At 38.5% G+C, this 135,594-nt stretch overlaps 4 protein-coding genes and 1 long non-coding RNA gene across 8 annotated transcripts; 3 read left to right on the forward strand and 2 right to left on the reverse strand.

The window, feature by feature from the left end:
* Positions 1–356: 356 nt before the first annotated feature.
* ugt5d1 (UDP glucuronosyltransferase 5 family, polypeptide D1) lies at positions 357–2,833 on the forward strand. Its single transcript, XM_042431782.1, has 4 exons — positions 357–360; positions 578–876; positions 973–1,680; positions 2,249–2,833. Exons 1-4 carry the CDS (start codon positions 357–359, stop codon positions 2,831–2,833), a joined length of 1,596 nt encoding a protein of 531 aa, XP_042287716.1.
* An 11,226-nt stretch (positions 2,834–14,059) lies between these two features.
* Positions 14,060–38,164, reverse strand: LOC121910722 (periostin-like). 3 transcript variants are annotated; one of them, XM_042432014.1, is made up of 24 exons: positions 38,094–38,164; positions 36,222–36,365; positions 35,330–35,428; positions 29,186–29,250; positions 28,924–29,081; positions 28,687–28,851; positions 28,406–28,552; positions 28,016–28,157; positions 26,870–27,082; positions 26,624–26,758; positions 26,198–26,346; positions 25,619–25,755; positions 23,665–23,795; positions 23,384–23,514; positions 21,683–21,785; positions 21,527–21,594; positions 21,361–21,406; positions 21,240–21,275; positions 18,981–19,211; positions 18,845–18,877; positions 15,384–15,428; positions 15,077–15,163; positions 14,937–14,972; positions 14,060–14,653 (listed from the first exon to the last, which is right to left on the reverse strand). In XM_042432014.1, exons 2-24 carry the CDS (start codon positions 36,338–36,340, stop codon positions 14,598–14,600), a joined length of 2,532 nt encoding a protein of 843 aa, XP_042287948.1. In that variant the 5' UTR covers positions 36,341–36,365; positions 38,094–38,164; the 3' UTR covers positions 14,060–14,597. The 3 variants fall into 3 exon arrangements, with proteins under 3 accessions (XP_042287948.1, XP_042287947.1, XP_042287949.1); XM_042432013.1 differs by lacking the exon at positions 38,094–38,164 and having other exon boundaries at positions 36,222–36,484; XM_042432015.1 differs by lacking the exons at positions 15,384–15,428; positions 38,094–38,164 and having other exon boundaries at positions 36,222–36,483.
* Positions 38,165–43,848: 5,684 nt separating this feature from the next.
* Positions 43,849–69,238, reverse strand: LOC121909892 (short transient receptor potential channel 4-like). Of its 2 annotated transcripts, none has more exons than XM_042430726.1 (16): positions 69,168–69,238; positions 68,197–68,296; positions 64,844–65,073; positions 63,816–64,034; positions 59,228–59,368; positions 58,433–58,609; positions 57,432–57,632; positions 50,357–50,702; positions 49,885–50,024; positions 49,598–49,798; positions 49,355–49,476; positions 48,881–49,076; positions 48,586–48,780; positions 47,822–47,863; positions 47,339–47,428; positions 43,849–45,492 (listed from the first exon to the last, which is right to left on the reverse strand). In XM_042430726.1, the coding sequence occupies exons 3-16, from the start codon at positions 65,000–65,002 to the stop codon at positions 44,800–44,802; spliced, it is 2,922 nt and encodes a 973-aa protein (XP_042286660.1). In that variant the 5' UTR covers positions 65,003–65,073; positions 68,197–68,296; positions 69,168–69,238; the 3' UTR covers positions 43,849–44,799. The 2 variants fall into 2 exon arrangements, with proteins under 2 accessions (XP_042286660.1, XP_042286659.1); XM_042430725.1 differs by lacking the exon at positions 69,168–69,238 and adding an exon at positions 68,590–68,877.
* LOC121909893 lies at positions 45,525–49,688 on the forward strand. The gene is made up of 3 exons (XR_006099548.1): positions 45,525–46,249; positions 46,363–46,592; positions 49,601–49,688. It is a non-coding gene; the product is annotated as an uncharacterized LOC121909893 (long non-coding RNA).
* A 43,164-nt stretch (positions 69,239–112,402) lies between the features above and the next one.
* Positions 112,403–122,861, forward strand: ufm1 (ubiquitin-fold modifier 1). The gene is made up of 6 exons (XM_042432167.1): positions 112,403–112,511; positions 112,613–112,669; positions 115,468–115,525; positions 117,774–117,813; positions 119,568–119,600; positions 121,929–122,861. Coding segments are annotated over exons 1-6 (264 nt in total). The 5' UTR covers positions 112,403–112,509; the 3' UTR covers positions 122,003–122,861.
* Positions 122,862–135,594: the final 12,733 nt, after the last annotated feature.

Consider the following 135,594-nt stretch of genomic DNA (forward strand, 5'->3'; position numbering starts at 1 on the left):
ACCTTATGAAAGAGGTCACAGGTTGATATGACGCAAGCATTGTTCTTACGTGACAAGAGGCAGAGAGAAACACATTCACAAAACTATAAACAGTATAGTTTAACAGTATTACTAAATGAAGTAATAAAACTATGATGACATGACAAAGAAGAAATAATAATGTGATTGCTTTGGTTGTCATTTGCAGAACATTTATGGCAGCACCATAGATGCATGGGACACGTGCCACATGTAACTCATTTACCTTCGAAAGGACGATCATCTCTGACACTGGAGTTTGAACTCAAATATGTAAGGAATACATAGAGAGACTGTCAGTCTGAGGACAAGTTGGATAACTGCTGCTACTCCTGAGCATGGGTAAGTGAATATCAGGAATATTTTATCATGTTGGTATCATATGTGCTGAATGATATTAATGATATTTTGTCATCAGTGTGTATGTACAAATGTAAAATAACCTGTAGATGCACGTTTGGTTAGAAAAACTTGTTAACCACATTTCTTCTAGATGATATGTTGAAGCTGAGGATGTCTCTTATTCAAAATGTTATCATTTCTCTCTCTGGCATTTTAGGAACCATGCTATTGCATCGTGTGTGTGGAATATTTGTAGTCTTCAGTGTATATCTGATTTCCTTCGCACCACCTTGCAATGGAGGAAACATTCTGGTGTTCCCTGTAGATGGCAGCCACTGGATCAACATGAAGATCCTGCTAGAGGAACTTCATGCCAGGGGCCACAGCATTACTGTGATGAGGGCCTCCACTAGCTGGTACATTGCAGAGAAATCTCCTGTCTACACATCCATTACACTTGAAATGAAAGAAGATTTAGAGAACTTTTTTGATGCGTACCTACAGGCGCATATGAAGGTATGTTATTATGGGTTGGGCCCCATGTGGTTCATTCACTCGTTCAAATATCAAGATAATCACAATGTTTTCTATGTTTTTTTTTTTCAGGCACAGAGAGAGGGGGCTTCAGCGCTTACTTTCTTCAAACTCACCAAAGAATTCCTTTCCATGATCTCTCAGGCCCATTCAATATGGACTGATACCCTCGTTCAAATATTTGAGGATAAAAATTTTGTCAAAAGCTTAATGAATTCCAAATATGATCTAGTTCTCACTGACCCAGCGATAGCACCAGGGGTTGTACTAGCCAAGTATCTCAAACTGCCCACTGTCCTTAATGTTCGCTGGATCACCAGTGGAGAGGGCCACTTTGCCATAGCCCCCTCCCCACTCTCTTATATTCCAGCGCCAGGATCGGGCTTAACGGACAAAATGAATTTCCTTCAGAGGGTCAAGAACATGCTTTTCCACAGTATCATTATGTTCCAGCAGAAAATCTTGGTAGGGCCAAGCTATGATGCCATTTGTGATAAATATATTGAGGGCGGATGTGACATCATCTCACTTCTTCAGGAGGCAGACATCTGGCTTTTCAGGTCAGATTTTGTGTTTGATTTCCCTCGGCCCACAATGCCAAATGTCATCTACATAGGAGGGTTCCAGTGCAAACCGCCACAACCTCTGCCAGCAGACCTGGAGGAGTTTGTTCAGAGTGCTGGGGAGCATGGAGTAATCATCATGACTTTGGGAACTTTGGTTAATGCTTTGCCCAGCGAGGTTGCGGATGAAATTGCCAGTGTCTTCGCCAAGATGCCTCAGAAGGTAATAGATGCTTATTGATTTACTTGGGCAACGACATGAAATGTTGAAAAGGTTTAAACTGTGTAACCCGGAGACACTAAAAAGCCATTTTCATTCAGAAATAGAGAAATTTATATAAGACTACAAATGAACAAATCAGTCCTCCAAGAAATAAGTCCAATTTAAAAAGGGATCTATAGACTGGTGATAGGCTGTAAACCTGACCAAGGAGTCTATTATGAGTGGGTGTGGAAAATCAATTGATCGATCGATTGATTGATTCACAGAAGAATTGAAAATAGACTGTTACCTAATAAAAGGACAGTTTAAATCAATATTTAATACTGCTACAATCTTGCTATATGCTCAAAACTTACCTTTTAAAACTGCATTTAATGTGTAATTAGTCCCGCACCGCTCTGCATTTGTATTGTGTTTTAGTTTATTAAGTTGTTTAATTTAATTTTTCATGTAAAGTTTTTTTGAGTATCAGCTGTAAATTATAACAGGTGTTTGGTAAATGAAGAAAAAAATCTTCTGGTGTACAGATACACAGTGAAGTCATAATGACTGTTTGTTTTCTGATTAGGTGATATGGAGACACATAGGGGAACGTCCCTCGACTCTGGGCAACAACACCCTGATGGTGGACTGGATGCCACAGAAGGACCTTCTGGGCCACCCACAGACCAAAGTCTTTGTGGCTCATGGAGGAACTAATGGAGTCCAGGAGGCCATTTACCACGGTGTCCCTGTGCTCGGCATACCCTTGTTCTTCGACCAATATGACAACCTTCTACGTTTGCGGGAGAGAGGAGCTGGAAAGATCATTGAGCTAGCTGACATTAATGGCCACAGTTTTGAGCAAGGTTTGAAGGAAGTGCTCCATCAAGACAGCTACAGACAGAATATGCAGAGACTATCACATTTGCACAGAGATCAGCCAATGGCACCCATGGATCAGGCCATCTTCTGGGTAGAATATGTGATGCGCCACAAAGGGGCTCCTCACTTGCGTACAGAGGCTTATAAGATGCCCTGGTACTCATATTACTGTTTAGATGTATTGCTGCTGTTGCTGACTGCTGCGACTGTACTGCTGCTCTCTACTTTGGCAGTTTTCAGGTTCCTATGCTGCAGAAGTAGAGGAAAGACCAAAACCAAACAACACTGACTGAGGTCAAATTTGTTTAGAAATATATCTTAAGTTCTCTAAAGCACTGAATTTAGAAAAAAGCATACATCTTAAGGTATCTCATTTGTGCCTCATTATTATTTATGCTGCTTAATGACAATCAAGTCATTTAATTTAACTACATTTGATATGTTCTAATTAAAGTAATAGAACCCTTTTTCTGTAAAACCAATTGTCAAATATATTTGGACAGATTAAGATTTTAGTCACCCTTAAATAATGGATTACAGTTTGATCTTCTGGCTGATGTGATTCTGCAAACTTCCATCCACTGTAATAATAAAGTGTGGAGCAACACACTGATCGTAATCATATTCTTTACCAAAATTTTTTGTGTTTTTGGCTGAAATCAATTCAGATGTAATGAAACATTTGAAAAAAAAATGTGTAGCATACCATATTTGTCCCCATTCCGATTTTGAATAAAGTGAAGAATAATAAATGTTTATTTAAAAGGAAATGCTTTTGTTTGTCATCCTTTTGGTTGCATATGTCCTGCACAAAAATCTTTGTCGCTGCAGTAACTCACATGCTGAACCGGATGCTGTAGCAAACTTCTAACATTAACTTCCTTCCCTGCAAGATTTTGGTCTTTCTATTTGTAACTGTGCGTTCATTTCACAGACACCTTGGCCTCACATGCCCACATTCCATTAGACCCCGCTTGTCCAAATCCCAAACTTGTAAAACAAAAGCCCACACTAGATATGCTGGAGGCCAGAATGTCACAGTTGACATTTTAAGGCTATGAGGCCAAATTTCCATTGGATCAGAGGGCAAAACTGAGTTCATTATCTATACAGGAAAATTGAATTATGTCAAGAAACTAATGGGCTTGTTGAAGAGATGAAATCTTGGAGAAACTGATTTAGCTGTGTTAGAAAAGACAATACTATGTTTTCTTTTAGATGCCCTGTGTGAGTGATAGCAAAGTTAATCAAAATATCAAGAACACATGTACAATATGTATCATGTCCAGTTTTTATGGAAAACTTGGAGATCGATTATGTCCTGCCTGTTATTCTTTGTATTCATATCGATCCATATGAACTATGTCATCCTCTAAACTAAAATCAGTTCCATCAAGAAGACAAACCTAAAAAATGACCGTGGAAAATCCTATAATTTCAGAAAATAGACCGTATTAAAACCATTTCCCTTTCCTAAACAGTCCTAAAACAGATGCCTTGAAACAATCAGAGGCTGGAAGGGAACGTTGTCTTTGATAAAGCATAAGCTCACATGGTTTTGATTTGGTTAAGATGAGTGAAGATGTCTTGGTAAATCCAACTACAAGCTAAATTATATTTCACTTATCATTCGGTGTTAACACTGCTTGAGAGTTCTGTGCATACTGATGAGGGAAGCAAATCTTTGAAAATGTTCCAAGTAGTTCCTGTAAGAAGGCAGTGAGGTGATTCAATAGGGCCTTGAACCACATTGATCATTCAAACATTAAAGGAAAGAGGAAACAGAGGAGACAAGAATTGTGTGTGTGTGTGTGTGTGTGTGTGTGTGTGTGTGTGTGTGTGTGTGTGTGTGTGTAGGTATGGATGGGGGTTGTATGTGTAATGGCATGTGTGTACAGTCTTGTGATGCCAAAAAAGGAAATTTGCAAATAGAACTTTTGTGAAACAGAAGAAATGGAAGAAAGTCAAATGTAATATAGTTTAGTGATCTTAAGTTACATTTGTATTTAGAGAAAGCTGATTCAGTACATTTTGATTTAGCCCAGATGTAGTTTCAATTCAGATCAGATTTAATTCAATGTGACATATACAGGCCGCAAGGAACACTGCAAGAACTACTCAGGGCTGAAAAAACTACTACCACCTCCTCTGGGTATATTTTGGGTAAAAGAAAATCTACATTTTTATTTAGAGTTACAAGTCTCCTAAAACCACTTGAATTGACCACCAGTAAAATATAAGTACAGTGGTCTATGTATTAAAGATGGAAACATACACAGTGTTGCTTGAAAGTTTGTGAACCCTTTAGAATTTGCTCTATTGCTGCATAAATATGACCTAAAACGTGATCAGATTTCCATTCAAGTCCTGAAACCAGATAAAGAGACATCAGTTAAACAAATGAGACAAAAACCTTACAATAGCTTATTTATTTATTGATCCAATGTTACATATTTGTGTGTGGCAAAAGTATGTGAACCTCTAGGATTATCAATTAATTTGAAGGGGAAATTAGAGTCGGGCGTTTCAGTCAATGGGATGACAATCAAGTGTGAGTCTGGGAAGCTCTGCCTTATTTAAAGAAAAGAAATCTGGGCCTTCACTATCAAAGTCTGAGCTTCACAACACAGGTGTGTGGAAGTGTGTCATGGCTTAAACAAAGGATATTTCTGAGGACCTTAGAAGAAGAGTTGTTGCTGCTCACCAAGCTGGAAAGGGTTACAAAACCATTTCTTAAGAGTTTGGACTCCAACAGTCAGGCAGATTGTGTACAAATTGAAAACATTCAACACCATTGTTACCCTCCCACGGGTGGTTGAACAACAAAAATCACACCAAGAGCAGGCGTGTAATACTACGGGAGGCCATAAGGGACCTCAGGGTAATGTCTACAAAACTAAAGGCCTCTCATGCAGTGGCTACAGTCGATGTTCATGAGTTCACCATCAGGAGAACATTGAACATCAATGGTGTGTGTGGCAGAGTTGCAAGGAAAAAAGCCATTTTGCTCCAAAAAGAACATTTCTGCCATCCACAGTTTGCTCAAGACCACGAGGATAAGCCAGAAGGTGAATGGTGAATCAGCAGATGGATGAGACAAAAATCGAACTTTTTGGCTTGAATGAGAAGCATTATGTTTGGCAATGAGCAAACACTGCATTCCAGCATAAGAACCTTAACCCATCTGTGAAACAAGGTGGTGGTAGTATCATGGTTTGGGCTGCTTTGCTGTGTCTGGACCAGGACAGCTTGCAATCACTGAAGGAGCTATGAGATCTGAGTTGTACCAGCACATTCTATAGGAAAACGTCAAGGTATCTGAACTGGATCTCAACAGAAAGTGGGTCATGCAGTAAGACAATGAGCCTAAACACACAAGTCGTTCTACCACAGAATGGTTAAAGCAGAAGAGAGATGATGTTTTGGAATGGCTGATGTGCAGGGCTGAGAAACGGTTACTGGAAATGTTTAGTTGAAGTTATTGCTGCAAAAGGGGGTCACACTAGTTACTGACAGCAAGGGTTCACATAAATTTGCCTCACACAAATATGTAAAATTGGATCATTTTCCTCAATAAACAAATAAAAAAGATAATTTTTTTGTCTCATTTGTTTTTATTGGGTTCACTTTATCTAGTTTTAGGACTTGTGTAAATATCTTATCACATTTTAGGTCATATTTATGCAGAAATACAGAAAACTTTAAAGGGTTCACAAACTTTCAAGCAGCACTTTACAACATTATTAAGCATCAGAGCCTTTTGTTTTTTTATTAGACATGAAAAACACAATAATCAATTTCATGATAGTTTGTTATTTGCGAGACTGATATAAATGAATAGCACACACATTTCTTGGTTTAAGAAACTCTGACTTTATTGTTAATGTGTGTGGGGACCTCTGTTGCTTTTCTCTCTCGTTTCCATTTAACAGCCCCCTTTCAACTCTACATGGGGTGAATGTTGGATAATAACAGGACCTACAACAGTGCTTTGAAAAGGGGTGAAGGGGTTAAAATAAAAAGAGAATGGAGGAAAATGTGGAAGCAATGATGCTATTGTTTCTTGAGTGTAAATCACATTTTAATGACATGGTGAAACAGGCCAAACTGATAGCTGTAAATAATTCTGTTTTATGTAAAGAAATAAATGTCTAATTTGATTGATCAACAACATACTCATGTATACATTAATAGCCCTGGTTTATTTCTGTGCTGAAATGCAATTGTTGGATGACTTTACTGTATTGTGGAAACATTATAGTTTTCTTTTTCAAGTCAGATACAGCACTTCCAAACTTTAACTTACTGCACTGTAACAACTTGTAGATGAACCTCATTGTCTCCTTCCTTAGAATATATGTGCTCTCAAGGTCAAAGAGAAAAACTTAAAGTCAACATTTAACTGTTCAAGAAAATACTGCAACGCTACATGTGTGGAAATCCATGTGATTCCACACGTGAAACCCATTCTAGCAACTCAGATGAGTTGCTGTTCACTTCACAACTTTTGGAGTAACCCTCGTAATTTTTATCCGGAGGGACGTCTTCACTAGTCCAAACATAGGGTCAGACATGCTAACATCTGCTGTAGAAACTGCCTCATGCATACATAAAACAGGTGCTGTGCATGTCTCTGTCTCGTCACCAGTATCAGTGACTGTGACAGTGAGCACATCGCCTTCCTCCCTTTGTGTCCTGACATCCCTGTTTTCAACTCTGGCTCTTTTCCTGTCCCTCTCAGTCCCGCTCTAATTTTGCACCCCCCCGGTTTCCTTGGAAAATCCTTCATGTGATCATGGCAAGAATTGAATGATGTCAGTGTGCATGTTCTATGTTAGAGACTAGTCAAGGCTGGGATGGGAATACAGAGAAAGCAGATGCCTTTGTATGATTAAATGATACATTTTATGTACAATACCTTCACCAGTTGCCAGATTCTATACAACAAAGACAAAGTAAAAAAGTAGACAACTGCTAAATAACTAAGGAATGACTAAAACACAAAACACAGTGATTTTATGTTGTTTTAGTTTTTTAGACAGTTTTTGAAATTCACTGTGGCTGCTGTGTACATGGATATTCTGAAGATTGGAAACAATTTGACCAGACAACATCAATTGCCTGAAAGCTGGGCCACATCAACTTTTAGATTTTTCAGTGTAGAAACACACCCGGGCCTCAACTGACACATTTATCTATTGACCCCACTGTCATGAATTGTACTGAAAAACAATTTTTGACCAGTAGTTCATTTATTTATTTTTACTGAGTTTTTAGACATTCTGATACAAACAAAAAACACATCCATCAAAACAAGATTATGGCAATTAAAAATACTACGCAGATATCTTAGCATGTTTTGCTTGATAATCTGTGAAAACAAGCCAATTTCTCAAACTTTATTTAAATATTAAGGTCAGTAACATAGAGCACTATTAAACAGTCCTTGACAGAGCTTTATTCTTCCCTTTTCCAGACACATTTGTTGATATCCTAGTATTTAGACATTCAAGTACACCATAACTAGGGTCCATCTTTGTAGGTAAATGTCCATCTTCATTTGCAGTTTTGTTGTCATATATTCCATTGTTTAGACTTGTTTCAGTCTCTGAGTCCATTGAGTTTGTGTCGGTGAAAGCGTTTTCCTGAAAATCATTATGACCAGGATGTTTAAAGCCTCTATTATTTGACTTGGCAGCCTGTGTTACTAAAAATCTACAGATCCCTTGTGCGCTATATTCTCTGAAAGAAATAGGATTGAAAAGTGTGAAACCAAAGTGTTCATAAATTAGCTGATATTAAGCAAAATCTAGACTTAAGGGAAGAAATATGAGAAAAATCAGGTCAGTATTTTTGTCTTTTGTGTGCACGTGTGTGTGTTTGAGTGTGTGTGTGTGTGTGTGTGTGTGTGTAATAGTAGTAGCTCAGTGAAAGAAAAACGTGGATTATACAAAGCCAATTATTACCCCATAACTCTTCAAGCAACAATCAAAATCAACACACACACGCGCACACACACACACACACACACACACACACACACACACACACATACACATATTAGACCATGGCCACTTTTGGGGACATTACATAGACTTACATTAATTTCCTGGTGACTCACCCCAACCCTAACCAACACTGCTACTTGCCTAACCCTAACCCTTACTCTAACCTTAACCTAATCCTAACTTTAACCACTGACCCAAAAATGCTGCTTTTTCCCAACTGGGGACATGGCTTTTGTCCCCAAGCTGTCCCCAATTAACTGGTCCTAAGTTTGAAATTTGTCCCCAAAAGTAGCTTATGACAGACCACATACACACATACACACACACAAACACACATACACACACAAACACACACACAAATTTGGTCTCTTTGACTTGTGCTCTGAAAGGGCATCTGCAAGGCGTGACATCATCCTCTCCACAGACACAGATCACATTAAATGCTCTCTCTATAGAGGAACTACTGGCTAGAAGCACACATGGATCTGCACAGCAAATCCTGCTCTGTTTTGGTTGGGCGATAGCAGGTGCTGATGTTTGTTGAGTGTTGGAAATTACAGTGAAATTCTCTGCAACAGACCGCATCATCCATTTCGCCAAAATCTGTTGAACTGTTTGTCATATGACTGCAAACATGGTGAGTGTTCAATGCACCTGCAGTGATTATAACATTTACTGACACTATGTTTGTCATCGTATTTCTTCTTCTCAGTGTTTTTGTCTTTAAAGAATTACAGCTGTATTTTTGTTGTTGGCAGCTGATTTGTAACAGTGAAATATTATTGTGGAAAACTTCTTGCAATATTAAGAACAACAATAATAACGACAGTAACAGAAGATAGAAGAAGATACAAAATTTCCTGACATGAAAAATAGAAGCAAAGATAAGCTCTAACATAAATATGTAACTTTATGTAATTTATGTAAAGCAAACACATAATAATAATAGTTTCATATATGAATGTTTATATATGCAAATCTATCAGAGCTGACAGTAAACATGAGACTGTATTATAATGAAATCCTTCTCATTTTAGTTTACTTTAAGTTGCTTTCTCTGCTGTCTTATCCCACTCTGACTTGTATTTTCTTTTAACTACTCATTCAATATTCAGGTATGATATAGCAACCCTGAGTGGTTGAATAAATATACAAAAAAATAAAGAATATAGATAACACAAACATTACAGTGCACATATTTCCTGTTACCTAATCCATTACAACACACACAAAGTAAACATCTTGTCTGAGATCAGTGGTAGTGGCACATTTTCAGTGGCTTGGAAATGCTTCTTTATCACAGTACATCCATCATAATGTCAATCTCTCTACAGAATGAAAGTTTGGGTTTTTATTGGGTGGTTAATTGTTAAAATGATTTGAGAGGCGTTGGCAGCATTGGTTGAATTATCTAACAAACATGGACTTAATAATGCTGAAAAGTTCCCATTCAGTTAGAAGGACATATTACGACAGCTAGAGAAGGATATGAGTATTTCTTATTACCAATTTATTTACTGACACTCAGACCATTCCACAGGGCGGATTTCCATTCTTTTTTATGTTCAGCTATTATACTCCTTCATTATTGCATGATTCTTTAGAGGCCTGTGAGTTCATACTTGGCTAATATATTTTCTGGAAAATGATGCTATGAACTAAATCATATCCATGATCCTGGATCGAATGTGTCTTTGTGAGACTCATTCAACAGTTTTCTTATTTCAGTAATCTGGTGCTCATGGCAGAGTGAGACAATAGACCCATTCTAGCATCTCTATATTCATGGAGAGCCATTGATTTCAACACTTCGGCTCCTGGAGTGAGATAATTGACAATTTAGTGTTCTTGTGAGATCAGTATATCACTCAAAAATTGTTGGGTTGCTTCTGCAATATAGATTGCATATGTTACGTGAAATATTCAAATATTTTTCTACATATTTCAAATGTGAATAGATGAAGAGTAAAAGTGAAATACCACCACTCTAGACGTGGCGCCCTCTGTGTCTCATGACAGCTGGAGTCAAGACACTAAAAGCTTGTCCAGTCTGACACCCGGTCAGCCCTTGAGGCCTCAAGTATTCTGACAACCAGGTGTTTTTCTGGATTTATATCACTCATTGTGCTGCATCATTGTTACCGACAGTGGATACAAAACGTAATACATATAATAATGAAGGCTGACTTATATTGCAACAGAAATACAGAAATAAAATATACACAATATGTCTGCAGGTAATTGATAAGAAATTCTATCATGACAACTACATGCAAAATGCCCATACCTTTTGCCAAAGCAGGCACTATTTCCACATCTAATTGGCAAGATGAAAAAATGTTTGTCTTTGCCGCAAAACGTCTGCTTATTCTTTTGAGGAAATGGTGATAGTTCACATGTTGCACCCTTAAGACAGCACTAAACAATAATGAACTAAAGCAGAAAAAAAGACAATAGCCGCATAATAATAATGGACAAAAAATTTAATCAAAATATATTTTCTGGTATATTCTTCTTCTATAGCATCAAGAAACTTAGTCTCCCAAATATTTTTAGGTCACAACACACAAATCAATTACACTTGGACTAAGAAATCACCCTCCCTCTGTCAGAGTATGTAGAGTTTTTGTCACTATGACTATACTATGACTATGGCATCAACATTGTTTCTAATGATAGATCACAAAGAAGTTGACCTTTTAAGTGATTTTTTTGTTAACTTAATGAGCGAATTAAATTCCTATAATGGCTCAGATAACACTGTAGGAACGGCAGCAGTGTGGCTTTTTAAACTTAGTTGTAGTTTTTGGATCAAATGGTCATCCAGTATTGCAAGTGAATTGTATCTCAGAGCATCTTCTGTGCTTGTTGTGTGCATTTTTTTGGATTAACCTTTTTAAGTGAGACAGAAATGGTGAAAATATCATGTCCGATTAATTGCTCAATTATATGTGGTGAAGGAATGTTATTGTAACATAATATGTTTCAGGTTTATCCCCACCCTCATCAGTTTGAGAGACATTTATCATACTGTTTGAAGTAGCAGGAAATGAATAAACTTTTGTTATTATCTTCTGTAATTTTTTTTTAGAATCACTGCCTTTAATCATAGTCTTCTGTGGATATGTTTTCTACCACAATTTCTGCAGAACTAATTTATAAACTGTAGAAGAAATCCAGTCTTGCATAGTCATTTGCGGCACATGCCAAGAGGTCTGGAGAAGTTCTAAGTGTTTGGTTGAAATAATGTGGCGATGCTGTGTTTTACTGATTGATTCACACTCACACTGGTTGAGTCTTACTTCATTTGGTGCTCTTTTGTTTAATGTCACACCCACAAAGTTAGCTGGCTAATAAAGTAAAAGAGTCAGCAAGTGCAAAGTTTGCTGATGACAAATGGTGAATCCACCCACTAAAACACTAAAACTATCTGAACAGTGGTTGTTAAACCCTCAGATGACCAACAATGTGACTTGTGAGGGCTTGTTTTCATATTATTACTCTTCAAAGCTGAGTGCAGGCAAGGAGAAACAAACCTTTTGCCTCTTTATCTTACATACATGCATCTGTGAGTGATGAACACTCAAAGCTAAAATGCATTGACCAAAAGGTGGCAAATTAGTATTGATATTTTAGGTATTATCTGTGTAATCTGTAGTGAATAAAATATAAGTAATAACTCTTCAAACTATTCATGCCTCAATACTGTATGGCTGTTTAAAATATGGATTGCAGGCCACATTCTGTACAAAAAAGACTCAAGTAAAGTTGAATCCAAAAGAATTGAGGCACAGCAGAATCTCATCACAACCGAGTCTTACATATTGTTGGATATGTGCTTCCCATGTATGTGTCACTGTCAAAACTAATTATCCACATACTGTAATTGTGAGCCAGTAGTCCAGGGGTGTAGCCTCTGCTTCATCATGCATGTGTATGTGTGTGCATTTGAAATAATACTTCTGTATCCCTGTGATGTATGAACACACCTAGTAAGCTAACATTTGCTTTCATGAGCTCTTTTTGTCACCTTGTTTTCGGCAGTCTGTGACGTTAAGCCAGCAGTCCTTGTGCAAACTTTAACTCCACTCTGCTGCTGCTGCCCTGGACATGTTGCCATGGATCATTTTAATGATGTTGCAACAGAGCTACACTGAGAACTATCTCATCATTTGAAGCCCACTGTCCCACGTTTGTTTGCTTCTCAGGGGAAAAGTATATTCCAGGAAAATGTCAAGTCCGATACATGCACACTTGTGTAATATCACATGTGCATGTGTTACAGCAAAATAGGGCATTGCATAATCATTAGTTTTGGTCTAGTGTTTGTGTACATATTGTCAACATGCAGATAGCCTTTAATAAGCCAATGCAAAAGACAAATCAAAATTAAATCACCTGAAAACTTTGTCAGATGAAATTCATATGATTCAAATGCTGAGCTACATACATTCATCAGGTCCTTTTTGCTGGCTGTCCCAAGTCAATGAGAAATTTTCAAGGGTAAATAGAGAATCGGTGTTGTTTAAATAGCAGCAACTCCATACATTGTCAAGGAGTGATTAAGAAAGAGGCACAAACACAAATATGGTTGTGTAAATGTTCCCATGCTCCTCTGCACTATATGTACAATATATGGTCAGAAAACCACGAGGTAATAACAATAAACTGTGGCTAGTATATCCTTAAGTTAACAATGTGCTAACACCTTAGATAATGTGAGAGAATAATGTAATTTAAGAGATAAAAAATGTGATATAAATCAGAGAAAAACACTATATATGTTCAAACATCTAAATCATCTAAATAAATTGCAGACTCCCAAAATATTGTATACAGTATTCTCTGTAAACTGGATTGTGTTCTGAATTGAGCTTTGATTTACAATAGGATTCATATGGAATTAAAACTTTGGGGTTTTAGAAAGACACTGGTGATGGTGGGACTTTCAATCTCATTTGAAGCTTTATCCTCATTTGCTTTTGGTAAATGGGCTATACTTGTATAGCGCCTTTCTAGACTTCCAACCACTCAAAGCGCTTTTACACTATTAATCACATTCATCCATTCACACGCTGAATGACTACAGAGGCTACCATGCAAGGTCCCAACCCATCAGAGGAAATCTAATCATTCCCACAGATTCACACACTGATGGCACAGCCATCAGGAGCAATTTGGGGTTAAGTATCTTGCCCAAGGACACGTCGACCGATATTCCGATTAGTGGACAACCGACTCTACCTCCTGAGACACAGCCGCCCTTTTGTGTTGCTAAATTACATGACATGATGTAGATTTGAGATAAATTAAAGGAGTCTCTTGCTGCCAGATACTGATGTTTATCTTTACTATTGGCATGTTCATATGTATATAAATATAAATATAAATAATAAATAATATAATAAATAAATATATATATAAAAAATGAGACAAAAGATGAAGTCATTTTCATGTAAATACAACAAAGAAGTCATGGAAGTTGTAAAAAATGACTGAAAACTGAATAAAAATTCATTGTATTTTTTAATTACCATGTGATAATTTACAGTGGTACAGTACAGCATCTAATAGTAGCAAAACAGTTTCTTTTGTCTTTCGTATTCATTAAATGGCATCTGTTGTACAGAATGCGAGCACCATAAAAAGCATACAAAAATCTTCCCAAGCCATCTGTTTACAAAGTGACATGATAAAAAAAGCAGAAATCATTAAAAAAAAATGTCAGTGGTAGAATATATCTCACCTTTTACCCCATCTATCCCACAGCAAATATTCATATTTCCCTTGCTTACTTACATTACTTACATGAAGGGTATTCTACTTTCATTGCATTGCTATTACACATCATGCCTATCACATACAGGTCCAGATGAAATAGTAAACAATCATTTGTATTGCTGGTTTGGACAAAGAAATAGCTAGATTGATGTAATTTCACCCTATTGGTGCACAGTTTTTTCAGTCCTCCAGCACTCGACCAGGAGCACTGGGGATGCATTCAGTCTCTGCGGTGAGTCCGAAGGTTTTTTCTCTCTGTTGGATTCACTGCCTTGGCTTGTGGTGACGCTTGACCTTCTTTACCCTCCTCCTCATTCCAGCTGTAAAAAGAGAGTTCATGAAGAGAATCAGATGTGTGAATGTATATAAAAACAAAAGAAAACATGTCAGGGAGGAAAGATCCGAGGCATGTGAAGAATAGGTGGAAGCACTCACAGGTAGATAATGGAAAGAAAAAAAAGGGAACACAAAAGGAAAATCCAACAATGGATTTGTGGTTAGAGTGTGATTCCAGCAGTGATTATATGGTTTTTGGCAAACTCTGTTTTAGTTCAGTCCAACATTGATGTTGATACATGTGTCATCAAATAACTGTACTCTTACCTGGAGCTTTCCTGGCAGCAGCGAATTTACCTCCTCCTGTGAAATGAAGAGAGGACTCAGTCAATCACTGCACTTGAGCACACACCGACATGCAAGTACTAGTAGTATATCTATGCAAATCTGCAGTTATGTGTATTCACCTTGAATGATTTTGGCAATTCTCTGTGATTCCTCATCGATCAAATTTGGGTTGCCATGGATGGTGGTGATCTTTGAGAAGTCTGGGCCTGAATATTCAAAACAAAACCATTAGATCTACGACGTAGAGCAATTTGTCCCTCACATACAATATCATGTACGGAGTTAAAAATGCATCACATTCTCTTTTCCACCTTGGACTGACCACTTATCTTGCATATGAAGAAAATATATTGGCAAATGTGATCATTTCAAGGAGGAAAACACACAACTTTTTTGTGAAAAAAATTTCATGTAAGGAGACCCTACCCTCAATGATATGAGGCTCGTTCGCCGTGGTGAACCTGGCTCCACCTTCAGACGGGCAGCGGAGAAGGGGGTTGAAAGTCATGTAACGACTTAGCAACTGTACTGACAGACGGACAGACTGACAGGTACATACACCCCGTGAAAACCTCCTCCTCCGCCACCGCCAACACAAAGTTAAGCACAGATGTGCAGTATTTATGAACACACACTCGCACACAAATGCACAGGGTGCGAAGTACAGGTGTGCATGGGTGCACTCAACTCAGGAAAAAGAGAGCAAATTCTTTTTCTCAGCCCGCAAACTAAGCTGCAAGACACCAGTGAAGCAGACTATTTGCACACTGCACGCCACTGACACATACATACCACAGCTATCAGACAGAGTAATGAGTAGTGATGGGATTCTTGAGTAAGAGAAAAGAGCAAGATGGAAGTAGGGAGATTGACAGACATCCAAATCATGGTGCACTATGAGCTGTAGAAGAACATGTACCAAAATCTTGGTTTCTGTTATGTAGTTACGTGAGCCTAATCATAAGAAAGACTGGAAAAATCCAATTCCTTCCTCTGCAGCATCATTACTGTGCCTGCACAAACACCATAAACCAGAATGAGCTTGGGATATTTTGAATGGAGGACATCCAAAACTTTTCGTATTATGCTATCCGATCCCGAGAAACAGTGTTCACTAGTGTTGTCTGTGTAAAACATATCTGGCTCTCCATTATTGTTATTACAGATGATTTGTGATTCCCCCCAAACATTACAGTGGCCAGGAAGTGACATACTGTAACTGCTCCAGCTATTAAACATTTATTGGCACTGTTTTTCTGTCCTTGGTCCTCTTCATCAGCCTGACTGTGATGAAGATATAGGTAACTTAAAATGTGACTCTTCAGAAAAAGAAATTAGAGCAATAAGTGTAATCATAATAATAATTTTTTAAGGATGATTTGGCAGATTCATGAGTGATTGGTTGTGCTAGTACTAACTTGTGAAGCTTTAGATTTACCTGAACAGCTGCTGCTTTTAGTGGGCATTACCCCTGCTTATAGTGAAACTTCTGAGACTTCTGACTCCATAAAAATGAACCAGTTCAATTTAATAGATTTTCTGTGTTGTTTTTGTCAATTTGGATGTAGATGCTTCATTTTATGAGCCAAAACTAATAAAGAAGTTGACAAACACAAAAAACAGGCTCAGGCAGCTACAGACATAGAACTTGTTGTATGACCGCAACGATGCAGCGCAGGACATAAATCATCTGGGTTTTTGTTTTGCCCTTGGACCACCAGTGTCAAACAAAACTGTGAGACTTAGAGATAAAGAAATAGCTGTATCCTAGTGACTTTATGTCATGATTCTGTCTCCACCAGTCCTCCAGAGACCCTCAGATTTTTCCCCTTGTTTCATTGGACTGGACTTTGTGAGAGAGGGCTTATTTTGAGTTGGACTTTGGAAAGACTATCTGACATGATATTACTTTGGTTGTCTTTATTAGTTCATCTGTTTTCTATGACTTCCTGGTGTTTTTTGCCTGCATCCCAGTCTGTCTCTGGGTGTGTGGTGTGGGCATGTCTGTCTCTGCTCTGCTTTTCCCTCCATACTTTCCCTTCACACCTGCCCTGCATAATGCCAATCAACTCCCAGACTGCCTTTGTGTCTAGTCACCTTATCCACATTCCCTCATTAGTTCAGTTTATATTTTGAACTGATATTTAGTGCAGTCTTTGTTGGATCCTTCTGGTTCTGTTCTGTTTGTGCGGTCTCATTCTGCATTCTGTTTTGTTTTGCTTTGTTTTTTGTCTGCAATTCTTTAATAAAGAATTATTCATTGCATTTGGGTCCATTTCCTGCTACTCTTTACGACTTTTACGACTCTTGTTCCTGGGCCACGGCAATCTCCTGTTTCTGAGCTGCAACAGCCCCCTGTTTCTGAGCTGCACCAGACCCCTGTTTCTGAGCTGCAATGGTCCTGTCCTGCCTGCCTAAAGTTATGGAGTCCCTGGTCCTTGGTTTCCTGTTTAGCTGTTGCATTTTGCTGCCAAATGCGCCTGATTCCATCTTTCCTAAGGAGGCTAATTTTCCATTTCCTGAATCCCCTGTGGCTCTGCTTCCAGAGTCTGCAGCATCCCCTGTATCTCCGCCTTCACAGTCTGCTACCCTCCCAGGGGCCCAGCTCCCCATGGTCTCCATTGCCCAGCACACCAGCCAACAACCTGCCAGCCTTCTAGACCTTCCAGACCTCCAGTTAATAGTCTCAGCTGACCCACAGCCAGACCTCCCAGATCATCAGTCAGCCATCTTCGCTGATGCCAAGTCAGATCTCCAGCTGCCCGCATGGCCTTCATGGCCTCCGCGTTCGCTGCCAACCTCCAGCATGGCCCTGCATGTATGAGTTCCTGGTGTTTTTTCCTCTGCCTCCCAGTCTGTCTCTGGGTGTGTGGTGTGGGCGTGTCTGTCTCTTTTCTGCTTTTCTCTCCACACTTTCCCGTCACACCTGCCCTGTATCACTCATCAGCCCTGCCCTACTCCCAGTGTCTTCCCCAGTCAATCAACTCCCAGCCTGCCCTTGTGTCTAGCCACCTATTCCCTATTCCCTCATTAGTTCAGTCTGTATTTTAGCTCTGGTTTTCAGTTCAGTCTTTGTTAGTTCCTTTGTTCTGGTTCTGTTCTGTTTGTGCTGTCTCGTTCTGTGTTCTGTTTTGTTCCGGTTAGCCAGTGTTGCTTTTTGCCTGTGATTCTTTAATAAAGAAGTTTCTTCCAAATTGCTTGGCCTGTATTTGGGTCCATTTCCTGCTACTTTTTATGACATTTTAAAACAGTTGCTTATATGATTGTTAAATGTGGATAGAGTGCTTAGATCATTAGATAGCTCCAAGAGCTTCTGACAGTTCCCTCAATACAAAAAAGGAACTGATCAGTTGTGTTTTGTAATGGTACACAAAATACAGTTCTGTGAAAATGCAAAAATGGAAATGCTTTTCAAGTAAGCAAATGAAAATTTTAGCAGGATACTGTATAATAACATGCTAATGATGCTAAATTTCATTATTGACGAGTGGACCTGAAAACTTGATTTCACTTTTGGCAGATTTTACAATAGTCATAATTGCTGAGGAATATATTCCACTAAGAGCAGATAGTTAGTGAAACATGTCTAACATTATCAAATGTGAAATTTTGATTTACAATTTAATATAAAAAATCCACGAAACAACCATAAATGACACAAAAGGTGCACACCATGAAAACAATATGTCTGATGACTTAACTGATGATCACCAAGGAAAAGTGAAATGTAATGTGAAATGAAATTCACATTAGATGGTGATGCTCAGTTAACTGTGGTCAACAAGAGCACGGATGCATTTGGATGCATTAGAGCTGTTAGAAGATGCACCAAAGCTCTACTAACTACCATGCCCTTCAAGGGAGCAAATGTGCAAAGAGAAACTGACCTGCAATCTTTTCATCTGTGTCAAGCACTCCACCTGCAATAAATAGAAGATATTATGTCAAATTTTATCATCTAATTGATAATTTGCACTAAAAATATGAATGATTTAAACGATCTAAGAGTGTTCAGGCACTTACCCTCGATAACTCTTGTAACTTTGGTTATGGAAGGCTCTCCTTCAATAACTCTGGTCACTTTGGTGACAGAAGGCTCTCCCTCGATGACCTTGGTCAATGTGGTGACAGAAGGCTCTCTTGCGATGACCCTGGTTACCTTGGTAATGACTGGGTCCGACTCAATGACCTTGGTAACTGTGGTGACAGATGGGTCTTCTCCAATGACTTTGATCACCTTTGTCAGATCAGGGACTGTGGAGAGGGAGAGGTAACATGAGCATCCCTTAAGAAATATATTGGGAAAATTTCTTTAAAACCACATATTCTCTATTATGAGTGAAAAGGAGGCTGGAGGTACAGTTTGTGAAATTGTGAAACAAAGCATGCAGGACAAATAGAGGCTGATGTGTGAAGGATAAAAGATTACATCACTGAAACTAGGGAGACTAATAACCGCTGCTGTCTCGCTCCATCATCCAGTGAGCTGCTCTCTATGGACATATTAAATTTTCTCCTCTTTGCTGATTTTGAAGCATTGCATTACACTCTGTCTGACAAGTTTATAAAACACAAGTTTTGGTGTTTAAAGAATCTTGACTACTAGTTTGAAAATGATATCAAAAGAGAAAATGCCACACGTTACCTTTACCTAATCCCTTTCTCTACAGGATTGGAACCCAGTCAATAAATTCCCATCTGGGGCTGAGAACTCAAAGATACAGTATCTCCGTAAAATGTTACAAATCCACTTTTGAATCAGCTTCAATAGAAACTTCAGCCAGGGACATTCTTCAGCCTCTTTTATATTTTCTGCTTCTGAGCGATGATTTTTTTGTGTGACAGTATTTATATGAGCCATAAAAAGATGAAAGCTGACAGATGTGTGTTTGTATCAGAGTGCGTCTAATCTTTGGCCTAAGGTCCCTTGGTATGTGGCCTGGTCCCATAATCAGAGCCAGACTCACATCTGTCTTTCAAAGCCCATAAAGTAAATTAGAGATTTTGGTATGGTAATTTATGCTTAATGCCCTAGCTTCTTTGCCTTGTGAGGATATGCTACTACACTACTACATAGATTCATGATATGCATGATAAATTATTCCAGCATAACATAAATGGTAAAGATAATATAATTTTTATTTATGTGTGTGTGTGTGTGTGTGTAAAAAGTGAGTGTGTATTCTGTCATGGTTTCATGACCGCATGTGTAATTTATAATTCATTCACAGGTTTTATTTCTTCTTAAAGTCCTGTAAATCAACTTCTTGCCATTTAAGTCAGTGCTATTTCCATTTAAGACTCTTAAGAAATAGTTTGTTTGTTTTACCACGATGAGGCACTCTTCCTATTCAGGGAGTTAAACTCTTCAATCACATTCTAGGAGCTGCACCATGCAGGTTATCATATCATTTATCACATTTGTACTTTTAGAACTTCTAGCCACTAAATCTCATGAAAAATTGCATAATAAATGGTGCATTAAACATCTGCTGCTACCCTCAGTTTCTCTGTAAATCTGTCTTTTCTCCCTTTTTTTGTCTCTCTTTAAAAAAGATGTGGACAGATTTTCCTGAGCAGTAGTAAACCTTGTGGCTTGCAGACCCATAAAACAAAACAATGCTTACTTGTGAGTGCCATCATAACTGACTAAAGCAGATTGATTTTTTCTTTTCACTCATACATTCTTTCATTTGAGGAAATGACGAGGGCATAGAGACTATTTACAAAATGCCAAACATAGTAGAGAATAAAATTCTTAATAGTTTTATCAAATATAACATTTGTATTTCCATGAAATTATAGCATAAAATTGCAACCCCTGGAGGTCCTGACCCTCAGCTCTATAGTCCATCTAATGTGTTTAATCACCTTTGAACTTCATCTCTCCTATGTTACCCAATACATATAGCCAAGCGCAGTGGACCGAGCCCAACTGAATGAACAACATCCAAGAGTCTTCTATGGTTTGACAGGCTAATTACCGCATTCCTAAAGGACCTGATTAAATATGCCAAGAGGTCCAAGTGGACTAAAGCAGCAGCGGGAGTGGATAATCAGAGGAACAAAGAAGAAAGACTATGGGAGAGGCCTGAATGGAGCGATGATATACATGTTTTATGCATGTGGCTGCAGGTTTGATTTCACTGAAAGAGCACTGCCTCATTTTTGATTAAAGAACATTAGTTAGGTTTAAGACGCAGTCATCCCTTATCATCACCACTAATGAGAACTCCATTCATTGACAATGTCTCTTAATCAAGTTAATAATAGTGGTCTTACCTGTTTCAATATAATGTGTAGTTGTGATGGTCTTCTCTGTGAAGTAATAAAATTAGTTTTAAGTTGTTGTAGATGCAATAATATTTACATCTAATAGTATAGTGGCATTACAGTAACTTACTGATGAAGGTGAGTGGGATCTCAGTGTAAGAAAATCCAGAAACAAACTACAGAATAAAAAAACATAACAAAATATGAGGTTCATATGATGCAAAAGACACACAAGACAATTAAATATTCTCTTTGACTTGCACATATTCATATATATGTGTTTTCTCTCTCCATACCTTTATCTGAATGTACTTAATCAGTTTCTTCAGGATGAACAGGAGGTCCTGGCTGCCCACAGGAAGGTCTGTAAACAATATGCATCATCAAAAAAAAAAGCATCGCAGCACAGAGTGCACATTACATGGATATATGGTAATGTGTGCTGTTCATACCCCCAGGATAGAGAACATTCTTCACCACATGGATCACGCCATTTGTTGCCATCAGGTCGCTGTCCGGCACATCCACAGAGTTGACATGAATAGAGTTGTTTACCTTGGAAAAACAGAAAAAAACACTGAATGTATATCTACTTTTCAAGGCAACTAATACAATCTTATTTTGTGAGTTACAGTATGCCAACTGCTGCCTAAAAAAAAAAAAACAGTGAACATAGAAAATTATTATAATTATTACACTACCTCAGACATTACTTAATAGGAATCCCAGGCGATGTGCTCCATTGTTGGAAGTGAGATCTGGAAATTCCATTCATGATTAATTTCCTGCAATTAAATTGTCTCTGGAGGTGACTGGAGGCGGACATGCTGAGTAAGTAAGGGATAGGTTTCCTTTCTTCTCTCTCCATCTCTCACCCATCAAATTGAGCTACGTACATCACAATCCAGATTTTAAAAATCTAATCACGTTTTTCAATGAATCACTGTCTCCTTGTTTTTTTTTTTTTTTTTTTTTTTAGCAGATTGAGGCCTGAACAGTCTGCTTTCCTGTTGGTTTATTATCTCAAACAAGCTTTCCTGTGTCCGTTAAGGAAGTCCTGTAGGCCTGATACAAGACACTGACTGATAGCCTGATAGCACAATAGTAGAGAGAGGGTGGGCAAAATTGAGGTAATGGGTAATGGGTGAAATGATGATAAAGCTGATTCGAAGACTGACGAGTAAGAGTAAGACAGAGAAAAATGGTTAGAGAAGTTACTGACAGAGGGGTGTTGGAGCGGGAGGTGGGAGACTGGGCGTTGATGGAAATGACAGGAAGCCAGGTTTTATTACTGCTGGCATTTTTCCAGAGATATCAAGCTTTGATGTAATGGATTAGCACTGACTCCTTGATGCTATTGTTTAAATGAGAATGTGGGGAAAGATTGTGTTAACGTCTTACAATGGAGGCTCTCAGAAAAGGATGCTGAGTTCATTTAAAGTCCAGATAAAACGGCATTTCGAGAGTATCTATCTTATGTATCATGACGTATTTCTGTGTGGAAACAGGATAGACAGGCGGGACATAACATTGGGAGGAATTTGATTTGAACGTTGAAAAGTGGGCGTGTCATAATCTGAGCTCTGTGCCACTAAAAGTTGAAGATTGATGATGGGTGGGCATCATGATATTATTGGTTGACACATTTTGTTTTACAGGAAGAAAACATGATTGGATTTTGATATAAGAATACCAAGAAAATTGATTTTTTTTTGGCACATATTTTTAAATAGGTGCACAATATGACTGGGGATGTGATCTAAAAGAGTTAAAAAGGCATTTTTCATTTCATCTCAACTTTAAAAATGAATTACATGATACAAATATGCTGCCTTATTGTCTTCTCTGCTTCTTCAATTGGCATACACTTGGCAGAATGCCTTTTGACCTCGAGATAATGAACATTTTCTCTAACTAGTTTGTGGAGTAAACTCATGGTCGCACATCGTATTCAAAATGCAACACGTCTTGAGTTGAATTCGATGTACTGATTTTGCATTTATCTCCTCTTGACTTTTCAATAACTGCAAAATATGGTAAGATTCTTGAATCATGATCAGTCCTGTCTCTTTGATTTTCAAGACACAAAAACACACACACACACACACACACACACACACACACACACACGCAATGGCTGATGGTGTACGTACAGACAAAACTTGTATGTTGTTGCCCTGGACTGTCTTTAGCAAATTGGTAACTCCTCCTTCCAGTCCCCCATTGATGAAGACACCGTTACTGATGTGGTACAGCAGAATAGTCCTCAAAGCATTCACATCACCTGTCCACGACAACACAAGACAAAACATGATTCACATACTATACATGAGATGATGATTATATCACTTTTAACAAATGAACTTGAAAATGATCACCAATCAAAAAGGAGATGCATGAAAGGATGTGGATATGCGTTGAATGGAGTACTAACTTTTGAGCAGAGCCAAATCCTCCTCACTGAGGCCATTAAAGGCATCGTCTGTTGGTGCAAAGATTGTGTAGGAGCCTTCCTGCTTCAGCAGATCAATCAGACCTGCAGTCTCCATCAGGGACAGGAAAATCCTGCATTAATCAGAAATTGAATAAGTGAAGAAAATCAATAACTCCCATTGTCAATTGTAGGAGTGAAATAAGAGCAGTGTGCTGGGTAAAATCCATAACGGATATTACACTTCTGGGTTGAAAATTATTATTATTATTATTATTATTATTGTTATTATTATTATTAACCAATTTTAGTTTTTAAGTATTTCTTCTTTAAACTCCAGCCAGTAAGGACATCAATTCGACACTTTTCCCAACAGGAAAATAACAAGACCAGACAATATATCACATTTGGACAAAAAAATGGTAGCGTGCGATGCTCATTTTAGATGGGATTATGGTTTTGGCATGTGATATGATATGGATTTAGGTTGGGATTAGCGTAGGACTCGTGTACTTGTGTGGTCCCACTGATTCACACATCTGCTTCCTCAGTTACATCATTAGCAGCCCCTAGAAACCTGCAGCCAAAATATATAGCCAGAAAATGTGAAATGCACATGGTAAAGTGATGCCGCTCGACATGTGCAGGTCTCCCCTGGTTCTCCTCACACCACAGCTCTGAGAAGTCTGAGGTCTATCAAACGTGTGAGTACATATTGTTCATCTCATTGGTGTAGACTCTGGCTGGATGTCTTCATTATTGTTGCACTTAAATTTTGCTTGACCCCGTTCCCTTATGTGATGTAAAATCCCAGTTTCTCGATTTTGAGGTACTATATATACTGTGTCTACCTCATTTTCCACACATCAGATATATATATATACACACAATACTATCATATAATGTGGATAATCACATAATAAGGTGCAGAAAGGCTAATGATACTAGGGCTGTAGTCTGCTGGTCGACTGGTCGATTAGTTGGTTGATATACAACTAAATAGGTCGAATAATCTCTGTTATTTTCGTGAGGAGAAAAGTGCTACAGCAACAGCTTTCCAGGAGTAATCCATTATTTCCTGCGGTGGGAGGTACAGACTAACAAATTATCTGTGAAAACAACGGGGGTGTATTCAAAACACCCCCGTTGTTTTCACAACTTTGAACTCGCCCGACCTAATGGAGACCGCTGGGTCTAACTGTACTCAACGTTTACTAAACGTACTGAACTTTTACTGAATTGGTGTTTTTCCATAATGACACAACGAGAAACCCCGCAAGGCCAAAAACATTTTTTAAAATATTTGATAGCATTTGGGAGTCTCTGACCAGCGCTGTTCCAGTACATGAGTCAACCTCTGTCTTTGCCTGGGAAACTATTGGTAGCATGGCTCCGTTAAGGAGTATGTTTGCGTAGCGAGTGGGAAAGAGCGAGGGGCAGAGAACTGACGGTGGATGTGAGCGGGGCAGAGGAAAAGGTTAGTAGTAAGTTGTCAGTCTGGCAGTAAATGTACAGTACAGACTACAGTGTGTTGGTTAATAAATGCTAAAAAGTCACGTCTGTTGTTTCTCTAAATGCTGGAAAAGTAAAGGGGGTTAGCTCCAAAGTTAGCAACAATGGGCTAGCATAACCTGAAGACACGAAACAGAGAAATACAGAACAGAGAAATGTGTGGCTGCCGAGTTTACTGTGCACTCTGTCCCATTACACCCCCCCCCCCCTCCCCCCCTCCCCCCCTCCCCTGCACGGCTAATCGATTAGTTGAAGATTATGTACGATTTTAGTCGACCAAGATTTTCATTGGATGACCACAGCCCTAAATGATACAAAGTGCTTCAAAGTCAGGAATGCAAATATGCATATTAAAATGAACAAATAAACAATAAGTACAATCACATGTAAGTAATAATGACTACAGCAGAAAAATAACTTATAAGAAGATGTCAGTATTTCTTACTTGAACCGTTTTTCAGCAATCAGACGCTCGTAGATTGTTTTCTCAGCTGGTTTGATGAGGGATTTCATAACATGGAGGGCCCCATTGCGTCCCTCCTTACCGCCGCGCACCATACATGCATTTTCTATGCACACAGCCTAAAACATTCAGGGAGTATGGTTACAGGTCTAAAAGTCACTGTAAAAATCTGGTAACTATTTGGCTGATGCGAGGAAGACTATCACACTGTCCTGTTTGATTGCACTTGATCAAATGGAACAAAACGAAGTTTCTGTGAGGAAATTAAACCCATCTGAATCTAATATGTCAACCACAAGAGCAGATACACACTTCATCTGCCAACGGCTGGACTAATTAGCTGTTTTATTGCATTTGTTTACCATTGAAAGACAGCAAAATCATGTTAACACTTGGTAAAAGCCTGGTAATGGCTTTCAGATTTCTGAAATGGAAGCCAACGTTCTCCATTGTCTTTCGATCATTTCTTTTTTATCTTTTATTTCTATTCCCTCCTGACTCTGTTTAACTGTCTAATACACAATACACACACAAACACACACACACACGCATAGTTCTCACATTGCGGTAAATGAAGACTCTGAGCAGTTTGCCAGCCAGTGTTTCCAGCTGCTGTCCATTGTAGAGCTCACTCAGTGTAACTTTCAGCTTCAAGATATGGTTTTCTAAAATGAATCTCAGCAGGCTCTGGTCTGTTGACATCACCTCATCTGAAAAACACAAAGAAAAGTTAGAGATTTAAAGTGAAATAGGTTATATTAAATGGCAGTTCTGATAAATGATGTCATATTTTCTTATGTTTGTGCTTTAAAAAGTCTTTAGAAAAGTAAAAAATGAATTACAGTAGCACATTTTTGAACTTTGAAGGATAAAATGTGACTTTTCTTTCACATCCTGCAAAGCATTTCAATGTCTTTATCAAGGTCACTTTACTAAATCACTGTGCCATTCTGCTGTCCATAAACACTTGCTTGTACATCAACTCACTTGTGAAGGCAGTGTTGACAGGAGCAAGGAGTGTGTACTCTGTCTTTGGACCCATGGCAGCGGCTAAGCCCAGTTCAGACACCATGTCGCTGAAAGTGCTCTGGCCACTTCCCACCAGCTCCATAACTTCCTTGGCTGATACGGATCACATAAACATGACATGGTAGCGGTCACAGAAAAATAACGTAGCCAAATGATTTTAGCTGTGCTACAGGAGAACTTGGATAATAATTTGACTCGTTTTACCTGAGTCAGGGATAAGGACCTGGTCGATGAGGTGGATGACACCATTGGTTGTGACTATGTCCTTCTTCAGCACCATCTTGATGCCGTTGACTGTCAGAGTGTCTCCGTCACAGCCTACCTCTATGGTGCTGCCCTCTGCAGTCTCATACACTGACCCTGCCATGATTGCTTCTGCACACTGGACACTGTTCAACAAGTGGTAGTTCACCAGGGCTGAGGAGTATGCGAGAGAGAGGGAGGGAAATGGAAATAGAGAAATAGTCTTTGTGGGTTGCTTGTAGTTATTTTTGTAAAATGATTACGCAATCTGAGGTTTATGGTTCTGATCATTACTCAAAACACATGCACATGGACACACACACATATACTCTCAGCTTTCTTATGCCCTCCAAGAAATATTTAGGCACCTCTGCTAACATTTAGATATGGGATTACACCTCTGACTGAGTCCAACCATAAAACTAAGCAAAACTGGCAGAAGCAAAGCCAAACAGATTTAATTATGACATGAAACATGCTTCCAAAGCCACAAAAATTCAAATGCAATCAGTGCCACACTGCAAGCCAAATTACGCTGTGGCCCATATCTTCCCTTGTAGAAATAGGGCTCAAGACTCCATACCAATCTTTACTTTGGAGGCTGTACTAACATGATTGGTCAGCAAAGCCTGTTTACCAAGTGTCTGAGAATTTATCTGTGGTTATATTGTGTTCCCAGAGGAGGCCACTCACTGAGTACACCGCAAACCGGCTTCATATTAACAGACGTTCCTGGCTGGCCTGTGACTCAGTGAATAAGCAGATAAGCTGCCACTGCGGAGACATAAATTTCCCACATTCACTATGTGGTTTGTGGATGTGTGTGTGTGTGTGTGTGTGTGTGAATGTATGTCTATTCCTTTCTTTCTGAGAATTTATTGGCTATGTTTAGTCACGCTATTACCATAACGGGTTTGGAAGATAGTTTCAGTAGTTAAATTTTAATTTGACCTAAATCAATTTAACTTCAGGTCAAATGTTAAATGTTAAATGAACAAAACATAAAACACACAATATTTGAATGCCTCTGCACACTGAAATCAACCAGATGATGGTAATGCTAGTAATTTATATCATTACATGTGGTTCATGTGTATCAAAATGTACCTTGAATAACAGCCTTGTCTCCCATGATCTGCTCCAGGTAACCTGGGCCCAGTCTGTCAAAGGCTTCATTAGTGGGAGCAAACAGAGTATAGTGGCCAGGCTGGTCCAGCTTGTCCATCATACCAGATGCCAGTACTGCAGCCTGGTAAACAAGACAGGACAGTGTATCTCACATGAAACATACAGTCATAGATACCTAAATTATTTGCTAGAGGTTACGGTTAACATTAGGGTTTGAATTGATACTTTCCGAGGGCTCATAATACCACAGTATACTAATTCAATTGTTACACAGTTTCCACTCCAAGCATATTAGTCAGCCATAATGTTGACTTTTGTTGTAACCCATTTTTTCAGAGATCTGCTCAGAGCTCTGTGCATCTTACATACATTGAAGGAGGAGAGGTCATCGGTGACATCCAGGACGTCCTTGATGGTGTTGGCCACAGCGCTGATCACCCGGTCAATAACGTGCACCACCCCGTTTGTGGCCACCTGGTTACCATGGATGATCCTGGCACAATTCACTGTCACAATCTTCACAGGGAGGACATTTGACATTAACCCAAGATAATCAGTGGAGTTAAAAAAAGTCATTTATAGACATTATTCAATCAGTTTTCATATTCATGCATTCATCCTGTGCATTTTCACACTGTGCATAAACTGACCCCATTCGAGTAGTGGTTGATGTAGAGCCCCAGGTCATTGTACATGGAAGAGACGGTCAAGCCGTCCTTCATGTCTTTCGTCAGAAGACGACGGTTCACCATGTGGAAGTGAAGAGCGTTGTACAGCTCGATGTTCACGTTGCTCTCCAGTGCAGACCGTACAGACTGGAGAAATCACAGCATTAGTTAAAGGGCAGTAACTGTGTAAGAGTAATTGTCTACCTATTGTCTACTCACACTGTCCAGCTGTTTCCAGGCATCATTGCTAGGTGCAAACATGGTGAAGGAGCCTTTGCCTTCAATTTCCTGTCTCAGCTTGGACCTGTCAGAGTAATGCTGTGTGGTCGTAGCCTTTACGAGCCCCAGGGTGCCATATACATGGTCAATAGGAGCAACTAGGAGGGAAAAGCAGAAGAACTGCTCATGCTCAGAAACAGACTAGTCTGTACAGAGAATTATATTATAAGTCCATCTGAGGACTGTGATGTGAGCCTACTACCTGCAGGGCATCCTCTCATGCCCTCCAACTTCATGTACCCAGGACAGCACTCATATACAACCATGCTGCAATAAAACAAACAAACAAACAAAAAACATAAATTAATTATATCCAGGTGTAAAAAAGAACGATTCGTATGTATCTGAATGTTTGTGGAGGACATACAGTCAGATAGATGTACATTTATGATTTGCTGTTTTTGCAACAGAAAAATAAGAAAAAAAGAAAAACCAGAGCAAGATGTGAGGTGAATATAATGCTAAAAGATGAGAAAAAAGGAGCTTTGCCAGATTACCTAAACAGATTTGACACCTGAGAGGACAAAAAACAACCTTTTACAGGAGGTTGCGATGGGAGAGAATGATGGGAGCTTGGATTAAGAACAGTGAAGACATTTGAGACAGCAGAGCAACAAAGAGTGGATCTTACTCAGCAAATTAGAAATCCATAATTGGGCAAAACACATTTGAAAGTCAGAGCTGACACAGCGACAGTGTAATAAAAAAATCAAAAAACTAAGCAAGTCAAACAGAGGAACAAGAAAGACTAGAAAAACACCATTAACATGAGAGCGATTCATTTAATGTTTCCACAAGAAAACTGGCAGAGAGCGAATAACTCCCAGCAGGCCAATCGTAGAAAATCTGGAGTCGACTCCAAAGACTAGCTCAAGACACTTAGCGAGCCAGCCAACATCGTTTCCAATATCTCATGCAACAGCAATAAACCCAGAAAACAAAGGAAACTTACCAGCTCTATTTTTGTTTAAAGAATATCAATAACATTTGAAAAGCATATCCAGAGACAAATAAAAGGATTGAAAAATAAAATATATGTTTACAGCCAGATCCGGCCACATCTAACACTTTCTGTTTTTAATACATATCTTCATGCCGTCATACTTTCAAAAATGTCTCACTGTCTCCCAGTTTGGTTTCTTACTACTTCAGAACTTATTGAACCAATAACCAGACTCTACATAGAGCTTATAAAAGTCATCTTAAATTTTCTCCTTGGACACACCACCGTGTAGTATTTCTGCAATCTAAATCATTAAATTTTTATAATCATACAGTACTTAGCGGTATTAATTTGTACTATAAACTATATTATCACCTTCTCCCTTCTTTACTTTGTTCTATTTTGCCAAGACGTTACTCCATAAGACTTGTAAGAATAACCAGAGCTGTTACAAATGAACTGAACCCCATACCAACAACTAAGGTTTAAGATCCTTTTTTTTTCTTTTCATACACTAAAAATTGGGAACAAAATCCCACATCACATTAGAAATTCTCCCTCCTTCTTACAGTTTAAATATTTACACAAATATTTCCTTCTTCTGAATCAAAATTGTAAACACTAACGTCTCTATAGTCAACCTTATTGTTCCCTTTGAGTTCTGTATAACTTGTCTCTATACATGTAAAATTCATTTACTCCCGTTATTCTGCACTTAATGTTGTATTTTTTTTAATTGACAATCCACTCTTAAAGATAGGTATATTTTAACATATATGAAGTATATTCTTTGTCTAACTTGTTCACTTTTATTATTATTTTTTTTTCTTTTCATTGCTTTCGTCCTCACTGTGGGACAGCAGGAAACCTGCTGGAAAACAGTTTCTAAACAGAGTCAGGCCCACAGCTGGTAATGGTTTTACATCACTGTGCTGTTTTTTCCTGCTAAAATAAAATAAAAAATGAAAAATCAAACTCAAAAAGCTGTGCATTAACAATGAACAATAAGAGATCAGTAAGCTCCAAGCTATTTTGTTCCCTATCTTCAAAACTACTGTTGAATAAAATATGTGAAGGAGCGCTTATATGGGCTGTCACATTTAGAAAAATCTAACAGCATAGTCTCTTTATGGAAACACACGGCTACCACATTCCTGAGGAAACCAGAGCTTTACAATATATCCTGCACTCTATATTCATCTTGATACTGTAAGTATATTGACCTGCAAACCAGACAGGGGTGACTGTTGCTCCCCCTGCACGTTCTCTTTGCCATTAATCTAATTTACAGTGAACTTTTTTCTCCATTTAGAAGATTGTGATTTCAGGTGGAAGGGACTGCTTATGGAAAACTGTGAAAACAGAACTCAAAGAAGTCGAAACATCCTGTCAGGAAGCTGAGAGGACCTGCAAACATTAAGCATGCCAAAGTAGGTGTACAGTTGACCCATGATCCTCAATCACCTACACAGTTTACAGGAAATGATGCTGCAGTTCATACAATGTTACGAATGACAGGATGGGGAGCGAGAAGACTGACACTGTGAGCCACAAGTCAATATTCTATAACATTTAATTGGGGAACACATTAGGTACGAGTCAATTCTTACTAAAAATCATGGACAGTAATCAAAGCAGATGTTTGATTGGCCCAAAGACACATCTTACAAGATGCTAACAAACTTGCGATGAGTCAACATGTCCATTGAGAAACAGCCAGGGAGTTCCTGAATGCTGGAATACCTTTAATTGGGGTGTAACCCAAAGCACATCACGCGTTCCAGTTGGAACTTTGGTGTGTTTACTAAAGAGGTGCTTTGCTTAGAGAGGTTTGTTCGAGGGAGTTTTAAGGTTTCTTGCTTTCTGTATTGCCATGGAAATACAGTGTTTCTATGACCTTACTCTACAAGATTCAAGTCCAAAACAAATAACGGTTTGCTTTCCTCTGAGAAATGAACAGTAGTGATATGTTATGCAAGAGCAAATCACCCCATTCACAGCCCAATTCAAAAAGCAGCATCACTCACTTTCTCCCTTCTACTCCCTAAAATGACTCACATTTTTTTTTTGGCAGAACTTTCTAATCCACTTTAACCAACACGCGTGTGTTTATGTAAATGTGTGGGATGAGTCTGAATGTTGTGGATTTGCTATTTTTATGCGCATAGCCGTGTTGCTTATAGAGCAATAATTCCATGCTTCTGAAATACATAAATATCCATGCACAACCGGCTGTCAGGAAGGTACGAAATCATTGCTCGCCGGCCGAGTTCTGACAGGATAATGGATGCACTATAGACCAGAGACAGAACCAGAGCCAGGCCTCTGGCAGTGACACTACATGAACCAGCTCAATGTGGCCTCCAGATGATGTGCAAACACAGGGTACGAATACAAACATACTGTTCACTCACACACACATTGACACACACTAGGTGGAGTTGTCTAGCATCAGATAAAAAACATTACATTTTTTTCCTGTTATGTAATCAACAATTAACAGTTTCTCTTGTGACCTCATCAAGTTTTTGTTTTTTTTCTCTTCCGTGCCAGCGGCTTCCTGAATACTGTGCCAACGTTTCTTTACACATGGGAATGGACTCACAGTAAATTAAGACTACACAGCTTCACCAGTTCTCTGATAGTATTATTGTTTAATAACAAATAAACTAATTTATGGTGTTTGATTTGAAGGGCTAGTCCCTGCATGTTGTGTCTGTCACCCACAGCACATTGATTTGAAGAAAATTGCTTCCACCTGAAACTCCGGCAGCTCACTTCAAGAATACTTTGTGGAAATAAACCATTAAGAAATCACCACGGTATCATTTAACTCCAGAATAGATAATTAGTAGAACACAGTGCAGGTTGAATAGACAAGAACTTCATTACTTCTGTGTAATACTGTAAAAGGGATTCAGTGTAGGTATTATGTCAACTGCTGCACCCTTGAAGCGTGTTTAAACTTAAGCTTGTTTCTACAACAGCCTGGAGTGAGTAGTGAAACGTCCAAATAGACATAATACTGTAAACTAAAACACCTTTTCCTAATCTCTCATCAACACCAAATCCAACTCAGACATAATCACAGCTGGGTGGATTTCCTCCACTGCCGCTGAACAATGTGCTCACTGTGACCAGAGACAGAAGGAGAGAGAAGCAAGATTTTTTCTAGCGTTTTGAAGTTTTGTCCTTTTTTGGTTGTATTTTCTTTGTATTGTTATTTTAATAATTTTTATTTGGTTCAAATTTAGTTGCTGTCCTCATACAAACAATCTTGCTGACAGAAAATTTGAAGGCCTACTTTGAATGCACATACAGTATATTTGATGAATTTGTGTACATGCATGCTAAAAGTCACAACAGCAATTCATTTTTGTTTGTCAGTTTCTGAAGGCAGACATTTTACCTTTAACATGCTTTCATTTAAAAAAATTCCTTCTTTACTTCTATCACACCTTTTGGCTGAATAATTTGGTTTATGTCTCATGTTTGTCAGTTTAATTTGAACCTAATGAACTTTGTTAAACATGCGTGTGAAGAAACAGTTTCGTTGGATTTGTTAAAGATGACTTGTCTATCTTTATTACACCTCAATCCAAGAGACACAAACTATTAAACGTGTTTAGTACCTTAGCAACCTCGATTACCCTCCTGCTGCCAAAACTCATAGTACCATCATTTTGTCTTTTTCCATAATTACTGGGTGGTTCCTTGAAATATTATATCGGTATTGTCTATCACTGTCCCGCTTTGGGAGAAAATGACTCACAACTGAACTCAGTCACTCTTTAATCCACTTTCCCTCTCTCTCCTCATTATCAGGCATATCCTAACACAGCAGCAGGTGTTACACCTGATCACATGGCTAAGAGAAGGTGTGTGTGTGCATCATTTATGTTCTAGTATGTGCATGCAGGTATATGCATGCATGTATATGCATGTGTATGTAGGAGAGAGAGTAAGCGTGTGCAATTCTTCCTAGTCTCCCTCTACACTTTAGTCACCTACAAGGCAGGACAGCTCCAGCTGAGCCTTACACTCCATCAACGCATCGGCAGCTATATTCCATATACTCAAACCTAATATCTACTCATACTGCACACCATGTCACTAGATAATATTACATTTTCACAACATGCCCTTTAATATTATATGTCCTGCAGAAATCCAAAAATCCAAACCCATAAATGCACACTTCACTCTTTTTTGGCTTCTTAATGTCTTTGAATTTGGCAATTTTCAACTGTCAAAAACACATTTTTATAGATTATTACTAAATTCTAAAACAGCAATCACTCCTGCTGTTGGACACAAAACTCACCACTTAAACCAGCACCATTAAAATGGACTTAGCAGCAGTTCTTTACAGCTCACTCAAAGGATAATTTGCCTCGAAACTAAAGAATAATTTAATTTCAAAACTCAGTATGACACACACTCTCGCATGCACACACATACAGTAAAAATCAAGTACTCACAACTCATGCCAAGAACTGGTGAAACAAGACCTGTAATATATATATTCTCTGTTTCGCCCAAATGCACACAAACACTAAAAGTATATAGACAGACTTTTTCCTGAGCACCTGAAACGTGTCAGAGGGGAGACTGGGCATCAATCACTGTTGAACAGAGTTTACAACATCAACAGGCCCACAAAAGAGCAAATCCCTGGCCTGCAGGCTACACAGCGTGCCCAGACATGCAAGGAGGGGAGGAGGTGGATGAGGACAAAGAGAGAGTTATACCGTATACTATATATAGAGATGTCATGTGTGAGTGTGAAATCCAGTTGCAAAGGAAAAAATATATGTTTGTATGTTTAGCTAAAGATATAAAAAAAAAAGAATGACATGCTTTAGCTTCTGTCTTTCTAAGTTTATGAAATCCAATAAAGTCCTTAAAAAGACAGCTTTAAAATGTTTGAAATGTAAAAATTCAGTAAGAAAAATAATAATTTGAATTATCATCATCTTTATGAATACTGTCTTTGTTTGTGAGGGTTTAGAGAAGAAAGTGAGACAGCTCTATGGTCAGGTGACTTGAGACTGAAAGAGCCTAAGGGTCAAGACAGCTGGGTAGGTTATACAGAGCTGAACTCTGCTGCTTGAACCGTAATTAAGACTTAACCAGGCCACAGCTGAGGTAAATAAGGTGGTCAAATCCGTCTAAGGAAATAATTTACTGAAACAGGCACTTCAGGCACTTGGACCCCCCTGCAAGAAGAGTTACTATCAGAGCCTACTGAAAATCATCTGTAATTTCACTGCTGTCTAAATGGAGGATGTGTGGAAGCTGGGAGTGGTTTATAAGTTGGGCAACACCAGTTGGGTTTTGTGCAAATAAAAATAAAATAAAATGGAGTAATTCAATCCATTCAGTCCACTGGTAAAGACTTACGTTTTCTTGCCACAGATGGAGCCTTTGTACCAGTTCCTACATGTGCTGAAGTACTTCTTCTGGGTCCCCAGGACCTGCTGCAGAGCGCACACATTGGGTCTGTGAGAGGAGAGGGGGAAGGAGAGGAGAGTGGTGTGGGAGTGACAATGAAAGTGAGAAGCAGTTTGAGGAGGAAGGGCAGGAGGGGCAGGATGTGGGAGTTTACGTGTTTGGAGGAGGGGAGGCGGAGAGAGGCAGGTAAGTGGAAGAGACAAGAACGATGAGATGAGGAGTAAAAAAAGTGAAGGTTGTTGAGTGGAGTTATGAAAAAGGGAGGGGTACATGCAGGTAAAAGAAAAAAAATATCATTGATATAATGCTAAAGAACAGTGTTTCTTAACAATGAGTTATTCCACTAGTTTTACAGAACCAATGATATGAAGCTATTTTGTCTGTTTTTTTTTTAAAATAGATCTTATTTTCAGCATTAATTTAAAATCAAATGAAATACTCGATTTAATCTCAATTTCAAGCACTAAATTGGACGCATTATTTACAGTAGAACGAATGAAAGTGAGAGACAATATTGAATTTTCCATTATGGCTTAAATCAATATTTTTCATTAATGTGGCTGACCTGTTTCTCAAATCATTATCTAGTGCTCTATGTGATTTAAAACCACCTTAAAACATAAAACGAACATATAATCAGACACAATTACTACATATCTGTCAGACTGTCACCAATTATCCAATCTATGTTCTTATATCTACACACAAATGCGAACAAGTCATTATCTGCTAAATTAAAAACTAAATAAAGCAAATTTGTCATGTGTCACCCCGCTCTCCTCTCACACAGCCTCCCATCCCTCTATTCCTCCCTCTGGCCCCCACATCCCAGACTCCTTACCCTTCATTCCTGGCCCGTATGCGGCTGTGGGTGACTATCTTGTCATAAGCAGAAGAATCCACGCTCCCTAAACAGCAGAGTGCCACCAGCACCAAGGTCACTACTAGCAGCTGATGCATCCTGGAGTGTTACCAGTCCTCTGTTCTGCAAGGGCACAAACACACTCCTCTTGTCTTTTAAACACACGCACACACACACAAACCCGCACACCCCCCTAAAAAATACACAGGGGATATGGGAGCGTGCGTGAGAGAGGGAGCTTTTATACCAACAAGTCTCTCTCTCTCTCTAACACACAGCCATACCCACCCACCTCCCTTTTACTCCCACGTTGTCTCCTCCATACCATTACGTCCTGCTCACACCCTTCTCTTTAGTGAAAATCCTCCCTCCAGCTCTGACTTGAGCATGAGCTTATTGTCTCTCCCTCCCTCACGTTGTTTCACATGAATTTCTCATAAATTTCTCATGAGTTTCTTTACCACCATCCCTTCCCAGAACACCGAGGACACCCTATAACTCAAACTTTTACACTGTTCGATATGCAGCAGTGACAGCTTGTCTTCCAACTGTGGACTGTCCTTCATAAGTATATAAAATATATTGTGTTGTCCATTTAATACAGAGGTTTGGGTCATTTGAAAGGGGAAAACACATGAATTACAAGTGAATACAAGTGAAGGTATATAGATATATAATGACTCATTAAATGTCATAATATTTCATATTCAGTGTGTAAGCACCACTCTAAAATGTGTCCTTGGGACAACTGGCACCAATATATGTGAATTAAAATGACTGAGAGGTTTTTAATAGGTCTGTAAATCAAACTCAAAGACCCGTGGTAATGAATGTATGGATGAAAGGTTTACACTTTGTTTGACAGAAGCCTGACTGTATTTTTTATCATCCATCCCCTGAGATACCATTCTCCTACTCATTACTTTTATGAGGTGATTCATCATATCCACCAGCCTTTCCTCCTCTGAACTCCCGTTTGTGCTTCGGCTCCTCCTTTCCATTCATCCTTCCTGCTGTCATGTTCGTTGTTCATCGGCTCAACTCTTTCCCAGTCGCAGCTTTTCCCTACAGCTGTCTCCGTCTTTCAACGTCAAAGCCAGATCTGATACAGCTTCAAAGGCAAAATCCATCACGAAACAGGCTCCATCATGTATGGTCTTGACTTGTGCACTTATGTGCACAGGTATTCTTCCAAACTGGAGACATGATGGTTGAGACTCTAAAAGCTAAATCTTACAGTTTGCTCCACACATATGATGACAGAGAGTGTGTAGCCATGCAGGTATAGATACATGTTTTACTTCTTTTACAATAAATGCTATAAATATACAGTAAAGCAGAGATCAGTGAGATGTACCTGAGTTTTTCGTGTTTAAAAATTATAATTAAATATTTCCTGATCAGCAGAATAAAGCATATTTTGTTCTTTGAATGATTAATTGAAATCACATCTATTAACCCATCTTACACCACAGATTTACTCACTCTTTATGACCTCAAACGACCTCACTGATCCCAGAGAGGACAGCAGTGCACGGGAGGTAGAGCTGCCTTCTCCCTTTGGAACCAACTTCCTGTCTATGATGTTATCTGAACTTTTTAGAAAAAAAGCCCAGCCTGCAATTAACAGTAATTTAAACCTTAACAACTGTTGATTTCCTTTTTTGTTCACTCCCCTGCTCGAGGCTCCTCAAAGATCCCCACGAACACAAAACTGTACATGTATCCACACAGACTCATAAACAGACACACAACACCTACATGAAGTAATCACTTTGATTACAGTTTACATTAAATGAAATCCCCCTCTTCCTTTTGTTTTTGTTCTGTCAGCCATCCTCTTAAACAAACCTTAAAGAGGAAATTAAATCCTGCTGAGCCCTGTGTTTCACCAACTTTCTGCCCACTGGACTGCACCACAGTCTTATCCAGGTGGCAGGTGGTTATTCTGGATCTCAGATCATGCAGAGAATAGCCTGGATGTATTATAAAATCTTAAGGTCTCATTAAACATTCATGAGAGATGTGGCAGAGAGGAAGCAGAGAGAAGGAACTCCATCCTATAATGACATCTCCCCCTAGTGGTTAGGACTTGCCAGTACAGTCATGTGTGAGGATCATAACGTGGATATAACAAAACGGCATAAACTTATGTAACAAGTTTCTATTGGTCATACAAGGACTACTGAATATTTACTGGTCAACATTTGTATAACAGGTCTGCATTTAAATTATTTTGTATGTTTTGGGGACAAGACAACAAAAAAGAAAAAAGACAAACAGATTATGTTTATGATAAAGTTATAACATGTATGTTTGTTCATTTCTGTGTATGTGTGCGTGAGTGTACAGTGAGTCTTCATGTTATACACCTTAATAAAACAAATCTAATTTGTTGATACTAGTGAATTGTATCAGCGCTTTTTTGTGTGAGTTGGTTCATGCATTTACTGCAGCTTGTTACTGTCGCTGCTGGAGTCTTGAGCACTAATCAGTCACTTGTCTGTCCCTTGCTGTAGGACAAAAGTGACACATTTTTGTAATTAAATTAAGTTTTGAATTGTGTCATTAGTACATGAGCTATTTGACATGACTCTTGGGGGTAATAATACAGAATTGCTTTAAATGTCTAGAAAATAACAAAATATTGAGAAAAGTTGACATCAGATCACCTTGATAATGAATTCCTAAAATCTGATTTAATCTTATTTTAAATATTAATAATAGTAATCTGATCCATCACATCCATTTGGTTAATTGAATTAAGTTTATGGGGAATCTTACACATATCATGTTGATATTTAAGTGTTACAAGGAAAATCTCGAGGCTCAGCACAAATTAGTTCAGTTATATCTGAAAGTCAAAAACAATGTTGACAATTTCCCCCTTATAGCAGATGAATGTGAATAATGTCAAATTCTGCACATACATCATTCTGCACAGTGAAGCTCAAACATTCAAGTGAAGTAATGATAAGCTCAACCTATGTCTCAAGTGGAGGGGGACTTTAAAATACATGTTCATCTGTGCGTGTGAGCATGACAATATATATGCAAGTGTGGTTCAGTGGTTCAGTGCAGTTGGAAGATCCATCACAACCCCAGATACATTTCAGCACAGTTTTTGACACAGTTGAGCGCAGTTTCATCATCTGTTGAATATTTCATCACTTTTTCACTCACTTGGTCATTTGTTCCATCATTAAACATAAAGGCCACTGAGAAGCACAACAAGTAAAGTGACAAAGAGCAGCAAAAAAAAAAAGTCTCATAAAAACAAAAATATCCCACCTACGGGTGGGAGAACAAATGGGGCAGTTGACACAATTTTGGTTTAATACATCAGTTTTTCAAAGTGTGTTCTCCTGTTCTAAAATAGGACAGTGTTACAAAGTTGTTTGAAGCCAAGATTTCTGTTGGGCTTTTCTTCTGTAAGATAATCACATCTTTTGCTTCTTCAGCTACTGAAAGTCATTAAGAACTGTTTGACTACCTGGATTGAACATCACATACTCACACACAAACATTCATCTCCAAAGGATAAAAAAAAAGCTAGAGAAAATAAGTCAATTTCACAGACAAATGAAACACTTTTCAAAGGCGGGTAATCTGTCGATTAGCAACAAGCACACAATATAACATCAATCTCACTTTTGAGACTTCCATTTAGAGAAAGTGAGAGCAAAATGGGGGAAAAAACAGACTATTTCTAAAATTAAAAGGCAGATTGACATGTGAAGACTCATGAAACCACAAAAGCCATAAAAAACATCAGTTCTACATTAATTGTAGGAGTTGGTGCTTTGATCCTCTGCTCCTCCAGTCCTTGAACAAAAGTCTCCCTGCTCCCAAATTCATTTGAGTCTAATGTAGCAATTATTGCAGCACACATTACATTAACAAACACTTGTGGCTCATAAGAGTTTTCTGTGGTAGTATAATCAGTTGCTGAAGTGGTGTAAATGTACTCACAGATAAACATTTACAAAGTCCTCTCATTGTGTGGTTTCGCTGTACTGACTGTTAGAGATAATGGAAGTGCATTTCAGCTGTTAATGGATGGGCTACTTGTTGGAGCAAGAAGAGTACATCTACTGAAAGGATTAAAAAAATACTGTATCTGGTCTCACTCCATTAATGCACTCATTATATGATAGTGTTTCTGGGTTATACCTCCATTCAAAATGTAAATGTAAATGTAAAGTAAAACATCCCTCTGTTGTTGAAGCTCAATCAAACTGTTTTACATATGGAACATACACATCTGTCTTTTAAATCTTTTAAAGTGTTAAATACATTAGCAATTAAATGTCACTGGACAGAGGATTTTGCAAAGAGGACAGAATCCAGATTATTTTATTTAAAAAAACAAACTGTCTAGACAATCAATGGATCTATAAATATTTCTTGTCTGACACTTCAATAAGCTGATGCTTTGCCTGCATAACCAGTACGTAGCTGCATATTGTCCTTCTCTAGAACCATTTATCCTGAAGCTCTGCATCATCCCTCATTGCAAATGTATGTGTTTTCAATTTGTAGCCACAAGAGTGAAGTTAACCTTGTGGATACCAGTCTTTTTAATGAGATATATGCCAAGACAGATTTTGAATAATTTATTTCTGAGACAGTGTCCCAAACAAATTTAAATATAGAAGCCATGTCAACTGTTAACCCATTATACATCTGTGTACGTATGCATCATCTTCAGCAGGTTGGAATAACATGATGGCTTATAAAATAAGATTATACGGTAACACTTTCTATGACACCCATGTCTTTAATGCATTATAAATATACCTATAATGCATTATACATAGATTATCTGCTTATAGTACATATCCATAATACTTTAAAACAATAATCATAACACATAAAGCATTCTAATGATGACTTATAAGGCCAAGTATCATAATACTTCATAATTGTTGGTCACTCGCTGACTATTTTTTTTTGCAAGGATCATAGTATATTATAATTCTCATAGTTGTAATACATTATAATAATTTTATACTGCATTATAATCACTTATCACTTTTGTTGATCAAATGTTTAAATAAACATAAAATATACAGCTACAGGTAAAACAGAGATAGTTTCAGGTATTATCTATAATTTGAGTCAAACAAGTCCTTAGAGTGAGTTTTTTTTGGGGGGAAACATTACATTAGTGAAATGTAAATGTCCATCATTCAGTTGTTTATCATCAAAAAGTTGTGTCAAATTGGAGTACTCAATTTCTGTTATGACTCGTTAAACATATAAATGAATTTTACAGCATTTTGTGTTGTTCTTGCATAAATTTATTGATATTTTTTCACTTACTTCACTTACAGTGACTTATAACCAGCTTGTAATGTATTATATCTGCCTATACCTCAGGAATGTCATTACTTCACTTAAAGCACCCAATGACCACTTAGAGTAACTTATAATCACGTTATTATACATTATAACAGTGATTATAATTCATTATAACTATGAGAATTATAATACACTATGATCCTTGCAAAAATATGTCAGCGAATAATATGCTTTATAATGTGTTATGATTATTGTTATAAAGGATTATGAATATTTATGAGCACTTACAACTATAATTGTACAGTGCTATAAACAGATTATAACACATTATAAATATGTTTATAATGCATTATAGACATGGGCGCCATAGAGAGTGTTACATGTTAATATACATGTATGCCACTACAGGTTAAATCCAGACAAAAACATAGCCCCCTATTCCTGGGGCAACTGACAAATAAGCTTTTGATTTGGACTGACCAAACCAAATATGTTTTTGGAGTTATTTCTGTTGAATAAAAAACAAGTTTTCCTCAATAAGCCATTCCCAGATAGCATACGGAAGTGGGCCACTTCAGGCAATGATGCAGCACTGCTGGCCTCCTTCTGGCCCGGCCACAATGGATGTGAGCCTGAAGTGGCCTACATGTAAAATAACAAATATGGCCCAGATATCCAAAAACAAATGTAGGCCATTTTGGGCAAAGATGCCGTGCTCTCAGCGATGTGTAAACTGGATGTGACCCTAAAGTCACCCATGTGATACATAGTGAATATGGCCCAAATATCACAAAACAAATGTGGGCCACCTTTGGCAAAGATCTGGCACAGTCGACAATAGTTAATGTGGGTGTAAACCAAAAGTGGCCCACATATGATGCAGCAAATGTGGCCCGGTTATCTTAAAACATACCTAGGCCAGTTCTGACAAAGATACGGTACAGTAAGCACTGGCTTGACTTGATGTGAACCTAAAGTGGCCAACATATGATATGGCAAATATGGCCTAAATACTATACAACAAATTTGGCCCGCTTTTGGCAATTGTATGGCACAGTCAGCACTAGCTGTCATAGTGGGAGCCTAATGTGGCCCACATTTGAAATAGTAAACATGGCCCAAATATGGTTGAACAGTATCGGGCCACTATAGGTAAAGATGTGGCACAATTAGTACTGGCTAATCTGGAAGTGAGCCTGAGGTGGCCAACATATGATGCAGCCAATATGGCCCAGTCGTCTTAAAACATATCTGGGCCAGTTTTGGCCAAGATACGGCACACTCAGAACTAGCTAATCTGGATGTGATATGATATGATATGATATGAGATATGATTTACTGTGGTTCTAAATAAATCATAAAATTTTAGAGGTGAAGCTCAGTGTGGGTGCATACACACTGATAATGTTTACAACTGGGTAGGTAAGATTCTCTGGAAATGTTCCCAGAAGATTATTTTTCTACAGCAAAGTTTGCCCTGGCCTCCTCCTCCCATAAACATGGAATTTACTATTCTATGTCAGTCCAGGGATCATTGTCCTAACAGCCCAGCCACAGTCCCCACCCCTAGTCTAAGAACTGGTTTCCACTGCTTTGTTTGGTGCAATTAGGGTTGAACCCCACATGACATGTATCCAATTGAACTGATTAACTGATAGCACCTTGTTGGGGGCTGCACAGTTTAAGGCAGCTGTCTTTCCAGTGACACATAAATGCTTTATCCACAGGTCCTGGAATTAGCAAACCATATTGACTGTGGTGACTGCGAAAACAATGTTGCTAGGCCTGTTGCTGGCAAACAGGAGTGCATTGCCAAAATGCCACCATTCCATGCAGGATGTGGGCCACTTGAACATTAGGAATGTTCTTGTTTGCCAGTTCTTGTTTATTTGGTTTGTTCTTGGTTGACATGCGGTATCGCTATGGCTTTCTTGTTTCCGGATCTGGCAAACAGGAGGGAATGCCCCAGTGCCATCATTCCATGCAGTATTTAGACCAAATGAGGATATGGAATGTAGGCTGGAGCAGGGCCAGAATAAAAATGAACTGTGGTCCAGATTTGGGCCAGATATCGTTTACTTGGTTCGTTTTTGGTGGACATGCAGTAATGCTATGGTTTGCTTGTGGCCTGGATCTGGCAAATGGGAGTGGACCGCCCAAATGCCATCATTCCATGCGGTATGTGGGCCACATGAAAGTGTTGGGTGTGGGCCGGATATGGGCCAAAGCAATTTTGCTATCTGGGTTATTTGTTAATCTTTGTGTCTGCAATCTGCATTGAACAAAGGAAAAAAAGCCATTAAAGAGTGTATTTTTACATTTATTTTTGATCTATGTTTTATTTTCTATAACATCATTCATTCAAACTAATATGACATCTAAAGGTACCATTTAAAAACAGCAAAGTCTTTTAAAATAACAAGTTTATTTTCTGCAGGAGTGATAAAACGTGAATAATACGTAGCTTTAAATGGTTGATAGGCTGTGTTCATATTGTATGTCTCCCATTATTTTTGACTCCCAGTCGGTCACGCTCTATGGTACCTTACATATGATAATACTTGTCATGAACTGTCAGTGTTAAATGTACGATGTACAAGAATCACAATCCCAGGTTTTTGCATAGAAAAACATTGACAGAATTGTTGTTGCATGATCAGAGCTTTGCACATCTTTGAGATACTGTATGCCAGTGTAAAGTGTGTAAAGTGCAGAAACAGACAGAGTAAGGCAGAGATTCACAGAATACATCTATTGCTCTAGTGAAATTAGGATGGGGAGGGAGTTAAGCGGTGCACAGTTAAACAGGAAAGGAAAAGAGGTAGAGAAAGATTGATGAAGGAGAGAGTATGGTGAACGATGGATACGTCGATTAAAAAAAAGAGGAAATTATCAGTTTCAGGAAATAATTATTTTCCCATCGTCTGTAGGGAGGAGATAATGAAGTGATTTTATCCTAAAATCTAAATCCTCGTGATGCTCACACAGAGCTCCGTTCACCTTTGCTGCATCCCCACTGCTAATATAACAGCATTAAAAACACTTAAACCAAAGGCCTCCCTGAGTCTCCAAAGATCAAAGCTGATCATTAATTTAGTAATAACTGGAAAAGTTAGACTCTTTGCAAAACAAACAATAACACTTACATTTCTGACACAGCTATCCTCACTTGAAGCTCACATTGATTGTCATTCTCTCTGTCCTCAGTCCAGCATTTACTTGGCCTGTAGTTATGTTCATGTATTGTCACAGCTTACGCGTCTTCTCTGGATGACCCAGAAAAACATTCATCAGCTACTGAGTCACTGCAGGATGCACACTCTTTGTCTTTGTCCTTGGTTTCTTTTTCTCCACCATCCTGCTTGCTCTTTTCATTTGGGGCCTCATTCACTGTAGCCTCTTCCTTCTTTTCCATCTCCAAGAGTCCTTTCTCATCCTTACTCCATGCCGTGTGCTCTTTGTCCTGCTCCTCTCCATCTGAGCCCACAGATTCCCCTGCTTCCTCCGACAAAGAGTACATCTTTCTAGAAATCTCTCCAGCTCCTGACGTGGCTTCGTTGCTACCCCTGTGGCGTTTCTGGAACAAGCCAAAGTCAGTGAAATCTTTGGGGAAGTTTCTTCTCTGGCTTGACTTTTCACCAGAGCTCTCATCAGAGACCAGGTTCAAGAGTCCGTTAGGTAGACCGTTGGAGGCTTCAGGTGGCCTGGGTGAGGCTGTAGAACTGCAGTGCTTGAGGATGGATGTGGTGATTTTGAATCGGTTAAGTTTGCTTTTCAACTGGCTGCTCGGTGGACAGGGAGATACCTTGAGCAAGGCATTGGGGTAAGCAAGACTGGACTCCACTGTGCTGCCACCGGCCTTTCTTTCCCCCTGTAGAGTAGGCTTTCCTGTCTTCACCATGCCCATCACCTCGTAACGAAAACTGGAGATATCTTGTTTCAGCTCCTGAAGGAGCAAAGCAGAAAGTGAGCTCCCTTGTTAAATTAACTAATGCTTTTCATTGAACTATTAGTGTCAATGGTTGGTACCTGCAGAGCACTCTGCTGAGTTTTTATTCAATTTCAATTTCTAAGTGGACTTTTTTTCACAAAGCATACTAGAACATTTTGATAAGGCAGCTTTTCGGAAGATTCATATCACAGCTGACAAACTGCTAATTGTGGTGTTATAGACTGTCTACTTTATGTTTAAATAAGCCTCATATAGTGATGTAGACCACTGTCTATTTTGTATTTGATAGGCCTTGTAGTGTTGTAGACTGTTGTGTCTATTTTATGTTTATTTTATTCCTGTGTAAGAAAGACATGGTACTGAGACGGTGCACTTGCCTGTCGCTGTCTATCAATGGTGGTGTTGAACTGTTTGTCATTCGATGCACATAGAGCGCAGCTGGCAAACAACACGCTGTTGAATTTTGACAATATTTAAAACAAGATGTTAAGTGACAATATCTGCATGAAGGTGTTATTGTCATGGTGATGTTTGTTTTGGTGCTTGGTTTTGTGTTTGGGGATGTTCTGTGTTTTCTTTTTCCCCCTCCCTCTTTCTGTTTCTCTCCCTGGCAGTGTGTGTGCAGCTGAGGGTGTGGCTGGCTGAGTGGGGCCTTCACTATGAGGCACACCTGGTGCTCATCGCTAATCACTCCTGCCATAAAAGCCTGGTCAAGACACCACTCCTGTGCCAGATTATCCCGTTGCAGTCGGTAACTATGAGTCCCTGATAATTCCCTTGTTCTTCAGAGCTTCTTGTGATTTACACAAGCTTCTTTGAGTTATCCTTTTTTGTTATTTAGAATATGGACTGACCTGAGTATAGTTTTCAGGTGTGCCTCACCTACAGTCTCCAGTGCTACTGTTTTTCTGGTGCTCAGCCTCAGCAGATCTCCTGGTCAATTTGCCACCTCACCTGCAATGCAGCCAGCCCTCAGCCACCACCTCCACCCTTTGGCTTTTTTTCATTGAGACATTATTCTTTCAATAAACACCCAAAGAACTGTCCTTGCCTCTGTCTCTGCATTTTGGAATCCAAACACCAAAACTTAAAACGTAAGTTATACTTGAAATTTTTTTATTTTTAATTCTTTATATTTTTTTGTTACTGACAAACCAAGATGCCAGATCTTCGTACCAAACTTATTTTTTTGGCCACTTGGGGACAGCAGAAACAAGCTGTAAACACAACACTGACATACAGTGCCATCACCTTTTATATGGTATATGGCGAACTTATTAGCAAACTGTTGCCTATTTACACATCCAGCAACATGGAGCTACATGGAGCAACATTAGCATTCATTTGGTGTGTGGAATGCAAGTCCTTGACTCACTCCTTTTAGCTCTGTTTTTGGTCTCAACCATCTTGTCAGAAAAATATCTGGCTCTTTAACAGCCAAATGCTCCACTGTGTTAACCAGCTAGTCACTTTGTCTGTTTCGTACGAAGCTGACAGTGGGTTTTTAGAGCTTTTTCACTGAAAACAGCTGCCTGCTATGACCAAAACGACACTATGAAAGCATAGAGAGTGAACCTAAACAAAGGTTATGATATTGTAACTCTAGTTCTCTAAGCACAGGTTCTGCCCTCTACTGGACTCTACTGGTTTTGTGTCCAGTAGAGGGCGGAGCCTGTGTGAGATAGAACAGTAAAGTTGTGGGCCCAAATACCAAAACAATGAGCTAAAAGAAGCTACAAAGCAACTCCTTTGTACATACACATGTAATCCATTGTTAATATAGAAATATTGATTACAGCAGCTTTAATTCTTATTATTTCTCTGTTGGAAACAAGCCTACCTTAAAGTTCTCTTCAGTCAGGCCTTCCTCTGTCTTGGCATCTCTGATCATGGCAGCCACATAACGTTTCACCAAGTTTCTCAGTACCTCCTATGTCAGTGGAAAAAAAATGCCACAAACAGGGCAGCCTTTGAGGACAATAACCTTTTGTAACACTGAAACACAGTGTCACCTCAATACCATACTCACAGTCAATCAGTCAGGAAGAAGATAACACATATATCAACAAAAGAAAACACATTTAAAGCTACATCTCCTGTAGTAATACTACAATAGCCCCGCAACAACAGAGATGAACATTCCACTGAGCATAATTGTCAGACTGGATGAGACACCGCAAAAGTATTCTATTGACAGACTGAAATTGAAAATTTAGAAAGCCAGTCGAAGAGCAGAATGTTGATGATCCGTCACTTACGTGCTCGCACACACACACACACACACACACACACACACACTTGCTTTGAAAGAGACTACATCTACCTGATACTGATGGTTTATCCTCAGGTTCTCTGCTGCTCGCCTCTGCACAGACATCGGACGCAAGAGAGGTTAAGTTAGAGGTAGAGTAGGAAATGGGAGAAAAAAACAAAACATAGTTAGTATTTCTTCACAGTAAGACCCATTTGTATTTTTAAACTTTATAGTTTGTGTGTCACTACATGTGGCCCCTCAGTGTTGCATCACACAAAAAGTAAAAAAACCTCTGCTCTAAAATGAGATTTCTATCATCTGAAAAATGTATTCTACTCTGCAACTAACAATTCTTCTCATTATTGATTAATCTGCCAGTTATTGTCTCAATTGATTGATGTAAAATAGTGAAAAATGTCCATGGTGGTGTCTTGAAAATCCTTATTTATCCGACCATTAGTCCAAAACCCAAAGATATTCAGTTTATTATCATAAATGATAGAGAAAAGCAAATCCTCACATTTGAGAAGCAGATAATGTTTGGAATTCTATTCGTTACAGTAACTGAAATGAATAATCAATTATCATAAAAGCTGCTAATTAATTCAGTTCTACCGCTCTTACAAAATGACTGGCTGCACTAATTAGAGAATATCATGCTGGGGTATTGTGTTTAGGTTGACAAAATGAAAAAGCACTTCTCTAGACCTTGATTATGAATATGCTTTTAGTACAAATCTCTACTCACACTCCTGTTTCAGAGGTTCACTCCTCAATCTTCTTTCTGTCTGTGTGAAACAAATAAAACATAAAAGTTTTAACATCAGACTTACCCCAAGTGTTCCAAAGGTTTCAGGGCGCTTGGATTTCGTCCTCTTGCAGATTTGCTTCTTAATCCAGCACATGAGGTACCAAAATGACTTGGGGCTGGGAATGATGTTGAACGGGGCTGGAAGGGTGGCCCCTTCTTCAAAGTAACTCATCCACAACTTTGTCCTGGCAAACTTCCACTCAATGTCTGCATGATCCTGAAATCAAGGTTAGGGCGCATTAGAAAAGTAGAGTTTGTGTTGTATAGACACATTATCTATTGACTTTTTGTTCGCAGTATATTTGATCTGTGCTCACAGCAATGTGCTGGTAGGAGTTGTTCATCATAGCTATGAGCATGTTGAGGAGCACTACAAGTGAGATGATGTTGTAGGTGCCGAACATGGTGGCGCCGACAAACTCAGTGAATTGATGGTCTGCGTCCACGTTGGTCACATACAGATTGATCAGACCAAAAATAGACCAGAAGAGAGACTGCAGGGTCTCAAATAACCTGCCAGGGGAAGAGAAATGTTGTAAAATTGTCTATAAGTTACTCATATAAATATGATGTATTGTCACTGTTGAGTGAAATTTTTGTCAATTGACAGATGGAATGAAATGAACTTCAGCTAAAACATAAATTTTAGTCATAGTAACTAAAAATGTTTTAAAAGTTTTCACACATTTTGCGACCAGTAACAGCAATATATATTTGTTTCTGTGCTGTTCCAATTTCACACCACCACACAGCTACATTCCACATGCAAGTTAAGATTCATGTGAACTCACGTGGAGAAAGCGTTATTCTGCTCCACACATCGGATGCCCTTGCATTTGCCCTTCTCATCTGACATCTTGGTCTCATAGTAAAAGTACAGCTGGTTCAGCCCATTAGCAAATGCCAGCAGGACCTGGAGAAAGACAGTGTGTGCATTGTGGATGCAATTATTCAAGCCAATCCATATGTGTCTGTCATATTTACTGCCTATGTGCTTATATTCCCTGCCTGTGTGCTGTTATTTGTGTGTTTACCAGACAATAGATGAAGAGGAACTTCAAGATATCTAGAAGCATTCTCCCAAGAGAGATCTGCAGTGGCCCCAGGTGAGAGTTGGCTGTGAACAGCGAGATGAGGCGCAGGGAGCTGAAAATGTTGGCTATGGCAAACACTGCCTCAGCTACTAGTGTTGGGTGCCACATCTCCCACTGGTTCCTGGGTTTACTGCCACTGTACTGAAGAGGACAAAGGATGGGGAACAGATAAAGTGAGAACACACTACAAATGTCTATTCTAGTGCCATTCATAGATTACTGGTTACCTTAGTGTAGGCTACAATCTTGAGGGAGATGGTGGCAAGGTATAGAGAGTTCATGACAAAGTCCATCAGGTTCCACCAATCGTGGACATAGTCTTGGAAACCACCATCCCACATCTGCTTGATCTCTGCCCAGATGAATCCTAGAAATAAAGAGATTGTCTGATCATGTGCTCAATCAATAACCTTAAACCACTGACACAGAAAATACCTTCTGGCAGCTATTTGAGAGTTCCAGTAAATAAATTCATAAATCCAACAACATCTAAAGGAGATAACATGATCTTTCAGAAATTAAGTTGTGTAAAATGACAACAAACAAGCTTTTAAAAAATGGGTGATGAGTTGAACATCTCCTCTTTTTGCCTATGGTGTTATTTTCATACATCAAGACGACTAATCATGCCAACCAATCACTAATCATATTTTCACTTAACCAGTCTTATCTATCTCAGCACCCTTTGTCCTAACTCACCCAGCACCCAGGGCAGGATCATCCACTCCACAGTGGTTGGTGCGGGGCCTTGCCTGTCCTGCCTGTCCTGCTCTGTGGTGACAATGTGCTGCGAGGCGAGGAGTAGCAGGAAGAGAAAGGTCAGGTAGGATGCAGTGTGGCATATGAACTTGATGAAAGGCTTGCGGATGAAGAGGCCGTAGCGACTCTTAGGGGCAATGAGGTAGCACAGAGCAAACAAGGGGTAGAGGAGGCCGATGAAGACACAGGTGAAGAACTTCCCTGCCCAATGGCGCCGTCTCCAGCCGGGGAACTCATCATACCAGCGGGACGCCAACAGCTGCTGGCAGTTTGGCTGCGCTACAAACTTGAAGAAATAAGAAAAAAGAGGGGGGAGTTGTACTTTGCATTTGTTTGATCCTCTTATACACTCATCTAAGGTACAATTCCAACAAGTTAGCACGCTGGGAAACAACAACCTGAGGCTATTTAATGGCATAACGCAGAACATGATGCCCTAGTGACCACACGCACCTGCAGCTTAGAGCAAACACAAACGTAGCAGGAAGATGTGTGGGCAATTACATGAATATAAGGATCAGGTAATGGCAAAACTTCACAGGCAGTGAAGTCATTAAAAAGGATCATTTAATTCTTTCACAATATCAAAACTTCAAGAGAAGATTTTACTACATATATGATAAGTACATGTTTTCAAGAAACTGGAGAAACATGTTTTTTAGATGATTGCATTGCATTTTTTTGTTGATTTTCTTGAGAGAATAAAGTACTTCTTTCTGAGATGCCTGGATATGATGGGACCTTCATCTGAAGCTGAAATCACACACAAGATTGATTTAACATTTTTGTAACATAAATCAGCATGTGGGAAATATTTTGTCCTCTTTTCTTTTGCTTGATGTTTTGTGTTGCTGTGTGATCAATACCTTATGTGGAAAAAAAATCCCAAGGCAATTTTTTCCAAAGTTAATGCCATGCACCTCTTGGTAACAGAGTACAGTTTTAAAATAGTCAGTGAGGCCAAAATATCAATGCATCAAAACCGCAGCTGTGCTGTGGGACTGCCTCAGCCAAATGGACTGAAGCTACATCAACGCCATCCATCTGGTGACAATCTAGAGCTGTCTGGGATACATTCCTGTTACAAAAAGAAAAAATATAACTCATAAAAATAACTCATATAAATGAATCTAACAACATGGGCACACATGCAAACACACTTACGCAAGCACATAAAATGTTGTGAAATATCACGTTGAGCCACTATATCAGAGTCAAAGTGTCGACCGGCACCGGTGGGTGCCAATTCACCAACTCTGCAGTCTTGTTACCATGGGAACCAGAGATCCTGTGAGTTGGAGTGTGAGGTGGCTCATATTTCCATATATCAATGACAGTATTAACTAAAAACTTGAGAGGAAATGCATACAGGGAATAGACATGGCTGAGTGGAGAAGAGGAATACCCTTTCTTTTTCCAAATGAGAGAGACTTCTGAGCATGAACCTTATTATAGACAAAATATCTAACCTCATTAAGTTGTACCGAAAGACTGAAGCAGACCCGTGGGTGCAGGCTTAGTCTTGTAATGAAGTACTTTAGAAAGCTCAGAAAATAATGAAATAAAAATGTGCCATTGTTTTAAATTCAGCAGCAGCAGCTATAAATTTATTCTGTCTATTTAAAGAAAGTTTCAATCCCTTTTATCACAATTGTTTTGTAGCAGGTATTTGGACTTTTGGGGCACAAGTGAGTGTCCAATTCACAAAGATGACATGGAATTAATAATTAATTTGGTGTACTGGAAGTAACAAAATTTTTAGCTTACATCTTTCACTGCTTGTCAGAGTATTATTCCTCATTAATCACAGTAAGCAAGAGGTACTTGAGCTGCCTGATGTCTTCCCTTAATCAGCATGATATATTAAACACAGAGAGTGATGCTAATGAGGTCAATTAAGCTATTTAATGTTATAATTAGGAAATGTATCCACGTTAATTTACTTGTCATAGCACATGGACTGTAGTAATATAGTTACTTTTCAAACCCAAATCAGTTAATTTATAGGGGAAATCTTTGGTCTAAGTAAAAATGTTGTATTTACTGATTTTATTCACACTCATGTTTTAGATGTTTTAGCAGGTTATATAGAGTAAGAAAAAAACAGCTAAACAATTTACGTTAATAAATATACATTAATAAATTGCTGAACATATACAGAAATATATTGGCTTCAATGGCAGGAGAAAATGACAGAGGCTAAAATACTTAATTTCCTTTATTTAACACCAACCTACATAAAACAAATCTGCTAAATACCCCATTTTGAATCCCCACTTTCAATTTCCTTGACTGTAAGTTCTATTTACTACACAAAAATACTTTTCTACAAAGTTTTCTTTCTATTTCTGTTTCCTGGATGAGAAGGTTCAAACATGTCCACCACCTGTGTTATGGCACCCTCCCTTCCACTGTCACAATCACTTACATAAAGTGGTAAATTGTCATAGTTGCCTTAGGTGGCTTGTCCACACAAGCACAACTCAAGCAGAATCCCTCCTGGTCTCAAGTCCAATCAGGGAAGTATCCACTCTGCACTCAACTGTCCAGAAGTGCTAGGAAAGTACTCATCACTGAGTGACAGGTGAGGATGCTTTCTTGCTCTGTGAAGACACATTCCCCTGCAGCTTTCCAAAAACATAAAAAGGTTTGCTGAAATTCTTCTCCACTTTCACAGACACACACTGACAATCACACAACTTTCAGATGCTTATGTTTTTGCTTGGGTAACAGTTGAAATACGGATGAATACTGAGTGGATGTGAAAACCATAGTTTTTTTCACAAGTATAAATTGATTATCTCAAATATTTTTCAAAGGAAGAATAAAGTTCTCTCCATATAACAGTCTCCATAACACTTTTTCATTCTTGAAAGGCCATAAATTTACACGTTTGCTGGTTTTTGTAGCCAAAATCTGCCACGATTATCTGCACAATCTGATCTTCTTTGCTTGCAGGGACATTCACATAGAAAGGGTATCCATTCTGAGTATTTCCACAGTGTAAATTTATGATTTGGTTTTCAATCTGTGGTGTTATTCTTGCATTGCATGTATATAGAAACACTGCAAGATATCTAACTTAAGTTCACTTATTCCTGAAATTTCTTGGAACAAGTGAAAAAAAAAGGGAAATAGTGTGAGATTGTTGTTGTATGAAAACTACAATTTGAAGGCTGAAAATTGCTGAGCATTGAAGAATGATTTGTGAAAACAGGTAATTGTTGCAGTGGAATGCTGAAACAAGACCTAATGGTGCTTTACTCCAGACATAACATTTATCATGCTTGTTTAATTGACACATTAAAAACAACTTGAAATAATGAATTGCAGTTGTTATGAGATATCACAAGGGGGCAATGTCAAACTACAGCATGTAAAATTGATAGGTTTCCCTTGGTGCCTCTGAGAATTTCAAATATTTAAGAGACAGTCTGTTTTCACTCACACTTTGAATCTTCAATGTACTCACCTACATTTATACAAACATATCGGTATAAAAGAGAGTAATCCACTGTTGATACTCAGAGTGGTAAAGGGGATAATGTGTTGTTGATAATATTTATCTGATTTAGCCTCCCGCTGTATGCGCAGACTTCTCTGTTAGCTCAGCTCTTTAAACGGGAGGCCTGTGGAGATTTCTCTTCAGGCCATTATAAATTGCCTTTCTAAACCCTGGGAGCACAGCGGCTGCAAAGTCGGAAAACACACACAGATGCAAGAATAAATACAAAGACATGAACGAGTGTGCACACACACACACACACTTACACACATAAGAGGGTTAACGTGAGAACTGTCTTTCAGTGTTCAGCTGGGTCAAAAACATGCTCCTCATGACGCACCACTCATCAACAGCCAGCTCTATTAAAAAAAAAAAAAAATCACACATTCCATCTAAGTGTCCACTTAGCCCACAATGCCTTGCAGGGAGCAAAACCCTGTCTGGTTTAAAGATTATCTGTCACAAGCACAAAGCAATCCCTATAAATACCTCTGTATGCGTGTGTGCGCGAACATTTACACTGTACAGATATCATCGTGCTTTCTCAAGAGACTGCAGCAAAACGTCAAATTCTCATTTGCATGTCAAATCTTAAAACTTGTGTAATACTTTACACATTTCATCTCTCCTTTCTTCAAATCAAGTAATAGTTTACTTAGGATTGTCTGAAAAATCCCACAAATGCCACACAAACACCAAATAAGGTGTTTGTGTGGCATTTTATATTTAACTGTAATAATTTAATTTATTTAATTTCACATAGCTCCCTTCACAAGACTACTGTGCCTCTACACGCACTACAAAACTACAACCAGCAGCTACATAACTTCATTACCACACACTCTGCAAACAATCAATCCAGTAAATCAAGCCTGCTTTGTCTGAAGTGAGTCTGTGATGATTTATGAGTCCCATGAATGTATTTCTCTTAAAACAAGTAAAAAACTCGAAACTAGAAATGAGAGTTTGAAAACAAGAAACAAGAAAAAATTTGCCCTTATCTTGGGAAAATAAGACTTAAAGGACATAGTTAGGGACAAACATGACTGAAGAGGGGTTTTTTTTTTGCAGTGTATAAGTTCACATTAATCAATCACTCTTTAATACCTTCTCACAACACACACACACCCCTCTACCGCCAACGCAACAGAATGAGCGTTTCCAGCAGAATAACTTTACCTTGAAATGACTGCTAACAAGTCTAGTTGGCTGGGACATTTATCATTTGAAAAGGGCAGCTGGGTGGATTGTTACGCACATCACACTGTCCTCCATCAAAGTCCAAGTGCGATCGAAGGGTATTATAGATAGCATGCAGGAGAAGGGCATACTGGGACAACTCCTGGATAATTAAAACACTCCTGTGGAGAGGAGATGAGTGGTGGGACGGTTGTAGCAGAGGTTGTTTAGAGTGTGTGTGTGTACTATGAAAGATTTACTGCCAACAATAGACAGGTTGGGTAAGATAACTGGGACTGTCCATCATCATGTCCACCTGTGCACTTGCATTACTCCCAATTGTCCTTTTGTGACTCAACATGCTCATGCTCTGCCAATCTGTGTCTCTTGATGTGCAAGAACTGTATGGATGAAGGAGAAAGCCATGTCATAAATCGAGACACCTACAAAAGTGCATCTGCTCTGACAGCCAGGCAGAGCTCCCAGCAAAAGACAGCTGAATGAATTATAAGTGGCTCCTGGGAGTAATGTGTCTGCTTCCTCATCATTTCTGCTTCACTTTTATATTCAGTGGAACAATTCTGCGGTGTAATATCTATTTAACCCTTTGCCTGAGGACGCTTTCACCCTCCATATCTTAACAACTTTATCAAAAACCAGGATTCCTGCAACTTCCATTCAACCCAGAAAAACACGGCTCTTGCATCAGTTATATGATTCTCTGATAGTTTTCTTTTGACCAGCTAAATATATAGTAAAAGTAGATAATTGTAGAGAGATTACAGCCATAACTAAGAAATTACTCATCAGTTACACTGAGTTCAACATCTACATTCGAAGAAGAAATGCTACACAAATTAGAGACAAACTCTATTAACCATCCTAGACAGCCATGGTGTATACAACATTAATATGCACCTTTAAATTAGCTTTTTTGCATACTAATTGTTCATGGCTCTACCCACTGAAAGAATCACACAATTTATCACACAATAGAAACAAAACCATGAAATCAGTGGACTGTAGAAGGGAGTGTTGCTGTGGCGTTATCAGGTTTGAGCCATTTTCCTTCATAATTATTTGTGTGTTTAAAATGCAATTCATGTCCCACAAAGCTGCTGGATGAAACAGCTCAATTTACTCTCTAGGGAACTGAAACTGGACTGTGAAAGTAATTAACACTTAATTATCACCTGCTTTTCCAGTGCATTAAGAACAGATATACAGTATATGTTCAGCAATAAACATTACAGACTATAGAGTATGTATGTTTAAACCAGTGGCACTGAAGTCCAGCAACAGCTTCCAAAACATAAGAACCGTTAATCATATCTATCACATTTATCATTTAATTTTTACCTTAATTCCTAAAAATGAAACACATTTGTTCAAATCTGATCAAATCTGTCATCTGTGTGACCTGCCAGAAAACAGATAAGGTCCTATCCAAACCAGTGTCTGGCATCGATGAAAAAGAACCAGATGCTAATCCAATGTCATTACACCAGTTCATCTTGGCTGGCAGTGGCACCTCTGAGAGGACATTTAGTCTTGGCTTGGTACAGCAAAAACTTGAGGCTTGGCAGTCCTCCACCAGACAACATACAGTACAGTGGGTGTTGCCTGGGGCAGGTGGCATTGAAATCTAATAACAAGCTGAAGATAATGTAGTAAACAATAGCAGAGAGATGAAAAAAAAGGATATGGGAGAAGAATCAAGGAGAAATATGGATTTGATTTCTTATATATTATGAGTGTGTTATAACTAAAGCTGCAACGATTAGTCGGTTAATCGATTAGTTGATCAACAGAAAATTAATCACCAACTAATTTGATAATTGATTCATTGTTTTGAGTCATTTTAAAAGAAAAAAATGCCCAAATTCTCTGCTCCAAGCTAATCAAATGTGAATATTTTCTGCTTTCTTTAGTTTTCTTAAATAGTAAACTGAGTATCTTTGGGGAAAAAACAAGACATTTGAGGACGTCGCCTTGAGCTTTGGGAAACATTGATGACACTTTATAGACCAAACAAGTAACCAATTAATTGAGAAAATAATCAACAAATTAATCAATAATGAAAATAATCGTTAGTTGCAGCCCTTGTTTTAACTGTGATATAATGGCAGCGTGAAAATCAAATTAACTCCAGATTTCAAACTGCAGCACTCATTCACTCACACTGCCAATCTTTTCACAGCTTTTGCCATCAGATCCACCCAGAAAGCTATTTATTAGTCTGTAATCATAAGCTGAATACCTTAGACTTTATGCTTTTAGGCTTATGAATGATCAATATTAACATTATGCTCTAATATGCATCATGCTTACCTCTTTTTGGTGGTACTTGATAGCTAGTTTGAGTCTTGCCAGGTCATTGTTGCCCTCTTCCTCCAATAAGTTGATGTCATCTCTGTAGTTGAGGATCATCTCCAGCTCTCTGGAACTCCTTGTTTGGTCCAGGAGGTCCTTGGCAAACTGTTTGCACTGCTGAGACAGCTCCTCGTATTCTGATTTGAACTCGTTCTCCACCTGAAAGATTAAGATTGAGTGTATACAGAATACAGATATCACCAAATGTTCTGGAAGAGGAGACTGGCAGCTGGAATCTAAGTCAAAGAAAATCTCAGGCTACAAGTATGTCTAGAAAGTGGTACTGTTGAATCAAATTTTGCCTCTGGGTGTTTTTGCATCATGATGCTGTTTCAAACTGTTTACTTGTTTTCAATTGCTTTTCATCTCATATTCCAGACCGATAGAGATGTTTTCATCTCCAAATAAAACGGGAAGAGTGCAGTGCAAACAATGTTAAACTGAAGTACATGTAAAATGTATTTAATTAGTCTCTGGTAACAGCAAAACCACAGAGAATAATACAGTGTGATGAAAAGTGCATCTGTTAGGAAATGTTTCTATTCTGATTCAATTAAAGCATCTAAAATATTCTCATTTTGATTAATTATTGTATTTAGTTTTACTAGAAAGGTTCAGTGAAATAAGGAATCTCAGGTTTTATAAATTTAAGCTGGAAATATCATGAACTGGAGCAGGCCAGGATCCAGTTTTTGTCATTACATCTGTAAATTTTCATAGCTGACCCCCATGTATTTTTCATTACGAAATGACATTTAGCAAGAGCAATTTATATTCATACTGAAATGCCCGCCTAATAAATTGACAGGCCATTGAATATCACATAATGGTATAATGAAAGCTCACACAGGGCGCAGAGGTTAATTAATGCGACATACAGCTAATATTCCAGCTCTTTAAAATCAAATCGTTCCAAATGATGTTTCAGTTCCACTATTAGCTGGCTCTCTCGTCCTCACCTTGCTGAGCTCCTGCAGCTCCCAGCTGAGCCTGAACGCAGTGAGGAAGGGGTCTTCACTGGAAAGCGCAATTAGTGATGGACTCGACAGCGCTTTGTAGATGTTGAGGCGTGAGCGCGAGTGCCGCAGGCTGTCAACGTCTGAACTAGACACACACTCCACACAGTTACAGCGCACCTGCAACATCAAACAAACCATGGACACATTTTAATGAGGCTCGTCCGTGTTTAGTTATAGATCATGCTCCGGTCTAGTGATGCAGGCACTATGTCTATTATGTCAAGTAAATAATGTGTCATGTCTGGGTATATTATTTAGCATTGTTTATTTAGTACTCAGACCAGTTGACCCAGTCAGGGTTTTGACCATAAATTATCAGCATATTTAAACCTTTTATTGAAAATTTTGGTTTATAGATTTTAAAAAAGAAGCATTTTGATGTTTCTCAACTAATCATAATATAAAAAACTCATGTGCTTACAAACATTACTGATGTAAACAAACCTTGAACAGCATCAGAAAACATTAATATCTTAAATGTTGTTGTTGTCTTTTATATTATTTGATTGTGCATTTAATAAATAAGATCTTATGTCAAACACTTTATAGTATGTATGCATACCATAATATTACACTTTCTACACTTTCAAAACCCCACTGGATAATGTCAAAAATGCACTGTAATCAAGCTACAAAAAATGCTTGAACCTCTTCCCTGAACAATTGTTGACATTTTAGGATTTTGCTAACAGCAAAACACAAATGCAATTGACACCACAAATCAGTTCAACCCACCTCATGTGGCTGCGGCATAGACACGCCTTTCTGCACCAACAGCTTGATAATTTCATAGTTGTTGGTGTGTGCAGCGAGGATGATGGGAGTGATGTCAGGGGTGAAGTCAGAGAACTGCTTGTCCAATAAGATTGGAGGAACCTTTCAGGGAAGACAAGAGAACAAGAACTTCAATCACATGTGTATTGAATGAAGCTCTAGAAGGAGGACATTTGGCCTTGGCCTTGTGATATATTGCTGTCATTTTCCCCCTTCTGTCGGCTTAAACTGGCATGCTCAGAGTACAGTAGAAGTAATTGGTTTGGTTAAGCACAGAGCCTCAGAGTGCAGTTCACAGGTCTCTTACAGTGGAGTAAAATGGAACAACCAGGATCAAGAAAACAGTCATTGGGGCTTTTGGCAGCTGCAGTGAAAACTGTTCAAATACCATTGAGAAATTACATCCTTGGTCAAAGTCGTACACAAGATACCATTCCTATCAAGGCTGTTGCAAAGGCTACAGGCCACAGTGTAGTAGAAGCATTAGTATTTCACGTATTTCAGAGAGAATCATTATGCTCAGAGAGAAACTCATTCCACCTATCCCCCTTATCATCCACACCAGCTAAGCCGTTTTGCTATTCCCATGTCAGTCAGTAGGAACACACGGCTGCGGGCTGCAGGGGAATAAGATGGCCCTTTTCACTTCTTTTAATTGAAGGCCTATTATCTGATTCTGTGGTGAAGGAGAGAGGGGGAGGAGAGAGAGAAGATAGTCAGAGAATGGTTAGAGGATAAACATGAGATAGGTAAGGGCACATTTACCAGCTTGACACAGAATGAAGACAGAAGGGAATGAAGAGCTCTAGTTCTAGTAAGAGAGTTTAACTAAGACTAATGTTGAAGATAGGAGAAACCAGTAGTTTGAAGGAAGAGGCCGTCTATATATACTCATAGACTAAACTGACTCACACACATAAAAATTGTCATACTCATCCAAATGCTTCATATCAAAATTGACTATTACTTTAAGGGACAGACATAAATCTCAATATCTTAATATACTGAACAAAACAAACACACAATATGCTGATATTGATCTCTCAGAGGTAACCGAGTGTTCTCATTCAGTAGCACAAAAAATCTGTAAGCAGCATGAAGCTTTCCAGTGGCAGTTTTCTACATGAGAAGACATAAGTGACAGTAAAACACAGTGACAGGCCGACAACGAATGTGACAAGGGACACATGAGAAACACTCCACTTGAGTGCTTTAAATCTGCAGTGCGGAACTTTTACATATAAATGGACGTCCGTTACATTCAAGCTCTTGCCAAATGAGTTCACACAATGCTGATGAAGCCTATCACCACCAGATAAATCTATCTGTATTTCACAGGAGTTTTTAATCTGGTGTTGGGTTTGACATTCCAGCACTGGCCGGATGAATGCATATTGTTAGCTCTCTGCTAACTTGAATGGGGATAAAATGATTTAATCATACGACTCTTCTAGACTTTCTAAATGTTATCGGACTGAAGGGATCAAATTATGATAGTGAAATGAATCTTTTCACAGGGGTTATGAGGTGCTCAAAACAATTTATGCACGTTTTACAGCTGCAACCGTGGCGACGGAGTAGGCTACAGTGGAGCCTATGGTGCAAGCACGTGTCGACAGTGTTTTTGTAATTACTGTCACTGCCAGAAGGGGGACACAAAAGCCCCACGTTCCAGCTTTAATGTGAGTTGCACGATAACTGGGTTTGCGGCACAGTTTCCAACGCATCTGTCTTTGTTTCTTATGACGCAGGAGATATTCCTTACATGTGTGTAATAACAATAAGGAGCTGAAATAAAATCACATCGGAAAGCATGAAAATAAAAATTACTGATAATTCAGCTGGTTGGTGTGGTTGCTCTCTGGTGTGTTTTAGCGATGTTAATATCTTACAAAGTTCCATATGTAGTTTTCATTGTATTCTAAAAAATGCCTAAAAGAGACAAACAGTAGATGTGAATGCGGTGTACAAGTCACATTTAAGACAAGCTCTGATATTTACTGTACTGTAGCTTTTTATAACTGAAATAATATCAGTGAAACTCTGTTACTGTACCACTACTCTACCGAACTAAAAATAAAGAATTGTTATCACGTTTTTGATATAGATATTAATTACCTGTATAGATTACTCTCAACTCCAACGAGTAGAATAAAGCCATATCTGAGAGTCGTCATATTTCGCAGAGGAGGGTGATATAATAAGCTATATACTCTGTTTTCCATGTGGGAGGAGGAGGGACATCAAATAATCTACATCAAACATCCTTGGCCTGTGCCCAGGCACGGAGCAGGAGGAGTGCAGGCTGGTAGATGTGAAGTTGTGATAAAAGTAGAGAAAAGCAATGAAATTATAGCCCACTCGTCCGTGTAATACATATTTGTTGCACACATTAGAGGCATTCACCATGCGCATATTGATTAAAAATGCAACATTAGCATCTGCCGGGTGTGAGACTTCACAGTGTGTTGTGCTTTTGTTTTCAGTGTGGTCTTTTTTAAGCCTACACACTGCTTTTCACCTGTCATCCTACACAATCACAAACGTTTAGATGATGACGGTAAAAAATGGGACACTGAGCAGTTTTATATTTGAATGACACTGCAGAAAATAACCTAAACCTCTTTGCTAATGTTTACATTACATTGTGCTGTTATATGTATATGTAGGTCTGAAGGAGAGGGATTCCCTTCCATAACTGTCTTTATGTGCACATGCTATGTAGGTTTCACAGTAACCCAGAAAACAAGGAGCAAAACGGACTATGGGAAAAGATTGACAAAAAAGAAAAAACAACAACAAAACACCCCGGAAGGCCTTTTTAATTGAGAAACACAGTGAGCTACAGTTTTTGCGCCTCTGACAGATGCATATCTACACTCAGAGGATAATACATGAGGCTGTTTAAAGAGCTGATATCCAGTGCGCTCCTCTGCGGAAAACAAATAAGCCACAACACTTGTGAGATTATTTCGAACACATCATTCTGACAGCCAGCAAAATAGAAAGACAAATACGCACAATTCCAGAAAAGCCCAAAATGAATCTCCTTATTAATAAGTCTTGGAGAAGACACAGGCAATAGCTAGGATGCACTTTTCCCAGACAGCCTTTTAATATAATCAATGAGCTTCTCTTGGGGAGATTTCGTAGCGCCAGAATTATCTGTTTTCTAAACCTACTTATGTGATGGGAAGGAGCACTATCTTACGCGGGCATTAAAGAGGTAAAGAGGAAATGTGGCAGCTGATAGATTTCACAGCTGAGGGGTATGGACTGGAAATTTCTGGCCTCTGTATCTCTGTCCTCCCTAAATCCATTTAACAAACAAGCCTGAGTTATCGCTTCATCTTATGCCTCATATCTACAATGCTTGTGCTCCCTTTTTCTGCCTTATACATTCTTCTTTTTTCCTTTATTTTTAGTTTTTTTTCACTATTTTACTTTATTCTATCAGAGCCAAATGCACAGGACACAATGGGAACAGCAATAACATCTCCCCTTCAGTTGATCGATGAAGCCAAAAACATCTGTTCCTGACTGGTTTATGCTGCATTACTGCTGATAGTGAGAGATTAGAGAGAGAGAGAAAAAGCATGTGAAGCATGTATGTGTGCAGTGTACCGACATGTACATGTGTGGCAGGAACAGAAAAGGAAACTCTCCTTAAGCGGAGGGAAAAGGGGCATCAATCTGAAATTAATTAGAAGGTGTTTGTTTTTGATTACAGTAATTAAAGCACTAAATGGACAGTTTTTATCAACTAGAAGGAGGGATTTGTTTATGAGCAGCAGTGCTGTGTTCTCAAACTAATCAGCATCCTTACAACATTTAACAAAAAAGAATCATGAATACACTATAACTTTGGACAAATATACATGCTATTTTCTCTCATAATCAGTCCCCTCTCCAAATGACAGAAAAAAAGTTTATGAAGACAGCTTTTGCCTTTGTTGTTGCCAACAATACTAGGTCATTATTTTGGATGGCACATAAAGCTCCAGGCAACTGCATGCAGCTTACAAGTTACACAACAAGTACATGTATTTTACTGGCTAATGCTGCACACTATCATTCAGCTAGATCTGAAATTCCTCTTGGGATTTGGCATGTGAGCCAATGTGCCGATGGCTGCTGTGTACCCTGTTGTTTGGATTGAAAATGACGTGACTTTAGCAATGATCAATGATCAGTTCTCTAGGGTTTGAAACACTATGAGGACAGGGATTTTTGTTATGGGAGCAAAACTGACACAGGTCCCTTCAAAATGCAATAGATTAATTGCTACCAATCTATAAAAATATATATATATATATTGCTGAGGTTTTTCCAAAACACCTAAATGTATGATCATACAGTATAGTTGCAGGAAAAAAGGTTCAAACTAAAATGAAAATTCTTTTGCAGTGAAGGTTAACATCAATTGCCCCAAGTCTCGACAAGTAAGCCCCCAGGCTTGTCAGCTGCATCCTATCTGTGCACTGACACTGGCATGAATAAAGTGCTCTTTATTTGAAACTCCTTCCATTTCCCTCAGTCCCCTCCTCACCTGCATGCCACCACTAGGCTTCTTGTGATTTAGCAGCAGCTCCACAGCCCCCACCACTTCCTTACGGATTGCATGCAGCAGGGCATCGCCGACGTAGACGTTGAAGCTCAGCAAGAGCTCAATGATTTCCAGGTTCTCGTTCTCAATGGCAATCAGCAGAGCTGTGCGGCCGAGAGGGTCGATGCAGTTGATGTTGATCTTGAAGTAGATCTCTGCCTCCTGACAAAATTAGTAGGAAAAGTAATTTTTACAGTCAAAGTCTTCAGAGTTTGGTTCTGTCTTGAGGCTTTGTTTGCAGGACTGATGAGTATCACATTCTGGTAACCCACTAATATTATCTTTATTAGTAGCAGTTAAGTAGTAGCTTTGGTGGCCATATCTGGCATTAGTTGGCTACACTAGCAAATACCTTAGGCTAAAGGCCTAAAAAGACAAAATTTGAGCAGCATAATGGGGCTTTTAGACAGAGATTTGCTCTCTAGAAGATTTCTGATGTCTATAGAAGAAAAAATAAGGATGGGACCACTTTGGAAAACTGTTTGCAGCAGTGACACCTTTATCCACCAACTCTGTATGGACAAGCTAGGCATGCAAATTCAAATGGCTTTCACATAGTGTCATCTGTACAGAGGACATTAATAAATTGCAGCTTAAGTTAAATTTTTATCAACTATTTTTTTCCTTGCTTCCTTGCATTGTGTTGTTGACTGCATTGCTATAATGTGATTAACCTTCTCCTTTTTTTAACAACATTTTGGCCATCCTAGGTACTGTGGGACTACCAAACAGCTGGTGTCTTGCAATATTTTGTCTTCTAAAGGTCTGACTCTTGTCAAGGTAAATAAAGGCACCAGATGTTTCTGGAAATGATCATCATGGCTGCACATTACCCACAATTTTTTTCTAAATCAATCCAATTAGATCACACCTTTAGTATCCATCCATCCATCATTTAGAGTTTCAGTGGCTGTATTCATTCATCCACCTACCAAACCAATTATCCATCCATTCACACAAGAGCCACACACCTCGAGAGCCTGTTTGACACTAGCATAGTCCCCCTTCTCTACAGCTCCAAGGTAGGCCTTCTCCAGGGGCGACAGCTCCGACTCGGCCCGTACAATTCTCAGCGGGATGCGGTCCCGGTATGAGGAGCTGTCAGTCCGCCGGTAGTACAGCTGTGACATCTCCCCGGGCTTCAGCTTATCAGCACCCTGCTAACACTGCTACTGCTGCTGCCAGGCTGGAGGAGTTTACACTAGAAGGGACAGGGACAAAGGTGTTACAGGAACAATGCACTTCTTGTTGATATTATCACCTTCTAGAGGACAGAAAAGATGAAAAAGAGAGAACGAGTGGAAGGGGAAGGAAGTGAACATGAAGCAGATAGTTTACCCCTCGCCATTCATAACACCACCTATGACCTATCTGATACCTGCAACTAGTGAAAAAAGTCTGTAGTATAAAGGAAATTTACAAATTTTAAAACTTTATAAATTGAACATGAGTAAACTGAAACTACTGTTTGATGCAGATAAGCATTGAATGTATTTTTTAGTAGTGAGAACTTACTGTTTAGTAACTGTTTTAAGTTACTTAGGAGCATTTTGTGCTTTTGCCCTACAAGGGCCTCATATTTTCTCCAAATTGCATGTCTCACATTTTTTTGTTGTTTTTTGAGAAACAACGGATGCACTGAAAGATAAGATATGAAAGACATATCTGAGTAGAAAAACATCTCACATCACTACATTGTTTACTCTGTTGTCTAATCCGGTAATTCTATACTAAATTGAGCTCCCGCACAACTTGCTTCACCAAGAGACACCATGATAGCATCAGGCTTGCAGTGTTGCAGCTGAAACGGATGCTTAGATGTTTATTCTTGAGTTGCCAGCAGCTTTAGTTAATGTCATTAGCGATGCTTGCTAATTGATTACAGCAGGTGACTTAGTGGTTGCCTGGTGACAGCAAAAGGATACTTGCGGCACTTTTGCCTGCGCATCTTCTTAAAAACAAGCCCTCACAGTGATACAGTGACAGTCACACTGCGCAGTGTGATCGTCTTCTAACAAGATAATAGTCAAGATCTCTGGAGTCACTTGAAACTGTCAGTAGTGAGATCCCCCAAGTGCACCGTAATACGTAATAATAAAATACTATTCATGAATAGAAGATGTGCAGTGTTTAAAATAACATTAAAAGTAGTGTTAGTGAACTGTTACTGTGAAATGTTGATCATAAAAATGAGGTAACCCTTTATTTGGATCTGGATTTCCTCACATGGTGCAACCATGAATGAACAATAAGTCGACTATCACCACTGAGCAGATGCACAAAAAAAGTTCCTTTAAAAACAAGGGATTAGCTATTTTCACACCTCTTTATATTTAAGATTTACAGTCATAGGGGACTGAGAGGATAAGTGAACAGGGGATGCAGGAGATGGAAAAGGTGAAGAATAAGACAGGTGAGTAATAACATTAAATTTGATAAAATGGGAAAGGGTGTGCGTGGCTAAATATAAACAAGAAAGGAGTTCAAGCAGCAAGTGATTAAGGCTCCCCTCTCTCTCTCTCTCTCTTACCACTGTCTCAGGACAACTCATTACTGCTATGTTACTATATCTAATAAATAATGAGTGGATTAGCATGCTCACAGCAGCCCAATTAGTTTATGTGAAAACAGCTTTTACAAATAAAACTATGGACTATTGTTCTCAAATCTCTGTATTTGAGTTATTTTGATATATTTCCAGTTTACATAGTATTTCTTATGTGAGTGAGCATTATTTATTTAAAGCTGGTGATAAGTAATAATGTGATTGTTCAGGATTTTAACTAACAACCCTAATATTCCCACAGCCTGATGTGCTGCAGGAGCAGAGATGTAAGATGGCTGAAATTCAGGCTAATAACACCAAAAGTGAAGGAACAACATCCAATTCACTGTCGGCTGGTGTTTCTCAGCAACATTTCCTTTAAATGATGTCAAATGTCATCTCCTCTTACAGTCAAAGGTATCCACTTTACTGCTGTAGAAATGTTCTCCATACCCTTTATTTTCCCTCCATGAAAAAAAAAAAACTTAATAAAAAGAAAGATTTGCTCCACTGAGAACTTTATCCTTCTGGAGAGCCCTTTTGGTAGCAGATTTTCACACCTCATTTGAGATCCAGGGACTTAGTTTGATAATGCTATGGCCCTTGGTGGAACAATTTCACTTTGAATCAAAAATAGCTCTGAACTGGCCACATGGGGACCCTGCAGTCACCCCCACTGAATTACGTTAATCTTGAGAAGGCAGAGTAAAAAAGCAGGCACTGTACAGAGGAAATGTGTGTACTACAGTAAGGCAGACTCAGTAAAATTATAAGGGTCAATTAAGGACTCGATTTTACTGATGAATTTTTTTTTTTCCCCACACTTTAGTTTATTTCACTTGTATGTGTGTCTTTGCTGTGATTTTAGGAGTCATTGTTCCAGTATATATTTACAGGGATATTAAGGTCAAAAGAAGTAGTTCTTATTTGACACATGTCACATATCAGGTGACATCACATGCTATATTGGTGATGTCACCTCAGCAAGGTATATGCTCTAGTCTATGCTTTTAAAGCTGTTGTATCATCCTAAATTCCAATAAACACACACACACACACACACACACTGGGTTGATATTGTGAACTTAATGACACAAAATACAGCAGCTATACTGTAAAGTATGCAGTAACATCAGTAGACTGCAAGAGGATCTATGGATGGTCTGTTGATATCTTAGTGTGCGGTTATTGAAACACACACATACACTCAGCCTTCTGTGCAGAAGACTCCCTCCTTTCTTTCTTTTGAATTAAAAATAGAAATCTGAGCAGTTTAGTTACACAAAGAGTACAGCACCACAAAAGTGCGTTTGCAGGGAATATGTGGAGCAAAAAAAAATGTCTCCTATTCTAGAAGTTGTATTGATTATACACAGCACGCACAGCATAGAAGAGCTTTCCAGCAGACAGTGCAGCACATTTAGAAAAGCCTGTCATGTGCTTACAATGAGAGAAAAACAACCATAAAATTTTAAGCATTCACTAATTAAAGCCAACAGGTATGTGACTGTGCCATTTGTATTAACTGGCGTCTGCGTGTGCTCACAGGTGAGATTTTAACAATTTTATTTATGTGTTTGTGTGTGATAATTGTTCCAGAGAATCACAGGGGTAAACATGAAAATGGCTGTGAAAATGAGAGGACTCTTCTTCGTACCTGCTGGGTTCCTTCTTCAGTTACAAACTGAGGGACCCTCAATGCGCCAGTTTCTAGCATGAATTTTTTTTTATTGAAACAAAAGATGCACATTTTCAAGTACAATGGAGCAAATAACTAACCTTTGGGATGTTGGGCATTGGAACTTCGCTGAGGGAGACTGTTCTTCCTTTGGAAAATATCCCGTCGCCACACGAGGATAAACAAAACAGATGCTTAAAGCTTTAAAAAACAAACAAACAAACAAAGTCAAGTTATTTAATAAAGCGACCCACAAATGTGTAAACTGCAGTGTGGCTCTGCAAGAAGAGCCTGCTTGTTAATGTGTTGGCTTATTCCAGTCCGTCTTTCTCTTGGTTTTTTAGTCTAGTCTGCATTCTCCCTTCTCGTTTTTAGAGACTTGACAGTACTCCAACTGTACATCCAGACTCGGTTAGTTTTGATCACGACTTCCATTCGGTCATACTTGGGGGGGAAAAAAACGCAGTTCGCCACACACACCGCATTCAGCTCACCGCGCAAGAAATCCTGGAGACGAAATCAAGCAACAACGAAGTTTCCAGGCTGAATTACACCTGGTTCCGCAATTTCCCCCTCGGTGTCCAGGATGTAATTTTTCAACGATGTTCTTGCCCACTCGACTTATCCACCTGTTGGCGGTTGATTAAGGGAAAGGCAGCGCCTCCAGAAATAAACAGAGCAGCCAGATGCCTGGCAGGCAGTCTGCGGAGCGCTGCTGCAGACTGGTCGTGCGCACTTGGAGACGCATTGAACACAGTGGCACCGCAAGAGGGAAAAGATCAAGCAACTCCGCCAGACATACAGCCGCAGAATCACATTTCTCCTCAAACAAATGAAATTACTTAACGTGCTTACATAACTATAGCTTCACAATCAGCTTTACTTGTCTCAGAATTTTGCTGTATCCAAGCACTGATATCATGAAACACTACGCTATGCAGCAGGTTATTCTATTGTGGGATCATGATCGACAAATGAGGCATTTGCACTGGAAACTAGTGAAAACATATTTTAAAATGACCAGCTGTGATGATGTGTAACTATAATAATTTAATTAATATCCAGTGTTTACCTGTTCACCAACTCAGTCAAGCAGTTCCAATCAAATTGGTTTGTTAAACATAAGATCCCTGTCAAATAAGTCTGTCATCTGTCATGAATTTATTCTCTTCAACTGCTTAGAAATGTTTACTATAACCTCGTTATATCAAGGAGATGTTTCATCACTAATTGAAACAACTCCTCCTGGCCACTCATCTCAATCAGCAATGCCATATAGGGGCGTGGAAGTGGCCTAGCAGTTATCCTCAAGAAGAAACATAAATGCTCTCCAACTAAGTTATTCCTCCTTTGAATATCTCAGCTTTTTAGTCACAGGTAAAAGCCCTATGCTCTATAGATCACTTAAACCAAATTCAGCTAATTTACAAGAGTTCTCAGAGCTTCTATCTCTTATCATGCCACTGTATGACAGGATTCTGCTTTTAGGTGACTATAATATCCTGAAATTCTTGAACTTATTCAAAACATTTGGTTTTATTCAGTCTGTCAGTGGCTCTACCCATTCCATGGGTCACACTTTAGACTTAGTGCTGTCACCTGGTTTTGTTCCTGTTGACCTGGCTGTAGAGGACACTGGTATGTCAGATCATAATATCATTGGCTTTAGGGCTAGCCTGTCTGTCTCTGCTTCCAAGTTATGCACCCCATTTAGATCTTGCTTCCTTGGCACTGAGTCTGTGGTCAAATTTTGTGAGGCTTTTACCACCACCACTAACTCTAGCATCTTTCACAAGTCTCTTCCACTGAAGAGCTAGTTGGTAATTTTAACAGTACTTGTATAGCTATCTTATACTCTTTTGCTCCTCTGAGAGACAAGGAAGCTAAATCTAGAGCCCTGCCCTGTTTTAATGAACATACTTGGGCTTTGAAGTGCATCTGTAGGAAGGCTGAGCAATCATGGAAGGCAAATAAACTACAAGTTAACTTAGAAATTTTGAGTGAATACATGTGCATATATCAGATAGCAGTTAAGGAAGCAAGATCATCCTATTTCTCAGATTTCATCTCTCAGAACTGCCATGACTCCAGAATTTTATTCAGTGCAGTTCAACATGTGACCAGCTCCCCTGCCAGCCATAAGATCAAATCCTTCCCTGAAAAATAAGATGAATTAAAGTACTTCATTAATAAAATCTCTCTTATTAGGCTCCAGATTATACCGCAGGGTGGTGACCCTTCATCGGTCCCATCATTGGTTCACCAGACCTTTATTCATCTCATCCACTTTGAACCCATATCTCTTCCATCCTGATAATAAGACACAATTCTGCATGCAATTCTGAATGATGTCAAGAAATTTCAGCAACTCGTTATTTTACTTTTTTGATGGTCATCCTGTAAAAAAAACAACATAAGAAAGAAGATTTGGGACAATAATCATTATTTCCAATAACTAATATTTGGATATGTAAGAATATGTCTAAGTTTTACACTCTGAATCCACTGGTTTTAATTTTCTGCACTGCTTCAATCATCCCAAAATCCGGCAAGATAAATGGCTACATATGGCCACTGTAACGTGACATTACTCTTGAATAAAAGGTAGCCGCTATAGGCCTTTCTTTTATCCCTTAGTTCATCATGTAATGAAGGACATTAGTGTGAGGCATAGTGAATTGAGGAAGAGGATTGACAAGGACAGCCCTCCATCCATTCTGACTTCTTCATCAGGATACACTGCGCATGCTTGGTGTCAATTATATATATATCACATTTTACTCACTAATGTCTTCCAACAGCTAATCAGCTTACTGATCATACTTCAAACTCAAATGCCGAGTTAACTCGCTCTCTCTCACTATTCTGCTCTGTTTGGCTGACTTAAAGGCCTGGTGATGTTATAAATTCTTCCTAATCATGTGTAATGCTGTTGAATGTCCTCTGACATGTTTAGAGAATCTCCAGGCCGCCAGACTCATTCTTGTGTCTGTCTGTGTGTGTGTGTGTGTGTGTGTGTGTGTGTGGGAGTATATGTTTGTGTGTGAGTTTGTATTGGAAGAACTTTGATTTAAACTGCAAGTCCAGTCACAGTGGCATGTCACCAGGGACAAATGTTTTAGGTATGGAGAGTCTAGTCAGTGTTTGCCTCTGTCAAGATGCAGATACTGGGAAATTTATTTGTGTGTTTAGACCGAAGATGGATTCATGGGTTTGCACTACTTTTTCATGCTTATTCTGCAAAAGCACATAATCAAGAGAATCAGTCCAAGCATTCTTCACCTTAGTATATGTGAGTGTGACTGGCTGTGTTGCCATTTAATACAATAACTAATGCATGTGGTCTTCTTATAGAAAAAAAAATATGGAAGAGCCTCTCCTTCTGTCTTTGCACTCTTGGCTGTCTCTTGAGGCATTTCTCAATGAAAAATAATTTAAGACTTCATGTCTCTGGTGCTCTTAATTCCTTTGCTGCACTGTGTAGAGTCAAATTAAATGGCTGTACCTGTGGGATGACAAGGTTCCCTGAGACTCGGCCCGAGTCCCACATGAAGACTTCTCTTGAGTATAGCAACTCTTCATATCTGTCAAGTCTGTCTTCTTTAAAATCTGGTTCATTCAGAATTATTACTACCACATACCATTATAGTTAAGGACACTTCCCTTTTAGACTCTACATTTAGCACATTTACTTACAGATTGAAAAAGAGGTGACACAGCGGTGATGCCTCTAACCATTTTGTACCAGTGACTCAAAGACATGATAATCAGTATTCATTTAAGGTAAGCTACAGTATCAATAACTCTGTGTATGCTTACAAGCAAGTTTTAAACAAAGGCTTAAGTCGATACGATAGTAAGTAGAGCACATTAAAATTAGTTCCCTTACACCACAGACCAGGGTCTGTTTGGCTGACAGCTCCAAAATCAGAAAATATTATTGATTCTAAAAATAGTCCTGCAGCTAATTCTTCTCCCATAAAAGGACGTTTAAAAGGGACTTGATTGGAACGGACATTTAAACAGCATCTCCTATACAGTAGAGGACCCCACTTGTCTCACTTAGAGTCATTTATTCAATTTTTTAAAGCTGCCTCGTGAGAACATGGCCCCTTGGTTGTAATGAAGGTAGCATTTCTTGTACTCGTTGATAGATTCTGCCTGGAGGAGAAGCACAGTACGACTTCTGCAGCAGTGGCATTTAGAAGCGGGGGGTTCTTTTCTATTTTTACTTAATAGTTTGCCTGATACCAGTGAATTCCCCTTATCATAAATGCAGTGTTGTTTCACTTTTTAATAAAAATATTACAGCACATTGGAAAGTGGGCATAAAGACAGAATTATTTCTGTGCTTGTTGATAAGACCTTATTTCACAAACTATTCTGCTGCTGCAGCACTTTCGGGTTGTTGCTTCAGTTTTTTTAGTGCGTCATTGTAGCATAATAACTTTTCACACACACACACACACACACACACAAAAAAAAAAATTATTTCCACAGATGCCCATTTATGAACAACTGGCAAGTGGCCTGCTACTTAAGAGTTGCATGAGTTTTAACAGATGGTGCTGTTCTCTTCAAGGTAAGAGAAGACTGAAGAGACTGTGCAGCAGGCTGTATCTGCAGCTACAAAGCAAACAGGCACCCTCTCCGTCTGAAATGTAACATGCCCACTATTCCAACATGAACATCCAGTTGGCAGAGACATCTCCCTTTGCAGCATCCCCGCTGTCCGTCTGTCTCCTCTGTCTTCCCCCTTTTTTCTTGTTCCTATCTCGCCCTCGCACATTCAGTCTCCCTCCTTTCGCGCACAGCCGCAGGTGAAAGCCACTTTTGTTGAAAGCTTGACAAAGAGTTGGACTGTTCTCTGTTACAGAGGTGTGTGTGTGTGTGTGAGTGTGTGTGTGTATGCATCTGTTCCCTGAAATCTGAACTTGTGTTCTTCTAACCCAGAGTTTCTCTTTTATCAGAGCCCCTGTCAACATCATCATTATATAACTCACATGTTTTCATAACCCCTCTCCTCCTCTAGGTGCATCTGTGGGAGTCATGCTATATTTTTGAATCTGTGGCTTGTGGGGTACCCTGTGGTTAGTGTGGTGATCTCAGCTGTTTTAATCCCCATTACTCTCATACTCTCTGAGAAGATATTGGCTAATTAAAACTGATCTGTCTCTGTCTTCCCTCGAGACGCACCGAGGCTGAGACTGCCACCGCTGCTCCCCGACACACAGTTCAGATTTGTTACAGAAAGCAAAAATGAGCAAAAAAAAAAGAGGAAGAGCATTATCTAAGCAATGCACAGTGAAGGTCAATGATTTTTACAAGTACTTTTTCAGATTGTGAAGTCTTGGCTGGATACTATCACTATATTATATTCCCTTCCCCTTTCTGTTTGCAAAATACAGACGCAACAAAAGTAACAGTTCTAAAAAGAAAATCAATTTAAAAAAGCTACAATTTGCTTTGCCAAGTACATTTTGTATAGGAAAAGCGATTGCTGCATGGATTGTGTTCACTGGCAATGTTTGTCCTAATCCAGTAAGTGTGACATCCTCATACTGCACAGAAGCTGCAGGGAGTAAGTCAAGGTGTGTGTGGTTGGGTTTGCAAAGCTCATGGCTTTGACAAATGTCCTGTGTGTCCCAGGTGTCCTTTACTTTATAGGCTACAAAAACACTTCTTGAAGGTAAAGATTGTGATACTTCTTAGGCTTTTTGGATACATTTTGAGGAGGTTAAAGTTTAGCTAGAAGTTAGTGTGCATTTTTTACATAAGGTTGAATCATTTCGTTTTTGTCATACTTTTGTTTAATGTAATGTGAAAACACACTTTGGTTTAGTCTAGAGTCTGCAGATTCATATCCTGTGAGTAATGGACATTTATAAATACAGTTGAGTAAATATCCAGGTAACATTGAAAGCCATTCCCTGTGTAATGCAGCAACACTGTCGTCATTTCACAGTTATTTGACTACATGAGTGATGCCAAGGATGAGTAAACATGTCGTACTAAGAAATCACAGGTTGCAGAACTGGCTCACGCTGCTCAACTATCACACTCCAGACTCCAGAAAGAATAAACAGATTGTCTCAGAGTCCACACATATACTCTGTAAGTACAATGTGAAGCTCTTTGCCATCATGCATCAATGCTGAAAGAACAGCTCTGATTCTCTGCAGTGATCTGTCAAGGACACAGCCGTTATCTGCAGTTATCTTTGGCTTATATAATATCAAATGCAACCCTACATTTTTTCTTTCCATGAAAGGACAAAATGGTTCCAGAGGGTTGTATGATTTCCTTTGGATTTGTTCTTTAAAAATGCTTTTCAAAGACCACAACTGAAGAGTTTTGGGTGATTGAACTATGATAGAGGAGGGGCATTATGACAGTCTGACCATTGATATTGCCCATTTAAAGAAATGTTTTATTTCTGAATCCCTAAAAGGCATGAACGATCATCTTTTCATCTCACTTGGCTGTGCTTTTGGTTTCGCTATTATCATTCAGACTCAAATGCAAGCAGTTTCCCTTGAAATCTGCAGTTTTGTTTTCAAAACAACATTATACATCTATATGCCCGCTTTCCCTTTATCTGTCACCCTCAGCTGTACTTTTGACATAGCTGAATGGCTGCTTAATTGAATGTCTACTGCTTATTTTTAAAGCTACTTCACAAAAGAAAAAGGGTTGTATTTCTACATTGGTTAATGAAATCGGTTTTTATCAAGCTTTTCCCAGTTGACAGTAAAATAACTTTACTCTGAAGACATGTTTTGGCATACCTTCACACACACTGAAGTGCAACAGAGTGCATCACTTCATATCTACAAGAGAGTGCTGCCAAGACGGGACTGATTTTTTAATTGAAGATGATAGTGTCCTATTTTCTGTGGCTGTGACTGACTTGTCAATCTGAATGTATGCTAAACTCTACATGTGCCTATAGTTTTCTAAGGACTCCAATTGCAGTATGCCCCTTTGTCAGATTTATGTAAGAGGAAGCAGCTGTGAACTCTTTAATTAGGTTCAACTGTATTACTTTAAATCATGGTGTGTTGCCTTTTTTTTATACATTTAGTTTTCTGTTGATTGCTACAACTTACACTAAACCAGCATGTGAAACTCACTTGGTAGGTTAAGCTATACACATCATGGGCTTGTTAAGATGCAATCAAGTGAACAGATTGTATAAACCACACATAATTTGGTTCATAGTTGTTATGACTTTATTCTTAATAACTTATAAAGTCAGTTCAAACTAGATACCCTGTAGTTATCCAAAACTTCCACATAAACATAGATATTTATAGTGATAAACACTGCCTAGCGCTAGTTTACAACAAGTGCAAATATCCATTATTATGAGTCTGCTGCAGTGGATTACCACATTTCCCCCAATAGTGGCGCAGGGTCTTTATTTGCCTCAACTGCAGAGGGTACCAGGCCTTTATTGGAGCAGGCTTATATTAAAGAGAGGTCTTTATTTGTAATTCCCTCTATTTGTATATTTGCTCATATTTTAGTACGAAGCCTCTTTGTCTTCTGATCTGCTCCTGTTTGCTCTGTTTGTTACCAGATTACCAGTAACCCACTTACTCCGATGTGTGGAACGATAATTCTAGCGCTTGAATTCCTCCTGGAACATTTTGGCAGTGCACCACTTAGCTGTAGCATGCAGGCAACATACTCATGGATGTATGCTTGCTGGCTTAGCCAAGTTACCCTGGTTACCCCCGCTCATGTAGTGTCACTGCTGTCATTATCATTAAAATATGCGCTGTTATCCCCATATTTAAACAATATTGTGTCTCCCCCATCCCCCTCCCCTCTCTGTGACGGTTGGTTAGAGGGCTATGCATGTAGTCATAGAACAGGAATTACATCCAGTAACCACTATTTATGTTTAACTGGCATGCATATTATATAACAGGCACCAGGGGTTTATCCACCCTTGTTTTTTCACCGGCCTGTTTTTGGGGCTGGCCTAATTGACTACCCTCTTTTATTTGAGGAAATACAGTAAGTGTCCTTTAGTATCATAATGCTATACTTAGAAAACCGGTTTACACAAGAGCTGACTTGTCACTTGCTCGGTGTCTGTTGTCTGATTGATGGACTGGGTGGATAATTTAAGCAGCAATGTAAAACTCATCATAGCTTAATTTAATATTCTCTAATGTTGGGGGACTTTTACAAGATGGTCAAAATTGATGCTTCGTTGGAAGTTGTTGAAATCTACAGTTCCCATTATGCAACTCATTAACGTCTTGCCAGTAAATCTCTAATGTAAAGCAATATGATAAGCATCAGTTCAACTTTTTACTTTCTTTATCACTTTTTCAGCTTTGATAGTGATATTTCAAGCAGACACTATAGCTTTAACAACACCATACAATTGGTGCACAGTTTGAAATCATTAAATCCATATTAACAAATTCTTTTCAGGTATTTGTTGTTTGTAATCTTGAAAAGATCCTGCTGTTTTGCCTGTTGAGCCTTTACAAACTCATGAGCTATTTGTCACCTCACTTTTAATTTTAAGATTCGTCTTTTATCTGATACTGTAATCAATGGTCATTTACACTAAGTGAACAGTCCATGTAGAATCTTGCCCAAAGACACTTTGAATAGATACACACATTAACCTCTCGGCATCCAACCCCCATTAGACTTAATTTACTGAGCTTCCTTAATCCTTCGTTCTTTCATCAGTTTCTTGGGGTGGGTCTATTATGTATTGCCCACACAAGGGAATAACCTGAGGAACCACTACTCAAAGAAGAGGGGTTAATTAAGCTATATAAGTGACTGATATGTTATGCGGCATTAAACACACTTTAATCCAACCTGTTCAATGCATTTTTAAGAGTAATTTCTTTAAGAAAACTGCTGGGTACTTTGGAAACATGAAATTCCTTAAAATGTCCAATTTATTCACTCAGTATAATAGAATCGCTGTACAGTAATTAAAGTTCAAAGAAGCTGGCTCAGTGGTTTGACTCCCTTCCCTACAGTATGTGTATTTTCTCTCTGTCTTGAGGTTTAAATTTTGGCAAGCAGTAAGAAAAAAGGCAGCTTATCGGCCAAAATACTGGTGTGTGTTAAAACACCAGAGCTATGTACACATGGCTTCTCCTACATTTTTGGTGTTATTTTGGTAAAATAACACCACCAGTACAGGTGCGCATTCTGCTTTCTTCTGCTGTTGTTTTCCATCTCGCATCTGAACACATCTCAAACACATGCAAATCAGTGGACTGGAGTCCTGATAATCACCCATGTGTAATTACCTGTCTGTGTCATCCCTTTAGTAAACTGGCAACCAGTCCACAATGTGTTCCTACCCAAAGCATCAAAGATTCAAGGAAAAAATGTAACATAGTGAAATAGACTTTTTTCAAGCAGGAGAGCACTTAGAGATCTCAAATGGCTCTTCAAATAGCCATTACTCTGAAAAACATCTTGTAAGAATGCTCAAAAGCATCTAAGAAGTATTTATTTCTCTCAGAATTTGCTAAAGCAATATCAGCAAGCCAAAATTCAAAATTTAAGTTGCACAAGCACAATGAAGACAAAACTTGTAGAGTGTAATGTAAACCATGTTAGACATTGTGCAAAAATAATGTATATCTTTTTGAATTCAAACTAAATGTTGTTGCCTTGTTTGTTTTGAGTATGATTTGTGAGCATGTGTTCATAAGAAAAGAGACAGAAAGAGAGAGAGAGTGTAAAAATGAGGGGAGAAATAACTGGCACAACTCCTGTTGCTAAGGCTACACTTCCCTTGAGATGCAGCTTAGTGTGTGCGTGTGTGTGTGTGTGTGTGTGTGTGTGTGTGTGTGTGTGTATGTGTGTGTGTGTAGCTGTGAGGGTGTGCCTGTATGTATGCTTTAAGCATCAGTGTGTGTGCATTTGATTCGATGACGGATCCCCTCACTTCAATGAATTAATGTGTGAGCCTCTGTGCCCCAAGGGAGCTGATGGAGATCCAGGTGTTGGCCCCTGTCTGACCCCCTCAATCAAGGGACACAACCAGGTGAAGTGTATTTACAATCTAACTGTCTTTTTCAGAGGTGTTGTTACTGAACAATGTCCAGGAGCCACTCAGAGACCCTACCAGAGATGACGAAGAGTGGGGGTGTTGACTGGGCTTTTCATGTCTGAAATGAAGGTGTGTGGATTTAAAATGTTGTGTAGATCTGTGGATGAGTCTCTTTTTCTCTCTTTCACTTTACCTACTTGTACTGTTCACCTTTTTAAAAGCAGTTCGATATCCAGTTTGGAGCTTTTGGTTTTTGTGGTGTCTGACAGACATTCTTTGTGTAACTTGTCACCTTTCTCCAACTAACACTACTAACTATTGATTTGTGATTGCCCTCTTCCCTCCTTCCTTTCAGCCTGTCGACTCACATTTCAAGACAAGGTGTCATTCTGTTTTTTAATGTCCTTCATTTTCCAGCCACTGGACACTGATTTACTCCAATCCCACAGCCTGCAGACCAAACAGAGCATCGATTTACCCCACAAAGCAGGTGATTTAAGTGAACTGTATTGTGCAAGTGCACACCGATTTGGCTCGGTTGGCTGTCTGCCAGGCTGGCCACCACAAGGCTTGGCATCTTAGACTGGAAAAAGAGTCGAAGATAAAGCATGTTGAAAAGAGGTACAGGAAGAAAGCTTATGAGAATCAAAGCTCATCTCAAATCAACCAATTTAAAGTGTGTGGTAGGTTGATTAATTAATTTGGAAATCAGGTCAGCCTGGATTTTGCAGACATGTTGAAAACTATTTCAAACTTTGTTGTTGTGATTTGGAAGGAGACTTAAGAAGCTCATATTTTATTGTTTTGTTCACATCAGCGCTGCTTTACATTCATTTTAAAAACGAGATGTCAAAGGCATTTTATGCTGGAGTTAGCAGCCACTGTAAGTTGGAGTAAAGAAACTATGCTTGGGAAAAATGAGGATATAAAATTACTAAAATTCTTTGGCTGCCCACACTTACATTTTAGAATGGCAAAAATGCAATTAATGGTGTTTACACAAAATGTTGTAGCTTCCCTTGCTTGAAGTGTTTGCACATACCTCCGACTGTCTGGCTGGCTTACAACGCAAACAGTCATTCAGGCTCTAGTTTACAGTTGAGATATTCTTACACTATATCAACAAAGGCTTTTAACTATCTCTTGTTTGTGTGGGGGGAATAAGAGGAGGCTGACAAACTAACAAATCCTAGGTTACAGTGACTTTGCTTTTCTGAGATGCGGTTCGTTTTGTTTTTGAAAACACAGTGTTCATGCACTTCCTGCCAAAATGTTCTCATAATTGATGTTGCAGAGAATCTCTGCTGCACATGGTTAAGAGGGGGCTTACAAAAGCTTTGTTCAAGAAGCAAAAACAGTGCCCTAGTTGCAGGCGTATGGGGGCACTGCTTTGAATTCTGGTCCTTCTGATATTATGTTCTTGACTTCTCCAAACTTTACAGACAAAGAGGTAATTGGACAAAAGTGAAATATTCATGTCTGATATGTGCAAAGTTAAAAAAGATGACTTGGTTTCTTGCTTTTATTAATTCAGATATTTTCATGAATGTAGAATTCTGGTGGAATTTAGTTTCCAGCACTCAGAGTGCCTACCAATCCTACCAAACACACACATAGGCTTTTGAATCATTATGGTCCTGGACACACAAAACACTGTAATATTGGATTTAAATGCAGCTCATTAAAAAAAAGTTCAAGGGTTTTAGTGATTGCTGTGCACATCATAGAGGACTTAGCTTTGGGGAAAATGAAAAGGAAAAACTGTATTTCATTTTCATTTGTTCCTATTGTCTTTCCACTTATGACTAATTTCCCTGCATTAGTGCCTTTTTCACTGTTCCATTGCTAACACACACACACAAAAGCATCTGTCAACCTTTATATCTGTGACAAAATATACTAAATACCAGTCAGTCAGTTTTAGTCAGATTTTAGACATTTTCATCAGTGACATTTTCATCTCATATTTGTCATGCATTTTTAATTTTTGTCTTCTAAGTATTTTGAGACCACCTTGGTATAATTCTTATCTATCACAATATTAGTGGAAAAGGCACTTCACACACAGTGCGCTTATATAGGCGTGTGTGTTTTTGTAGTTTGTCCTAGCTGTTTTGTTGCTGCTGCTTCTCTAATTCTCAGTGGGATTGTAGATAAATTTAGTCCATAAATCTGTTTCTTCCAAGAACCAGTACCATCCAATAACATTACTGACAGAGACATAACATTACTGAATTCAAGATGCTTCTTATCAATGGTAGTGCAACAGGTCAAGTGGCTAAATCGTCTTCTGAGCAAAAAATATTTTAGGGCAGCAGATGATACTGTTTTACTCGTTCAGAGCTACAGTGTATGATTCCACAGATGTCTTTAACATTATCATTTAGTTTTTATTCTGAATGTAAAACATTTTATCATAGTTTTTTGTTTTCAAAGGTTACTTATTATTTAGTTATAGCCTCATTTTCGTTGTGGAAAAAAAGGTTGCCAACAAATATTTTTGTCATACACTTCTAAACACACTGCTTCCTTGTCAGGCTATCAACTGATATCAAATTATTGGTGTCTGAAACAGACTGAACAATGAGCACACCAAGGGGCAGTGGATAAGTACTGTAGATTATAAAAAATGATGATGGTTTTCATTTTTTCCCACCATCAAAACATTTTATCATTTAAAACCATTATAACTAACTAAAACAAGTTGACCACAGCTGATGTTCTTTGCCATGACACACTGAGATTAAATTGATGCACATATTTGCATTAGACTGTGGCCAAGAGAGCAAAGTAGTAGGCATATTTTCCTATATGTCACACTATTCCATTAAACCTTGTTTAGATACCTGAAAATGCAGCACTGCTATTAGTGTTGTCTCGGTACACATGTCTTGTAAATATGACATACTGACTTGAACATTGATTTTTTTCTCATTTTCTTGTTGTGTGGATGTTGCTGTCACATCAATTTCTCTCCTACAGCAAGGATAATGAATGGAGGAACTGACTTGAAAAGAATGACGTAAAGGTCAGAAACAAGTACCGCCAGTTTAAAGTGGCACTACTCCCCATCATCAGCGCCGCTGTCTTAGGTTTAGTTAATAATCCTCTAGCAGTCAACTGCAATTATGTGCTGTAAGACATCTGATCATTTTAGACAACACTTAAAGTATAGAAAAGACTTGAGCTTGCAGTTTTTGTCTGTCCATGTGTCGACTGTTTTTTTTCATGTTATAGCAAAGTATTGATTTCCAGAGTAGAGGAAGAAGAGTTGTGTTGAGACTGTGATGGACAATGAATAATAACCCTCATCCCTTAAGCATTTTGGTTTAGTTTCTGCCTGAGTGTATTTGTTAACCTACATGAACTGAAACCAACGGTGAAAGGATCTCTGCTGTGGTAATAGGATCAATAAACAGTTTCCCTCCTCCTAGTTTTGCACAAAGCTAAAATTCATCTTTTTTCATTTTCATTTACATTTACTTAAAAAAATTGTGACCTTACCTAAGCATTATTGTCACCTCCTGTCATTGAAGGCTATCAGCAAAAAATTGTGCAAACATATCAAAATTAATCAGGGAGTCAATGTGAGGAAATGTTACTTTATTTGAATTCCTCTCCTTCTTGTTATTACATCTGTCCTATTGGACAGTAACCAGAATTAGTTATATTGCCCGTCACTTGTCAGTGTTCCTTCAGCTCCTAACAACACATGAAGCCCCTGTTCTGGTGTTCTGGAATAATTTGATTGTGAATGTGATTGTGATCTGTCCATCACACACACACACACACACACACACACACACACACACACACACACACACACACATACGCACATTAACTTTAAGCCACCTCCAGTCATGCTTGTACTAATGCCTTGGGGGGCTCAAGGTAATTACCCTTATCGACCTCAGTCATGGGTTATCAGACAAGGGATCCAATCACAATGCAAGTGAAGGTAAGATGAGCAGAATGATGGAAATCATGTCTCATGTTTTATTCCGTCTTCCTTTTGCCATGAGTGAAGAAAAAAAAATAGTGAAATCCAATTATTAGCTCAAACTGCATTGATTGTGTCCTCCCCTAATAGGATATTAAGCAAAGCCACAGGGAAAAGGCAGGCAGGAAAAAAATAATAGCCTGTTCTGAGGATGCAGTGGGGGAAGACTTTTGGGTAACAAGTCATAGCTAGTGAGGGCTTTGTCATCTGATCAAACAGATATTCTGAATTCTCACATGTTTTACTGAGTCTGCAGCTTTGATTATCATTCAACATTTGAACCGGTTGTGTAATCACCTGACGTGGTGTATGTGTGCACAATAAATCAAACATGTACTGTTTGCCACACATGAAACACAAAAAAGCAGAAATGAGAGTTTGATGAGATTTTGCAGTATGTGTGCATTCTACAGTGAGTTGTATACAAAGATAACAAGCCCTGTGTTGACCACCCATATCAAAAACACAACCCACATAGAAATCACATGCACATGAATGAGAAACTCCAACTAAACGTGTGCTGGATATCAATCGGTTCATCATGACCTCCTACTATGTATGCAGATGTGAGAGTAAGGATGGAGGGCAAGAGAAAAAAAATGACTGAGGGGGAGAAACAATACATATGCATGTTCACATACATATTTACAGTAGTCATGCATTCACTCTGTGGCAGGAAATCTGCCCAGCTAGGACAGATAACACTGTCATCTCACATTTATGAACTTTTTTGGTCTTTTTGGTGATGAGTTTGTGCTTTCTTGAGGGTTCCCTCCCTTCTCACAGCACTGGCATCAGCTGGTCTTCCAGTATTAGAGAATGGTAGTCCATTTCTCCTAAATAGGTCAGATGGGGCACATCCAAATGATGAATTTCCCCGCCTGGAGCGGTAAAGAACATCTACGTTTAGATTACAGAGGTTGACACTATGGCATTATAGTGCAGACAGACTTGTATTTACAAATTTAGAGTGAGGAGTTTCCCTCTTATCATTATGAATAATACAGCAGACTACAGTTCCAAGCTAATTGAGCGGATAGACATATGTCAGTAAAAACAGCTTTGGATCTGCAGGTCTGCACTAAAAGTATGGATCTGATAGCATATGGCCAACGAATGATTAAAAATCAATCATTGTCAATTTCTGTGTGTGTCTGGGAATATGTGTTTCAGCATTTGTCAATCTGTCCATCACTTGGATATTATTTGTGAAGTATAGATTTATAGCGTCTGCTTTATTAGAGGAACATTTTTGTTTCTCACTTTCACACCTGTCTTCTGAGAACAGCTTGAGGCACTTCACTGGTCCCTTGAAATGTTATAAAAAGAACACAGTGTCCTCAAATACAGATATTTGACAACTTTTTCCAGACTAAACAAACACTATGGGGTGGAGACTTGACTGGAAATGCACTAGGACACTAAAATAGTACATTAGACAAAGAGGAAATTGAGGTTACATGTAACAACGGCATAATTAATTGTTATAAATTATTTATTGTGATTATTTATTGTTATAAAAAATAAATCAAAGTAGTGAACAGAATAGACAGGGAAGTATATATGACTATAAATGGCTGAAATGTGAGCAGAAAACAGACCCTCATGATAATGATTCAACCTATTGGTCTCCTGTAACAAATTTTCAGATGAACTAGTGGAATGGAGACATCATAAAACATTTCAAGGGGACATATCATGCACATTTCCAGATCTATATTTTTATTCTGGGGCTCTACTGAAAAAGGTTTTTTGATTTACAGTTCAGAAAAATCTTATTTACCTTTTACTGGCTCTTTAAGCAGCCCCTCAGTTCAGACTTTTTCTGAAACAGGCCGTTTTAGCTCCTGTCCCTTTAAAGTCCCCCTCCTGATGAGCCCACTCTGTTCTGACTGGTTAGCTCCTGGAAGCTGCGTCTCAGCAGACTTCCACCAGCTCCGGAGGCTACGTAAACAAACGATAGTAGTCGGATTTCACTTATGTTTAGCGTTCTTCACGTGAAATATAAACTTCTCAAATACATCTGTACATGTTCGAACCTGAGTCTTATCCGAAATATGCAAACAGCCCGCGGAACCACCTTAGCAACAACCTTAGCAACAAAGACTATGGAATGGATGACCACGTTTGGGCATACACAAACAATCTGACATCATCAGAAGGAAGAAGTAGAGGTAACTTTGCAAACAGAGTGTTCAGAGCAGGCTGAAGCCTTGACTGTTGACTTGCAGGGAGCATTTTTACATACGTTCACCTCAGGTTTTGGAATTTTGACCATGTTTAACATAGACATCCAACATTATAACAGTATATAAATGACATAAAATCACCTCTAGACCACTGCATTATAATGAAAATTTTAAAATTCTCTATTTGGCTCCACATGGTTTCATGGCCTGCTAATTGGACTCCCTTCCCTAATCCCACTTCCATTAAAACTGCATGCTTCTTTGCTGATTCAGTGAGAGATTACCCTGAGGATAGCCAACCGAGTTCCCTACTTTTCATATTGTCTGATGAGTAGCCAGTGTTACTGTGTAATTACCGCAGATTCATACAGAACGACAGCAAACTCTTCAAAAAGTGTAATCTAACACCTTGGGAGAAGAAAGCTTTCTACAGCCTCTCAGAGGACACCATCACCATGGAAATGACCAGTCTCTGAAAATAACAGAAATTATCAGCGTGCTGTAATTATAGGTGTAGAAACATGCACTCCATAATTTGTTTGTCACTGTGTTTTCTCTTTACAAGTGCTCTGCGTGTATGAGTGATGAGTCAAAGAAAATAACATGAACACAAGCTGCGGATATGTATTTTTAACGCGTATATCATTAAGTGCTTCACAAGAATAAAAAGAACATTAAAACATGACAGATGTAATGTCCTATTATTTGATACTTGTATAGTTTGTTGCGTTAGTCCAACATTAATAATACATTATACATACATAAATTATACCCTCATTAATCATGAAGTGTTGGATACTTCTGTTTTATGTCATTTCTGAGACAACTGGGGATTTTTCTTTCTTCTTCAGTTGCTGAGGAAACAATCACCAGCAGACACTACCAACCCTATTCACGAATACTTGCTCCAAATGTATGAAACTCGGCTGGTAGAAACACATCATAAAACACCATCGGGGCCAGAGCTGATCAGTAAGGTTAACTTAAGACTGCAATGATTTTAGGAGAGCTTAGCTTGAGGCATAGCTGTCAATGCTGAGGGTTAACTCAGTCAGCCTTTGGTGCTCCACCTCATTTCTCAGTGATGATATCTGTGAGGGGATCATCGCGGTGAAAATGATCTGGTGTGACAGAAGTATACAGAGGGGCGTCATCTGCATAAAAATGAAATATGATGTTTTGATTTCGGATAATGGCTTCACTGACACACTGGAGATGATGTCAAGTGCAGACAATAGTGAAAACGTGGGCTGACTACATCACGCTTTTTTCCAAGCATAATGGCTTTGGCTACTGAATAAAATTAAATGTTGAAAGTCGGGACTTTTGACACAGTTTAATTTCTTGTGTGTGTTGATCACATCCCTTCTTTGTGTTTTCCTTATAGCACATGTAGCAAATGTCATGGCAAACGGTATGTATGCAGCTACTGCTTTGCAATTGCTCATTATAAGTAAACATGCTTTTGATCATCCGCAGTGCAGTATTTAAATGAATAAATTAGATACATTAGATACAGTTAATTTTTAAGACAAACTTTAAACCCATGTTTACAGACTTCCGACTTGACACACTTGAGGCTTGCAGCAAAACACTGTGACTTGTTCATAACAAAATGATGAGATGTTGGGGTCAGATCAGCTTCATGTGCAGATGCAGACGTCAGGTTGAAGGTGATTGCTTGATGCTCTGCACTTTCTGTGTGCCACATAACAGTACCTGACTTTGTAGAAAGACAATCTGTAAACCTAAGCTAGTAAATAATGATAAAATAACAACAACAACAACAACAAAAACTATTAATCCAAAACAAAAAATAGCTAGTGGTTATTAGTTGAGAGTCAGTGCCAGTGTGGACATCCCTCCATTCCTCTGAGGGATTGTTTATTTTTCCTTGAACCTTTGTGTTTCTTCAGTGTACATTTCACTCTCTGCTTGATCAACCATAGTAGCTTATTCTACCCATCAATTTCAACTTATTCTTTTCACACCAAATCACTATGGCTGCTTCCATAGCGTATAACTTTCTGTGCAGCAGAGTATTTTTTTCCCTGGAAAGAGGTAACTGCATGCCTCAGGCAGATCTTATACAGGTTACCCTTTACAAACAGACTGTGGGTGATTACAGGGACAGTCCATGCTTAGATTATTAACCACTTCAAACTGAAAATTCCAACTATAATCAAGATCTATTCACAGGAAACTATAATGGCCATTAGGAAATTATATGTTTTTTTTCTTTTCATGATAAGGGATGACATTGATTATAATCAATAGTTATAAATCAACAGTTTATCTTGATGACCAACCATTACGATGAATATGATGGTGATGACTGTGGTTGGAAAAATGGGTAATTATGATGTGACAGTGATCTGATTATTGTTCCCAGAAGCTGAAATGGAATTTGCGGTGGCGGCAGCAGTGTCGCTCCAAACTGTTATTAACATCAGGTTAATGGACTTGCCTGGAGGAAACGATGGTAACGGGTGACGAGGGGACAAAAGAAAGTAACTGTAAAAAGGCAGCAGCTGAGTGAGGTCAGACTAAATGTCTATGAGGCTCTTCTTTCTTCAGCTTTACAAGAGAAAGAGAACTCTAAAGCCCCTGAGGGCTAAGCTGGTGAATGTCACAGCATTTAAGCTACACATCCACACACATGCTGTTCGGTGCACATCCCCAGTCTTAGCTTTGTATATACAGTCTGTGAACAGTCTGATCTCTAAAGGGCAAGGTACAGTATACATTTCAGTCACAGAAATAGTGAAGAGAAAACAAATAGAAAGAGGAGATACCCTGAAGGTGAGCAAGCTCTTAAGTAAAAACATCTGTTGCTCATTGTAATATCTATCGTCCAATCTGGTCTGTTTTGTCAACTGTAAACACATTTCTATTTCCATTTTCCTTTGTATGCATTCTTTCACTTCAGCTGTCACATTAGCATGCAATGCTGTTCTTGTTACCTGGACCGAATGTGTTAGAGTGCTTGCTGTGCTCACTGAACCATATGGGACCCGGTCAAGTTAAATGGAATACAACAGATTAAGTGAGTAACATAATGGATTTAAGCAAATGTATTTAGGCATATCAGGGTAATTGGAGTCTGTCACAAGAAATGAAAATTGTAACAGTGAGATAGAGAACGTATCTTATTTGTATTAAAGGAAGAAGGTTAGATATTATAGTCAGCTGTACAGGGAGAAGCAATAAACTGAAAGAGAGAAAGACAAATTAAGTTGTCTGTTATCTTATCTTCTGGTTTGATTAAAATGACCTCATAAATGAAAAAAGGTGATTGGCTGTTGCTATAATTAGAACATGAAATATCACACACAGAGCTCCATTTAGAGAGATGCGTGTGTATTTTTGTCTTATGTCAGATTTATGTTATACATATATATTTATAGACAGAGAGACATAGAGAAAGAAAGCTCACAGCTTTGTTAGATCCATTAAGGCTGAAAGCATTTCAATCAAGGGACTGAATAAAACACCACAGGGAATCTGTGCCAGAGACAACAAACAACCAAGACACACCGTACCACCATAGAAAAGCAGCATTAGGGCACTTTAAACACATGAAAAAAATACAAATACTAATTTATTTATTCTCTATGAGCCATTTATTCCACTATAAAAATGAACAATTTGAGGCTCTTTGACTGTAACTTTTCAAATACAACAGTCAATTTTGAAATCAGGGAAAATACATCATCTTACTATTTAATTGTGTCCTGGAAATTTCTGAATCATATCTGAGTTTGACAGCATGGCATTTGCAACCTTGTCTCCTACAAATTACTTTCATATACAACTAAATGGCAACAGCAAATACATTTAGCTAGAAATGTAATTCTCTGTCAACATAATGAGAAAATGTTGTTAATTAACGAATTTGGCAAGGTGCAAGAATATTGATACTGACTGTTCAGAGACAACATATCTAGTTGTTTTTTTCCCACCAAAATAACCGATCTTGCAGTACAGTATCCGCTAGTAGAAACTACAGCATTATTAAAGTTTTGATAGTTATGTTTAGGCACTGGCAGCACTTGGTTAAGGATTGGGAAATATCATGGTCTTGGTGTAATAGAGAAAATGTCTGCAATGAGTTGAAATACAACATATTTCTTAACATTTAAGCCAAACCACAATCTTTCACTAACCTTAACCAAAGTGCTTTTGTTGCCTAAACCTAACCACACTCAGGACTCAGAATGTGAACTTTGGTCTCTGTTGTCAGAGTCCTGCATCTTGTCCTGCATCTACCCCAGCCTCCTCCCTGTGATTTCAGACCAATATATAAATTTAGCGTTCATTAAAAGACATTACCTGTGAACATATTCCAGGCAGTGATAACATTTGCCAAAGCAATGAAAGTGGGAAAGCAATTTAGTTGTATATGAACGTTATTACTAGGAGACAGGGTTGGCATTTGACAGCCAAATTGCTCAGGGTCTTAAATTTAATGCAGCTCAGCTCCAACAAATAAAACGCAAATGACTGTGCGGTATCCATCTTAAAATGATATCTTCATTATGATGTTTTAGCTTGTTACTGCTTCTGTTATGACAGCTTTAAATCTCTATTCTTAAGCTTGTTTGACACACCATATTCAAACGCAGAATACTAACAATGGGCAAAACTCAACTTGGCATCAGCTCTATGAAAAGACTGTTTTTACTCACTCATTTGTAATATTTGTCAGCTATTCCAGGCTGATACAAGGTGACAGCAGCTCTGCATTTTAAATGTTTGAAAAAAAAAAAAGAAATTACCCAGAGTTACACAGTGTGTCATGCTTGTGATTTTCAGGGACTACAAATAAATAAGTTTCCATATTCTTCCACTATTTTACACATCTGTTTGCCCACATATGTTTCCATGATCATGAATAATTTGCATATTTCATTACCTAAAGGTCATCTGTTTTGGTATCAAGGGTGGGTAGGGTTATTAATGTGTTCTTGACATTTCACTTAGTGCGCCTGGTTGCTCATTTTCTCAGGCACTAAAGTCTCTCAGTCTTGTGTAAGCAAATGAAACTGCAACATTAGCAGGCTATTGTAACGTACTTCTGCCTAATTGTCCAGGTCATGTTTCAAACTGCCTTTAAATTCAGTTTGTGTGTCAGCTCAGACACACCATGACTTACAGTAGGAGACTTAGGAGAGCCAATCAGCTGCATCATGGGTAACATGAATCATATTCAATGTGGGTGCTTGTCGGCAGTAAATCTTGACTGAGAACTACATCTGTAAGCATCATGGCCAAAATGAATCCTAAACTGAATATTACCAGGGGGACTCCTGACGCTCTGCACCATTATAGTTACATTTTACAGGAGGATGAAAACAGATGAGATAAATCAAATTAAAATTCGCCATTTATAGGTTATACAGTACAGCCCACTTTCAGAATAATCAATAGCTCAGCTGATGGAGAATATGGTGGAGACTTCTAAATAGGATCTAGTGGCACCAGTGGACCCTGACCGCTCGAGGGATCAACCAGAGCTTCATGTTAGTGATTTAATAGGCTGGCTTTGCCGTCTTCCCAACCTCTCCCCTCTTAAAGAACACAAACTGCTATCATTTCATGCAGTCATTTATCCAGAGATTCTGGTGTCATCCATCATATTGTCTGCATTTTTTTGTCTACTAGCATTTGATCAATACTGGAAAATCCTCATTTATCATCCTCAAGCACTAGTGCGACTGCCTGGCCACTTCTGATAAAGCCATCATGGTTTCCTTCCAGTCACTTAAAGTAAGATTCTTCTGTATTTTATATCATAATGACAAAAATAGGCTATAAAGCAATCAAGTTCATGTCTATGAACAGTAACTAAGTAACTAAATGATCTGTTGAAATACTTAAAGGAGAGCCCAGATATTTCCCAGAACTTGCATAAGCAGCACTTGGTGGATCATCACAATTTTGCTGTAAGCAGATATCTTAGCTTGCAGACACTAAATAATGGTGAAAATATACTGTAGTGCAATCCTTTGTTGGAGACATGGTAAAACCAGGATTTAGTGGGTCTTTGTAGATATGTGGGAACAAAGAGTGTAGAGAACAGTGGATAATATCCGCCTGTGAAGTATAGAGGGAGCCTTTTTTTAAATTCAAAGTAAAGGTCTGTCTTCTCATACACCAATGTCCAGCTGGCAAATGTTTCAACTATAAAAGCAGAGACTTAGGGAGTATAGAAGGTGACAAAGAGATAAAACTACAGTGTAGGAGGATGATTTTAAAGTTGGTATGTTGATGGTTCTGGTTCTTGAAAGACATAATGAGGGTATAAGCTACTTGCTGGACACACTTGATCTCCCCTCCTGTGTTTTCTACCATCATTATGGCATGACAGATGACTGGCTGCGTGTAACTTGAGCCAAACCATTTGGAAAAACTCCCCTCTTGGTCTGAAGAACAAAAACCTCATGAGGAAGTAATGCCTTGAATTAGATTTGCTCTCCATCCAACTCAAAACCACCAAGGCCTATTGTTCGAAACAGCAGGAAATCAATGTCACCATTACATTTTACAAGAGATCGTTAAGTTTTTGTGTGTCATTGTGTACTTGCATGTGTGTGACAAGGCATTAGTTTGTGAGATATCAGTGAAAATATCTCCCCCTCTCACGCACTAATCACATCATGCTGCTACGCCATTATTTCTCATGAATAGAGACAGTGCGGCAGAAACCTTTGACAATAACTGTCTAATCACAAGATATGTTTTATATTCATATTCATAAGATATGCTCCAGTCCCATCATAACATTTCTACGAACCACAACACTTAAACATCACCCCCCTATGGCTGTAATTGCTATGGCAAATACCCATAATTTTATACATGCACTGTGGAGAAAAACCCCTTCGTGAGGACGCACTGAGCTGAGCAAATCTGGCAATACATACACAATCATTGATTTACTGCCAGAAAAAGTGAAAATGAATCTTTGCTTCCTGTTGAGAAAAAGTGCAGATGATTCCAATAATAATAAGCAGAAGTCATGCTTTTCATATGCAGAAATTTCTGAGTTTCTTAAAGAATTACATAGAGGAGTGCACTGATTTGATTCCATATTGATCCCCTGGCTTTAACCAAGAAAGTATTGATTGATACTGACTTTTACAAAACAAGCATTTCTATATTTTCAAGTGTTTTTTTTCCTGTCACCGGGGGCACATTGTGTATTCCAGTCAGCTATATGTTGCCATTAGTTACTGCATGTTAGTTGTTGGTGTGTGTCTCCTCTCATCACATAAAATGGCTTTTCTTCTGTGCATCAAGTAAAATAAAAAAAACAAGCCCAGGAGAGATCAAGGAGTTGCTTTCATATTCACTTTTGTGTTTCTTGCACCTCTGCAAATGGCCTAACAAGTGTATGATAGATGATGAAAGGGCATATTCAAACAGATGGAAATCCATTAAAGGTTAAGAGAAGGTATTTGCGGGAGGTTCTCTATGTATTTCACGTTTTGTCAATAAATATGGATGTCAAAAGAGTTTTTTTTCCCAATGCAATTCCATGCCCATCTCAATGTGTTATAAGATTCAGTTTAAATGAGGACTGAGTCACAAGACTCACTAAAAAAAGGGTAAGGACAAGAAGAGGCTTCAGCAGGCAGATGAGAAAACTTATTCATCATCCAACTTATTTGACGGGTTTTGAGAGAGTACTGCTGTACTTTTTCACATTTCAAAAGTCCAAGTGGTTAAATTGAGCATCAAGTATGATTTCTAACAGAAACCATGCATTTTTAATGTCAACATTTGTCTAGAACTGATGCATTTCGTTGTGAGTGCAAAGATGCATTAAAATGACTGCAGCTTATGATGGCACCAGCTCCTTCTGTGGCGACGAACTGATGACCTTTCATAAAGTCTTTTTATTAAACGTCAACTGAGCCTGGTGAAAGACTAATGCTATTTGCTGTTTCACTAGAGAGGGAATAGAGTTTTGGAAAATGTCCTGCGCTAATAAATATTCAGCCAGTGACATTTCAGAACTGAAGCCAGGCACCCAAAAAACATCATATTATGTGGCAGTCTCCAAAACAATATTTGCCAAACAAATGTCTAAAGGTGAGTTAATTTAGATGATCCAATATGGAGAAATCTGCAAACCATAATATCAACAGGTGTCCATTATAAAGGGAAAATAAGATCGATCTTGGAGGAGGAAATGTTGTGATTTGTTTTACAAACAATCATCCATCAATCTTCTTTACCACTTATCCTCTAGAGGGTCGTGGGGGAGCTGGAGCCAATCTCAGTTGACATTGGGTAAGAGGCGGGGTACACCCTGGACAGGTTGCCAAGCAATCACAGAGCTAACATACAGAGACAGACAACCATTAACACTCACATTCACACCTACGGCCAATTTAGAGTCACCTAACCTGCATGTTTTTGGTTATATGGGAGAGAGTACCCTGAGAGAAAGCTCGCAGGCACGGTGAGAACATACAAACTCCACACAGAATTTCCACAGAATTTCCACAAAGTCATATTTTTTAAAATTCTGAATGGCGCAGATGTATTATTCTGAAAGAGTGATGTGAGCAGGTGTGAGCTGCATAAATCATGTTAATCTGATAAGTCCCTAAGGTGAAGAATGAAACAAAGCACATTTAATGTTCCCTTCTGTTGTGTGCCAACGCTTGACCATGTCATGAATCATTTACTTCATTTGGACACACTTTAAACTCGCTGGCCCACCCTGGGTCATTTTTGCCGTAATTTATTGCCCCCCAAACAATAATGGAGCTCCCTGAATTTTCATCCAATCTTGTTTTAAATTATGATGGAATGGCGATATTGATATTCATGTTGCAAGTGTCCCAATGTCCTTGCTACTGATTTTTAAATCTTTTACCTTTCAACAACGTGTGTCTGGCCAAACTCATAACCATAGCCACCTTGTCTTTAGTCTGGGTCTGAAAATATCATCAGTGGGAATTATGGACATGTTTGTATCTGATCGCCAATGCATTGCATTATCCTGCTTTAAATACACTTGCGTCTTTAATGAGCATAGTGCCTCTAAATTCTGTACACCGTTTAATTTCCATGGCAATGTGTTTCCAGATTTCTCCTATACCAATGATTCGGTTCATTCTTTTAATTCTCTGTGTTCCTCAACCTTAGATCTGATATCTCCTTTGAAGACTAGATCTAACTTGAAGACTAGAAAACAACCATGGTTAAATGACAGTACTTGAAGCTGTAAAAGGAAATGCAGAAAAAAGCAGAACGTAGATGAAAGAAATCAGGTCTCCAGCTCCACTTTGTGGCTATGAAAGAGTTTTTTTCTTTATAATAGGATGGTGAAAGAATGCAAGATCATGCTATTTTTCTGAATTTATTTCTGCTCATAAACACAACCTCGGATTCCTATTTAAGACTGTCGATCAGTTAGTAAACCCAGCCTCTCCTTGTGCCTGTGTTGATTGTGATGCTGACTGTGAAAATCACACTTTACTGGAAAGGTGGAGTCAATAAGACTTAGTATTGCCCCCAATCCTACCTTTTTAGATGGTGACCACCCAAACCAGGATACTTTGAGCTATTTTTCCCCTATTACTCTGCCTTCACTTCTAGAAATCATGTCTCATATGAGAGTATTCTCCAGCCTTCTTGACATAATTCCAGCTAAGTATTTATTTGAAGTCATGAAATGTATTTGCTTTATATTTTGAACACCTCGCTGTCTGCTGGTTGTGTCCCAGATTACTTTTAAATTCCCTGCGTCCAACCAGTCCTAAATAAACTGGGGCTTGATCCTACCCTCCTAGATTTCTAAACTGCCTTTTATTTCAAAGATTCTTGAAAAAATGGTTTCAGTCACAACACACCTGTTTTAGCCTCTTAACATTGGCTCCCTGTTTGTTTCAGGATTGATTTTAAGATTTCATAGATTATCTTTAAGGTTCTTCATGACCTGGCTCCAGATTAGATTTTAGACTTTTTAATCCCTTATGAACCTTAGTTTGAGATCCTTGGGCAGAGAGAGGTCTTCTGTCTCTTCCAGAGTCCAGGCTGAAAATTAAAGGGGACAGAGCCTTTGCCATCAAGGCCCTGAGGCTCTGGAACGACCTGCCCAAGGAAATAAGGCTGTCTGAGTCAGTAGCCGTGTTTCCATCTAATTGTCAAGCGGATTTTAAGCAACATTTATAATATTTCAAAAAAGAAAAAAAGAAAATGCAAATTGTGTGCGTTTCCATCAATTGGTTTGGAGTGAATAAACTAGGCTACGCAAGTGATGTTAGAAGTTGCTACATTACGCATGACTGTAATGAACAGAGTAAGAGAAGTAGAGGTTGCGAACCAAAATTAAAAACAAGTCGCCTTGGCCATCTGGAGAGAGAATTTGTTTCAATTGGGCAAGTTGTAATTGTTCTTTCATGTCAGCCAGTATTGGTTGTTGCCACTACCAGCCATGTTTTCACGCATTATTGGAATATTCGGGAAGACACCAACAGCAGAAACAGCTGATCAGTCATGTGAGTTAAATGTTGCTACATCAGAACTTATTCAACTAAGGTGTTTCCATTTCCATTTTTTATGGGCTTCAGTTTATTTTAATCTGTTTTAAATGTGTTTTGTGTTGTGTTGTTTAATTATAAAGCACTTTATAAAAATTTGTTTTGAAAGGTGCTACATTCATTACAGTTCAGTATTATTATTATTAATAATAATAACATTTTATATGGCTTTTTTCTGCATAAATTTCAGACTGCTTCACTGTCATTGCAGGTCATGACAGAATGGTAATGACATCCTTATTATCACAATGAATGACAATGGGGTAATAGTCAGCAGACTGAATAGGCCAGTGATCATGACCAGAAACACATATGCTCTAAATCACACCTCTCACAGGCAGAGTGTGTGTGTTGATTGCATACTAGATGAAAATTACTTTCAAACAGACCCACCAAAATCTACATGAATAAATTGAACAAATGTAAACATCAGTGTAGTGAAGTCTTTTCCATTCAGGCATTTTGTCTCAGCGTAAGGGCAGATGATGGATGTAATGATTTTTAATTTTATTTTTTTATTTATAGCATTCAAGATTATAGACAATATTAGAGAAAAGGGTGGGTTTGCATCTGTCATGTAGTCTGCTGCACCCTTGAATCCCCTTCTTTTTGAGATGAAGGGACACAATGGGGAACCCTGGAGCTTTATAAACTGCCAAGTCCCTGTATCATTAAAACTTTTAGATAGTCAAAACACAGTACTTTCTCACCATGCAAAAACCACTGACTCACTGGACACGTAACCAATTCCAGTGGGCGAGTAGATGTGGCCTTAAATGGTTTTACAGCAGCGAACACTGCACTACCTTCAACCTACACTCTGCTGGTGTAAAAGTAGCTCCAGTAGAAAATGGGTGGTAAAGATTCTTGACTCTGTTAAGACATGTTTTAATTGCAAATATTATGAATATGTCACAGAAAGTACAAGCAAATCTTCAAATGGGGTCACTCCAGGCTTGAATTGCAAATACTTCACATTTTTCACATTTGTTCTATTTGCACCCATATACTCTCTATTATGATTGTTAACACCATTAACCCAAACCAGATGTTTTATACATATGATAATATATCTTCTTGGATCAGATCAGTAACCTGCATTTTCTCCACCCCAGATAATCAAATTTAAAGTGGCATACATACAGTACACTTGTGGTAATTCTGCTCCATATGCACTGAGCTATATCAGTTTCCTTCTATGAAAAGCTGTATTGAGAATATTCTTTGGACTGTTGTCTCATAGTTTGTACATTACATTAATTAAGTACAGCATTGCAGTATACAACAGTATCTACAACACCCACTCATAATGTATTTCCCCGTAATTCCATCAGTGAATCAGTTTCACACAACTCCTGCCACGAAATTACTCAAAGTTACCATGGCCTCCATTCGCTCTGTGCACGACTGACTGTGCTTTGCACCATGCACCATTAATTTCACTAAATCAGAGCTGTTGAAGTGTAAATGTTATCCAAGGTCAACACAGTTCGACTCCAAACCCATCTCCACTCCTCATAAGGCATCACGACTTTATCCAACTTTTTCCTCACTGAAGGTTGCATTAGAATCAGACATTGGAAACAAATGAAATGATGGGCTTCCATATGAAAAGGTATGTTTACATTTTATTTTCAAAAAAATAGCACTAATAAAGATTTGTCACTGCTGCTCATTCACTCATTTTGATATACATTGAGTGCCCTATGTATATATGCAACCTTAGAAATGTGGTGAATATGTACTACAGTATTTCTCATTAAAAATGTCAATGCTGCATGCAGTTTACCTTTACATGAAGCAGTTAATTTTTCCAGAGTAAAAACTACTGATTTTACACAAAGGATTCTTCCTTACTGATATGTGAAAAAAATCTGAAAAAATATGATTAACAGAGGTTCAGGGCATTTTTTACACGACACTTCTAACTAACGTCTGGGTAAAATTTGATATTTTCCACTCATTAAAATATTTAATTAGCGTGCATGACCTTGGTTCTGCAGAGGTTCAGACTAGTGTAGTATATACTACCCAGGTGTATCTCTTTTATGTAGTTAAACTCTCAAATGGTGCCTGTTCTCTCACATATTTTTAGATAAGCTAAATCCTGTCTGAGTTATTGTGATGAGTTTGCAAAAGTATCTCTCACTTCCCATCCTATTCTCTTTCATCTCCTGGGGTGGCCACTGAATATAAGGATACATTATTCATCCTCAGACAATGAGCCAAAACTCGTCTCCATGGTTACCAGGGGTGCGACAGATAATGTCAATAGCTAGCTGGTGTCTAATCCCTAAGCTGTCTTAATTGTGTGATCTCTCTCCCTTTCTGTCTCTGTCCCGAACCACCTTCTGTATACACGGTGCTGTGGCAAGGGTGTTCGGTGAGTTAGATTATGGCAGACATTGTGGTATCGACCAGGTCTGACCTCTCTATAGTGTAACCACGCATATCAGTTGTATGATGACTTATTACTTTGTGGAGATGGAGTCTCATGAAGGGAGTCTGTCCATATTAAGGATTAAGCATGGTAAATGAGCTTTGTTCACAATCTATACTGCCCCCACCTCTCTATATCTACATTATCTACTGCAATATCCATTAACCTCTACCCCAACACACACACACTGCCCAATCTCTGGTTTCTCTCAAGTGGTTATTAGTCTTCCCACAGGGCACATGACATATAGACGCACATTATATCAGAGTGCTCATTATGTTTGCACCATCAGAGCTTTTTGTGTATGAGAAGAGGGTAACACACTGCACCCAGTCACTATGGCGATGTCAACAAAACATGGTTGACAAAGGTGAGGAGGCCTCAGGGCATTGGAAATCTCTTAAGCTTTTGTAAGTTGTCACAGAAACTGCATGCAGCTCTTCAAAGAATCAACATATGTTGAGACAGAAATATGTTAAACAGGCAGGCTGGCTGGAGGAGAAGAGCAGCATTGAACAAACAGTTAATAGCCTTAAAAAGACAATGGACTGACACAAAGACAAAGAGTAGTTGCCAACAAGAATAATACCAAAACAAGTTGGTTAGGTACGATTAGATCAATAAGTTAAGAAGTGCTATGAAACAGTCAGTTGCTTCAAACATCATACATCACCACTGTGCTGAATCTGCAGCTGAAAACAAATTCATGATTAACAAACAGGCAGGAAGCTTGACAGACAGGTAAGTAAGACTGCAGCCATGTAACCAAACAAATTGTAAACCCTGCAAATAATGTGACTGAATAGATGCTACATAAGACTCATTATTCCAGACCTGACAGCTAAAATTAGACCACCACAATTTCCCATAGAGAATGAAACACCTCTTTTTAATTTTACTGCGTGATAAAGTTAATAACCTAATCCAATATTAATTCAGCAAGTTTACTATAGCAATGCCTGTCTGCATACCACTATTAAAGCAAAATTGGCAGGATGTGTTATCAATAAGGCCACATTATTGAAATAATTGACAGTAGCTTTGAGTAATTGGTTTGTTAAGGAGCCAACTGAGCGGACTTGAGGGTCAAGGTATGGAGGATCATGTAATAATAAAAACCGCAGCTATAGTGCAAAAGTTATGCAGGAAAATGCTTTTTTGTTTCACAGAATTGACCAATTTGACCCACTTGACATGTGTAAGCTGTCATTTAAATTTAGAAGAAAATGTTATTATTCATAATTCATCATACAGGACGGATACAAAAGATTCTGGGCTCTGTTCTTGTGAATCAATGAAGCACGGATGAACACAGCATGCTGACTGGGATTTAGCTCTTTTAGGGGAGAGGTGTGATTACAGGGAATACATTTTCCGGTGTGTTAGGTGTTTGCATCACGACCACAAAATTGCTTATTTTCCTTCACAACATTTAAAGGAAAATATCCTGCCACAAACACTTCTCCCAAGAGGAAACTGATGTCCTTGTACTGGATGAGCAGAAACACCACAAGCTAATACACGGCATCCAAAATTAAACTACTTTAGGGGAGATAGGCTGAGTTACTCTGCTCCTGGGAGACCTGTTACTCGGAGTAAGAAATGGCTGATTTATATTAGAGCCAAGCAGATGCAGGGGTGGACCGCAGTGACAGCTTTGCTACAGGAATAGCACCTCAGCCATAAGTCTTACAACTACAGGGTGCTGGCACCTCCGCAATTCCCACCTCATGCAACATGATGATGGTTCTATAGTTGACATTCATTCATATAGCCACATGGATGAGTAGATCATTTTTATCCTGCTTGAAACTATGTTGATATCAAATTTAAATAGGTGGAAACACTTTATGGTAAAGGTACATGAATTGCCTTGCATTAATTAACACATTGCTCTTGCATTAAGGAATGAGATACTCTTCATTCTTCTAAATTCTTGATAGTTCATGAGGTATTCCAGGAATGAAACCATGCTTCTTTTTCATGCATGAAGTGAATGAATTGATTAATTGATTCATGTACCCTTACCCTAAAGTGTTAGCAAATTTCCTAACAAACATGTAAGGTATCATCACCACCAAGAGCTTGTAAGCTTTTGAACATGACCTTGACTGCTGTTTGATGAGCGGGTGGGTGTTGCAAGCACAAATTATAGACTGTCAGACTGTCAACAAAAACGTGCATGCATCCAACCAAAAAGTCACTTTGCAGTGGCAAGTGTTGTGCAAAACTAGAGCCTCATTTTCCCTGGGGACCAAAGCTGTTTCAAATCCCATCACCTGTATGACTCTCTGTGTATACTCTGTCCGTCTGTATTAGTGTGTATGTTTGTGCCAGCGTGTGTGAAACTGTCACATCTTGAGTCAGACTTCCATCACTTCAGTATAGCACCTGCAGTTTCCCAGGCCAGTCATCCATTAAGCCTCTGATTGCAGAAGGAGGCCCTGGGTACATTCTGTGCTGACACCCTGGTGCCAAAAACAGCAGGCTGATATTCACCAGCATCACAGCCTTAACTGTTTTTAATTATCTCACCATCTCTTTCTCTCTTTCTAATATGGTTAAATTTAGGCATAAGTATGTACTATGTATTCTTTTCGGGCATTCAATCATGCCTTGTATGCACCCAGGGGACACAGAAAATAAGTGCAAAGTATCAAAACAGCTGTTTACCTATCAGCGGTTACACTGACAAATTGAACTAGAAGCATGTCTGTTTAATTCAGGAGGAAATGCAGTTTAGTGGATCAAAAATATCAGGGTATGAACACAGAAAAATTGTCAGGCTGTTGTCACTGTAACCCATGCACGTCACTTGATGATGGTTAACCTGGAATTTGAGCATTTTCATTTATCTGCTATTTGGAGGGTGCACTCATTGAGAGTTCTCTGAATAAGAGCTTCAGCTATCTGTAATGAATATAAAATATTTTCAGTTTTTTACAACAGTAGTGAACAATAAAACACACTGTCATTACCAGTCTTTAAAACTGTAGACTGTGTGTGTGTGTGTGTGGTACAGCCAGGTAACAGGAAATGTTGAAGCACTTTAGGCGCTTTGTGTAATTTTTTAGTAACAATTTTCACCACCAGATTTTGATGTGCATTTGGGACTGTTGTGCTGCATGCTTGACCCTGCCGTTCATCTCCATTTCAACCTCCACACTAGCAGGATCAGAGGGGCTCAGCTTTCATATGTTTCTAATTTTGTCTGTTAAATTAAAATTCACAGCAGCAACACTTCAACTGTCATTCACATCGCTGAATTCATAATGCAGAGAATGACCTGCTGGGCTGCTGTGCCTACTGCATCACACTCTGACAGGGCTTCAATTTAAGCTTTCCTCACCTGAAATTCTGTAGTTCTGCCGCATGTTAACTACTGTCAAGTATTACATTTCATGGCAGGCTCTGACAGCCCCCCCCCCCCCACCCTCAAACAATTTGGTGTACTGTATGGTGTCCTATGAGAACTATATTAATTTATATGTTAAATACAATAAATGTGCAGCAAATTACTTTGGTTGCCTTGGAGCAGAAACATATTAATGAACAACACAGCATCAAAGAAAGAGAGAACAACAGGAAATAATACAAAGCAGTGAAAACATGTAATGGACAGCAGGCTGCTCACATCAGCATCTAATATTTATGTGCATTCAAGCGCTGCTGCAGCAGTTCTACAGCCAATGTAACACAAGGTCAACAGAACAGACTGAATGACATCCATGTAATTAATTATGAGCATGACAGCAACATGGAAATCATTTCTCAAGATAATGAATGGTAGAAATGTGTAAGTCTATGTTTGTGTGTGTGTGTATTTGTGTGAGACATTTGGAGTGTGTGAGACAGGACATTGGCCATCTGCAATGACGGGCTAGTATTTACATGGCAGGGGAAGGAGAGACGTCAGTGCCAGACAGATTAGAGATAAACACAGCTACTTAGCCATAATATATAGTCAACACCAACACCAAACTGGACTGAGAATCCATCTGACAGAGATCACATGACATGTACATATTTTCCCTGTATTGAGTGAGCTATTACATGGTTAAAGACAAATTTCGCAAACATTTTACTCCCATCTATAAATCAAATTTGATAAATTAGAGATCCAACAAGACACATTTTATCATCATGACACAGTTTTGTACACATTCATAAATCTGACAGTGTCAACAATGAATGCAGATTTGCATACCTTGACACATTTCTGTGTGTATGTTCTTCCAAATATATAGTTGTGAATAAACAAGTTTGCATGTTCTCTTTGAATATATAAAGGAGACAATAATGCACGTGTGCATCCTATATACTGTATTTATCCTCATTATCCTTTGTGGTTCTCTATGTGTTGACATAGAAATGTCTCAGTTGTGAGATCTCTGAAACCAATAGGATTTTATCCTATTCTTTGCTGCTGCAACAAACCTTCATTATTCCACACAAAGTCTGTCTGAATTCATCTAGCATTTTTTATCCCTTCATGCATGGCTTTTAGTCAAGCTTGCATAATCATATACAATAAATGTCCTTGGGCTGCAATTTCCTCAAGTAAATCTATTTTCTTGAAGTAAGCAAAACACAGAAGACTTTAAATGACCCCAGTGCTGTACACATGTAAATTCTATTCCATTCCTGTCTCAGTGTAATAATCCATATTGATATTTTCTGTATCATTTGGAAGAAGGTGGAATGTTTTTTGCCAGCCTTTTGTAGCTGGAATTAAAGTTTCACTCAAAATCTAAAGGTTGTTCACAGCTGCTTGATGAAGGCTCCATTCATCAATGCTTCAACAAGATCTCCTTGTAACTGAATGTCCTTGGAAGTTTAAGGAGGGAAATTTGTTAAGAAAGGTAAGTTGTTAATCAATTTTCACTTTTAAATGCCACTGAAATCCTGCAGAGGAGAGTGCCCTTTCCTTTGACTTCTTAAGTTAGTCAAGTAATTATTAGTTCTATCTAACACAGGCTCTGCCCTGTACTGGATGGTATGTAGAGTCCACTAGAGGGCTTCACCTGTGCTTATAGGAGTAAAGTTACAATATTGTAACCTTCGTTTTCACTGATAAGACAGAGTAAAAAAACCAACAAACAAAAAACCCCACAAAAAACAAACACAAACACGAAAATTAAAGATCTCCTCCAGACATTGTTAGAGACATGTTAAATTACTCTGCTTGGAGTCACAATTTGTGTCTGATATGGCTTTTCTACAAAAACTTTAATTAACTAGTTAAAAATTCCTGAAATGACATCTACTCCTTTTCCCTTACTGAATCTATGAATATGTTAGTATTTTTCATTTTAAAGTTTAAAAGTTTAACTGTTGGACCCAAGATGAGTCCTACTTCACTAAACAGTCCATTTTCATCCAACTTAACGAATAAGATGCAGAACACTTTTTTGAGTGTAGGGGGACTTTAAAAAGCTCTCTGCAGCATGACAAATGATACCCAATGAGCTGGTTGAGAACTAATTTCATGAAAGTTATTCACTTCCAAATTAATCTGGTCCAATGAGTCAGGTAAGGACTCTGGTGGTGCAAATTTAGTACTTTGCAACTCCAATTGATTTTCTGTATTTAACATAAATTGACTAATCAAATGATTCTGTGTGGGCAGCTAAAACAATGCTACCCTTATGCTTATGGACACCTTTCAGTACCCCCCAAAATTGACAACTTTAGCAAAATACCTGCATACTTTTTTGACATGCCAACCATGCACAGCAGGCTGAGTGTTTTCTGCCAGAAACACTGATTTTCCTTTTCTAAATATAGTTGGCTATGTCTGGAAGTGTGTATGATGGCAGGACAAGGGGATTGAGCTGTAATCATAGACACTCTAATTAGCGCTCTAGGCATGTAGTGTAGGCAGCTGAGGCACAAATAGATACACTGCTCATGCTTACATGCACGCACACACACACAAGTTATCCATGCACATAGATTTGGGGTAATAACCATGAGGGATAGGCAGTAGCTCAAAAGTTCAGTACTGGAGAAGTTTTAAAGGTTGGTAATGATAATGATCAGTCTGTGAGTTGCCACTGTTTCTCAAACCCTCTGAAAGGGATTTGCTACATTTAATGGTCTTATTTTTATTGATTCTGCAATTGTTGGTGCTTTTCATTGACCTTTTGGAAAATTTGAGGAGTAAGGAGCCACCAGTAAAGCCACCTTAATGCTATTATGCTTGACTGCTACGGGAGGCTGCTTTAACTGTCAACAGCACATTCGATTCTCATCTTTGAAGAAGGACAAGGGTGACAGAAAGACGGTAACTGACAAATTGGATGCAGAATTGCAAAGATGAACAGAGCCAGGGGAGGAGACTGATGGTAAATCTGGAAAGCCGTGACAGCGCATCAGTGAGGACATTTTGAAAAAGGCACATGACAAAAGGGGGAGAGAGGGAGGAGGAGGAGAGGAGGTGAAAAGGGAACATTGTGTGGGATGAAGCAAGATGAAAAGAAGCAAATATTTCCAGAATTAAATGTATGCATTAAAAATGTCCAACTTTGTATAAAAGCAGATAATGTTTGTGTAATTTGTCCTACATGATCGTGGGCATATTTGACAAACACTTTAGTATATGTTTAAGTTTATGTTTTTTTAAGTTTTATGTGTTTTGTATGGAAAAAAAACGATATGGTACAATGTGGTACTAATTTATCACACTAAACATACAACACATAACAAGTACTGTATAACCTATGAAATTGATCATAATAATGTAAGACATAATATATAAACATTGTATTTTTTTATATACTAAGTATATAACTTTGATATTTTACATTGTTTGAAATTCTAACACCTTTTTTCATATTGTGTAAAATTGTATGGCAAAGAAGATTCAAAATTCAATACTTTATTGCCATATCAACATGATTGATTGGAATTAGTCTTAGTGAGCTCACTTAAACAAAAATAGAAAAAGACAAAAATAATAAAACCACTCACTCATAAAGCACATAATGCATTAAACAAAGTATAAAAAAGATAAGTAATATCTACACATAAAATAATCATAAAAACATGAAACAAATGGGTACAATACAATCCAACATACATAAACAACATGAATAAAACACAAGCACCTGTAGGGAAATTAGCAGCAACATCAAATGACCCACTAGTTAAAGTGCTTCAAGTGCGTTAGTAAGTAGTAAGTAAGTTTATTTAATATAGCACCTTTCACAGAGCAGGACACAAAGTGCTTCACAAGAGTAAAATTGTTAAAGAAATAAGACCATAAAAATAGTACAATATAAGATACAATAAAAGAAACAAACAATAAAACATAAGTAACAGCATACCTTAAAAACACATAAAATACAAACAGTAGACATTATGAGGTGAGACAAAGGCCAATTTGAATAAATTAGTCTTTAGCTGTTTTTAAAGGCATCAACAGAGACCACAAATCGTATGTTGATGGGAAGAGTGTTCCACAGTGTTGGAGCCACCACTGAAAAAGCCTGATCACCTTTTCTTTTCAGTCGAGCACGACAAATAACCAGTAAGCCCTGGTCAGAAGACCTAAGTGACGTACTGGTGATATAAGGATGGAGCAAGTCAGAGATGTACACAGGTGCCTGACCATGCAGGGCTCTATATGTGAAAACAAGAAATGAATCCGAAATCTGATGGGAAGCCAATGTAAAGATGATAAGATATGTGTGATGTGTGTCTGTGCATCAGCCTTGCAGCAGCGTTTTGGACCATTTGTAGACAGCCAGAGACAACTTACTGAGGCAGAGAATTGCAGTGGTCTAGCCAGGATGAAATAAAAGCGTTAACAATCATCTCTAGCTCAGGCTGTGATACAACAGACCTGAGTTTGGCAATGTTTCTTTAATGGACAGAAACATGTACTGGTTAGCGATTTGATATATTGATTGAGCAACTCTGGAAGCTACACTATCTGAAGCAATGATAAAGACCTCTGTCTTACTTGCGTTTAGTTGTAAAAAGTTGTTAGCCATCCAGTCCTTTATGGCAGTCAGACAATTGTGCAAAACAGATAGTTTATCAGTCTTATCAGGTTAAAAAGAGACATACAGCTGGATATCATCAGTGTAAGAAGAGAGTCCTTTAATTTTGCTGATAATATGTCTTAAGGGAAGCATATACATAGCAAATAGTATAGGACCCAAGACAGAACCCTGGGGCACACCACAGGAAAGAGCAGGAGTTTCAGTCATGAAGGGACCAAGTGACAGAAAAACTCCTATCCGAGAGATAGGTGGAGAACAAGTCCAGGGCACTCCTAGAGACACCCACGCATTGCCTAAGCCTTTCAATCAGGATGCTGTGATCTACAGTATCAAAAGCTGCACTAAGATCCAGCAGCAACAAAACAGAGCATTCACCCACATCAGAAGACATCATTATGTCATTGGAGACCCCGAGAGGAGCAGTTTCAGCGGAATGCTTCTGACGGCAACAACTTTCTCTAAGACCTTTGAAATAAAAGGCAGCTTAGTTTTAGTTTTTGGGAAGGGATGGGTCGAGGTTAGTTTTTTCAAAAGAGGCTGAACAACTGCATGTTAAAAACATCTTCCCTATTGCACTTATGCACAATTATTTAAACCGTCCAAGTGGCCTGCAGTGCTATGTTTGGAGTGTTAAGGAGGGAGACAGCTTCAGGATATGTGCTATTCTGGAACCTGGATGAAGCTGAAACCGAAGCCACTGCTAATTAACTGTCTGATGTGTTGATTATTCACAAGAATCACACACTCACATACACACACATGCACACAATCACACAGCCTTTTAATATTATTACCACCCTCCTTGATGCCTGTCTTCTATCTTCTTTTTTCTCTCCTCTATCTAACAGTTATCTTGAGTTTATGCTTCATAAGCTTCATCATTCTACTGTAGTTACTTTGTTACTTATAGGCATTCATGCATCTTTTCCACACTGGTCAGCAGCTCTTCCTGGAAACATCCGATCCTTTCTGAATGAAGCATGTAATTAAAATAAATGCTTGTCTGCTCTTGGCTGTTGCCCTTTAAAGTGCCTCTGTCTTGACAACATTTTGACATCCCTTTACTCACCTGCTACCTGAGCTCCAGTCTGTTGGTAGAAATGACACGCTATTGACTGCAGATTATAAATATGCATTGTGCATGAAAAGTAGGGCTCATGCTCAGAGATGAGATATACAGTTTTTTTTACAGAGAAGAATTGTCAACCATCAAAGGGAAATAAATAAATAAAAACAATTTCCCAGTTGCTTTTCATTTCATAAACCCACAGTGCATGAACCTAACTAAATTATCCTGTCATGCATCATTAGATTTTGGCGACCGTGTGTGTCTGTGTGTATGCATAAGTGTGTTTTAATGCAGTATATATGGCATCTTACTTTTTTGATTAATTTTGTTTGGGCTCAGTGTACAACCAAGATAATAACTTGTCTCCTGAGGAGCATCTGGGGAATGCATTAACAGGAAAGTTAAATAGATCTATCAGTAATATTAATAAGAGACTGTGAAGCAGTGCGGTATATAGTATGTGGGAGTTATTTACTGGTTACAAACATGTCATACAACTTTGTCATTGCAGTGTTCCCCTGAGTAACATCTAAACAAATCTGGGAAAGCTGCTTTTGTACTTTGGCTATCATGCCCTCTCCATGTTAACACAGCCCAGGCAACTTATTCTCCAGCTCAAATTTAATTACAACTCAGTATGCCAGGGATTATGCAAAGTAAGTAAACATGAGAAGAATGACACAGTGGGTTTGTCCCCTGAGGTCTTGCTGCAATAGCATTCACAGATGATTATTCATCATGTTTTTTTTAGTAAATTAAGGATCAACCTTAAAAAACCTGTTTAGCACAGATGTGCATTGTTTGACATTTTCAATTATCACTACCAGTGTAAGAACAGTACTTTTCTGCAAAAACATTTCTAACAAAATAAGCCAAAAGTTTCAAATGCACCAGATTTTTTATGTTGTCTTAACACAAATGGCCATACCAGATCTTTGCCTGAATGAAATACAGTATATAATTAACAAAACTGTAATTATGTCAGACAATATCTGTTTAAAATAAAACAAAGAATAAGTAAATGACCTAGAACATGTTGCCAGTTTTTTGCACTGGACGGTTTCTGGTCAATACTCAAAAAGTCACAGACTTAGCTAAGCACAGAACCTGATTTGAAGAGATGTTTGACACAGTGGCGCAACAAGTCAAAGTGGTGTTGTTATGTCACAGCTTTAGAGGATTAGATGTTTTTAATGTTAAGTCAACTAGAATACAAACTGCATGTGGATAAAAAAAATAACTCTGGCATTATGACAACTGTGAGAGGATAATCCATTTTAACTGTGCTTTTGTAAGCCTTTCAGACAACAGAATAATCATACTGTAAGCGTTAATATATTTCAGTTGTATTGTTTTCAGTGACAGAAACTGACATCTGTGGAAAAATTATTATTTTATTTTATTTATTTCATTATTTATCACTATGAAAAAATATTTGTGGAAAGATTTTAAAGATACTGTAAACCCCAAAGACCATGTCAGCATGAGGAACAGAGAAAGGAATTGGGTACAATGTAAAATGCATTAACAGCTAGTGTAATACCTACAGTATAGACTGGAGTCATGTGGGTTACTGAACACAACAGTCACCTTTTGGGGTTTTTTTTTTCCGACATTCTTTGCCCAAATCCATTTGCTTGTACAAGCACAACACAGAGAATGTAACTGACCTTTTGTAAGTTGTCCTCGAAAGTTAATTACCAGAGATCACTCTGTTATTTGGGTTAACCTGTTCCATACACAACTGAGCAATATGTTGTTGCTCTGAGCAAAAACAATAAATAGAATATCCTTGTCCATCTGGAGTCTCCCACCCAGAGATTGAGAAGATACTGCCGCCAGCCGCTTACACACACACACATGCACACACACATGCATACAAGTGAGTAATAGCATGCAGGTTACCTAAAGCCAGATATAATGAGAAACGAAAATAATTTAATAGTGATCCCCATATTTTCTCCCAATAACCAAATATTCCAATTACACAGAGCGAGTTTGAGTGGGTACAGTGTGAGTATGCTGTCTATGTCTGGTGAAAATGTAAAGTGATGTAAATGTCAAAGGCCATTAGGCAAGCTGGCAGGAGAAGCAATGATGTAGACATTCAGATTTAGCTGCAATTTCAATACTTGATTTTCATCCTATATACTTTTTATAGATATTTGTGAGGAAAATTATGAATTATTTTTTGTCTTTCATCAATTTAGGCCTATGAACTGTGGCTTACCCTTCACTATTGAACTGATGACCCTTTTTTTACCAGTGTTGCAGGCAGTGTTTGATAAGCTAAGCCTGGGCTTTAAATCCAGTCTTAACTCCAGCTATTAAAAATAGCAGGGTGCTGGAGCTGCTAAGAGGTTAGGGGCTCCTTATTTAAGCATTAATTATAAACTGCCTCTCTGTCTGAAGCAGCAGATCCTATGCTTGGTCTATATTTCCACTGCAGAGGAAAATTGATGTCTATTATAAAGCAAAACAAACTGGCAATATGATTATCAAGGAAGGAAATGACTGAAAAGACAGGCTAGCATTTTCAGATATCTACCTTGTATATTAAATATTGATATAAAACTGATAGACAGCTTTAAAAGCTGTGTAAGCCATATAAAACCCCGGAAACAATCGCACGCACAAAAATCAAACAACTTGGAACTCAAAAAGATTAATGAGGGGATGTTGCAGAGTATTTGCAGCAACAGAATGTCCTACATATAAATGAATGATGGGCTAGATAGATAGAATGGTGTGTTTGTAAGAGTTCTTCAACCTTGGCTGTAGACACAGAATTTCATTTACACACTGTGGAATACTTATAACAATACTCACGTTGCTCTGTTGTTTCTTCTACTGGCTTCTTTTCCTGAGGGTGAATATGGGATTATGTCAATATTTCTGTTGATCCAGTGAAAAATAATACAGAAAGTCCATCACTGACCTTTTCGATCAGTAAAAAGACAGCTATGTGAGCACACTTCTGCCAAAGTGAATGCACACAAGTATATGTATTATGCATGTACTGTACACCTTTTGTATATATGCACATCTGTTTGTTTGTGCATATGTGTACATGAATAAACAGTAGTATTAGCATTGATTAGTGTTTCTGCAGGTAATTGGCATTTTTCTACCTCTACCCATGGGATCTGCTTTTGCTATGTTAATAAGCTCTCTTCAGTGGAGGCTGCACAATGCACTGAATGCAGGTGCCTTATTTTGCATTTTGAATGAACTCTCGGACCTCCTTCAAGAGGATGATGGACAGCTGTCATATTTTCATCGACTTTCTGCTTCAAAGTGAATATTTCCTCTTTACCACAATGATTCAGGCAGTCCATGAAAAACCTGTATGGGAACCTCTGTCTGATTATGTAGTTCTCTTCATGATCAAGGAGATCAGGAGAGAAACTTCAATGGGACTACTTCATTAAAATGTTCTAATGTGTCCTGAATATGATGAATTAAGTCACTATTTTCATGGCAATTGTAAAATATTAAAAATAAAAAGTTCAAGGGATCTTGTCTGCTTTTGATAAATTCAGTGTCTCGACCTAATACGTTATAAATGAAAATATTTCACTTGGAAACATGAAGCTACAAAATATTTGTTCTCATTTGCTTATGGCACAACACTCCACATTCCTGTTTTCATATGCTGCTGTAAAACATGTCCTCCTTTGTTCTATTTAGAGCCGCATCTTCCTCTGCGTTTGTACTTCTTTTCGGGGAAGACCCACCACTGAAATCCCGGAGGTATGTGCCTGAGTATAACTCCGAGTCATCATTACAAGTCTGCTCCCAATCTCTTTGCCGGTTGTCATTCCACTGCCTACACTGCATCACCCTTTCTCTCTTTCTCTCTGTTGATGGTGCAGCACCAAGAGTTGATCTTACATGAGCAGTATCTCTAAAACATGAACTTGTAATACACATTTAAATATTCATGTGTGTTCTGTCATATTTTTGTAGATTTTTAATCCATAATTTTCATATTTCATTTATGTAACAAAATAATCTAAACTAAAAAGGTCCACTTACTGGCTTTTTGAGGTTTTAAATGCATCTCACAGTCTCACAGCAAATGGAGCTGGTCCAGTTGTCATCATGTGGTTGTTTATGGGGGGAGAAACAAAACCCCTGTCTAGGTTCAAATATGGTCTTTTGCATCAATTGTGAATGGATTCTTTTGTTGTGACTGATTTTCATCACGTATTCACAGACAGCTAATGCTCATTCAGTCTCTTGTCCAGGCTCCTTGCCGTAGTGTTCCCCACAGTTGTTGCATGAAGTCATGCACCACTCCAGTTTTCTTCAGTCTTACACTAGATGTTCAGACAGCCCAGCCACATAAGGGGAGTCCCACTGGGGTGCTGCAGGGGTGATGGCGCCTTTGCTGTTGCAGCTCCTAGACTGTGGAACAGCATCCCCCAGATCTGCCCCCTCCATCGCCACTTTTAAGTCCAGGCTCAAAACTTACTTTTATTCACTAGTGTTTGAATCCTCCTGGTGCAGCTGATTTTTGGTTTGTGGTCATGCCCATGTGTTGTCTATTTGTGCCTGAGAGCTGTGTGCCTTGTTGTTCAAGATGGTGTTTCTTGTATTTGTGATTTTAGCTATCTGCTCTGGTCTGTACAGCACTTTGGTCAACAATGGTTGTTTTTAAATGTGCTTTAAAAATAAATTTGACTTTGATTTTGGTCCCCATTGATTTAGCAGTGTCCATTCTGGTCTGCGGTCGGGGCTGGATTCCCATTTTCCATTCCTTATACAACTGACAATAAATAAAATAAATCATACTGAGTTTGATTCATTCTTCTCAAATGCAGTATACTGTAAGAGTCAGGACAAAATAGTGGACATCAAATAAAACAGTACACATGTATTTGGTATTTGCCATCGATCAGACTATAGCTGATGAGTTTGATTTGAACAATACTGTAAAAAAAGGCATCTAGACTCCCTGATATGAATATTATTTGGCCTTGTTCATGCTCTCTGTTTGGATTGATGAGAACAGTGAACAGCTTGACGCGACAGACCTTGATATTCAGGCTTTTCACACTTTCACGAAAATGGTGCTTATGAAAATGACACTGCTTAAATGACACTGGCAAAAATTCTGAAATGCTGCCACTGTGGCCAATCCAGCTGCAATTACATAATTTGACACACACTCCAGTGCTTTCTGTTCAGCACTAACAAGGCCCAAATGCTCGTTTCGGGATTCAAGATTGACATGGAACACATGCCAAGGTTTTAGCTGCAGTTATGTAATTTTGCTTTCTGCTAGATTCATTTTTGTATGGACTAGTGGTAGAAGATTGTATGTTTGCTGTGGCAAATTTACCTTAACAACACAGTAACCTAAAAATTAGGCCTATGCATGCATCTGTTTTTTTTTTTTGTTTGTTTGTTTTTTGTTGTTTTTTTTGTGAAAGGTACATTATTGTTCTACAGCTAAAAACACAGAGTGGTTTAAAAGCCATGGTGCATCCATCCTTATATGACATCTGAGATCTGGCTGTCAGGTAGTACCACACACACAAACTACATTTTCTGAAAAACATATGTGAAGTTCATAATTTATTTCATTAGAATGGCGGTGAAAAAAGTGGGTAAGTTATTTTTTCCAGTTTGGGATGCATCACTTTGGATCAATATGAACTTTCTGCTTCATTACCATGTACGTTTGTCCAAAATAAAGCAGAACAGTACATGCAGTGGAGGAAAAAGCAACTCTTCTGTTAGGAAAATAACAAAAAAGTGGTAAAAAAATTTACCTAGGAGGAGTGCCCACGGATGTTTGGGTGCCAAGAAAATGTTAGTGCGCCCTATTGTTGTCATTTACGGCAAACGGTAGTCGCTCGGGATAAATGCCTGTCAGTTATTAGTACAAACTGTACCTTCATTTTTTGACACTACCCACGATGTTTTAATGAAAAAATATGCATTTCGAAAAAATAATAAAACCCCGCTAAAAATATTAATATACACAGATATGTATCAAAAACAGAACTGGAGGGATGACGTGTATGTATGGGTCCTTCGGACTTCCGGGTGTGTATAAACAGATCGTGAACGGAGTCGCCTCGCCCAAAAGATGTGAGTTTCTGCTTTGTTTTGTGTCATTTTTACTTGAAAATATTTCACGTTTATTATTTAGCATCAAGGTGCTAATAACGGTCCTTCGTCCTCTTCACTAGGTCTAAAGTAACGTTTAAAATCACCCTGACGTCGGACCCCCGGCTGCCGTACAAAGTGTGAGTACACTGACAGCTCAGCAATCACAGCACTGACTCTATGTTGGGTATTTTAACTTATCTATAACACTGATTTTACCTGAACAATACGGCAGGGTTCAGTGTTTGACGCTGTTGTGGAAACATGAGATGATGTGTTTAACTTGAGCTACATGAATGTGGTCATTGAGAAAACATCTGTCAGTGTAAAACTGATTCCCATGGTGGCACCGAAAGCACCAGCTAACAGCACTGACTCCAATTAACTTCTGCTTTAGACATTTTATATATGAAGTTAGTTTTGCAGCGTTTTGTGAGTTCTACTTAAATGAAATTGACCTGACAGCCAACCATCTCCTCTTAAGGGGTGTCATCAATTAAAATAATGAGCTTATTTATCTGTGTGTCAACTTTGTGACCTGTGACAAAACCACAACCACAACCACAAAGGGAGAAAAATCACAGGCATTGCTAAATATACTGTGCACCTTGTACATGTACCCTGCTAGACACACTGAGCAGCACAGTTTTTGGTGACACCATACTGGTGTTCAAAAACACTGGCAGCAGTAAAGTGAATGGAGAGTCATAATCTGAGTATGGATAAGCAAAGGCATATGGTTTTCCACTCAAAAGTCAAATAACCTTGTTAAAAAAATATACAAATTACATATACTCCCTCTCATTTATTGAGGTCTCCAGAATCTATAATGTGCAAGTATTTTTCACTTCAGAAATTGTGCATTAATAGTGTACCGTATGTGCACTAGTGTCTCCGTGGCACATTGCAGTTCCATACCGGACCACAATTAGTTTCCAAGTTAGTCGTGATGTTGCAAATCATACTCATACATACACGTATTAAACTTAGATTTAAGGTGAGCACAGAGCAACTTTCCCACTTCAGCAGATGAATGTGAAAACAGCCTTCTAGTGAGGTAATAATGAACAAGACTAGATGCACCGATCGATGGGCCATTGATTGAAATCAGCCGGTTTTCAGCTAATCGGCCATGACCGATGACTGGCCTTGATGAGCCTCATGTATCCGATTTTGCTGGTCATATTTTTTGCACAGAGCCGCACTATGGTTCATGTCACGCACTCAACAGCAGCTGCAGCACAGACAGTACAGCCACACACACACAACATGTTGTTGGTGTGGAAGTTCTTCAGCGTGAGTGAAGACACAAAGCTCTCGATTTGTAAAACCTTTAAGTCCAAATAAGCTGTGGGAGAACAACCTTGAAAACATGTGGAACAACTAACTTAATCAGACACTTGAAAAATCATCACCCTGGTGAACATGCCCAATTTCAAGAGGAAAAATGTAAGTTATTTAAATAGTTAATTAACATACAATTGAATTTCAATATTTCATTAAAGAAAAGTTACAAAAATGTTTGTGTATCCTGTCAGTTATAGTTCTTAGAAAGAAAATCTTTTTTTCTCATTAAATTCTTATAAGGACAGAAAATTGGCAAAAATCGGAATCGGCAGGTCAGACATTTAAAAAATCGGAATCGGCCAAGAAAATTGCAATCGCTCCATCTCTAAATAAAACACATTTTTAAGTGTAGGGGGACTTTAAGGCTCCAGTTACTGTTAGATAAAATTACATTTTTGATAGCTTCAACTGTATTCCAAGTGATTTTACTTTTAAAGTTCATAAAAAGAATTGCTTAAGTAGTTGATTTTCTTACTATTCACTTCTAGCTAGAGCAGTGTGTACTGTATATCATCCTAGGAAGTGGAGTCCCTATCTAATTATAACCTTTTGTACAGTGTGAAGAGACTGTCGCATTAAAACTTTCTTTTCAAAATCCAACAATTTAGAAATTAACTGGCAAGTCATTCATTAACAGAAGTGCCTCTTGAACTTAATCTTTTATGAGCGACTGAACAATTCATCGTACTGTTCCTGAAGCCACTGTGACTTCAGTAAAATATCACATTTTTGCAGGGATCTGTCTACTGCTGCTTTTTTAAGCATTTGACCAGGAGTTGATTCTCTAATGACGTTGGACAAAGCCCTGCTGAAGCTGTTAGAGCATTAGCATGAATAGAGGGATAATGATAGTAAATGAAGCATTACATTAGTTCTGTTAGTGGACTGAATTCAAGAACACTATTAGTAACTATATTCATCCCACTTTTATCATCATTAATCACATTCAAACAATCTCTAATCACACTCAGTTAGGGCAGCGTGGTGGTCTTTATAATCTGACAAGCTTTCACTCAGTCATAATGCAGAAGCTGCAGCTTATGCCTTTCTCCTCTCTCAGCTACTTGCTGCTGTACTGACTGTGTCGATTGATTTTGCCCTTCACCACATCAGCTACTCATGTATCGCAGCAAAATATGTTGGTTTCTATTTTTTATAGCCCTTGGGGAGGGTTTCAACTCCCTGCTGAAAACTGTACTGTTGGATTCATTGGAGAAGCATCCAACTGAAAGCGTATAACCATTTGCACCATAAATGGTCTTATGTTCTCTGACTGAAATGACTCTGACAAAAGTAATGTTACACTCAATTGAGCCCTGTAAGGAAATGCTGCTTTTGTTCTCCTCCTTTCCATGGAAGTCAGAATAAATAGTCATCTACAGTATTGCATCTCCGGAGCTGTTAAGGCTTTAAAACAGTAAAGCAGCCCGTCTACTTGATGGTCGAAACTCAGGTCAGTCTCTTGAGAGATGATATCAAAGCATGTGGCAATCCTGCTTTGAAAAGTAAACAGTAATACACAGGTAGTGAAATTAAGGCTGGAATTTTATGGCATTTTAAAAATCCTGTTTGATTTATTGTTTTCCCACAGACTAAGTGTTCCAGAGAGCACACCATTCACAGCAGTTTTGAAGTTTGCAGCTGAGGAGGTAAGATTACTGTTTGTTCTCTACGATAAATATGTTTTTACCAATAAGGTGTGAGAATTAGAAATGAGTAGAAAACCTAACCATAGTCCAACTCTTTAATATAGTGGGACGGCACTAGGGCGGGGTATAGGTATCGACTGAAATAACCCAGTATGAAGTAGTATCAACACTCCTCCAGTCAAACTATACCTGCATTCGATCCTTTTTGTACCCAGATCTAGAAAAAAAAAAGACTATTTATATGGTTTTGCTCGCAGCCAATCACCGCAAGCATTCTTCAATTTAATACAACGTGATTGGCCAACTACCGCAGCAGCTACAACCCATACAGTCTGTGGTAATAATAGCTACTTCATAGTACAGTTTTGTGCAGTTATTTAGTAAATGTTTCAAATCATTGAACGCTTTCAAAATGTATTTGTGTGAAAATCATTTGGATGGGGAGGAGTGGTGGCATTTTACACAACTGAATGCTTCCATCCACATGATGAGTATCAAATGAAGTAGAAAAAAAAATGTATGGAATGAAGTACTCTAGTGTTTCCCCTATAATAGTACACGCCTGGCGGGCTGCCAGGCCAACGAAAACCCCCGCCAGGCCAAAAATATTTTTTTTAAATGCCAAAAATAACGCCAAATAACCATTCATTCAGAAATCAATAGCGTTTGGGAGCGTTTCTCTTCTTCTTTGATTCCCTTTTGATGTTTGAAGTTTGCTAATTAGGGATATCTGTTATCAACAACCTTTACTAAAGTGAAATGAAGTCTTGCTGTTATAAGTGTTACAGACACAGGACATGTTTCATCCACATTTTTCAGTCGTCCGTCTCATGTGTCTAACAGAAAATATATGCATTTATTGAATCAATACAGCTGCCTACACTAATGCTTTATGGGCATAACCTTGACCCCAAATCCTCTTCTATGGCTTCAAGTCTACAACTAGAAATATCGTGTGTCGGGCTCTGAGCAGCGCTAACAAAACACTGGTGACGACACAGCAGTTCTGTGGCTGAACTGCTGCTGATGTGCTGCTTTCACTATGTGTAGAAAGGGTGGTAATTTGCTTCTGTTACAAACCTCCATACTCCTAGACCATACACAAATTAGTCTTGGCTGCTCCTTGAAGCCAACAGAGATAGCCCACTGAGTTGGATCATGTGTATCATTTCTTAAAAAGGAAAAGCGTTTGAAAGTAGACTCTTTTACACATAATCAGTGTGGGGATACTGTTAATTTGTTAAAGTCTCTCTTGCCAAAGTGGTTTGTAGAATTAAGTGAGAATTGAGAGTTAAGATTAGCCAGTGCCAGTTTTTATTTTGAGCTGCAGCAGCTCAAAATAAACAGAGAAAGAGAGAGAAATGCCAAGATGAGTTTACACATGACAAAAACTTCTTCTTTCCCAAAAGATAGAAAAGAAAAAAGAATTTAATAATTAACAAACGGGGAATAATTCAAAGTCAGTTTATAAGTTATATTTTATCCACCAATCCTACTCTATATCTAACAAAACTCCATCAACACCCATTCATTCCTGATCTAAACTTTTTAACTTTATTTGAGTTGCTTGCACTACCTGGCAGTAGTTTGGTGAGCAGCAGTTCAGTTCAACCTTATCTCCCCAGTGACAGACTGCTCCCTCCATCCTCTCACTGCAAATCCCACCAGCCCACATCCCCCTTCTGTCTAACACAGAAGTAGGACATGTATTGTGACCATGCTGAGTGATTTTCTTCCAGAAATTCAAGCGTGGCTATCTTTCCCTCAGGCGCTCTCATAACTGTTTGTATGAGTGTGTGTGTGTTTGTGTGTAAGTGCAGGCGTACGGGCTTGAATCTGTGTGAAAAGACAAACACACGTGTCTGACAAGCGTAAAAGTTGGCAGACAAAAAAGACTGAAAACAAAACACACTACACAGCATTCTCTTTTTGCTGGTCAAGTTTGTTTCCGAAGACGCCCGTAACTGCAGCTCCTGTTTTGAAGTTGTCATAAAGTCTCAGAATCACACATATATACTTGAAGTGTGCTGACTCAGTGGATAAAGTTATTTTTTCTTGATGATTTATTCACACTGTCTTCAGGCCAAATGTAATTGGGTAGCAACATGTCCCTGATTTATTTAGGCTAACCAAAATATTTTAGTGCTGCTGAAATCCCTGAAAAACTTAAATGGTCGCTTCTTTTGTAAAGTTTCACTAATGGGGATTTGAGTTTGATCATTTTTCTCTGCTTCATTTTCTTCAACAGTTCAAAGTGCCATCAGCAACCAGCGCAATTATAACAAATGGTGAGTCTGGGGAAAAGTCTTTTGACTAAGCATTTTTCTTTGTCTCTTTAACAAGCTACTGCAAGTGCAAAAGTGACATGTTTACAAGTGTTACAGTTAAAAGAAAACCATCTTTCTTCAGAGAGAGTCTAATTTGTTTGGAAACTTCAACAGCAAGCTGGGAGGGAAAGTATGTGATTTTGGGAGAGTTTGAATAAAGTCAGGGGCCGCTCACTGCAATCTTTGAACTGTAGGGTGATGCTGGAAATAAGCTAAAGAATGAAATACTGAAGTCAGATAATAATCATAGTAATCACTGAAAGATCTTCCAGCAAGCCTATCAACTATCACTTTAAAATATAATCCTCTTCCTTTTTGCATAACTGTGTCCTGAAAGTAAAAATGATCTACAGTATGTCTGAAATATATGGAAGTAACTGCAGAAATTTATAAAATACAGTATATTTGGCCTGGAGAAAAAAAAAAAGCTATTTTGCCCCTTTTTTCATAGATTTGAGAAAAAAACTAAAAAGTTTCCTTGACATAAACTTTCCACAAGGTTGTCAGAAAGGTTTTTCACTGCAAAATCTTCAGATATCAGGCTCTTTCAATACAGTCTCAAAGACATTTTAGGGCATAATATCCGTCACAGTGCACAAGCACTACATGAACTGCAAGGTGAACTTACTGATGTAATTTGAGTCCATCTCCTAAAAGGATTCAATGGAGAAAAAAAACAAATTGCAATGCATCTTTCACTGCAAACTTCCACAAGATGCTGCAATTTTGAAGTCACAGAGTACAAGCAGGATCGTGTGGTCATTACTTACATTGACTGCAAGTAATGGCAGCCTGTTTCAGCTACTAAGTCTGCTTTTAAGGGGCATTAAGTAATCTGTGACCTTACTGATCTGCCACTTATCTCGGCTCCTTGAGTTGTTTTTCTTTTCCATATTAGAGATGAGTAAACTAGCTAATTAGAGCCTTGATAAAACAGAAATAGTATCTAAAGATTGTTAGATGTTTGAATTGCCAATTAAGCATTGGCGCTAAAATTAAGCTGCATTCAAGCCGTTTGGAGTTGCAGAATTGGTTTCTACCAACTACCCAACAGATGCATGTCTAAAATAACCTGAGCCTGCAACATGAAAAAAAAATATTCAGCTGGATTCATTAAGGCACAGAACACATGTAACCACACAGATAGTAATCACTGGAACAAATTCAACTGTCTCTGTGGCTGTTCGAAGGAAAATTGTCGGCTTATTTGTTGTTTCCCAACAAATTAATCTGCGCTGTGACAGTCGCATTAAAACCGATGATGTTTTTGTTTACCGCTGCTCTGTACTGACAGTTTTAAGCAGTTTAGAAAAAGAAATTAAGAGAATATTCACAATCAAACATTCAAATACATGATACTAGGTAGCTCCGTCATATAGAGATGATACTTTTAGGCAGTTGTTTGGAAGTACTGGACATGTTAGAGTTGCCATATAGCGTTGGAATGAGATTTGGGTCAAAATGGCTGAGATATAACTGCCATGTCTAATATGACTTTCAGTTTAGCAGTGCAGAATTAATGACTGCTCTGTTATTATTCCGGATAGAATTGCATGCTGCGGAGACACGCTCTCATTGTTATTGCCTAGTGCAACATCATTACGGGTGAACTGGCAACAATGTAAATTATCTCATTTCTGTGCTACTCATTTGCATTGATAGTCTTCTTGGTTTACATTTTGTTTCTTTTTTTGCCTTTCATTGTTGTCCTGCAGATGGAATAGGAATCAACCCTGCCCAGACAGCAGGTGAGTTCTGATGTTGTTTTGGAGCCTGTGCCTTTAGATAATCTTTGAAAAGCTACTTTTCTCCAAAGATAACTAACATTTTGGTATTATATCTCCACAAAAGCTACTCTAGATGGTGTAAGATGTTTTTCTTTTCATTCTATTGTAATAAGGTTCTTAGAAGCATAATCAACCTCAGGGCTTTATTTTAAGCGCTTTGCCTCTTGTCAGTGTGCTTTCATCATAGCATTAATACCAAACTTGAATAAAGCGTGTTTCATAATGGACTTTGGTAATGCTGGTGGCATTGTGTTTGATATTCTAAAAGATGAGCTTGATAAAGCACCCAGAGGCAGCGACTTCTGTTGGTGGTTCCACAAAGACAACTAACGAATATAAAGCTCAAAGAAAAGCCTTACTTGAGGTAACAAAACAAATCGATAAAGGATCAAGCAGTTCCAGCTAATATAATAATGGTTATTCAATTTGGGTTTTGAAAAATCAGGTTAAAGTGGTATTCATGGATGTAAAAGACAGGCCGAAATGTCAAGCAGGGATCATCGGTTCAGATGTGTGTGATACATACAGAAGAACCATTAAATAATGAAAACTATCAACCATATCAGCTTGGCAAAATATTGCAGATCACTGACTCTGAGATGGGAAGAAGTGAAAACCACTTAAAGGATTTCGTCTTGTCTGCTCAGGCTTGTAACTGTGACATCCTGAATAAGACTCTGCCTCATGACTGTTGCCACATGTCACCTGTCTCTCATCTTTTCTCTCTCTACACCCTTAATTGTCTAAGTTGAAATGCCAGAAATAATCTTTTTAGAAGGGCAGGGAAGACTCATGACTCATGATGTTTCTCTGAAAAGGAGTTGTTGAAAATCCTTATTTGTAGAATAACTATGCCCAATCTTTCCCCAACCCAAAGGTGATGTAATATTGCACTGTAGCGCAAGGTTATGTCACCATATTGCCGTTGAGTGTGTTCAGAACTGCATCTGATTTTAAAATATTACACCCTGCACAGCATTGGCTTAAAAGGAACTGATTATATTTGGATGAATGATAAGTTGAGAAGTGTGGTGAAATTAAGTGGCTGGTGCACAGTGGCGTTGAAGTTAAAGCAAACCCATATAAGCCCCGTCTGAAATGATGTGTTTCCCTGGTAACTTGACTTTAATTAAACCTGCTTAGTGGAACTGAATTCCCTAAAAATAAGCCTGAGTTACTTAGATCCGCCTAACTTAACTGAGGTGTCTGTGTTTGAACAGTTTCTTTCATATAAATGGTGTTTTAGTGATTCATGAATATAGATGCAGTGCCTGAAGAAAGCAGTACTTAATGTTAAATTAAAAACTGACCTCCGACCGGAGGCCAGTTACAGGCACCAGGCTGTTTAGTCAGAATTCACTTGACTTCAGATTCCCACATTATTGCAGAGCCCTGGTGAAGCACTGAGTCAGCCTCCTTGGTGTTTCCCTGAGGTTCATACTTAACGTGTAGCCCACCTCTCTTTATGTAAGTCATTATTCTCAACAAAGGTTATGGATGACTGGGTTTTCTGCATAGAGCAGGATAAGGCAATGTCTGCTTTGACAAGAGGGCAATATCATAGAAAGGAACATTTGGTGGGCATTCACAGCAGCTGTTTATCTGCGTAACATTCATGCTTTGTGCTGCCAAGAATAGCCGCAGTTCAGACACCTCTGTCAGATTGTCTTTTTTTTCACCCACTGCAGCCTTTCTGCTTCATGTTCACAGGATTGAGTACACGCTAGAAATCGATCGGATGTAATTTTACCACCTCTTTTTCTTCACACATCTTTATAAGACCAATATCATCTTTTTTTCTCAGCCATAACTACAGTGCACTTACACTAATGGTTTTAGAAATTATGTGATCTCAGCTTGAAGACTGGTTGAATGAATGAATGACTCTATCTGTGAGTCCATAATGAAAAATTATAAATTATTCAAATGAACTTTCTGTATGTGGGCTCAATAAAACTCACGTGATGTGGCTATAAGGACAAATGATCTTAAAATTAGGCATCAAGAAATTAACCTTTAATCTTTACAGTTAGTGCAAATATCTGAGTAACTACCCAACCTGTGCAACTTTGTAAATGAATCTATGATTTAGATTTAGAGATAGCATTTTCTAGCTAATCAGATACAGTTATACTATACATTTTGTTTCTTTTAAGAAAACAAGTCCAAGTTTCTCTTCCAGCTGGCAATGTTGTTTGCAGTGTATGAGCTTTACTGACTGTAAAACCTCCTATTAAAGAGCACCGATTATAAACTGTCATCTTTATGGGGCTCTGTGCTGTGTTGCAGGGAACGTGTTTCTTAAACACGGCTCAGAGCTTCGCATCATTCCCAGAGACAGAGTGGGAGGACAAGGAGACTGATGCTGCTTTTCCTTGTTGACGGCATAATGACTCACCCAGCAGAATTCACATAACACTTGAGACCCAGGAAACACCCTGGCGTGTGTCATATTTATTCTCTGGCCCACAACTGACAGTGACAGAGTATATATATTTAAACAGATGATGACATGCACACACAACTGCATGCACCCTGCTTCTTCATTTTCAGTCAAGGTTTTTTGTTTTGTTTTGTTTTTTTCTGTAGTATAGTAGTATCAAACAATTGGAGTGACATCAATAATAATAGAGATACTGAGTAATTCATATTCACAAATACAGCAGCTGCAACCCAAGACTAGCTTAACATCACAAACAGTTCTAGCTTTTGTATCTTTGTAAATGACAATAAACAGTATAACTCTCAATGACACATGCCTGTTTTGAAGTGTTTACTTTTGTCTTAATTAGCATTGTGAATATGGTCATGTTTTTTAAAATGTGATACATGCTTTTAAGGACCATTATTGTTTTATTAAGTGGCTATAGATGCAGGTAAATTGTCTGTTCATATTAAATACTCTTTTTTTTATGTCAGGCACCTGTTGTCAGACAAGTATTCGTCATACATGATAACTGAACTATGGATCTGTACTGAACTTGTATCATGGACCAGCTTCCATAACTAGAGGAACATACTGTACCTACAGATAAGAATGTTTTGGATAACGTGATGAAACGTGATTGTTCATGTGTCAAACTGTGCAGGCACATGGATCTTTGCTGCCCTCTGTCAGGTTGTATTTTAATGTCAGTTTGTGCTCACCCAAATTCCTTGCATCTGTATTCTAAACCATGTATTACTACCCATCTGAAGACAATAAATATAAAAAAAAGATTACATTGAGTAATCTAAATGTTTTAACATGCAGTGCTAGGTTAGTTAGGAGATCAGGAGCAGGTGGTGAGAAAACAAGACAGGCATCCAAAAAGCTTTGATTAAAAAGCAGGAGCCTCAGAATGTGTCACAATAGCTATCACTGAGGTGAGGTTCATCCAACCCCAATAACTCTGGTTTTCATCTGGGAAATAAATTATTTGATTGCAGTCTTTTCATTGTGTTTTCTTTAGCTGCAGGCAATTTGAAAAATCTGTGGATTGAAAATGTGCCTTTTATTTGAAGTCTCCAGACTGTTCCTATCCAAAAAATGGCATCATGACTAATAGGTAAAGCTTGCTCTGAAATTTGCCTTATCATTTCTCTGACTGATTAATGAGGAGAATCAGTTTATTATCTCCTTCACATTCGTCATTATCATCTGAGAAGGTCTGAATCATTTGTTTCCGAATTGGTTCTCTTACTTCATGTTGGAAAAACCAAACAATACACACTCGGTAAAGAAAGAATATGCATGAGAGAATAATGAAGCACGCATACTATAATACACAAGAAAAAGCACACAGTTGTGTCTCACCATCCATTAGGATGCAGACTCCGATGGGGTGAAGGGGGATGGCAGGAGGGGCATCACAAATGGATTTTCTCATTTATTTTAATTAAAGTCACTGCTGGGCACATTCACCAGAAATTTAATTCTGAGATGGGAAAAGACCACAGAGTACCCTGGACACTGAAGATCTGTTGCAGTCTTGGCCTTGGTGCTCAAAAAATGCTATATATTACTGCAGTTTTTTGCCAAATGTTTTTTTTTTCCTTCGTGGATGGTTGTTTTCAGGCCAGCATATTTAGGCTATTTTATAGTTAAGAATACCATCACAAACCCTTAAGCAGAAACACGCTTAAAAGCTGAGAGTAATCATCCAAAACAGCTCATTTGCTATATTCCAACTGGCCAATCACTGAGACTGCGCAGAAACTAGCACTGTTATGGAGTCTAAAATTAAAGCTGTTGAAATGTGTTTTCAGCAAAGGGGTTTTAGAGATCCCTGCACACTGATAGGGAATGACTTCTTGTCCACTGAATATTCTTTAGCTGGAAGGTTCAAAAACATAATCTTAAAATATTGAAATTCACTCAAAAGTGATCCATCTCTAAATGATATCAGCTCAGTGCCTCCCCTGATCACTCTTAAACGTTACTGTAATCTGAGAGGCAAGATTTGTTCATTCTGACACTAGTAATCCACCTAACACTGTCTCCTTGTTGCCAAATCAACCTTCTTTTTCTGCTGTGGCCACAGTCCACAAAGCTCCAACTCATTGTAGTGCAAATACTTTACACATCGACATACTGTTAAAAAATACATCATAAAATCCTTAATAAACAGCAGCAGTACACAACATTGTCTGCATGTTGAAATATCCCTGTGGCTGGGTTCATGTTTGTCAAACAAAAATGCCTTTAAAGATTCAAATATCTGAATACAAAACACACACAAAACATGGATTATGCTATTGCACGGCATTATGCATAGACTCTCGTGGCTCTCCTGCATTGTTTAAATTCTGTAGAACAAAAAATCACTCCCTCTCCTTCAGGCAATGACATCAAGTCAACTCACTGCTCTGCAGAGAGGCATTTTAGGTCAACACAGGTTAGCCTTTTGGCTTAAATGAAGAACTGAATTATGTTGTGTTTCTTCTAAGTGATTGTACTTAATGGATGCAGTTATTTGTGCTTTTTGTACTTGATTTTTGTCACTTTAAAAATTTGTGTTTTTTGTTTCTGATGTGATTGTAGCACACAGCGTGTGGCACTTAGCAAAATCCTGTTTAACCAAATATCCAATGACAATTATACACCTATTATGGGTTATATATGTATTCGCCTTACGTCTTTGTCCATTTTGACTCTTATTAAGTCACAGTAGTGTTGGAACGTGTTGTACTGTTTGCACTATTAAAGACTGCAAATCTATCAGTGTATGCCAGTCCTTAATTCCTAATAAATACTTTACATTTTTACATGCTGACTAAGTACAAGAAGAAAGATAACATGAATTAATTTAATTTAAAAAGTGAGAAATCAGCTCATTTCATCACACCATCTGATTTTGCGCTCTTTTAGGCATGAAATTAAAATTTCACACTTTCACACAAAACGGGTGCTGCAGTTTAATCTTTATGAGCACTGAGGTAGAAAAATGCTTCATAATCACATTTCAGGTTGAGCTCTCTGTCCTGAATGAGCCGGCTGCAGGATGAATTGCTGCTCAGATAGACCTCACAGTGTCGCCTGGATGAAGTCCTGACTGGGATTCACACCAGAGGAGAACGTCTTCCGATCCACCACAGTATCAGCAGCAGCACCATTCCAGGCTTCAGCAAGGAGACCTCTTTTCAGGCGGCCTCTAGAAAGACAAACTATACAGTCTGCTGGATCTACTATGGAACAGATCCTCAAGATTTTAGTTTATTGTCATTTTCTTGTGTATTTGCATTCACAAAAAACTAAATACTGTTCCTCCCAGCCCACAGCAGTGCAACAACAACAGAAAGGATACAGATATACTGTATATCTAAAAATTCCCTTCAAAAAAAAAGAGAAGAAAAAAGATAAAAACATTACATGTTATTATTTATCTGTAATGTTTTAAACATAAAAACCCTAACCCATGTGTGTGTGACACATCTAAATCATTTAGATTCAGTGTTTATTTCCTAGTTTAAACCTGACATCTCTCGTGGGTGAGCCAACTTTTTAAACTGACTAACATAATCAGCTCAGCTAGTAGCCTGAAGTTTTATTTTATGGAAGCTGTGGTAACTTAGCTGTCAGTGTGATCAGAAAAAAAGTTGGATTTGGTCATAAAACTTGCCTCGGGTATTATCACTGTTTGTAGGACTACCAGACTGAAAAAACATAAAAATTTTGGGTATCGAACACAAGACTAGGCTTGTTTGGTGTTGCTAGGCAAAGGGAGGCACAACGAAGCTGTCATTGCTAACGGTTTAGCTGGTTACAGTGTAAAGCAAAGTGTGTTAGCTGTATATGCTCCGCTCATCATATTCACATAACTTGGAACTCATACTCATTAGGCTGAGGCAGTTTTGATGCATTTTGCACATGCCTATAAAGGACTGGATCACAAATAAAAACAGTTTTCTGCTACTGGACTTGCAATATCGGTTGAAGGGAAGAAGACACTTTTGGATCTGCAGGTGTTTCTTGATCCTGCAAGAAGAAATGCAAGTTAAATATCTGTATATTGCCAGCTCAACAAAAAAGATCAGTGATTGTGTTATAAAAAAATCAGTGGAAGACTTTTGATGAAACTTTTACATTTTACATTCAAGATTGTTTTTGTAGCCTAAATAGCAAATGTCTATGACTGGCTGCTTCAAACATATTTCACTGGACTGGAGCTGCTGAACCATTAAAAGTCAGGAAAATATGCAGAAGAGACTTGTGGGAAACATAAAGGTAAAATTGTGTGAAAAATAACAGACTGTTGCGTTCCTACTCTTTAGTCTTGTATTTCTATGCAGAGAGCTCCGCTATAACTATTTAGCGCTTCCCAGCTTTAGAATGTATGTTTTACACAAAACAACGACTGTAAAGTTTGTCCTTCTATCCAGGTAGTGGTCATCCAATTTCCATATAAACTTCAAAAAGCACGATCCACTTCTGTATTGTCCATCCATATGCTCATTATGTTTCCTACAAGCTTACGGTGGGTGAGGGCTATTCAAAGCACAGGTTTTTGCTGAGTATTCCTTTTTATATTGTTCTATTGCCTAATCTACCTCACATAACAATTTGCACTGTTTATGCATTTTTTTTTTGCACTGTTTGTGATTGTTTATTGTGCGATTGCAGGTGCAGCAATCACACAATTACAGAAACAATACTACACCTGCTCTGTTCTGTTATTGTAGTTTAAACCACTATGCCACCTGTTGCTTCATATGAGGCTTTGATTGACAGAGTACATCTTGAGTTTTAGTTGCCATGTGCTCTGAGTCTGTTTTAAAATGGTATGTTTAAAAAAAGCTATGGCTGATTAATGATACAATAGGAAATTTTCAAGTGATTTACTAATCCACTGCTAGGATTTTAAATTTTAACAAGACTGAACAAAATTCACAAAGAGCAAACTTGTCACATTGATTGATTTGTCTTGCTATCAAACTCGATCCATACACAGCTCATGACCCGAGCTGGTGAATGGTTTGAAGCCTTCAGCAGTGTTTATAGTTGCTTCATTTGAAGATTGCAGACATGCAGAGAAAAAGGGGACATGATGCTGACAAAGGGATGTCAGATCAGTATGATCCTAGTGTCTGTGCATGAGGCTGTGTGTGTGTGTGTGTGGCTGTGTGTGGGTGTGTGGCTGTGTGTGTGAGTCAGGGGAATCAAGACCCACTTGCAATAAAATGGGTTTTCCCATGCTATCCTCCGTCTTCTTTTCCCCAATCTTTTGTGCCCCCACTGCTTCATAATTGACAGGTTGACCATGCTCCTTGGCCTACCATTAAAGACAGCCAATCTAAAATGAGATCTGGTGGTCCTCCACAGACAAAGCGTAGATAAGACCAGCGCTGTGGCCACAGGTCAGTGAGCCAGATAAAGAAATGGTGAACCAGGGAATGGAAACAGCCCTTTTCTGACAGCCCATCCAGCTCATTTTCACTTTATCCACACACATCTGTCACCAGTAGGCAATTTGAGTGTGGGGTGAGGGGGGCTGCTATCCCCCTTGTTAGCAAAATGACCAAAATGCATCTCCCTTGTTAACCTGCCACCCTCCCTCTCCATCACCTAGTTGCAGAGAGAGTGCAGGGGCAGAGGGGTTGTTTAGTCTGCCTGACTCATTGATCTTTTATGTGACTGAGGTTTGTGCAAGTAGGAATATATGACCCTGACCATTGCTCTGAAATATCAGTGGCTTGACTGTGCTGTGTATTGATAAATCCATGGCGCTGTCTATGGTGCTGAAGAAGCAGACAGATTTTTAATTGCAACTTTTTCTCTCAGTCCCGCCCTTCTGTCAGTTTCATCTTGGATCTATAATTTTTTCTAAACTATATACTATAAATACTCAGTTCTATACTATATTGTAGCCTATATACTCTATAGAGTAGTGTCACCTTCATGATCAAAGTGAGAAGTAGCAACATGTAGTCATAGAAGAGCAAGAGGATCATAGAGACACACTGCTGTCCTTAGTAATCCTATAATAATTCTATAATATTTCTGTGAGTCTGTGCTGCTGAAAATACAGACCAAGCCATCTCTGTAACAAAATATTTTAGGGGAGACATGACTACAGATATAGTTTTTACTACAGATATTTGGAGTAACCTGGGAGTGGAGCAGATAATGTTACTGAGGAAATTAACCTACACATGACCATGCTCAGCTGTTACAGTTACATAATTCAAGATAAAGTTTATACCATCAAAACTATGGTGTGTTTTGAAAAATAAGCATTATTAAAATGCTTAATATCCACATCCAGTAAAAGAATAGGCCTACACAAAATATGTATTTAGCCTAATAGCAGTTATATTAAATCAAAATTATAATCGCAATTATAATATCAAGAATTAGGCTAGGCCTATATGATAATCTTAACCCTAACCCTAACCCTCCCATTGGGCCATCCCCACATTGAAAATTAACAAATCACCTACTGTCCGTCATTCAAGCAGGTGCAGCAGGTATGAATGCAAACACACATGAACTGGAACCTCAATCACAACATACACACAACCAGGTGGAATCACACCTCAGGGAAACATAAATGTACCAAAGACATTTGAGGCTCCACATCATTAATTATATTAATGACCTAATTCTGCCCCCTTCTGTCTTAAAATTAGTATGGCAGCTGCAAGAATTCCCCATGGAGGAGCGCTGACATTGCTGTACTGACTTGATTCATGTTTCTGCGTCTCTCCCTCTGCAGGATGCCAACTAATTAGTCTAAATGAGGTGTAAATATTTAGGCATGCTACAATTTTCTCTAATTCTGCAACAAAGAGAAAATCCTTCTTTATCATAGATCTGAGTATTTGATATCCTTCAGACTAAAGCTAGATAGATAATGAGGCTTTAAACTGGGGTTGCACTAATTTTTGGTTCATCAGATATGAAAATACATCCCCAACCCAGGTTTTATAATGATCAGTGGGGCACACTTTTATATAAATTGTGTACATTGTTTCCCTTTTCTGTTGTCTTTTGAAAGTAAAGGTGCCGAGTTATTTATATTTTAATATAAATCTGACACTTTAAAGATATTTAACTTAACATTCACAGTTCCCTCCTCTGATGCAAGTCAATTTGTGATTGATGTGGACTTTAATATCCAACCAGTTTGTTTTTAAGAATAGTTAACATATCAACATTTTTAATACATCATTTATCACATCCCAAAAGGGCCCACAAACTGGCAAAAAGCTAGAAAAGGCTCTTCAGTTGCAAAAGATTGATCTATTTATTTCAAATTGGAAAGGTGACCTACCCAGTTGATGAATTCATGAAAAATACCCTCTGCCTCGTTTTCCTTCCATTGCTTTTTTGTCTGATAGCCTATTTATGTCTCTAAAATGACATGTAAGCTGAAGGTGGTCAAAATGTTCCCTTTACTTTCATATTTTCAACATAGTGTCACTTTTTAGATGTGATGTAAATCCATCTTTTTGCATTTGAAGAGCCTTGTCTTTTTTTTGTAAGTGTACAGATCTATTTTCAGTGTGATGGGACAACTCACCTTGGCAACATGCACCTAAAACTTTTTGATAAGCCTCGATTCAGAAGCAGAAACTTTTCCACAACATTTATGAGACATACTGTATGTCATATTATCACATTTCTTTAGCCTGTACCTTTATACTGTAATGGAGAACTATGGGAAATGAGATTACATTCAAATAGTATACATTTATTTTATTTGAGAATGTGCTGTGATTTTACAGAATCTGTGCTGTTTTGTAACTATAAAAAATAAATTGTACATGTTTAAGAAGCATTTGAAAGTTGCCTCATTACACAGTTTTTCTCCTTTGGGTTAAGTGGTCTCCTAAATCTGTTGAGGCAGTCCTAGAGCTAATCTTTTATAATACCCTCTTTCTTTCTATCTCTTATCTCTCTGCACCAACTTTCTGCACCAGTGTGTATAAAGGGCTTGTGAGAGTGTTAATAAACCGCTTGGAGAGTGTGTTTTAAGGACACAACAGCCACAGGCTGAGTTTAGCATGCTTGTGCTATATCCATGTAGATTGGTCAAAACAGAAAGAGCAAAGTCTCATAGCTAGTCTACTTTTTTTTTCCAACAGTAGCTCATTTTGTCTCAGTGATAGCCTGCTGTGGGTGTGTGTGTTTGTACTCAGAGCGCAGGGAGATTGAGCTTCACAGCTACTCTCTATCTTCTTGTTTTGTTGTTTTTGTATGTTGAGGTTTGAGTGCAACAGGAAGCAGGTATTTTCAAATAAATAATTTTGAGATACAGTTTTATATTCAGCCATGAAAAAAATGGATAATGCTAAATTCTTCTTTACTATTACTACGACTGTTCTGTCCTACTACTACTACTACTACTATTACTACTACTACTACTACTACTACTACTACTGATAGCTAAATAAGATATTGAAATGCTTCTCCTGGGCATCATTATGAGGCCTTGAGCTGATGTATTTTGAGTCTCCCAAGAACCGGGAAATCGGATCCAAACTAAACCAAACTAAACAGTTAATGGTTTATAACACACTATAATGTAGAAGATATAAGTGTTTATTAATGTATTTGTCAACAGCTATAACTCCTCCTGTGGGCGCCCATAAGTGGAGGCTGGTGTATAAATAGATAATGAATTACAATATAGTAAAATACAGTTGTAATCATATAAATATGTCTTTGTAGGAGAAGTTATGATTGTTGACAAATTCTGTATGTTAATAAACACTTTAAATGTCCTTATAGCTGTTTAGAGCTAAATTATAGTGTCTTATAAACCATTTAATAATTGTTTATATACTGAATATATAATATAAATTATAAATAGGGGGACTTAAAGTAAAGTGTTGCCTAAACTACTATCTTCTGTAACCTACAGCCTATACACGGTGTGCATTTTGGGACCTGCACAGCTTCAAACTGTTTAAGTAGCAATAACATCAGCATCAGACTGCAGAAACAAATTTAATGAAATATATTCCGAACACTTTGCTCATTACCAGCGATTATCAATATACATGACTAATTCAGTAAATCTTTTTCACTATTATCAGGCTATCTTTTAAATTCTGTTTTCAATCATCATCATCCCCAGTTCTGTTAATTTTGCCTCTGTAGGTTGGGTAGGGCTGATGTCTTATGCTTTTTTGTGGTTTTAAGGTTTCAGTCATCATTATCAAATTTTTAAAGCACCTTTTAAGCAACATTGTTTAATGCATGTGTCAGGTTTTATTAATTGCATAACATCTTACCTTTGATTTAGAAACTCCTCTTCTCACACTGCAGGTGCAAGATCACCTCACTACATGTATACCTCAAGTGGTACAACTTCCACACAGGTGAGTTTGTGACACACTCCAATATAACTGCTGAGAAAGATAAAAGCATTAAAGCCATTGCCCTGAGCAGTCTTCCCTCAGTAACAGAGATCTCACTGGTGTGCTGATATTAAATGTCAGTGAGCATTTGTGAAGGGCAAGGCTTGTGAGTGAAATCTGTGTGCAGTGTGTGTGCAGCAAGTGTTAGCGGACAAGGAGCAGCTCCTTGGAACAGTGGAGAGAAAAGTGTATGAGTAAAGGGAAAGGGTGTCATACAGAGGGCCCTTAACCTTCAAACCAGCTGCACTGTCTGTTCTGACAGCTGAAACTTTGTTACTAGGCGGCGAAAACTCTCTCCCTCTTTTCTTTTACATCTGCTTTTAGAAAGCTTTCACACAGCTTCTGTGTGAGATTTATTTCTGCGAGGTGGACAAAACCCAGAGCAGATAGACGCCTTCTTAATGTCAAATGTCAGTGAAAATCCTGACCGAAATAAGCTTGCAGGTCGAACATAGATGCTGAGTATCCTCTTAGGTCGTCGGCGTGCTACTATATCTTTCTTAATACCCTACATGCAAAAAAAAACCCCATGGTCTTCCTTAGTAAGTTGATTCTGTGTACCATCCTCAGCTTTGAGCCAGGCTCTAACACAACACTATCATGCCTGATAGTTCCAAGACAATGAAAAGATGCATCCTGATGCTGAGCTCACAGTTGCATTATTCTAATTTTTCTGTTGAAAAATGTCAACACCTGATCACCTTTAGCAAACTGAGATCTGTAGTTTCAAATGCGGAGCTAGAATTGCTTAGACATGCCTTTATCTCATCCCGTATTGACTATTGCAACGTCTTCTTCACCTCGCTTAGTATCTCAGCCCTTGATCGTCTGCAGGTAAATCAGAATGCTGCTGCAAGACTACTCGCTAGATCAAATAGACAGTCTCACATTACCCCTATACCCCTATAGCCCTTCACTGGCTCCCTGTTGTGTATAGGATCCAGTTTAAAATTCTCACTCTTACTTAAAGAGCATTACACGGTTAGGCTCCTGCATAGGTGGCTGATGCACTTCACCCTCACTCATCAGCTCGCTCTCTTAGGTCAAATAAGCTAAATTTACTGTCTGTCCCACACACCTACCTAAAGAGCTTTTGAGGCCGTAGCACCTAAACCGTGAGATTCTCTGCCCACACCACTAAGGTCTGCTGATACTGTGGATTCTTTCAAAGCCAGCTAGACACATCTGTTTAGACAGACTTTTGGGTAATCTGTATGCACTAGGTCTGCATTTTATGTATTTTTGTGTATTTTTATTGTGTGTTGTGTATTTTTATTGTGTGTCATGTTTTTTAGTTTCGTACTTTTTAAACCTGTGGCTTGGGTGGTCACTTAATCTTCTATGTTTTTTCTGTTGTATGTTGTCTAATGCTCTTGTAAAGCACTCTGTGACTTATGAAAAGCGCTTTACAAATCAATTTGACTTACTTACTTACCTCTAGCACTTGACTCATGAACTTATTCCTGGAATGCTGTTGCCACTCTTCACCACCAGAGAGCAGTAGTCTATTAAAAAATATCACAATTTCATTCCCTGATAATTTAGATAGCAATCATGGCTGCACTTGAATGATTGATTTGGCCTATTCAAATTCAGAGGAATAAAGGTGTTCCTCTTTTTTTCTTACCCCACTAAAATCTTTTGGTTATATATGGAAAATGATCAACAAGATACTTCTACAGCCTTAGTTGCATCAACAGTGGAACTAACTATGTAGTAAGTAGTTTCTTCTTTTTCCCATCTTGTATGTGTAATGGCCTCAGGAATATAAACAGCTAAATTTGTTCTTCTCTTTGAGCCTTCTATTGTTATCTGTACTTATGCTCCAAAAGATATATATCAAAGTAGAATACAATTAAAGTGAACATCTTGAAAATATGCTCAGAAACATTTCTCTCTTCTCTTCTCTTCTCTTCTCTTCTCTTCTCTTCTCTTCTCTTCTCTTCTCAGATTCATTGTTGGTCCATATTAAAATTCACAGTAACGAGGAGAAAAAAGAAAAAAAACTTCAACCAATGTTCACCTCCAACAAGCCACAAGAGCTGACAACAACTGCTGCAAATTGACACTGCCTGCAGGGCTGAGGGCTGAGTGCTTTGTCTGATGTGTGATGGAGTGTGGCAGGCTTGTCCCTTATTAGACTCATCACCTCTGTGAAATCACATGAAATAGAGAGAATACGCTCAGCAAGGGGCATGTCACAAAGCCAACCAGCCAGAAAAAGTTTCACACACGCTGTAAACAAGTCATTAATGCTTAACAGTTCAGAATATAGGCTCCTCTCCTGTATTTAACGTAGAAGTCCCGGCAGCGAATGTCAACCTGGGAAACAAAGGATTTCAGGAATGTAACTGATATTCCTGAAATAAATGGATGAATGTCAAGTGTTTTTCAGATGCCAGAAAGTGGCAAACTGATTCATTTAAAAGTCTCTCTTTTCTCATAGTTTCCATGGCAATTAATCTAGAAAGAGATACACAAGAAGACAGCTTGCTGCAACCATATTTACCCAATTCTCCTCTAATTTATAATAATAACCTTGCTCCTCTAATTGAAAGGCAAAAACCAACAGGAGCATTATCATCTGTAATGTAAATGAATGTGTGAGACGCAGGAACAAACTGGCAGTTTCACCAGACAGTAAACATTTACCAGAATGGCACTTTGTGTAAACTCACACAGTCATTGTGTTGATGATTACAGAGCAGCAGCAGCACTGAGATACTTGTTTGGAGAAGAGGAGCTCCTGGTGTGTCCTCTGAATGCCTGCATTTTCACGACTATAATATGGGAACAAAGACAGAACAGATGTGGATCCGTATGCATTTTGTATGTCCTTGTGTGAATGTGTGTGCAATGTAGGGGTTTCCCATTAGACTTTCAGCTGACCCAGACGAAAAGTAATTGCAGGGTTGGATCCGCAAGTGAGGTAAAATCAGTGGTTTTGCATGTCGAGCTATTGCTTTTATGTCTAGGTTTTTCTCAAGAAGCAACAGGTTCTGCACAGTTATGGAGATGGTGAGGAAAGAGCAGAGAGTGACAGGAGACCTGCTCCTTTCATTGATGTTGAGTGTTGAAAGCAGAGTAACAGCTGTGTGATGCAGGAGGAAGTGGTGGAAGAGATGGTCAGACCCTTGAAGTAAAAGCACTAATAGCACAATGTGAAAATACCCCATTACAAGTAAAAGTGCTGCATTCAAAATTTTAACTGAAAGTGCTTTTTTTTTTTTATTTATCAGTAAAATGTACTTTACTATCAAAAGTAAAGGTACCCATTATGCAGAAGACTACCTTTCAGAGGGTTGTAGTGTATTACTGGATTATTATTCATGATGCATTAATATATGATCATAATTTTAATGTTAGCTGGCCAAGAAGAAGCTTCTACTGCTGGGATTTTATAAACTAAACAAATGTTTTGTATGTAAAATATTTATGTGCAAAGTAATTATTAACTATAGCTGTCAAATAAATGTAATGAGCTGTTGTGAAATAGAAGTATAAAGTATAAAGCGATGATTCCCTAAGGAAAGTACTCAAAGTTGTACTTAGATACAATGCTTGAGCAAATGTACTTGGTTCATTTCCACTATTGTGTCTAGCATAGGTAAATATTTTCTGTGTCCCAAATGTATTCAGTGTATGAATATATGAATATAATGTATTATTCATTGGGGTTATTTTACAAATGTACCCACGGCACATTTTCTCCTGAAGCATTAAAAGACCAAAGCAGTGCAATCAAGATGCAAAACATGGAGCTTCTGATTTTGTACATGGACTCTAACATTGTTGGACACCCTCAAACAAACATACTGAAGTAAGAGTCACATCAGAAGCAGAAACACCCTCTATACCTCCACTGTCAGCTGTGTCACACAGCTTTGCCACAGGACAGATTAAAACTCCTGCCTCTTGTTTCAGGTGAGACAGAGGTGTGTGCGCGGGTGGTGTGTGTCTACAAACAAATGTTTTCTTAGTGCAGTATAGAGTCACACTTTAGGGACTCAGCCTTGAAGGAGTAATCCATATTGTTTAGTTGGCAATTATTTGTGGACATTTTTGTGACTTTTTAATTGTTATGGTCCTGGTAACAAGACAAAACCATTTG

Source organism: Thunnus maccoyii, chromosome 13 (genome assembly GCF_910596095.1).
Source record: "Thunnus maccoyii chromosome 13, fThuMac1.1, whole genome shotgun sequence".
In the NCBI taxonomy this organism is placed as follows: Eukaryota; Metazoa; Chordata; class Actinopteri; order Scombriformes; family Scombridae; genus Thunnus; species Thunnus maccoyii.

Bases quoted from the DNA above. Each gene is read 5' to 3' on its own strand.
- LOC121909892 (XM_042430726.1), bottom strand. From the start codon at position 65,002: ATGTCACAGCTGTACTACCGGCGGACTGACAGCTCCTCATACCGGGAC. The intron at 64,035-64,843 runs GTGTGTGGCTCT...TAATTTTGTCAG, and splicing joins GTGTCAAACAGGCTCTCGAG to GAGGCAGAGATCTACTTCAA. The intron at 50,025-50,356 runs GTGAGTTAGGAC...CTTTATTTCTAG, and splicing joins GATCCTGCCCTGGGTGCTGG to GATTCATCTGGGCAGAGATC.
- LOC121910722 (XM_042432014.1), bottom strand. From the start codon at position 36,340: ATGCATCAGCTGCTAGTAGTGACCTTGGTGCTGGTGGCACTCTGCTGT. The intron at 25,756-26,197 runs GTGAGAACTATG...TGAATGTTTTAG, and splicing joins GAGTCTTCATTTACCGCAAT to GCTGTGTGCATAGAAAATGC. The intron at 21,786-23,383 runs GTACGTACACCA...TGTTTTTCCAAG, and splicing joins ACAACATACAAGTTTTGTCT to GTAAACAACTCTATTCATGT.
- ugt5d1 (XM_042431782.1), top strand. The intron at 877-972 runs GTATGTTATTAT...TTTCAGGCACAG, and splicing joins ACCTACAGGCGCATATGAAG to AGAGAGGGGGCTTCAGCGCT. The intron at 1,681-2,248 runs GTAATAGATGCT...TTTTCTGATTAG, and splicing joins TCGCCAAGATGCCTCAGAAG to GTGATATGGAGACACATAGG.
- ufm1 (XM_042432167.1), top strand. The intron at 117,814-119,567 runs GTGAGTCTGGGG...GTTGTCCTGCAG, and splicing joins CAGCGCAATTATAACAAATG to ATGGAATAGGAATCAACCCT. The intron at 119,601-121,928 runs GTGAGTTCTGAT...GCTGTGTTGCAG, and splicing joins CAACCCTGCCCAGACAGCAG to GGAACGTGTTTCTTAAACAC.